The following is a 107,842-nucleotide window of genomic DNA, read 5'->3' as shown; positions in this document are numbered from 1 at the left end:
TTGATGTAATGATTATCGATGTATACGTTTACGCATTAATGCACGCAATTATATTTATACGGTTTATATTATTATTAACTCTCATGTAACTACTTTTCTAGTACAATTCTATATTAAATCTACCCAAGGTGAAGTCTAAGTTTATTATAATTCTGTCTTTTGTAAAAACCTTTTGTATATTTATGTAGTATAGTCCTTAACCTTGTATATGGTGTTTTACCTTAATATATTTATTATTTAATAATTTATAAAGCAAATAAATAACTTCTAAGCAACATAACTGTCCTGTGCAACAAACTATTTCCAAGTGGCCTACGTCTTTTCAGTCGTCCAAAGAGTGATCTAGGGTAGATGCGAGCTCAATTTCGGTTCTTTGCACAATAGATTATACTAGTGTCCTACACTCCGATTGCCCGCACTGTGGCAGAGATCAGACTAGCTGGTCGATAAGTGGAGAGACACTTTTAGTTGTTTAGTATAATGTTAGTTATAAATATATATTAGTAAAATATTAGTTTTTAGTATAATATTTCGACTCTGATTTATTTGTATTTCGTAGCTGGATATACCAACGCGAGATCTCAAATAATATCTTTGTCTTTATGCAAAGAACCTTATGATATGTGGCCTACTTCTTTTCAATCACCTGTAGGACGACCTAGGTTAGATGCGACTGTACTATAGATTTATGCACGATAAGTTATGTTAGTGTCCTACACTCCGATTGCCCGCACTGTGGCAGAGATCAGACTAGCTAGTCGATAAGTGGAGAGACACTATGAAGAAATCTTATGGTTAACTAAAATTCTAATTATGATATTATTGTACTATTACCCTGTCCAGCCAGGTTGTGGCCCTTCAATAAGTAGTAAATACAATTCAATCAAATTAATTACCTTAGAATATCTAATGTATACTACAAAATAATATTAATAATTTATGCGTTGTAAATTATATAAGTGTCCTACACTCCGATTGCCGGCACTGTGGCATAGATCAGACTAGCTGGTCGATAAGTGGAGAGACACTTTTAGTTGTTTAGCATAATGTTAGTTAAAAATATATATTAGTAAAATATTAGTTTTTAGTACAATATTTCGACTCTGATTTATTTGTATTTCGTAGCTGGATATACCAACGCGAAATCTCAAATAATATCTTTGTCTTTATGCAAAGAACCTTATGATATGTGGCCTACTTCTTTTCAATCACCTGTAGGACGACCTAGGTTAGATGCGACTGTACTATAGATTTATGCACGATAAGTTATGTTAGTGTCCTACACTCCGATTGCCCGCACCGTGGCAGAGATCAGACTAGCTAGTCGATAAGTGGAGAGACACTATGAAGAAATCTTATGGTTAACTAAAATTCTAATTATAATATTATTGTACTATTACCCTGTCCAGCCAGGTTATGGCCCTTCAATAAGTAGTAGATACAATTCAATCAAATTAAGTACCTTAGAATATCTAATGTAAATTACAAAATAATATTAATAAGTTATGCGTTATAAATTATATAAGTATCCTACACTCCGATTGCCCGCACTGTGGCAGAGATCAGACTAGCTGGTCGATAAGTGGAGAGACACTTTGAAAAAATCTTATAATTAATTAAAATTCTAATTATGATATTATTGTACTATTACCCTGTCCAGCCAGGTTGTGGCCCTTCAATAAGTAATAGATACAATTCAATCAAATTAATTACCTTAGAATATGCTTATATATATATGAATATAAATGTAAATAAAAAGAAATAAATAAACACCAATATTTTATATGTATTAGAATATTTATATCACCAAAAGTATTCGACCGAAAATAAGATGTATAATATTTTCAGTAATTACGAAAGAGGGTAAAAATGATGCAGATTTCATATAGAATTGTAGCTAAGAATGAAACATAAACTCACGCACATTCACTTTTTGTATCTTGGTTGAGTATTCCAGAGAGCCGTAGAGATGCATAGATAGAATGGCAAGGCGTCCCAGTATCCGCTAGAGGGATGTTCAGAAATCGTACATAATCACTGTAAGAGAACCAAGCACAAAGGAACCATCCGAATTTGGGGGAAAATGGCCTTTTTATAGCCTGCAAAACTGGTTTAGCGATCTCTGGTGAGATTCTTGAAATATTTTTTGCTGTATTTGATTGGTTAATGTGATAGAATCTTTTACGTGGGCATTTTATGAAATGCGTAAGAGGGAGGTTAAATCTTGTGTAAGGGTATTATTTTATTACTCATCTTATCCACGGGGAAACACTGATTTGGTGATATATTTTATTAAATATAAGTATTAATTATTACATGTATTAAAATGTGATACTACATTATTTAAATTTTTTTGCATTTTTAAGTCGAAAAAGTAACTTTTAAATTTGACTTAAATTGCTAATAATATCATTCGTCGAAAGCGACGAACAGTTGCCGAATCGGTAACACTTGTTTCTCTGACGCCTAGAGTATGAGGTTTAAATCCTCTGGTGTAAATGTATATTTTGCATTTTTTTTTGAGTTAAAATAAATGTTCAAATCATATGATTATTATCTCATTTAGATTCAATAACTTCAATAAATATCAAGGATCCCATCACTATAGTTTCCCCTCGTGATAAGAAATTTATATTCATGTTAATATTATTTTACTATGTGATTCTTTTTGTGGCTATAATTTATTTTTCCAACCCTCACTCGACCTACTTTTTTCAACGATACGTCAAATGATTACAATTCGTATTTAGTTTAAGTTATTACTATTAAAAATCGAAAAAATATTCCTTATACAAATAAAAAGTAGCTAAACCAGCTTTTTCCATACAAACAATTAAAATCATTAATTTCTAATATTCTTAAAGTATTTATTGTCGAATTAGATTTGATATGATAAAGGTATTCAACTACAAAAGTAAATAATTTTAATTTGAAATTTATTAAATTTTTAACTCTATTTGTGTGTGATTCTACCAGTTTATAATAATCCAATTTATTTTGTAACATGTTGCTATATAAATAATAAATAAAAAAAAAATAATTTTTAGTTTCACCTGAATTTAACGATGCATTTTGACAGTTATAATCAAATTTTATAATATGCTAAATTGAGTAAATCTTTTTAACCACTTTTTTTTTATTGGTTTTTTTAGATATACATGGTGATTTTTTTATCATAACCCCCTCAATTACTTATAGAATAATAATAATTTAAACATTTTTTTTTATTACTATCTTTAGTTACACATTAATCTTGAATTATTAACTATGTAATACTTTTTAAGTTCATCCCTTATGCCTGGTAAGGGTGTCAACTTTGTTTTTTTAAATGGTAACACATATTTTTAATTTAATAAAATGTTTGAGTTTTTAATTCAATAATAAATGGCATTTGAATTTTTAATGAAACTTAATTTGTTTATTAGATATATACATTTAAAGTTTCAAATTTTTGAGTTAATATATAGGTATAATACACAAGGGATTACAAATGAAGGTAACTAATTGATTTTGTATGACATCGATATTAGCAGGTACACAGCAATGTTATTATCAATGATAGTAAGGTACATTGTTGTGAGTTTATAAATACACTAACTGACAATACAAAAAGTACATCTATTGATAGTCACAATTGATAATAAACAATCCGTGACTGTGATAGCAATTCATAAAAAACCAATTAGCTACCTGTATTTGTAATCCCTTATATATTATACCTATATATTAACTCAAAAATTTGAAACTTTAAATGTATATATCTAATAAACAAATTAAGTTTCATTAAAAATTCAAATGCCATTTATTATTGAATTAAAAACTCAAACATTTTATTAAATTAAAAATATGTGTTACCATTTAAAAAAACAAAGTTGACACCCTAACCAGACATAAGGGATGAACTTAAAAAGTATTACATAGTTAATAATTCAAGATTAATGTGTAACTAAAGATAGTAATAAAAAAAAATTTTTAAATTATTATTATTCTGTAAGTAATTGAGTGGGTTATGATAAAAAAATCACCCTGTATAATCATTAAAATTAATTAAATTCTGAATATTTTAATTGTAGAATCTTTTTAAATACCAAAAGTTATTTAGAAATGATTTTTATTTAAGTGATCTATTACAATAAAAATGTAAAAAAAAAATTTGAACTTTTCTGATAAATGTACTGTAAATAGTAATTATAAAATTTCCTGATTGCATATTAATCTTAACAATTTCACTTTTTTTCTATTTAATAATGTCAATTTCAAACGTGCAAGTTGAGCTAAAAATTATGGTATTATTACCATTATTTATGAATTTATATTCATTTTTTTTTTTATTAAAACTTTCACTTTAAAGGACAAAAAAAGTAGGTTCAAAATGTTTACTTTTAACATATTAAAAATCAAACTCAATAATAATTTTAAAACAATTAATTTTAAAAATTTTATATTATAATTAAAAGAATTACTAATCTGGGTATAATTAAGGAAATAGAAGTTGATGTTGCTTTTGTAATCAATTTCTTAGAATTAAACACTATCTACAGATTTGCATCGAAGCGTTTCTTATGATAGTGATTTTAATCACTGTTAGATAAATCTATACTGTACCCAACTTTGCAACGTGCCCACTATGCCGCGATCCCACTGTGCTGGGCTTTTAATGAAAAAAAAATATTATTTATTAATAACCTTAAAAAAATTCAAATTATTAAATTAATGTTATTTTTTTGAAGAATAGAGCGTAGTTTTATAATATAAACACTTATAAACCTTAAATTTAAGAAATAAAAATAAAATGAAGTGTATACAGTTACATTAGAATGCTGTGTGTTTAATTTGTATATAATAATTTGATAACAATTGATTAGATATTTAATGTCTGAATTTTACTATGTGTAAACCGAGATAAAATTACAATATTCATCGTTTTATTTTTTTTTTTTAACAATTATGATTAACTAAATTTAGTCACAGATATTTATAAAAATGACAATATAATTCTGTAATAATTTATTCAGATATTTTTATATCTCCTAAAATTAAGTAAAGTAATAGTATCACATAAGAACAATACTTATTAAAGTCTTTATTTCTCAAACGAATTCGTCATATTTCAGTCAAACGGGTTACCATACATAACATTAAATAGTCAATAAAATATTGACAATTTTTCATGGACGACTTCATATAATTAACAAATTTTTGTCTTAAAATAAAAGTTTCTTATACAATTATTTCAACAAATACACTGAATATTTAATCAAGAATCTATAAGTTCAAAGAAAGACATTAACATCATTGCTAATATATTACCACGTATTTCTAAAAATCAAAATTTTTTTTTTTTTATGAAATGTCTGGAAACTTGTAATAGTACAATAAATTGACATTGTATCATTCATCTTTTTTTTCCGTAATATATGATACTACAATAACAACGATGCAATGCAATACAATGTCATAGACGCAACTAAAGCGATTACTAGGAGTACTTTAGCACCTCCTATTTCAAATTTAGCATACCTCAAAGAATTAAAACGCAATTCTTGATTTTCCCTATAAATATTGATGTAATTTATATTATAATTTTGTATTATTTCATTGTTGTAAAAATTATAATTTTAGAATAATTCAGAAAAGAAAGTTGTATTTTATCGGATAATTATAGACAACTAAATGTATTTATATACGTATGTAGATAATGATTTCATTGTATGATTTTATGATAACGATTATGAATAATGATTGCATCGTACTGTATAATAATCGTATTGTTTTCATTAACCATACCATTGTAGCGATACTAACCTGAGGATGTGGGAGGCGAAGCTTTCCACGAGTCTGCGAGTCATACCTATTTTTAGCATCCTCTAAAATTTTTATTTAGTTATTCTATATACAACGTATTTCTAGACATTTCATAACAAATACAATTTAGTGATGCATGGTATTTTATCTACAACGACGTTATGATGTTTACATAAAAAGCCAACTACACGTAAAAAATCTATGTTCCACATGGTTACAACAAAAACGTATTATTTAATACATTTAAAACAAACAATTTGAAATTCCTTTTTTCTAAGAGAAAATAATTCCCTAAAATATATAACAAAAAATGAGTTTTAAACAAACTAAAATAAATAAAATTTAAGTTTTTAACAAATTTTAACTATTAAGCTTAAATCTAATAAATACTAAAGTATATATCAAAACTTAGTCACTAACTTTGGACGTCAACTTAATGACATCCAAAATACTTGAATTCATAAATTACTTTAATTTGGGTTACAAAATTAGACGATTATTGAATTTTATTAACAGCAGTAGAAAACCTAATAGAAAACTTTAAAAATAAATATGCAACTTTATGATTAAATATTATTGTGAGTGCAAAGTTACATTTAGCCTCTCCAAAATTGGTTGAAACTAAACCTATGATAGCGATCTTTAAACATTTGTTAGATTATAATTCCTAGATTATAATTTCTACCTTATGATGTATTTTCCATTTAGATAAATAAGTATAAGTATAAATCAATTTATCTTCAGTAACACTCGTTTACAAAACAATGGAGGGTAACCAGAATTTTTTCTCGGGGGAGATACTGGAAACCTATGAGTAGGAATATGTGAATTATCACATGCTCTTAATAGCGCCAAAGTCACATACCATTAATAGTAATAATTGAACAATGGGCTGCTATAGCCACATCAGCCCCCCTTGACTACACTACTGATTAACAACTTTTTTACTGCGATATAAATAATAGAATTAATAAATGAAAATCTTAAAACAATCTAATTCTAAGTATGTTTGATCAGCTATAAAGATACAAATCGAAGTTTGTTTTATTTCAATAAACAAGTAGTAAGCAACCAAAAATGAATGATTTGCTTTTACATAAAACAAAAATCATGTATAATAAATTCATTTCATAAATGTATTGTTTATGAATTTGACTTTCATTTATTATACGTAACTAGGATTTAATTTCAAGGCATAAAGTCGTTTAAAATCAATCAACCTTTAAAAATCGTCTTTGTATAGAATAACCTTTCGAGTAACGATTATACTAATGTGTCTGCGTTAGCCAATAATTAATAACAATATAAAACGATATTCTTGAAAACCTTAATCCATATCATATCACAGAGTATGTTACACATAGGCGCAACTAGAGTAAACATTTTAAGAGGTACTAAATTAATTTCACTCTACCCTAAAAATATTTTATTTAACAATATATAATATATGTATATATTTCAATTTTTTGTTAAGCCCCAAATATAGCATACTTAGTTGCGCCTATGATGTATTCCAATCAAACGATTCGCTCAGCCATTTAAAAGAGTATGTATACGTTGAATAATTTCTATTTCATGAGACGCAATTATTCCTCTCGAATTGCAATATGTTTGGTTACTTGATTGTATTTTAGGTCCATAACTTAAAGATTTAAGACTAGCTGGACATACGCAATGACACACATCGCCACCTAAAGACAAAAGCATTGCGTGGGCCGCGCACGTATCCCACAAAAACGTAGTGTTCTTGGTCAATACATAACCACTAACTAGACCCAATGCAGTACACAACAATTTGTAACCGGCGCCAGATGCAGTTACCACTGTGTAACCGGACTGCTGTAATATCTTTGTGACAGCTTCTTCCTCGTTACTGCTCGTCAATACTACTTTTGGCTGTAACAATAAAACTAAAAGATTTATTTACTTATAATAAAATATGTTTTAGATTTTAATCTTTAGCACTTAATTTTAAATCTAGCGGTTCTTTTCAAATTAAAGGTGTAACCTTTACACATTTAAACATCATACACGAGTACATTAATATCAAGGCCTAAAAACTTGTTTAGAATAGGCTAAGATCTTAGATGAAGTGTAGAAATGATGACTAATCAGTGGTGTCATTTCAAATTATATTAGACTAGGGCAAACTTATGACCAGCCAATTATTCCATAAAGCAGTCGCTTCGCTTGCGATTTATCTCCAATAAATAAACCAATTAACTAATTTTATATAAAAAAAAAATTTTCCATGAATGGCTCTTAGATTTTTCTTTTACTATTTTAACATATATAAAATATATTTTTTAATGTTTTTAATAGTTTTAGGCTTCTGACATATAATTTTATCCGTTAAAACAAAAAACTTCATAGACAAGTTATTATTAATACGTATGTAAAATCGTAAGAACGTTTATGAAAAATCAAGCGATGACTTATAACTAAAAATTGAACTATCTATGATAACTATTCACACAGTGATTTCAAAATTGTGCAATTTATTAAATGTTATTGTGAAAACTATATTTTTGTTAAAAAGTAATATTTTCGCATAATTCACATTTTTATTTTATTTTATTTTTTTAATTAATAAAATTTTAACTTTTACTATATTTACATTTAAATGATACAGTAAGGCTCGATTTAGTACGAACATATTTTGACCGGCCCTGATCTGTACTGAAAAATTAGACTGGGGCAAATACCCAAGTTGCTCCTCGCAAATAAAGCCACTGTGACTAATAAAATCCTACATAATAGTTTATATTACTTTATAGTATAATAAATAATAATTAATATTAGAAGAAAAAATCATTTTCCGAAACAAAGTTGTAGATTTTATATCATATAACTAAAATATCAATTAGAAATCTATAAAATTTATCAAATTTAAACGAAACATTTATATCTTAATTAATTTATATATATATTTTAATTTTAATTAAAATCTAATAAACTAAAATTTTTAATTTAAAAATCACCAAAGAAAAACAGAATTTCAGTTTAAGTTCTCTTTCTTATTTAAAAAATTCCTAGCCTTATGCTGATTGGTGTTATAATTGACAACAAAAAGATTTACCGTATTTTCTTTAATGTTTGTAGGTAATGAATTTAGTTTATATTGTTCACTGCATATAGCCCAATAGCAATGTCCACTCCATCTGAAATAAGTCAGTAATAAATTGATGATAATCATAAAGAGACATTTTATTGTTTAGGAAAAACTGGAAAAAAATTTAATATGTTTAACTCTTAAACAGTCGCGTGGGGGTCTAGCATACCCCCACATAAATAAAACCGGATGTATTATATTGCATAAAAGGTGTACATAGATATAAATTTAGAAGATGGTTTTTATAGTAATATTGAATCGATTTTCATAAATAAATACCTTCAAAAAAAAAAATGTATGACTTAAAATATCCATCAAAGTTGAAATGGGTCATATTGACCCCCACGCGACTTGTAACGTTATAATTTTTTTTTGGACTTTTTTTCAAAATATCATTTTATTGTAAATGCAATGTTATAATCGATATAATATTGTGGAATTGGGATTATCTGTGGATCTGCCACCGGCTGTGCAATTAAGTTTTAAAAATAAATAATCTATTGAGAATTTCCACTACTCGATGATACGGAACAAATAAGAACAAAACATGTAATAAATCCATTGCGTCGCAATGCGGACACATTGATTATCGATAATCGATGTGCTACTAATTGTCTATACTCGTATCATAATAATTAAATGTATTGTAATATTAATAATAAAAAAATTCAATTCAGAAAAATGATAATATAAATGTAAATACACATAAAACTAATAAATATAAGCCTGTTTGAGCTTAAAGAAATACAAGAAAAATTAATTAAAATACATTTTGTAATAGTAAAAATTATTGTTAAAATGATTTCAATTATACACCGGTATAATGTTGAATTACATACTTTCCATTCGACAAAAGTTCGTGAAATGGCTGATTGATTACACCAGCTACGGGTCTTCCAGTTTTTTTATCAAACATACCGATATTGATTGTGACACACTGAAGTCCTTTTGAGCAAATTCCGTATTCGTTCTCTGTACACGCTGTTCCTACAATGTATTCGTTGGTCGAATCTGATAATAATAAATAAAATATGATCAGAATTTATTTAACCAAAAGTAATGAAAAAAGTTATACTATGACTATACCTGAACTGATATATTTATAAAATAGTATAAATAACTTGATCTTTTAGTAATTTGACTTATAAATAAAATTAATTAAAAGTAAAGTTAATTGAAAAGTTATTGTTTCAATAAACTTCAAATGAAATCTTTGACATGGGACTTATTTTAATTAAATTAATTAAAATAAACTTACCGATTGGGTCTATCCATACGCCGATTTCTTTAAGATTTAAACATTCTTTTTCAGGCGGTAATGTTTTGACATTAAGCTGCGCAAGTGTATATTTCTTGTGTGCTGCAACTGCCAAACTTCTGGCAGATTCCATGTCGTCATCTAAAGCCTCTAGTAGACATTGAAAAGTCTCATCCATTGAATCGCCTATTTTGATGGTTACATCATTGCCGCAATTATTTTGTATTTTGTCATTCTCTTCGCCAAAAACATTATTGGCCAGCTCTGTAAACTAAAATCGTAAATAATATTTAGAATGTGCTAAATGTTAAATACATTTATTTAGACAAAATTAATATAATTGATCATTAAAAGTGATTGAAATACTTGCAAATATCATAATTTAAAATATTCTCCTCACATAATTGTGTAATGTTTATAAACTTATATACTATACAGAGTTGAACAGATCTAACTGACAACTCTTACTGATAACTTTTGATTCAACAATCATTTCATTGTAACTTTCAGCTTCGAAGTTAAGCTATTAATTTTACCATGACGTTTTTTTTAGCGTGTCTTACATAACAATTTTCAGCTCTCAATAAGCCGATTTTGATGATCTGTACGTCAAAATAACCCGAATTTAATCTAATTGGAAATATTTATTTCTAAAACTGAAAAACCACCAATTCAGAAATTTCGATCAAATAAAAATCTCTGCATTTTTAAATTTTTATAACTTTTTTTTTTTAATCACTGATCTTAATGAAATTATAATAAAATATACTAGAGACAATAATTTAATTAATAATAAAACAGTAAAAATGTATTTTAGTATACCTTTTGTAAAAATCCAACGAAAACCTTTAGTACAGGAAGGATTTAACAGAGACCTATTTGAAACACCTGTACTTTTTAAAGACTTACATAAATAACTAAAAAAAAATCAGAATAATCAAAGTGAACTTGTCTTTTTTTATCATTTCTATGTAAAAATAACAATACTAAATTATTGAATATGAATTTCATACCAATTTAACTTCTATATTAAATATTTTTCATGTGTTATACTTATAAATCATAGAAATTGTAATAAGGATATAATTTAAAAAATATGAGTTAATGTTATTTTTAAAATAATCCAAAAATTCCATCTAAAAATTTGAAGTTAGGGAACGAGAGGTTTGCAAATCAATAACTTCGACAGTAAAATAATATAACAATTATTTATACAAAATCTATATGTTAACGTTAAAAACTGATCAATTTTATGCATATTTTATTGATCGAAGATATGATAACATTAAAAAATAATAATTAATAAACAGTATTTATTTTAAAAATAATCTAATGTATGCAGAGTTATAACTTGAAAACAACCATAAGTAAATGTTTTAGCAAATTTTATTGAAAATTATAACTTATAAATATTCATTACTTACCAACAGTATTTCAAAAATTACAAAGTTTGTTTTTAAACATACTGACGTTATTTATTTTTAGTTAACAATAAACTTGAAATGATTTTCTATAGAAAATTATTTTTATTAGTATACTAGTTGCTTTTTTACATAAATAATTGTTACAAAGACATATTTTTTTAATTTGAAATAGAAATTTATTGAATTTTTATAAAACAACTTTTTGATGATATACTTCAACAAAACATAATATAATAATTAAATGAAACAATGTTTTTTTAAATTAACTAATAATCATATAGCATTAAGTTTTACTATTTAAAATAATATTTTTTATACTTATGTAGGAATGTTTTCAAAAAAATTGAGTTTAGTACTGTACACATTTCTTAAGAGGATTACCTATAGATAGACAATTTTAAAAAGGTCGTATATTATGAGCTCTACGAACATTTTGCGAAAATCTACATAAAAATATAGAATTAAGAATTTGTTATACAAAAATGAGAAAAAAATGTGAAAACCTTGAATTATTTTATTAATAAGTCACAACGCCGTTGTCTTTTTAGTCGACGTCTAGTATATACTAATATATTATTTTTAATATAATATTTTGATAAAATTGAAATTTGGTATGAAAGCGTTTGTAAAATTAAATAGCTTCTTCTGTTACAGTTTTAATATGGAGGTCTTTACGTAAGTTATAGTTTGATGTAAGAGGTGGGGTATTGGTTATGTTTTTTAGAGAAATGTTCTGGAATTTTTGAATTTCGTGATTATTAAATTTCTTTGCCATACCCCATAATTGAAGACCATCAAATTGGTTTAATGAGTAATTTATAAATTTATATTTTGGTTTTTAGTTTTATATGTTGATTGCTTATTAAAAACGGCCGTAGTATTACGAATGCGTAAGTTTAATGAAAGTCTTTTTTTTATGAATATGGGTGCTCTATGTAATCGTTTGTCAAGGGTTAAACCTCAGTATTTAACTGTATTGCACGAAGGAATGGGAATATTATTTAGAACGACTTTAGGACTATAGGAGTGTCGTAATATAAAATTTGTGTGATCCGATTTGCACTGATTAGGTTTAATACGCCATTTATTGTACTATTCAGACATAAGGTTAAGATGATCTTGCAAGTTTCCAGAGGAAATAATTGATTTTCATGAGTTGAAATTATGACTTTATCGTCTGCATAATCAACTCTGTGTGCAATTTAGTGGGTTAATCTGATGAAAAAATATTAAACAGAATAGAGTATAAAAGCCACCTTGGTTAAATCCCACATTTATTTCTTCAATTTTTGAGATTGCAGAGCCAAACAATACTCAGTCAGTCAAATACTATTTTATTAAAAGATAAAATAAAGAAGAAAGAAATTTTTTAGTTTGTATAACATAAAGTTCAGATCAGTAATTACCACTAGAGGGGAAAATATTAGAGAGTTTATTTCCAATAATATTTGATTTATGCTTTGAAATATGTTTGTTAAGGAAGTTGGCTAATTTATTACACAAGACTCAATGAAAGAGTAAACGAGTTTAATGATAACACGCTCTAGCTCTACTTTTTTGTACAATAAGTAGTTTTATGTGGATAAGCAGAAGAGGATATTTCAAAAGGTTATTATTTGAAGATTGAATAACCTGAAATTTAAAATATTATTATGTGTTAAATGTAGATATTAGATTTATTTTTAATGAGAAAGATCTTAAACAAATCTATTATGTTGAGTTACATTATTTTGACATTAATTATAAATAATTACATAAAAGAATTTAAAATATTATTATTGGTCTTTTAAAAGTATTTTTACCACAAAAGTACATTCATTTTCAAGGTTATACTATGCCAAAAATCTTTTAGAAATATTTTCTGTACACTATTTACAGAAGAAGATTTTTATCGCCTTTCCAAAAGGAACTGATTAAATCACGGGAAATAAAAGGATAATATCATTTAATTATGTATGTGTGGCGTTTGATTCAATAATGATATTTTTTTTTTAATATGATTTATACTTATAATTGTTATATTATATAAATATGAAACTATATTTGATAAATAAGTAAAAAATTAACAAATGTTATCATTATTAAATTCAAATAACACACGATAAACAATATTATTGAGTTGGAGTATTTAATTATTATTCTTCAATTACTTTTAGCTTCGATGCGAAGCTGAGAAGGTATTGGTTTTACTATGATGTGTTTTTTTTTTTTTTTTGTGTCTGTTACCACTTTTTCTCAGCTCTCACCGAACGGATTTCTTTCAACGATACGTCAAAAGATCACAAATCGTATCTAGTCGAAGAAATTACCCTTAAAAAGTGAAAAAATTTCCCTCGTTCCCCGTAAATGGGGGAAACCTCCAAAAAAATTACAAATTTAAAAATCGCTAATTTTCGAAATTTTTTCAATTTTTTTTACTTAAAAGTGCCATAACTTTTTCAAAAATAAACATATCAATATAATTCTTTTTTATATAGATGCATAATATCATTACCTTTCATTTGGTATATTTTTTTCATAAATTTAACCCTTAACCTGCCCACAAGGGGGGATTTAAAATGACAACTTTTTCACAAAAAATTTACTTTTTCAACATAACTTTTGAAAATGTTCCGGAAGGTCTGACACTTTTATATATATCTTAAATTAAAGCTAATGTAATATACTTTAATTTGAAAATAAAAAATTTGACCTCTGGACTTGTCTTCACGGCGAAAATGGCTACCGAATGCTATTTTCGTGTGAAAATTCTCGATTTTATTATTTATATAATATTTAACTTTATAATGCTATAACTTATTGAAAAGTTTATGGATCCACACAATTTTTTTATGAGAAATAAATTTTTTAATAAACCCTTTTTCATTTGACATACTTTATCTTTATCGAGATATTAATAAGGAACCAGCAGATCAAGTAGCTTTTGGAATAAAACACCAATTTTTTTTAAATTAAGCACTATCTAAAGATTTGAATCGAAGCGTTTATTTTTGATAGTGATTTTAATCACTGTCAGATATCATTATACTTGATCCATTTATACCACGTCACAACTGTGCCGCGACCCCTCTGTGCTGGGTTTTTAAAAATACAAGTGTTATGAACATCTTTTTTTAGTTTTTAACCAACTTAAAAGTTGACACAAAAGTGAATGTAGAACAAAATAATTATTTTGTTATTTCTTAATTATTTTATAATTGATTATAATCAATCAAAATAAATCTTAACACATCTACTACACCCGTATTATTTAATTTTCTCACGAGTTTTTAAGCTTTTCTAGACTAACGAATTCGTACTACGTCTAGTAATTCATTCAAAAGCACTATATTTTTTACTCTACCTGTCGACCAATACGCTTGGCTACCACTCTCTGTACTAACACATCTGCCAGCGTTTTGAAATCGTGCGCGAATCGACCGCGATTTGCATCGTCTCCGCTCTTTTCTTGTACTAATAAAGACAATAATTTGGTATTCGACCGACATTGTCGAGCAATGTCAGCAGCCGTTTCGGATACCAACAACGCACATTGAATCAGCGATTGTGAAACGTCAGACATGTCGACGACACACGAGACAAATGCGTTGTGCGTGTGGCAAATGTTTGTAGTGCCGCCGCTAAAAATCAATCACACTAAATGCAACTACTTCAGATCTATGCGCGTGTGCGCTCCCACTTGGTGGTATTTCTCTAATAACTATGAATATATCATTGATTTTTTATTTATATATACACTTTAATATCTCATTAATCCATTACACTAAGTACATTTTTATATTTTATTAAGTATACCTAATAGTAGTAAAAGTCTTCTGAAGAAAATTTAATAAACTGTTCAATTCAATAATAATAATTTTGACAAACGATAATTATTATCTTTTCTCGAAATGAAATATTTTTAAATCTGGCACAGTCAACTCAGTAATGATTGATGTCTGTCAGTGATTGACATCACTATCATAAAATGATTCAATGCAATTGTTTATAAAGAAAAACTTAAAAAATTTGTAAAATTTTAACCGAAATCTTGACTGTTATGGAAAATTAATAATAAAATACCAGTCGCCGGAGCGCTTCTCTATTTTAGAATTAAAGTGAATTAAATAAGCTTTAATTTAATATGGGTAAAAGGACACAGATGTTCTGTAACATTTTCAAAAAATGAAATGAAAACAATTCGTGTGCGTCAGTGGCCTTGTTTATACCTTTTCTGTACTTAGGATTTCAATCAAAAAAGTTTTTTATCTCTAGTTTTGTTAAAATTTCACAAAAATTAAATTCTATTAGTATTAATATTTAAATAGATAACAGATAGATCTCTTTTGGTTTTAATTTATTATGAGTTAAAATAATTATTAAATAATTAATAACTCTGTTGTTATCCATGTTTAAGTTTAATTACAGGCGCTCAATAATAAAACAATAATAACTTCCATGAAAAAATTTAATCCTATAGTTTGCGCGAAAATATGTGATTTCTTTTGTTCTTTTCTCAATACATACATGTATTGAGCATGTTTATTTTTCATTAATATATATTAGTATTTAAAACACCTAAAATTTCAAAATTAACATTAGTCAAATGAGACGTTTTAAACTGTTTACTTATATTTTAAACGGGTTTTTTTTAAATATCTTTTTAAAAATCCTGAAATATAGACGAGTGTTCAATAATTCACAAACTTTAAAATGCTTTTGAAAATACACTATGTTTATCTTAATATTTTTCACAAATTAATAAAAAAAAAATTATTTTGTTTGATAAATTTCAAAAAAATTATTTATAATGACATTTTCATAGTTCGCAAATTATACAATATTAATTCAAAATATTTAGTAAATCAAAAATTATTGGATAATTATCGTCTATATAAACTGCGGCGTATTTAGTGGGGGGCACGTGCCCCCGTCCCCCATTGACTGAGTCATGTAAATATTTTATCAAGCAATGTGATAATGTATAATATCATTATAAAAAGTATTTTTTTGGTTATCAATAATAACATGGACTTATGAAATGTTAATCGATATAATTGTCTTGTGAAACAAAATTTGACGCTCGCGCAGTTGTCCCGTTAATGTTATCGCCTATTTTTGAAGTGTTTAATACGTAATATGTATTAACAAAAGTTATGAGCAAAAAAAAATGTCGTTTTATGGTACCTTATTTTTAAACGTTTTTTGTGCCCCCCCCCCATTATGAATTTTTAAATACACCACTGTTTATACAGTAGGTCAAAAAACTCTCCGTACACCGATGTCAAATTTTTTCGACAACATAAAATAGGGACTCAAAAGTTAAATAACTTGGTATTTATAACACACATTTATTCAGAGTGCATGTCATCATTGTTTCTGTAGCCATTAAGGACGGTTGACAAACGCTTAGCGCGTTTTATTCAGTTTATATACATTGAACAATGGAGATACCAATTGCAATTCGCAAATTAGTAATTAAACTAAGAAAAGATGGTAATTATCTTAGAAATATTGCATAAACAATAAATAAAGCAAGTTATGGCGTGGAGAAAACCTAACAAGCAAATGGATTGCAATAATTTGTGCCCAACGTTAAAACATGGGGGTGGTAATGTATTAGTTTGGGGCTGTATGAGCTCTGCAGGTGTTGGTAATTTGGTATTTATCGATGGTATAAAATATCAACATGTTTGTTTAAACATTTTGAAAAATAATTTACATGCAGGTGTTGAAAAACTAAATGTTGGCAATTCGTTTATTTTTCAACAAGATAACAACCCAAAACATACCGCGAAAAAAGTTAAAGAATGGTTATTATACCGAGTACCAAAGCAACTTAACACACCTCCGCAATCATTAGACATGAATCCTATAGAACATTTATGGGATAAAATGGGTAGACATCTAAAAAATTATCAATCTCGAAACAAAGAACAATTTAAAACAGCAATTCTTGAAGTATGGAACAGTATTAACTAGTGATAAGAAATATCGAACTATTCGATAGTGATTCAAAAAATATTCGAATAGTAAAAATATTCGATAATTACACAATATATTTGAATAGCTTTTAAAACTATTCGATAGTTTATGCTAAAAATAAACTATTTGGTTGTATAAACACAATTCGAATAGTTATACGATAGTTTAAAATAATTGAAAATGCCGAACACTAATTTTTACTATTATTAATTGTATAATAATTTATTTTAAGTATTCGTTAATTATCTTTTTATTATAATTCAGTGTACTTAATAAAAAATTTTAGATAGAACTAATCGAATATTTTTAAAACCATTCGGTAGCCTATTTGAAAAGTTTTTAAAACTATTCGATAGTTTATGCTAAAAATAAACTATTCGGTTGAATAATAACAATTCGAATAGTTATTCGATAGTTTAAAATATTCGAAAATGTCCATCACTGGTATTAACTCAACTGTTACATCAAAATTAGTAGAATTCATGGAAAACCGTATGAATGAAGTTTTTAGGGCTAAAGGAGGGTCAACTGATCATTAATGATGATAATTATTATAATTAATTAAGTTAAAAATATTAATGTTAATATGTACGGAGACATTTTTGCAATTAATTTTCTAAAATTCTTTATTTATATATAAAGTAAACATATTAATATATATGCTTTATTTTTTTTTAAAACAAATATTAACATGTTTTTGAATAAATATGTGTTATAAATATGAACTTTATATATAAATATAACTTTTGAGTCGCTATTTTATGTTGTTGAAAAAATTTGACATCGGTGTACAGAGACTTTTTTGACCCACTGTAAATAATATTACACTTAATGTAAGATCCATTGTAAACAAATAAAAGCCACAACACGAATCACTTTCAACACACAAAATCTACTATGTCAATAAAAAAATAACATATGTACCTATTATGTATGTAATTCTTGTACATATAATAAAAATCAAATATCTATATTAGGGTGGCCCTTAAAAATCGAATGTCTTTTTTTTTTTTACGCTACCCCTTAATTTTTTTTTAATGGTCAAAAAAATGAGCTGTGCAAAATTTGGGACCGATCCGTTAAGGTTAACCCGTGCCCCCGGGCCTATTAAGTTGAGTCGAAGAGTCAAATTTAATAGAAATAACTGATCTATGTCTTATAACTTTTTTTTCTCTTAACTTAGAATAATAAAAGTAAAACTCAAGTAAAGGAAATTTTACAAGAAATTCAAAAATAATAACTTCAATGTTGTTTTCTCAATAAATAGCCCACAAAAACACTACATACAGTAAAAAACATGTAAAAGTCTTAAAATACGTTATAACTGATTTTGTTGATTTTTAATTATTTATTTTCATTTTATTTTTTGGAAAACGCATATTCGTTTAAAAAAAGATTCTAGAAGTTTAATTTTTTATGCCAAGTACGATAATTATATTAGATTTATTATTTTATGGACAGTTAATTAATGATTAATTACAAACCTAACAGTTTAATTTAATTGTTATTAATAATTTTTAATTTTTTTTTTTTTTAAATAATAATAACTTTAAAAAAAATATTTTAACAATAATTAAATTATATTATTATAATATATTTTTTGATAATGTACTTTTTTTACAATTAGGAAATTTTTTCCGATAATTACTTACTATTTGTAAAACGTATTGTTTCTGTTCTTCATTTGTAGTTAATATATTAATGTAGTCTTAGATTAATTTAATGCCACGCTAGGCTGTATCATTAATGACTCGTAATTTACTTATAGTATTTAAAGCATTTATGTAACTGTTGTTCGCACTCCAAAATGATGGATCAATTTTCAAAAAATCAGTGTTCAGATGAAATAGTTGTAAATTTGATGATATCTTACTACCAGTAATTTCGTGGTAATAATTACCAATAATATAAATATTAGTTCGTAATATTTTAAAGACGCTAAAAGTATTGTACATTTGTGATTAAAACGTATCATTTAATATATAATAATAAACAGATAAAATATATTTAACGTGTTCACAAATTGTCTGCTGCATTTATACGACACAAATTATGTCAGTTGTCGAAAATAACTCAAATATTCTTATCTTTAATAATAATATAATTGGTACTATCTTAAAGTAATTCAGTAAACCAAAATTGATATATTGATACGACAAAATGTAATAATACAATCAATTTTGTTAAATTTGTAATTAATCATTAATTAACTGTCCATAAAATAATAAATCTAATATAATTATCGTACTTGGCATAAAAAATTAAACTTCTAGAATCTTTTTTTAAACGAATATGCGTTTTCCAAAAAATAAAATGAAAATAAATAATTAAAAATCAACAAAATCAGTTATAACGTATTTTAAGACTTTTACATGTTTTTTACTGTATGTAGTGTTTTTGTGGGCTATTTATTGAGAAAACAACATTGAAGTTATTATTTTTGAATTTCTTGTAAAATTTCCTTTACTTGAGTTTTACTTTTATTATTCTAAGTTAAGAGAAAAAAAAGTTATGATACATAGATCAGTTATTTCTATTAAATTTGACTCTTCGACTCAACTTAATAGGCCCGGGGGCACGGGTTAACCTAAACGGATCGGTCCCAAATTTTGCATAGCTCATTTTTTTGACCATTAAAAAAAAATTAAGGGGTAGCATAAAGAAAAAAAAGACATTCGATTTTTGAGGGCCACCCCAATCTATATAAAGATGTTTCGCTAAAAACCCGGAATTATAAAAGATAAGTCATTATCACAACATGAAGTGATTTTATTAACAATAAAAATTTGCGATGAAATGGATTTATAATCAATCCATCATGAAATTATATTAACTTTTTAAATGACGTCTACTTTAATAGTCTGCCTCATGTACTATTTGCTGTGTATGACTGTTGGTCCTTTGTCCTAGACTTCCCTAAACTCCATTCCACCTATCATTTTAATATTTTAATTACCGATGTATCTCCACTAAAATTAAATTAATAACAAAATATTATTTGAAAATTCATCCAATAAATTCAATCCAAAAAAACCCAGTACAGTGGGGTCGCGGCACAGTGGGGATGTGACATAGTTAGGTCAAGTATAGTGATATCTGACAGTGATTAAAATTTATATCATAAAAAACGCTTTGATGCAAAACTATAGATATTGTTTAATTTAAAAAAATTGGTGGATTATTCCAAAAGCTACATAATCTCTTATTTCATTATTTATATCCGGATTACAAGTTTTTCCATAATAAAGTATATTACATTAGCTTTAATTTAAGATATATATAAAAGTGTCAGACTTTCCAAAACACTTTCAAAAGTTAATTTTTTGTGAAAAAATTATCATTTTAAACCCCCTCTCGTGGGCAGGTAAAGGGTCAGATTTATAAAAAAAATATACCAAATAATAAGTAAAGATATCATGCATCTATAAAAAAAAAATTATATTGATTTGTTCATTTTTGAAAAAATTATGGCAGTTTTAAGTAAAAAAAAATGAAAAAATATCGAAAATTAGCGATTTTTAAATTTGTAATTTTTTTGGAGATTTACGGGTTTTTGACAGTCAACAAAATGAAATTATAAATATCATGATGTGACAATCTCATTTTGTACCATTTCATTACTTTTTTATTAAAAAACAACGAAACTAGTAATAATATTTAAAGTGTGTCAGTCATAAATGATGATGTTATATTTATTTTTTCTGGACACGTCATTAAAAATAAAGTTCACGGACAATAGACGTCATAATTATTCTATACAAACCTCCTGATAATTTTATTTTATTATACTAAAATTAAATATTTTGAACCTAAACATATTAAGTTCATTTACAGATTAAGACTAGGAGTTTTCTTCAATCAACGCTACTTTCATACAATAATTTCACTATTTTGTTTTCTATAAGTGGGAGCTGCCGAAAAATTGTAATATACATTAAATAACGTACATAATACATTAAAGAAAATAAAACTATTCAACACTACTTCAATTGTGTCATATTTAATTCCTAACCAAAAACCAAACAGGTAAGGTAATATTTATATTTACTTATTTTTTTTTGTAATAAATAAATCAAGTTTTTTTAACAATTTTCTAGAACTAAACCAACTTAATTATGATTATCAACTTAAATTATGTACGATTGCGCAACAATTTATAATTATCCAATGGATTCTATAACAAATATTGTGAAGGACATTACATGTTATTCCTTTTTTCATTTTTTATTTAAATTTCTTAGTATTGAAATGTATTGTAAAAATTAAATAAAAATATTTATAATTTATATTTGGTTTAATTAAAACTATATATCATTATTAAGAAAACTATACACATGAAGCTTAAATAAGTCTTTCTTTTAAATTTATACTGCCTCTTTTCGATTGCCAAATTTACCTTTTAAGCATAATAAGATTATAGCTTTTTTGGGCAAACTCTGTCAATAATATAAAAGCATTACAAACTCATTATAACAAATATTATAACAAAGCATTACAAATCGGAATAGCCACTCATTTTCTTTGGGTATTAATGAGTTTCTTATCATTCCTTATCAGTTTAAAAAGTCAATGATTCAATAAACTTAAAGGTATCAATATTTAATATTAGCTAAATATAAATCAAACTTAATACCTATTTTATGGAAAAGTCAATTTTTTTTAAATAAGTAAGTTTATATTTAAGGAATTATTTATACAATAAGTCTATTGAATATTAATAATATCTAATAAATTTCGGTTAGATTATTTTCATTTTTATTCATATGTTCATATTAACTGAAATTAAATATTGCATGTTTTTTTCTAATTTTTAAAGTTTCATTAAAAAATTCAAAAGAGTCATATTACTCTACGAGGTATCAGATTGTGACTCAAAACTTACATAATATCTATATTTTGCTTACTCAGTTAATGTATGTGCATAATGAAGTTCAATTGATGTATTATATTATTTTCTTTTTATATTTCGGTAGTCTATTTAGATCAGCCATCAAACCATCGTGCTTTGGTGTGCAGGTACCAGGGTTGTCATCCATTGCACTAAGCTATATAGATTTCTTTTTCAACTATCACAAACATAGCATATATGAGGGGATGTTAAATATTAAAAAAATAATATATGAATGAAAAGTAGGAAGGTTATATAATGATCAGAAAGATGCCTACCTAATTTTTATAAAACTTTAATTTAAAAAGTATGTTATATAAATCATAATAAAAATATTGAAATAATACATTGGACAGTATTTAAAAATTGTGCTGTTTGGGTTTTAGAAACTGTCACCATATAGAAACCTAAAATATTTTTCACTCTCAATTTTTTTTTTTTTTTTTGAAGTTATCAGCAGAAAAAATGATTTTCATTTCATAGAATTCACATTTTTTAACAATATTACTGCTAATATATTCTTCAATATTGCCCACCAACCTATGGCACATAAACCTAATCCCTCCTTTAAATGGGACACTGATAGTATATTCAATTCTTTAAGATTGTAAAACAAGGCAATTATTATTATTATTATTAAAAATAAATACATTGAAATGTAATACATAATATCATTATTTATACTGCAACAGTAAATATCTCAGATTTACAGGTTTTCAAGATAATCATTTGTTATTAGTGAATTATATAACCTTTTTGTCTTGTTTTTAGTGACATATACAAAGAGCTATAGTCCCTTCATATGTTAATAATTATTATTAACAATATATAACTAATTCTAGTAAAAGAAAGTATAAGGCAAAAAAGGACCAACTCAAACTAACCCAGCCCCTTATGCTAAATCCTTACTATGCTACTGCTTATTTTAGTAAAAATAAATCTAGTAAACATTTATTTATAGAAAAACAACTAGATTTATTTTTATTTTTAGAAAAAGGTGAATACCATGGCATCTACTTCTACTCAAGATACTTCTGAACCATGTTTTATAATTAGGACCAATACTGACAAGTTCTTTGAAATCCTCCGTAATGCTAGAGACTTAGAAAGGCAGAATAAAATAAATTTAGTAAGTTTTCATACATCTTTATTGTTTATTTATTACTTAACATAATCTATTAATTATTTAACAGGCATTATTAGAATATGAGAAATGTTTGACTACTATTGATGATGTTTTAATGGTTTCTTTACCTCGTTCAACTAACCCAAATTCTGAATGGATTGCAGCAGATAACACTCGACAATACTTGAAAGCAGAAAAGTAACTATATATAATTTAAAATATATAATTATAGTTGACATAATTAAACCTTGTTTACTACATTTATTTTTTACTTTATTAAATAGAAAAGAAATTTTAAATAAAATTGTTGAATTGCAAAAAGACAACGGTTCTACAATGTATGTTGATAGGCCAATACAGAGTCCACCCTCATATCAAGAAACTATTTGTTCTGATGAAAAACGTTCAAATGCATCAGATCATGATAATGACACTAATATGCCAGAAATTTTAATTTCTTACAATCAATTAAATTCTATGTTAAGTGATTTACAAAGAGACTTAGAAAAAAATTCTTCAACTACCTTGCTTTTTAGTTGTTCTGACTCTCAAATTTTTTTCATTCCAATTGATGGTCAAGTTTCTTCTCCCTTAGAAAAATCTACAGTTAAAATCATCATGCTTGAAGGTATATGTTATTATAATTAGATTATAGATAATTATAATATTTAATCTATAATTAGATAATTATAGTTTAAATATAATAATATTATATTCATATTATACATGTCAAATTGAAAAGTAGTATTAATAAATTGTTTTATAACAGGTATTAATGAAAATATCCCGGCTCGATATTTTCTTTGTGTTGATGATATATATTACCCATTAGTTCAAAATGTTTCTCCATGTCTTCGAACCAATTATGGAGCATTTGTATTTCCTGATATTCAAACCAGCAACACATCTATTGGTGTTCTAGTTCCCTCTGAGCATCTAGATCAGTTAACAGATATTTTGGAAGATATTCTACAAAAGTCATTAAGAACAGACTCTGCTCGTGAGCAAGGGCGTAAAATATCTGCCCATATTGTTAAAGGGGCAACTTTTTTTTCAAATAGTCTAGTTAAAGGAGCTGAAAAAACCTCAGAATTTATAAATAATTCTACACCTGGGTTATTAAATTACATTACACCTGCTCAACATGAAAAATGTGTAAATCAAAAAGTAGAAAAAGGAATTAAAACTGCTAAAAGTGTAACTGCTACAGCTGCAAGTGTAACATGTTTTTTTGGTATGTATGTTGTGAATTTTCTTTTCTTTACTTTAACGTTTTGAAACGAGTTTAATTTGTTTAGCTGAGAAAATAGGATCAGCTTCATATGAGCTAGGAAAGTATTTAGCACCTCATATACAAAAAGGAGGTACAAAAATTTTAAGTGGAGTAACTGGTATGAACTCAAATGATGCATCAAGACAAGTATCAAATGCATTAGACATTGCAGCTGGTACAATTGAAGGATTTGGGATTGTTTATGATGGATTAGAAAAATCAGGAATTTTACTGGGTAGCAGTATTAAAAATAATACAGTTTTAATAGTTCGTCATAAGTAAGTATCAAAACCATGTTTAAAATTAAAAATGTATTTAAATTAATATTTAAATAAATTTTTTTATCTTAAACAATATTGGCCATAAGTAATCAATTCTTGTTGTATTATTACCATAATTATTTTTATTATTGTTTTAAAACTATTTATTAATCCTTAATAGATATGGACATAATATCGGAGTTGTTACTGAAGACACATTTGATACTGTTGGACATGGAATATGGCTCACAAAAAATATTAAAGATTTAAAGCCAAAGAATATTGTCAAAAATACTGCAAAACAAACTGGTCGCGCTCTTGTTGTTCCAGAAAATGATTAATAGTCATTAATAATGAAATTTGACCATGTAATCAAATCATATTTAATAGGCTATTATAAATTCCATTTTCTAATATTTAAATAAATTGAATAATGTTAAATTTAATTTTTTTAATTATTTTTATCTGTATCTTAAATAGAAAAATTGAAAAATTTAATAATATTATCATTGTTTTTATTTTTATACGTAGTTATACATTTTATTATTGGTGTAAAGTTTTTATTTTGATAAAAGGTGTTTTATTGTAAATTTATTGATTATTTTTGTATTAGAGAAAATTCAATGAATTATATTACCAAAAATATTTATATATGAAATATCTATATCAATACATTACATAGATAGTTGTATCCACTGGCATGATCAAAATGTGAAAAATTTGCACAAAAATTGTAGTATAATATTTTATTTACATTGATATTATCGAAGACATTTTTAAAAACTTAAGTCAAAAAAATTATGCTGCTATGTCCCATACATTTTTCATTTATTACCACGTTTTATGATCTCTTTTTTATTCTCCTAATTAAAAAAAATTGTATTGTTACCTCTTCTTCTTTTACCTCCCATTATTCCAACGACTTGGGGTGCGCTACTCTTATCCAAAACTTCAACTTGACACGTTCTCCCACATCATATTCGATAACATCTATCCATCTCTTATTTGGTCTTCCTCTACCTCTTCTTTCTTCAACATTCATTTCTATAACTGTTCTTGCAGCTATCGATTCTTCTCTCATATAATGACCAAACCATCTAAGTCTATTTCCTCTCATCTTATCCCTGATTGACGCTACACCTATATTCCCTCTTATATGTTCGTTACTTATCCTTTCTTCTCTAGTCACTTCTTTCTTTGCTCTACTTTTTTATCAACCGCCCAACACTGAACCATACATCATAGCTGACCTCATTACAGTCTTGTAGAATTTACCTTTCAGCTTCATTGGAATTCTTTTATCGCATAACACACCAAAGACTTCTATCCACTTTAACCACCTGCACTTAATCCTGTGTCTTACATCCTCATCATAACCTCGCCTATTATCACTGAACTTCTTATTTCACCAACCTCGTGTTCTCTTTTGTTAAACTCGTACTCTATATACTCTTACTCATTCTTAAACTCTTTTCTTCAAGAGCTGATCTCCACACCTCTAGCCTTTGATTAATTTTCTCCTATTAACATTATATCATCAGCGAACAACATTCACCACGGCACCTCTCCTTGTATTTCTCTAGTAATTTCATCCATCACTATAGAGAATAAGTAAGGGCTTAAAGCAGAACCTTTGTGCACTCCTACTCTTACCCGAAAACCTTCAATGAATACATTCGTTTTATACAAAATAATATTAAACAAAAATATTTTTTAAATTTATGTATGAGGCATTATTGAGTCAAAAATTTCTTTGGACAAATAATACTTTAATATTAACCCCAAAAATTTTTTATATAAATGAACCTTCTTGTTCTTAAAAAATTTGTTATAGATATTCTGAGGGCGAGTTATTGATTATAATAATTTATTATATTGATAAAATTTTCTCAGGAATTTTTTACAAAGCAGTAGTACAACTTAAGTTGCAGAGATTCCTAATCAAATTTCAATTGGTTTACTTTTTTTCTTCAATTTTTACTGAAAATATGATACATGTCATCTTTTCTCTAGAGTCTATGATACCATTGATATTAATTCATGGACTATATCTACACTAGTAGTTGGATTACTGTCCATATAACCAAATGTTTTAAAAAATTGTATTTACTTCAGGAAATTCTGTCAAATATTAATGTTAAAAAAAGAATACGTTTTACAATTGATATTTATGATAATTCTTTCATTCAAACACTAATTAATGTTACAAGAATAAACTTGAATATTCATGGTATTTAATTTTAGTTAAAAAAAAAAAAAATTAAGTATATGCAAAGTAGAAAATTGAATTGAATGCAATAACTATTTAAATTGTAAAATTTTACGCAATAACAGTTTTGTAACACAATATGAAAAATTTCCAACAGTAGATAAACAATTATTTACTGATAATAGTTTTTTAAAAGTAAAAATCGTTATCCTAATCACTAGAGGACGACACATAGCCTGGCCCAAAGCCTACGTGAATAACGGCTAGCTGGTCCAGCATTGAAAATATTGAAATGCCAAAACTGTCTGTATAATCGTAGATAAACTTAAGTTCTTCTATAATCGTGCACAGACATTACGATTCCTTATCAATTAACCAGATTATAGAAAACCTTACCACAGAAAAGGTTTATCTTAGCTGTGACCCTAGAGTAGTAATCTCCCTCTATATCCTATTTTATATTACTCTATGCTGTGACCTTATCTTTTCTGTGGTATAACCGTTTTATGATAACTTATCACTTCTATTATTGTTAACAAATACGTTACGTTCTCTAACTTTACTCTTTGAACATATAGTATTACATTTAAGATCAACATCACAAAGAAATAACTTATAATATTAATTACAACTTTAAATAACATTAATTATTCAAAAAAAAAAAAAATTATGAATTAGAATAATTTAAAGCAATGTTATTAAATGGTTTAATTTCAATACAGGATTTATCAATACCTGGCCAAACTCAAATCCGTCCTCTTCGATCTTCCTTATTGAGTAAACAAGTGAATGGCGTGTATTTTCTAACCATTAAAAACTCAATGTATCCAAATTGTATCAATTACAAAGTTGCAGATTTAGAAGCAGTACATACTAAATTTGTAAAAGACGGTAAAGCAACTTTGCGATTTAAACAACCAAAACATCAAATTTTATTAAATGCTGATGACCGCAATATGTTATTTATGTTTTTACGTCAAATTCAAGACATTATTAGTGGGAAAGATGTTAAAATTGGAACACGACAAATTCCAAAGAAAATACCTTCTAAAAAAGATGTAAATCGGTTTGATCCTTCAGCCCATGAGTTTATTGCAGCTGATCGATTTGACAAACGCATATTGAATATGAGACAGCTTCATTCATTAATCTTAGAAAACTGTGTACTTCCTTCATTACCAGAACATATTGGTGATCTACCTATTTCTTTACTTAGTTTAACAGGCAGTAAACTTGCTACAGCATCACAATATGATCAAGACATTTATTGGAATTGGATGTCTAAAAACACTATCAGCAACACGTTAACAAGCCTAAAAATGGATTCGGTGAATTTGAAAATTCTACCTTTTGAAATAATGTTTTTAAAAAAACTGCAAGATTTATCATTGGCTAAAAATAAGTTGGTGAGTTTTTTTGTACTATATTTAAACTGTAAGATCTAATGCCATCTGAATCAGATGTCTCCATACATTTTTGCATGAACCTTTTTTTTTATTAATTTTTTATTTTAATAGATTATTTAAAAACAGTCTTTTAATATCACAAAAATATGAAGCAGTCTATTTGAAAAATTGTTCAAAAAACTAATCAAAGTCAAACATTTTAATTTCATAAATAACTAGATAATAATAGTACTACCAAGGTAAAAACATTTTTTACCAAATAGATTTCATTACTTAATTCTACTGCTATTGAGTTATGAAATCAAACCATAAAATCATAACCTTGAAAATTTCACTGTTAATGTTTTACCCCTGTACCCTTCATATAAAATCTCTTTAAACCTTCATTATAATAATTTTTTTTAAACAATTTTGATTTTTCAAATTTTGTTTTCTAAAATTTTAAAAGTTTTGAGATTTTTTTTATAAAAATTAAAATAACAAAATAAATGAAAATACCTAGTTATTTTTTCTATTACTCTACTTTATGTCAAATTTTTATTTAGTTAAAATAATCATTTAAATATTTTGTTATTCCCAAGAAATGTAAAAACTAATTTTTCATGATTTTATCAATTTATAGTTTGATAAATGAATGAATGTTTTATTTATAACATAAAGAGGTAATCAAATTCATTTTCTGTATTACACTAAAATATTATGATCTCTTTAGTAGTAGTAAAAGTAGTAAGGATCGTCAACAATATAAATTTATATATAGTTTAATATTGATATTGTACTAAATTTCAGCAATATTATATCGCAATAATGAAATAAAAATTTTTCAGATATCGAGATATATATCGATATCAAAAAAAAATTATATTTAAAAAAGAAAATCAAAATTTTAATGTTTTAACTATTTTTTTTTTTTTTTCAAAAATACCTTTAAGTTACCATTGTTGTAAAATCAGACTATAATATACCAACCAAATCAAATAATGATATTAATATAAAAAATATATAGATAATAGCTATATCCCATAACAATAATCAAATATTTTCAAATTAATTTTCATTATGAAGAAATAAATTTTTTTTTGTTACAAAGCTTTATCATTATACAGGTGTTCAGTAAGTAAGGAAACAAGCAAATTGTTACAAATAATGAGAACAATAGAAACCCGTTTCCTTACTTAATGAACACCCTTCTATATATTATTTATAATAAATGGATGACATTGTTCTTCATTGATTAATGGTATTATAGTTTCAGTGTTTTGGTTTTAAATAATAATAATAAAAAAAGATTTTAAGTGCTGTTCATATTTTTTTATTACTTTGTTAAAACTGAAAACAAATTTACTTCTTTTCAAAAATAAAATTTAAACGTATACAGAATAAAACATCATCGCCTTTATCACTATCATCTAATAGGGATATTTTTTTATTTTGGCTCAATTTCATTTTATTTTCTGATTGAGTTTCGACCAGTTGTTGCTGCATATCTTCTAATTTTTAAATTACTCTCTCAAATCTCCTCATACATTACTTTGTTCATGTTTTATTAAAAATAGGAATAACAACAATGTCATAATAACAATTAACCTAATCTAAGAATAGAATTTTGTATCAATAAATATTATTTTTCATCTTATCTATATTCTATATTTAATAATATAATATATATATATATATATATAATAAAAAAATATTAACAAGATTATCACGAACTGTTTTTGGCCTATAATATATATTTTATTACAAAGTGACTAAAATTCAAAGAGTTATTTTTATTAAATTTTTTTTTTTATTATTGTGATATTTTAAAAATAATTGATATTGTGGAAAAAATGAAAAAAATCGGCTATATTGATATCGTTGACGAACTTTAAAAAGTAATTCACCAATTAATAAAAAATTATTAAAATAAAAACTAATATGGTTTTTATTACACCATTAAGATTTAAACTTATTATCTCATAAAAAATCATTGTAAAACTAAGGTAATAATTAAAACAATTTAGTATTCGATCATTATATTTTTAAATTTTAATATCTATCTATAATTGTTACTTAAAACTATTTTAAAGTTAAAAGTCAATGATTATTAATCATTGTAATAAAGTATGAATTGTTATAATAATAAATGGTATTTCATTTTAGATAAATTTACCACAATGCATTGGAGAGTTAAAAAAATTACATACTTTATCCATCTCTGATAACCTGCTGAGGTTTATGCCAGATAATTTAATTAATAAGCAATTTAAATCTCTTGATGTTTCAAATAATCATTTTATAAATGAACAACGAGATGCTGAAATTATTAACAACTTTAATTCAAAAGTTTATGAATATAATAAAAATAAACAAGTAAATAAGGTAGAAAGAATAAAGACTGTCAATACAAATTGTATAAATTTAGTACTCTTAACTATAAGATCAATTATAAATAATTCTATCAGATTTTATAGACAAGAAATTCCTAGAACTCTGTGGAGATATTTTGATGCTGCAGGTCGTTGTAGAAAATGTGAGCAATTTGTATTACCTCAGGCATACTTTGAATTTATTCATTTTAAAAATCCACAAGCAATAGATTATCAATGGAGTAACTATATTACAGTTGTTCCATGGTTATCATTTGAGTGTTATAAATGTATTGAGTTAAGTTGTCTATAGTAATTTTTCATAATTTATATTAAATTTAAAAGCATGTATCTTGTTGCTTTAAACTGTTAATATTTATTGGTAATCATCTATTTTTATACTTAAATATAATTTTTAGATACAATTCAATAAAAATTATTATATTAAAATATATTGTATTATAATAATGTATTATATCAAAAATATTTTTTTTTTTTTTGACATAATTAAAATTAAAAAATGTTTCAAGTTGTATTTTATGGTATAGATAACAAAATTAATAAATTCAAAATTTATATAATTTAAATAATTATCACCAATAAAATTGAAAATTATTTTTAATTTTTATTTAGTTTTGTTGAAAACTATTCTACTAAAATGTTATTTTATTAAATATTAGTTTGATTCCATTAAAAAAAAAACATTGACGTATTATTCAACAATGTATTCTTTATACATAATATATTCAATTCTGAAATTAAAATAATCTTACATAAGACAATATTTACTTACTACAATTAATATTAAAACGAAATAACTAAAATTATTAAGTGTATCGAAACAAAATATACTATTGTTCCATCTTGTAAAAAATTTTATTTACAAAGAAAAAATATAATTATCACATAACAAATAGTCTTTCCTTCTTAAAACTGAACAAAAAATAATTAACTTTAACAATTAATAAATAACTAATATTCAAAACAATTTCAATATCCACTAAGGAAATAGGAACATCAAGTAATTTAATAGTACATAAAAATATGTTTTTGTAGAAAAAAAAATTATTGCCAAAATTCAATACTATTACTACCATCATTTAGTGTAGATTTGAGTATATAAGAACGAGGACATTCAGGTAAGTCATTAGATTTTAAAGGACTCCAATCTTGATTTAATTTTTGTGAAACAACCTAAAAACCAAAATTTTTTTATTAATAATTCAAATACTAGTTTTAATTAATTTACCTTTTTTATTTTAAAAAGTTTAATTTTATTCCATGGCCGATTAAGGCACATATCACTTTCCATGATATCAAATCGTTTTAAATTACTCCCTCTCAATCGTGCAATTACACATACATCTAAAGGATCCATAAAGTATCCTGAACAAAAATACTATAAGTCTTTATATATATATTACATAAAGAATTTTTAAATTCTACCAATAATAGTAAGTTCTGACAATTTAGTACAATGTGCAGAAAGAGGCAAAAGAGGATTCATATCTTCATCTATTTCAACATTAATATCATCAATATTTTCTACAGGTTCAAAAGGACCTTCCATTAAACAAGCTGGATTAGTAGTACCATGGCTATCTACCCATGTTAAAGAGCGTAAAGTATTTCTATAATGTTGCTGAATAAAACTGATTGCTTGAGTATTCAACTAAAAATTTAAAAATATTACATACAGAAAATATAATTGAAAAAAGGTATATTATTTTTTTTTAAATTTAGGAAAAAAATCATAGTCGACAATAATTATAACATTAAATTAATTATTTTAAAAATTCAAAAGTGAAAATAGTAAAATGTTTTGGGTGTAAGGTTGAGATTTCTTGACTAAAGTATTCACAATAACTTTATAATATCTCAATTTAAACACATACTTTGGTATCAATATTTGATGTATTTAAATTCTTCATTTTCACCATGAGGACAAATCTAGAGGTCAAATTTTTTTTTTTTCAAATTAAAGTATATTATATTAGCTTTAATTTAAGATATATATAAATGTGTCAGTATTTCCAGAACACTCTCAAAAGTTAAGTTGAAAAAGTTGAGCTTATAAAACGGTAAAGATTGAACAGATTTAAAAAATATTTGTATAATAACACAAAATTTCAGATGTTAAGTCACAAACACTTATGTTAGCAAACATTTTTTAAAAAAATCATTGAAATTTTAGAACACAAGCTGTGAGTGGGAATAATTTTGCAACTTTTGCCAATAATTTTTCTGAAGTGACAAAACAGAATGCTTTCTATGAAATAAAGAAATTTGAAAATCAGAGCACACTAAGTAATTTTCCCAGAAAAGCATTTTTTTTCCTAATTCTATCATAATTATGATTTTTGAACTATTTCATCATAATAAAAAAATACAGATTTTAAAATTAATCATACCATACTGCAGAAAAGTACTTTAAGTTGCACTAGAGGTATAGATGGTCTTAAAATCTTGGTATGTAAATATTGAACAACATCAGGACAGCTTATAATTGTTAGCTTTACCTCAACTTCTGGGCTAAAAAATAAATAATTAAATTTAGATACCATTAAAATTTTATAGATAGTATAGTTAAATGCTAAGTACAAAAAAATGCAGGGTATCATTAAAAAATATTTAAACTAATATATCAATTAAGAATACCATTTTTAAATTATTAATTAGAATAACTATTTTCTTTTTTTTTGCTTTTTACAGCCCATTAAAGGCCATTATGGTCTCTTCTAAAAAGAAGGATTGTTAATCTTAATTGTTAATACTCTAAGGCAGAAGGTTTGTACATCACTAGAAAAAGGAATGTGACTCAAATTACTGGACTTATGTCTTGTTCAGCAAATGGAAATGCCTGTCACTGAGTCTTGACTCTATGATAAGAATGGACATATGTAAACTCCCTTAAAAATTTAACTGATATTGAATCGTATGTAATAGTAGTAGTAAGACTCCCAAAATTTAAATTGCTTCCAAATTACCAATATGTTCAGGAGTCCACTAAAAATCAATTTGACAATATAACTAGTATTTTTTTTTTAATTAAAATACTTTTTTTTACAATAAAACTTTGTGCATTTCATAATACTTATAATAACATATTACAGATATAAAATACTCATTTCACAATTACACAAATTACCTATTGTAACTTTATTTGTAGTTATATATTTATATTATTTTATTTTACATTATTAAACTAAATCATTTTAATGACGTAATAATGAGAAACTACTTTAATTAAATCAAATTTAGAAATTATTTTTTCTGTATAAGTTTTTATAAATTTAAAAATAAATGTAGCTACCACTGATATTTAATATTTTGAAAGGTATAAAGACTTATGAATACTTTGTAGTTCTATATATAATTCTAATTGAATATTTTAAAAAGCATCTATAATTAAAAATATATTTAGATAACTATGGTTGAATTCTTTATTAAAATGCGAGTGAAATGACTCGCACACATTTTTAGTTTTAATAAATTTGATGGAGTTTCAGTTCGATCTTTAAGCAGTAAGTTTATCTAATTTGTAACATAAGTATTCAATAAAAAAAAAACAAATCTTAACAATTGTTTTAAAATTTAATTACTTAGTGAATGATCTTATTTATTTTATAATTTATTGTTATTATTTATTTAGTTTTTAGAATTTATTTATTTAGTAAATGTATTCATAGAGGTAATAATGTGGCAGTTAACTTTTTAGGGGACTTTATATAGGAGTAATTCAGCAGCAGTTTAATTTTTAGTGAAATTTACATACAAGTGATTTGGTGACAATTAATTTTAAGGAAGTTTAAAATTATAAGACTGTGTTAAGCAAATTATATACTTATCAATACAAATTTATTTGACATGCATATTGAATATAAAAATATTACCAACTATTTTTCAGTTCCAACCAATAGTTATCATGTAGTTCTGACACAGGATCTTCAAGAACATGCAAAACTAACAATTTTAATTTCTTCATTACACTCATAGCAGGGAATAATTGTGATGTGACAAAATTAAAGTCTAAACTAAATACCTATAGCAAAAAATATCTTTATAGTTCAATTTCAAACAGTTCTGCTCAACAAGAGAATACTTGTAAATTAGTGAGCATCAAGAAACTATCCAAAGGATCAAAAGGAATTGTTTCTGATAGGTCATATCTTTCACCACAAGAAGCTAATTCAAGACAACGAATAACATCTTTATTGTTTTTCGATAATTTTAATATGAGTTCTTTCCAAGTATTAAAAACAATGCCTTTATAACTAAAACCCTCTAAGGACTTAGTTACAGTTATTAATTTAATTATATTAGATTCTAATGATTTCGAAATACATTTTAATTCTCCATTACTGAAATTATTAAAAATAAAACAAAACTTATAACACTTTTTTTAAATTTTAAACATATAATTACCTCTCTAGTGATGTGCTAGAATATACCGGTTCAATAATCAAACTTTTTAGTAATCCATTATTTTTTAAACTTTGTACAACTAAGATAGCTAATTTAAAACATGATACACTGCAAATTTCTAAAGGTATTGTAACATGGCTTGCTAGAGGTATAATGTTAATGTTAAAATATAGTATACGATCTTGAACACTGAAAATATCATTTTTTGTCGTTATAGGAATCCTAATGTTAATCCAAAATGCAGGATGAAATAAAGCTTGTCTCCAATTTTTACAAGATGATGATGCTTTAATTCTTTCTTTTTGAGGAAGTTTTTTAAATATTAAGTGTAATACTGTACTAGGTAAATTATTCCATTTACTGAATGTTGCCACTATTTCTTTATCAAGTAAAACATAGGGTGACCTAGCTATAAACTGAAAAATAAAATAAAATTATTTTATTAATAAAATTAAATTGAAGAAAGAAAAACCCATAAGTACTCCCTTTTTCTTTGTTAACATACTTTTTGAGCATATTTGGATAAATTTTCTAAAATAAATTTTTCAACATCATATATAGCTTTTTTTAAATCTGTTGTTTTGGGGTTCTTTTTATATACATGTTCATGTTTAAAATATGGTCGGATTGAGCCAGTTTTTATCATGGCACTAAAATAATAAAATATCAAAGTTTCATTAAAATTTTACACTAATTCTTCATTGCTTGAATTCAGTGGCACAAAAAAGGAGTTATAAAATCTTCTATTGTCTCTAATAAGACAAAATTGATTTTTTTTTAAATTGTAAAACAGTCATATTTTAGCGCTTTTCTTGCATACATTTTTGATGAAACAATAACAATTTTAGGATAAGTACTTATTTAATTTACAAGGATTTTAATAAATAGAGTAAGTATGTAGAATGTGTAAGTATAGCTTGTAGTTGTGTATATTTTAAATAAATACTCTACCCATGTTACATACTTACTCTATTAGAGTATTAAAATGTTTGTAACTCAATAAGTATTTATACTAAAAGTTGTTATCGACATATCAAACATTTTTGTAAGAAAAAACTGGTTATATAGAAATTAAAAATATTTTTTCATATTAGTGACAAATAATATAATAGTATGGACGTGGGAGAGTTGGGATGAGTATTGTTGATATTTGACAGTGATTAAAATCACTATCAAAAGAAATGTTTTGATACAAATCTGTGTATAGTGTTTAATGTTAAGAAATTGCTGGATAATTATAAAAGCAACATTAACTCCTATTTCCATAATTATATCCTGATTGGTAGTTATTAGACTTAAAAGAATAATACAAGAATAAATACTAATTATAGTAATTAAATTTAGTATGAAATTGATATCCAATAATTTAATATTGTAATTTTTTCTCCGTAAAAATCACAATATAGTATATTTCATTACTTCTATGGTAAATATGAATAAAAATTGAAAGGGCTTGATGCAATACTTTATAAAAAAAAATGTTTGTTACTTATGAATACACTGGTCTACAAGGAACAATTATCAGAATTAAAAATATACTTTTCTAAATCAATTTTTCGCACAGTTTTCAAATTTGCAATTAGACTTGTTCTACCACTTCTATTTTTTGATATTATTACTAATTGGTAAAAAATAAGTATCTTATTATATAATAAAACAAGGAAAAAACGCTTTACTGGAAAAATTACTTAGTGTGCTCGGGTTTACAAAATTTTTTTTTCCAACGAAAGTACTCAGTCACAAGACTCTGGGAAAATGATTGGCAAAGGTCAGAAAATTTTTAGCGCTCGCCCTCAAGCGTTTTAAAATAATGCTCGCTGACACCTGCATTTTACGAATTAAGATTTGAAATTTTCATCATATCCGTCCAATTTCAATATTATTAATTAATATGGGTATTGCCTCATTCCTGCGCATATTGTTATTGTGACCCTTAACTTGTAAAATATGAATTTTTACGATTTAATTTTCTATTTAAATCATTTTTAATATAATTTATTGTTGTCATATATGAAATTATTGTGTTAGTTTATTAACTATCTTTTCGTTTTGATATTATGTTTTGTTATTTTTATATATTATCTTTAGTTTATTAAACATACAGATACTTTCTGATGATTTAAATATGTTTATAATACAAATTTGTTGATATGTTTAATCAAGTTTATTGTCAGCTTGCTGTTCAATTGTACTTTTTTGGCTTTGAACTTTTTTTTTTTTTATTCAGAGTTTATAATAGGTTTTTTAATTTGCGCATAGCACTACATTTTGTATATTTTATCAAGAAATTTTATATTTATTGATGGACTCATTACTATAGCAAACTCTTATAAGTTATTTTAAATTAAACAAACAAAAATAAAATTTAATTACTGAAATAGCATGTTTTTTAACTACGGCAGCCGTTACACGTAGAAGATAAGTCTTTTATTTTTATTTTTCATTTATAGTACATAACATAAGCTTTAATTTGATACATGTTTGAAGGACACAGTATTTGCGGAACATTTTCAAAAGTTAAGTTTAAAAAGTTCATACGTATGTTTTAGGTTTTGAACGTCCTGTATAAGGGGAAAATATCCAATTAAAAAAAAAATATGTATATGATATTACCATGACTTTTAGTTTAACTTGCAAACTTGAATATGACATCATTAAATAGGAAATTTTATAAGAATTAAAAAAATTGTATTGTTAAGATTAATATGCAGTCAGGAAATTTTATGATCACTTTTTATAGTAAATTTATCAGTAAAGCTCAATATTTTTTTGCATTTTTATCTTAATATATCACTTATAGTAATAATTAATCTATGAATAATTTCTATGTAATTTTTGGTGTTTAAAAAGATTCTACAATTAAAATATTCAGAACTTAATTAGTTTTAATGATTTACTTTAACTAAAAAAACAAATCAAAAGTTTTTAAAAGATCTACTCAATTGAGCGTATAACAAAATTTGATTATAGTTGTAATCCATTGTTAAATTCAAGTGAAACTAAAAATAATTTTTGTTAGAAATTTTTTATATGGCAACAAAATTCATTCCCACTTGGGGTTCGAACTTTGTACACCAAGCATGAAAGACACAAGTGTTATTGACTCGGCACCGTACACTGTTTTGTTCGGTAGATAAAAATGACAATTCAAGTTAATTTAAATTTTAAAGTTATTTTTCTCGACTTAAAAGAGGCAAAAAATTTTAAATAAGTTTATCTCTATATGCTATGTCAATTAGGTTTATATAATATTTACAAAATTCAGTGTACTCCTTTTGTATGGTATTTTTAAATAAAAAACCTAGCACAGTGGAGATATGGCATAGTTGGGTCCAGTATAGATGATATCTGACAGTGATTAAAATCACTATCATAAAAAACGATTCAATGCAAATCTGTAGATAATGTTTAATTTTAAAAAATTAATGGATTATTCCAAAATCTACATGATTTCCTATTTCATTATTTATATTTTGATTAGTAGTTATTAAACTTAAAAGAATAATATAAGAATAAATACTAATTATAGTAATTAAATTTAGTATGAAATTGATATCCAATAATTAAGTTTTATGATTTATAAGTGTAATATATGAATAAATAAATAAATAAATATATATATTAATAATATATAAATATAAATAATACTTATCTTAAAAAAATTATAATGATCCATACATTATTCAAAAAGTTATAGCATTATAAAGTTAAAAATATAAAAAAGAACTTTTTTACAAAAATTTTATTTTTTGTAATAAATTTGATGTCTGTTTTCACCGAGAAGACAAAATAAAGTCAAATTTAATTTTCTAATATTCAAGTATATTACATGAGCCTTAATTTAAGATATATATAAAAGTGTCAGAGTTTCCCGAACACTTTAAAAAATTAAGTTGAAAAAGTTCTACTTTCTATATGAATTTTTCAGATTTGACCCCCACCCCTGTATATAAGGTAATGGTTTTCTTTAAAAAAAAAATATGTCGAAATGAAAGAAGTAATTAAATATTATTTTTCATGAAAAAATTGTATTGATCCATGTTTTCAAAAAGTTATAGCATTATAAAGATAAAAATGTAAAAAATAAAATACAGAATTTTTACACAAAAATAGCATTTGGTAACTTTTTTCACTGTGAAGACAAAATTAAGTCCAAAGTTTTTTTTTCCATAATAAAGTACAATACATTAGCTTTAATTTAATATATACATAAAAATGTCAGACTTTCCAAAACACTTTCAAAAGTTAATTTTTTGTGAAAAAGTTGTCATTTTAAATCCCCCCTTGTGGGCAGTTATAGGGTCATATTTATAAAAAAAATATAGCAAATGATAGGTAAAAACATCAAGCATATTTAAAAAAAAATTGTATTGATTTGGTTATTTTTAAAAAAGTTATGTCAATTTTAAGTAAAAAAAATTGAAAAAAATTCGAAAATTAGCAATTTTTATATTTAAAATTTTTTTGGAGGTTTTCCTCATTTACAGAGAACGAGGGAAATTTTTTCAATTTTTGAGTATAATGCCTTCGATTAGATATGATTTGTGATTTTTTGACGTATCATTGAAAGAAATTGGTTCGATAAGAACTGAGAAAAAGTGGTAACCGACACAAAAAAAACACAATATAGTAAAACTAATACCTTCTCAACTTCACATCAAAACTAAAATAAAATATAAAATTCGAGAATTTTAACACAAAAATAGTATATTTTTGCATACGGATTCTATTATCACCATGAAGACCAACTAAAGTACGAAATTTTTTTTTTCATAATAAAGTATGTTATATAAGCTTCAATTTAAGATATATATATCAATGTCAGTATTTCCGGAACATTTTCAAAAGTTAAGTTGAAAAATTTAAGTTTTGTAAAAAAATTGTTATTTTGAATCCCTCTTATGGGCGGGTAAAGGGTCAGATTTAGAAAAAAATTATATCAAATGAAAAGGAAATATATCAGGTGTCTATAAGAAAAAATTATTTTGATTCGTTAATTTTTCAAAAAGTTATGGCAGTTTTAAGAAAAAAAATGTCTAAATGTATAGATTTTAAAAATCGGTGTTCTTTGGAAGATTTTCACCATTTACGGGGAACGAGTCAAAAATTTTTAATTTTTGAGAGTAATGTCTTCAAATAGATATGATTTGTGATATTTTGACGTATCATTAAAAGAAATCAGTCTAGTGAAAGCTAAGAAAAAGTTGTGACAGACCCAAAAAAAAATAAATAAACAAATCATGGTAAAATTAATATCTTCACAGCTGCGCAGCGAAGTTAAAAGTTGAAAAAATGTCCAAAATTACCAATTTTCAAAATTGTAATTTTTGGGGGGATTGTTCATCAAAATCGATCCAGTGAGAGCTGAGAATAAGTGGTAACAGACACAAAAAAAACACATCATAGTAAAATTAATACCTTTTCAGTTTTGCATCGAAGCTAAAATATGCTTATAATATAGTTCAAAACTATAAAAATTATTGAGAAAGAAAAAGTAACATAATATTGTTATATCAAGTTATTAAAAATGTCAAAACCTGGTGGAACATCATACGTTAATAAGTTCTAATAATAAAATATGTATTTATATTGATATTGAATTTAATTATAAATAAATCACTCACTAATCTTCAGTTCCAAAAAAAAAAACACACTTTTTTCCATGTATATCAATATTTTGAAATATGTCAGGAGGGGGAACTGATATCTAAAAATAAATATTAATTAATATATTAATTATCATAAACTTATTTTTAACTTTTTAATTAAATTATGTATGTCTGTGTATATATATATCTTTTAAATAAAACTATAGTACTTACAATTCCAGGCCAAGGAGGAAACCCCTTCATTTTTGCCCTAAAATAAAAAAAACATAGTAAAAATGTAAAATTCATATGAAGTAAATTAAAATACTAACAAAATTAGTGCTAAATCACAATTTAAATCAAAAATAAAATCAATGAAATAAAAATGAAAAATTAAATTGTTATATAATAGAATTTTTCTTTATTCAAATTAATGTTTTTTTATTACAATAGACAAAAACAAGACAACATTGCTACTAAAAAGATATATCACTTACAAAATGCAATACTATGTAAATAAATCATTTCATTTTATGAAATTTTACTTTTCCATCAAAATAATTTATAGATTAGTTTTAAACGATTTTGAATAAAATACAAAATTGTGTAAAGGTATCTTTACATGGTATTGCACTTAGCGTAACAGCATTTATTTGTATCAAAACAATCAAGCAAAAATTACTTTAAATGTACTTTGAGAAATTACTGAAAATGAAACTAAAAATTAATAGTTGCAAATATATTAATTATTACATCATTACAATATATATTTACTAAAAATAATTATATTTAAGTTGCCCAAACATAACTTATTTAATTTAAAAATATATATATACGTACCAAACAAGATCGCCAACATTGTACAACTCTGTCATATTATTGGATATTAAATGGTAGAATTAATATTGAATGGTATTATAATTTGATAATATATTTATTTTTATCTTATTGGATCTAAAATAAAAATATATATTGCCCATTTAATGTACTAATTTTAATGTATAATGTAGTTTCGAAAAAAAAAATTAAAAGAGCCTATCTTTCCCTAAAATTATATTTTTATTATATTACATATAATTTTTCCAAATTTATGAACCAAATCTTCCCAAACTACATGCATATATATAAATATATTTTATAAAGACTCAAATATTGAATTATACAATAATTTCAGATATTTTCATACAATAAAAATGGATGATAATATTCTGTATTAGCTGGATAAACTTATACTATATAAATAGAAATTTTTAATATACTAAATTAAGGGTGAAATTTGTATACCTCTAAAATTAAAATAGCTACAAGACCTTCAAATTTTAGAAAACTATGTTCATTCAAAAATTCACGACATATACTAGCATACACTATTGTATTATTTTGGTGAACAGATTATTTGAAATTAATTTATATTTGATAAATAATAGCTAAAATTTTATAAAAAAATTTGGATATATTATAAAATTAAAAACATGACAATACTCCATTTAAAATGGCATCCATCAAATATAATTCAAACTCGTTTGTTGAGAATTCTATACAGTTTGGCATCTCCCATAAAATTAATAAATGATTCAATTTTTTTTTTTGTTTTATTAGAAAATGTCATTTATTTAAGATATTAAGATATAAGTTGATTAAGCAGCTTCTAATATCTAATTTTTATGAGTACAAAATAGTAAAAATAGTAACATCATAATGAAAATGGGGATTTTGCACATATTATTTTAAACACAGCTATTGAATAGCTAAATAAATTACCAATGTAATTTGAATCCAATGTAAAATATTTAAAAAAAAAATTTCTCCAAAGATATTCAATTTTTTTTTAGATAACTACACTAAAAATAAGTTTTTATTACAAACTTAGATTTATATATGGTGACAACAAATATAAGGACCAGAACATTTTAATCTAAAATAAAATCTGCTAAATATTCTAAGAGAAAAAATGCATTTACAATTATCCCAATCATTTAAACTTACCCTAAAAATTCGCCCTAAATACAAATTCTACTTTATGAAATGTCATTATTACTTAAATCATATAAATAATAGTAATAGTAAACATTACAAAAATATACCTACTTAATTAGAAAGAACAGTATAACTGCTAACAAGTGTTCATTCAATAAATCTTAATACGATCGGTTCAAATTATATCTTTGTTTTATAACTAGAAATATAAATAGTTGTTATAGATACAAGTCCTACATTTTTAACTTTAATATTATTTTTATATTAAGATAATAACATTTGTTTATTCTATGATAATATTATTTTGTTATCTATTATCCCATAAATGTTCAAATTCCCTCTATTATATGTACGTTGAATTTCAAATTATTGATTCCGTTTATTACTTTAGTTATTTAAACATAAACATAAAGATTTCCATCAAATGAGTTAAATCTCAAATTTATTATATTAAATTGAAATCGTAGAAATTTCTGTCAAGTATAAAAACTGACTCAGTATACTTCTAGCTATGGATATAAACAAATATAAGGATAAATATTACATACCCCATAATCTGATTGATACTAAACTGTTGGGGAAAGTATATTAAGTATTAAATATGACACTATCCAAAACTATATCTATAAATTATATCCAAACTACAAGACGTGAAATAAAATTAAAAATTAATACGAATTTTTTTTATCTTAAAAAATTAGTCTGTAAAATAAAAACGTGTGTTAAGAATTTATTTACACATGGAGTCGTTTTGACAATATGGTATTGGAGGTACCACGCATCCTCCCACTTAAAAATTTTTCAATATTTTAAGTTGCTAGAAAAATTTATTTATGTTAATAAAAATTACACAATTTAAAAAATTAATCAGCAAGTATAAATAATTTTTTACCTCTTCCTTTTTCTATAATTTTCCCTTAAGGGCGGCAAAATTTCAAATCAGTTTTTCCAATAGTTACAAATCTATTCTAATAGATAAAAAGACCATAGATATTATAGTTTAGTCATAAATAAATTTATTACCAAAATTTTAATTATTTAAATAAGTTCACAACTAATCTTATAATGTAACTTAAAACAATTTACATAACACTTAATTTTGTTCTTTTAAACACATAATAACTAACTGATTTAAACAAAATTTCACATTATATCTTTCATCTTGAAAGACTATATTAATAACAATTAGTATACCAATAGATAATAAAGTAGGAACATAATAACTTTATGTTAATAAATTATTAAAATAAAATGTATAAGTCACAAAAAACAAATTAAATCTTTAATTTAACAAAATAGGTCGTATAACTTCCAAAAGAAGACCATCTTTAAGTTAGCTATGAACATGCACTACAATTAATCTGACTATTTTCCAGTAGACACTGTTTGGCAAATGTCATATGGTATTTAGGCAAATCATTATTTGTTAATGGTTTCCAAGTTCTTTGCAGCCATTTAGACACAATCTAAAATTATTTATAATTAATATAAAGATAAGAATTAATCTATAAATGATATTAAACAAAATAGTACAAAAATAATGAATCTAAGTATCAATACAAAAAAAAAAAATCAGTTAAAATATATTTTATTTTTATTTTAAAGAACTTAGATATTTTTTTTTAGATATCCCTTCTATATATATTTAACAAATTTTTTCTAATGATATTTTAAAAAAATTTCAAAGAGATACACTATAAAATATTTTTTATTTATCACTTATTATATCAATTACATGATATTAATAATACAAAAATATTGATATTAGAAAATTCCTAATATGAATATATTGTTTTCAGTCATATTGATATTTAAATTACTTCTTTCACTTTTTCAATAGATATTTTACTCCAAGGACGATCATTGCATATGTCACCTTCCATAAGTATAAAACGCTCTAAACAAGAACCTCTATACTTTGCTATAGAACAAACATCCGATGGATCTATAAAATAACCTAAAATTTATATTAACATATAAATTTATTATGAAAAAAAAATAAATCATATTTTGTATAATTTTTTTGTTACCCATCATAACAATTTCAGTAAGATTTTTACAATTTAAGGCAAGTGACACAAGAGCATTAACACTATCATTTTCAAGATCTTCATTATTTACTACCTCAGTTATACTGTTTAAATTTAAAGTACCATTAATTAGACAATAAGGGTTTGTTGAACCATGTCGATCAACCCATATTAAAGATTTTAAAGTATCCTTATAGTGTTGTAAAGCTAATAGAGCTTGAACATTGCCCTATATAATAAATATATAATTAATTACTTAACTATTAAAACATTAAATTTGATATTTTTATGCTTACAATTTCACAAAATAATACTTTTAAATGTGTTAAAGGCATGGATGGGCTTAAAAGTTTAAGATGCAATTGCTGAGTCACTAAACTACATTCTATTACTGCAATTCTTAACTCAAGTTTTGGACTGCAACAAAAATTATAGCAACAGAAAAATCTTAGTAAAATATAAATAGAAAAAGAAACTATAACATATAGCTATTAGTATAATAAAAAAATAATGTATATTCGATTTTACAAACCAATTTTCTTTTAATTTTTTCCAAAAGACATCTTCATGTTGCATGTCAATATCATCATGAATAAATAATTCTAGAATTTCTAGCAATGGCATATTATGTAATGCTGTTAATAATTCAAACGTATTTCTAGTGTAATCTAAACTTAATACCTGTAAATAAAAAATTATAAATGAGAATAATTGTTTAATGTATAACGATGGATTATACAAAACCTGCATAAAATTGAATGATTTAAAATAATCATAAATATTTATGCTCTTATGCTGTGGAATTTCTGCTGGTTCTAGTATCCCAGCAAGATTTAAGGATTTTAATTTTTGACTATTTTTAGATAAATAAAAAATTAATTTTTGCCAAGGGTGAAATGTTTTAAAACCGTAACTAAATCCTTCAAGGTTTTTTATTCTCCGCATTAGTCTTTTGATTTCATCCTCTAATTGTCTTGAGAGTGACCATTGATGATTTATATCTTCTTGAGGTCTGGAAAAAACAAAAATTATGTACTTGTATTTTAAGATAAATTACAAATACAAACTTACAGATCATAAAATAATTCACAATGTAATGGATTTATTTTAAGATTTTTTAGGACCAAACTAGATTGTAATTGTTTAATAAATTCTAGAGCCCATTCAAAACACTGTTGATCACACGTATCAAATGATATACATACATCTTGAACTATTGTAATAATACTAGTTTTTAAATATTCTAATCTCTTTTCATCTATACTGCCATTGAGTTCAGGCATTATTTTAACATGTAAATAGTGAATGAAATGTTTGTAAAATATGTGCCTCCAATGAACACATACAGTTGATGCTTTTAATACATTTTTAGGAGATAGATAAGAATAAATATTGAGTAATATTGATTCTGGTAACCACCGAACAGATTCTCTTTCATTCTAAAAAAGAATTTAATCAAATATAAATTTAAAATCATTTTAAACTTTAAAGATAACAATAAAAAACTATGATGTTTTATCTAAAATAAAACTTATTATCAACTTAACAAACAAATTAATTAATATACTATGAATAAATCTACAATAGAAACAAAAAATATTACTACAACCTATTTAAGTAAATAGCGCTATAGATCAAAAGTAGATATTAATAATACAATATAATTGGTTTTATTATATTCTAAACTGAATATTCCTTGTAATTTTTAAAACAATGAATTCATGTTAAAACTGTAATAAAATTGTTTATATATCTTTGTATATATTAATTATTATAATGACTTAAATAAAAATTATAAAATATTAAGTTTAAAAATAAGTGTCTTACTTTTTTTTTATTTGATAAATACATTTCAATTGATTTACAAGCATCTTTGAACTTTTTCGTTTTACAACGGTTAGAATATTCACTTTTATAATGTAAATAAGGTTTTAAATTTTTTCTATCAACCCATGCACTGAAAGAAAATATTGAAGTGAATGATTTTAATTAAAAGAAAACAGTAGCATAATTGGGACTAATATATATAATATCTGACAGTAATTAAAATCACTATCATACGAAACACTTCAATGCAAATCTGTAGATAGTGATTAATTTTAAGAAATTGGTGGATTATTGAAAAGCAAAATTCTAACTCAAAAATAATTGTGACAGGCAAAGATTTTTACTGAATTGTCAAATGTTTGTTGCATTCATTTTTTAATAAAATTGGCAATTTAAGCTGATTCAAATGTTAAACTTAATATTTTCGACTTAAAAGAAAAAAAAAATTGAAATAAGTTTAACTTTATATTTTATGTCAATTAGTATTATATAATATTCATGAAAATTAGTGTACCCCATTATAAAGTATATTAAAATAAATTAAAATACAAAACTCAAAATTTTAACACAAAAATGGCATATTTTTGAATATGATAACTATGTTCACTATACCTCGAAATTTTTTTTTTTTTCATAGTATAATACATCACATAAGCTTTAATTTAAGACTAAATAAAAGTGTAAATATTTCTGGAAAATTTTCAAAAATTTTGAATCCCCCAGTGGGCAGATAAAAGATCAGATTTTCATAAAATTTATATAAAATGAAAGTAAAATTTCTAAGATTTCAATATTTAAAAGAATTATTTTGATTTATTCATTTTTCAATAAGTTATGACAATTTTTAGAGAAAAAAAATCGTAAATTTTTGAGTGATTTTCACTATTTACGGAGAACTTATTCAATTTTTGAGGGTAATGTCTCCAACTAGATACAATTTTTTTATCTTCTGACGTATCTTCGAGAAAAAAAGTAGTAAAAAAATATAAAAATTATAACATTATGGTAGATTAATACCTTCTCAGCTTCACATCGAAGCTAAAATACTGTAAAGATCCAGCAAAACGGAGTAGAGGCATTTTTTTGTTTAATATTGATTATATCTGATAGGGATTGAAATCACTGTCTCAAAATGCTTTGATGCGTATTTGAAATAAATTTTTTATTAATTTAACATATCTACCAAAATATTATACATTTACATTTCAAAATTGGTCATTTTTACTGAAAATTGTAATATTTTTAAATTTAATGCCCAATAATTTCTAGAAATCGAAATTCAAAATAGTTTTTCAATATATTGTGTTAACTTTAACTTGATGTAGGTTTAAAGAAGATAGAATTTTTAGAACATTATTTAAAGTTAAAAAAAAAAACATTTATATGATTTTTAAATCCCACAGTACATTGATAAATATTGGATTTAAAAAAAAAGTGATGCATCGGCAAGGTTAATGTCTAAAGTATTATCATTAAAAATTACCCAATAATCCTCCAATTTTCAAAAAATTATTTCAATATAAAGTGAAAACTAAAAATATCAGCATGGATTATTTTATATCATCTATAATTTTTTAGGACATTTCTTTTTTTTACCGGGACTTAGAGGAATTTTTCAAAATTATGGCACTAATAGCTTCAACTAGTTACATTATATAATATTTAACATATGGTAGAAGAAAATTGGTACAATAGGAGGAAAAAAATTTTGTTTATATACAAAATAAAATGCAAAAGAAAATTAATAGCTACACATCAAAATTAAATTTTGATTACATTAAATAACACTTATTTAACAAAATAAAAAAATTATTTAAATTAAAATAAACAGCAATTTTGTAAAAATGTATAAAGGGTGATTCACTTATCATGTACTACTTAATAATTCAAAAAATAATAATAATAATAATAATTTTTTTATTGGTTTCTTTCTTTCAATGTTTTTCTCAATGTATCAACATAAAAAATGTTTCATACTTATCCCTTATAAAGGTATCAGTTGTAATTTTTCAAATGACAACACCCCTAATCAACTATCTTATTTAATAGATAATGATCTAGTAAAGAAAATAACAGTTTGATAACAATGTTTGAACTAATACTTTGGAAGTTGTTCTCATTTTTATACCTAGGTAGGACGAAGAGTATGGTAGGGAAATTACTAATAATAAAAACTGCAGCAGCCATTTTTTTTCTAGTAATTACTTTAAATTGTTAATAACTTCCAAATTACTGGTTTAAAAGTTGTTATCGAACTATCAATTCTTTAACTAGATCATTATCTATTAAATAAAAGTTAATTAAGGGTGTTTCCATTTGAGATATTAAAGTTGACACACAAGATATAAGGGATGAACAAACAATTTTTTTAATGTATTACATTGAGGAAAACATTCAACTAAAAGAAACCAATAAAAATTATTATTATTATTATTATTTTAATTATTAAATAGTTCATGAAAAGTGAACCATTTTGACAAAGTCACTGTTTATTTTAATTTAAATAATTTCATTATTTTGTAATTAGTTAAATAAGTTTTATTTAATGTAATCAAAATTTAATTTTGATGTGTAGTTGAAAAGCTATTAATTTTCTTTTGCATTTTTTTTTTTTTTTTTTATATATATAAGTGATTCATTATAAATTAACCACTTGTATTAATTTGTATAATTTATACATTATATTTAATGTACAAGATCCATCATGGGTAAAAACATTGTATCAATATTTAAATAAGTATATAATAATAAAAACATCTTTGAAAAAATAAATACTCACTATTCATTTGAATCACCTTTCCCAAAAAAATGTACACACTTATAATTGTTGTTAGGTTTACTTTTCATTTTATAAGTAGGATACCAAATCTAAAAAATAAAACAATTAATTAAATTAAAAGTTTTTAAACATTAAATTTTTAATTGTGTTTTTTTTATGCTTGTCAATTGATAGCTTCCTAAGTCGAATAAATTCAGATGTGTAGCTAAGGTAATAACTTCCACACTTTCCAAAATTTTGATAATAACCATTAATCTAGCCAAGTATTAAGTTATGCCCCAACACAAAGCTAAACAAAGTTAGCTAAAGAACAATAACATTTCATTTTATTTTAATAAAATAAATAAAAATAAGAGTCTTAAAAATGTTTGCATTGAGTATTTAGGATTTCTAATACCTACACTAAAACTGGCAATATTAAATTATTGCTACTTACTAATCCTGGCCACCAAGGATAAATCTTCATTTTTACCCTAAAAAAAAAACTGCTTCAATAATTGGTTAAAAGTATTCAAGTATTGTAAAAAAGGTAATGCAGAAGTACTACTTCTTAAATAAAAATCTTAAAAAATACAATGTTCAGAAAAAATAACTTCTTTTCATATTTAATAATAGATAGTTAGTACACTTATATAGTGTATAAAAATGTGGGTTAGATAGAAGAGATATAAGTCAATTTCAATAACTTTCCAGAATTGTCTTTATAATTCTTTATATCATATATATATATATATATATATATATACCAAGCAATTCTGACAAATCCACATACTTTTCTTATAAAAAATTTTCAAAATATTATGAGACACTATATACCTCTATAATTCTGCAGACATTGAAAATGCATTAATATAATTCATTACATAATTTTATTTTTATTTTTAATTCTAAAGAAAGATTAAAATTTAAAATTTGTATTCTCAAGTAATATTTAATTAAAAATAAAACTCATTTAAAAATTTACTTAAACCACATTTGCTACAATCCTCACATATTTTCAAATATATTGCTACAACTTGATATATTTTTTTTATCCTTAACATCCGAGTAATTATGATAGGAAAAATCATTGTGATATATTTCAATAAATTACCAGACAAGGCATCCAATCCAAGGATCTTCATCGTAATAACTGTTAGGGCTTCCTAGTAAGAATTTTCGAGGAGTTTCATAAAAATCATCAAACTCAGATACAGATTCAGTTAATAAACTTTCATTATCCGATGTTGACATAAAGTCATCGTCAGAAGACATTATAACTTGAACAATAAAATATTTAGTTTTAAAATTTTATTAATTTTCATCGCTTCACGATACAGTACACGATCAATTTTCAAGAAATCATAATAGACAAACAAAAAAAAAATGTTATAAATTGAGTTTGTACGATTTTTCTATCACACGTGAATGTGTTTATTGATAAGATAAATAATTAACAATAGAAAATAGATACGGTATCATATGTTCCCAGTCACTATATGGGTATAAATATATATAATTTATAATACAGTTGTATAATAATTCTATAGAATTAATTGTACTGATAATCATTAGTGGGAAAATTTTCGTTCCAAAAAGAATTTAAAAAAGATTTAAGAACGGGTTTTTTTTTTGTAAAAACAAAGCTAGGAACTGTATATTTTAATTTAAAAAATATAGAACGTAAACGAATTTATTTTTATAAAGAACGTGAACGAAATTTACAGCTCTTTCAACTGTTAGTATTTCTAAAAAATGTTTAATTTGTTTCTAGGTTATATAAATAATAATGTACTTTTACATTTACTATCAGATCTGGACTATTAGGCTACAAATTACAAGTTAATATATATAAAAAAAATTGTAAGGAGGGAGAAATTTAGTTAAATCTAACATTTTGTTCAAATTGCGCTTATAAACAGAATTATTAAAATATAACCTATACTTTCATTTAAACCTTAATTTAAAGGAAAATAGTTTTTTAATTCGTGTATTTATTATAATCAATAACAACGGTTTTTTTTAATTATATGTAGACATTTTGAATAAATTTAAAACAATGACAGGGCCTCGAGATGTCGCGTTTACAACCCCTGACAAAATCTTAGGATCGCAATTATATAGTTCGTATCTCATAAAAATATCTAATAACACAAATAATATTATGGGGTGAGGGGAAAAATTTATTTTACATAGAATGCATAGTAATTTTCTTCTCTCTCGTCTTTATCCCAACTACTTGGAATCAGTCACCTGTATCCTAAACCACCACTTAACATGATCTCCCACATAATCTATGCATACAACAGCAGTCCTCATATCACACCCAATTACATCGATGTATAATTGGTAATTTAAAAAAGAGGTGGTTGCTTCTTTTTCGGTCTTCCTCTTCTTCCTTTAATGTTCATTTTCATATATGGAAATTAAATCAGACGTTGTAAGAATGGTTTATAACTATGTTTCCTCTTACATATTCATTCCTTATCCTATCTTCTCTTGTCATTCTATTCATCCATCTAAGCATTCTCATTTCTGCTACACTCATTCTTTGCTCTACTTTCTTGTCAACTGGCCAACACTCTGACCCATACAACATAGTTGGTCTCACTACAGTCTTATAAAACTTACCTTTTAGCCTCATTGAGATTCTCTTATCGAAAAAATCACCAAATGCATGGTAATGTTTTAAATAAATGTCTACCTATTTATGTTTTTTACATAAAATTTTTTTCAACAATTATTTTTGTTAACAACATAGTTCGAAATTTATTGCTATCAATATTTCCTTAAAAGATGCGTGTATTAAACCATTTTGAGAAATTACGACACTGTTAAAGATTATATTAGTGTGTATGGTTTAAAAGTTAAACCCTTATACGAAACACGAGTAATGAGACTGTTTGAATAATGACGATGATGACTACCACTTTAGGGGTTTTAAAGGGACACTGGGGGTTGTATTAAAATGACATAAACGCTGTTGTTATATAAATCATTATACAATTTATTCTGACAAGTATGATGCCAAATGTCAGCATATGGATAATCCTTGTATAAAAGAATCAAGCAAATCGGGAATATCTAAAAACTTTTCGGGTTTAATATAGAAAAAGTAGCAAAGGTGTAAAAGATTTAAAGTTTTTAGCTTACATCGCAAAATTTTTTTTTTCATGTCATCAAATTATATTCATAATGGAGTTACGGATTATGTATTTAAGTTTGAATTTCAAACCCTTTTCATGATAATACCTTCAGCCACCTAGGAGATAACAATATACGTAAATTAAGAGGACGCCATACAGAGAATAAAACGGTTCTAAACAAGTTTAAAATTGATTAAGGGTATACGACGTATAACCCTCAAATTATCACCGAGTGTAACACGCATATCTTTAATGTAGTGTAATGTTAACATTACGCTACATCCCGCCTTTTTTATGAATACTAAATTCCAATATTTGTTTTATTAATATGGATATTTCATAAATTTTCCCCTATTACATAGATAGACTAGGAAAGATCATTTTCAACTTATAAAAATCATTTAAAATTTAAAATACTAGGAAGCACTTCATACTTCAGTACAGCTCGAATAGGTTCAATTTATTTTTCAAAAATGTAATCATTTTAACTTTAATAAGAACTCAATAAAATAACAATTTTTAGTGAATAGCACAAAAAAATATATACAGGAAATAAATCTGCTTATGTAGATTAACCTTTTTTTTATTTAAATAAAATGATTTTTTTTAATTTTATAATAAATTTTGTTTTGCCATAATTTTGGAAACTCAGTGATAATATTCTTCCCAAAGAATATTTTAGTTGGTAATATAAGCCGAAGTTGAAGTTCGATGCTGTAACCATGTAAACCATTTCTCGTTGTACAGATCTTTTTTTTATTCTTATCAAATACTGTTCCTACCAATATTTTTGAACTGATAAACATTTTGCCAAAAAATAATTAATTTCTAATTATTTATTAGTACGTGCGTTTAACGTAATTCTATACAAGAAAGAATTAATTGACTGTCGTGAACCCATAATTGTTTTATAAATATTAGTTATAAAGAATTTATTGTAACACTAGAAAGTATAATAGTATTTAGAAAGTAACCATTTATACTGTAAATTGCATGTTAATTATTAATGACATTGTTCCTAATAAAAAGGAATCTGACTACTGATTGAGTGGTTTGTGTTCAATCAGTGATTACATTATAATTATTATTTTGACTCTTCCTGAAAACACCTATCCGCATGATCGAACTTGGGACTTAGAACACCCAGGTTGTCACATGACCTAGGGATTTATTTTATAACAAAAAGCTAAATAATACTCTTTCTATGAAGAAAAACGATAATAAATTTTATTTATTTTAATATAGTCGTTTTACAAATAATCATACGACTAGCACTATTGGATTAAAATTAATTACATAATACACCTAATACCATTTTTTAACATAGATCAGACAAATAGATAACCGATTACATAGTTTTTCTATTTTACAACTACGTACAAAACTTACAACATAATGCATTATTTTTATAAAACTATAATTCTTAAAATGAATTGTTAACATTTATAGGATTAATAATAAAGATAAATGCCAGACTTACAATTTACATTTCACACACAAAGGGGATAATGAGAATGTCAAAAATGTGTATTTTTCTTCATAATTCAAAAAAGGGTTAAAAGCTTATTTTTCATTCATAAATTACAATTTTTGTACACATCTAGATTGAAAANACAATTCAAAAAAGGGTCAAAAGCTTATTTTTCATTCATAAATTACAATTTTTGTACACATCTAGATTGAAAAAAAAATTACACATAATTAAGCTATAACATTTTAACATGAACAATTGATTAACAACTTAGATTAGATGATTAATATCACATGTATTACTACAAGGAAAATCAATTTCACTCAATTGCTCTTATAGTTTATTAATCTTTACATCATATATATGTACACTTATTTAAGATTTACATATCATGATTAAACATAAAACCAATAAAGTAAAATAACAGTGAAAAAAAATTTGTGTAACTACAGACACATCTATCTAAATCATAGATACTAATAAAATGTATAAATATGTTATTAAACGTATTTAAAATATTTCAAGTTTATTAATAATTTAATAAAATATGTAAATCAAAGACATTAATCAAAAGGTTACTCTAGTTAAATTAAATTTGTATTAAAAAAAAAAAAAAAAATATAAAATACAATATATATAATTTTTATATAACGTGTCAAAATACACAATAATGTAATGTTGTAACATTACTAAACCAAAGTCATAGTAATTTCTTTTTAGTTACAAACATGCATTTAATTGTTTTAAAAATTATTACAATTAAAATTGAACATAAATATTCCCACTGCCTATTGCAACATCTCACCTACAAAATGTAAACACATAGCAAGCAAGTCTAACATTAAAGTAGAACATGGCAGTGACACGACCTTGGATAGTCTTATAAATAATCAGTGAGCGTCTATTACAATAATAATAAGTCTTTTAATATCACTATTGAATAAAGCAGTCTTATTATCAAAGTAGACAACAAACCACAAAAACATATGGACTCAAAAATTTAGTACAAATTAGAAAAATTCTTTCTGTTAACTATAGGGCCAGACTTCGACTGTCAATTTTCCGTGTTTGTAATAAAACAAGAGACAGAGCGTCACTGCAACTCATAAATAGAATTTTTAATTAAATAAAAAATGAAACACCAATGTTCTACATAAATGTATGAATACAGTACAAAACACGAGATTATAAAAGTATGTAAAATTGATAGCTACTAGAGTCTTAAGTTATAAGTACTCTTTTTTTTTTTTAATAATACAAATAATACATTTTATATCAGCTACTTTATTCGTTGGATCCATCATCAAGTAAAGCTGCAAATTTATTGCTGGTCTAAAAATGAGTAATTAAAAAAATTATTTATAATAGCACTTGATTTCATCATTCAATACTTACAGATTTCTTTTGCTCTTTTGATACAATAGGATCTCTATAAATAATAATAAAACAAATTATAAATTGTCAATTCAAAAATTGCTTAACATTTAAATGAATAACATAAATTGAGAATACGGTAATATTTTACTAACTTCTTTTTCATATCAGTTTCAGACATTTTTTTAACCACTTTGGTTTTTTGTTTTTTAAATTTATTTTTATCTAAACCATTTTTGCCACATTCTATGAAACCAGAATCATTTTTATCATTCTCTGAAGATTGATCTTTAACTAAGTCCGATTCGCTAGATTGACCATCAGGATCAGTTCGGATATCATTAGGTGTTTCAATAACTGCAGTTTCAATAATTTCTGATCCATCAGCTGCCCTATCAGGTAAAGATTGTTCTTTGACTGCCTGTTTACGAAGATTTGGTGGAATGTAAACATTAGGTTTTGATGAATTTTCATCTATACTTCTATAATTATAATAATAATAATTAAAAACTATTTATATGTCTAAATACAATTACTATTTTTAACTTTAGTGATATATGCAATAAGAAAAACTTACATAGATAATCCATTACATTCATTTTCATCCGACTTTTGTTGATTACTTTTATCCCTAAGATTTTCTTTGGGAAGAGAAGCTTCTTCATAGTGAGGATTTTTATCTGGTGAAGTTCTTCGCCTTGGAGGACGGTCATCATTTTGACGACGTGGACTTCTTCGTCTCCATGTTTCTACAGGCCGTGAATGTGACGGTGGTTTAACTTCAGTTTCTTCTTGATGTCTAAAAATAATGATTACTTAAATAGAAAACTTTAATTTTAAATGACGAATGTTTAAAATATAGCTTCTTAAGCTAAAAAATATAATTTATCAAACAAATTGGAGGTCAACCTAGTATTGATACTCAGGTTGGTACTATGATTGTTTTTTTAATTTTGGCTAAATGCTCATTCCAGAACGATTATATATTAATCACTTCTGGCCTATCAAATATTAGCCATTTGATTTCTTTTTAAAAAAAATTATACATAATAAACTATTATTTTTAAGATAAATATTAAAATCTATTATTTAGTTTAGTTGAATGGTTTAATCAAATTTGAGCTCCTAAGATATAAAAACATTTATCTATATAATCTTTAAATAATAATTTTTCAATATTTTGAACATTAAAATTTAATTAATAAAATAAAATATTTTTACAAATTAAAAAAGTAAATAAAAGGAAATAAAATTAATGAATAAATGTTTCTTATTTAATCTAATTAAATTTTATAGTAATAACCTTATATTTTAAATGAAACATTAATTTGTAATTAGAAAATTATTTTTCACTATGGTATAGTAAGAACTTTGAAATTTTAAGTTATACATGTAACATAGTAAAATTTCAGTGCAAAATGAATAATTTAAACATTATTGTGTTCTCTTTTATTGTATATTATTATGTAATAAAATATAATAAAAATAGAACCTGAGCCACTTAATCATATAATACAACTTCATGTAAAAATTGCTACACATTGGTCAGAGGAATATGTAGAATTTTAATTAATGAAACAAATTATTAACAACATACATAATATAAAACAGGTATATAGAAAATTGTTTTTGTACTAATTTAATATAAATATATATATTAAAATTTAAGAGTATAGCTTTTACAATTAATTATCAAATTTAGTTTTATAAATATTCATTAATTATAAAAAATAGTGATAGCAAAAAAAATCTATACCTATAAATTTACTAGAAAAAAAAAAATCACTTACTGTTCATCTGAAGGGTCATTTAAACTATTCACTGAAGAAGCAGCAGATAACTGAATTTTTGGTTCGTGTTTGGCTAAAAGTTTTTCTTCAATTTCACGTTCTTTAGCTGCTGTATCAACAGGTTTGGCACCTCCAAATATTGATGGAGGAGCTATATAATTGGAATCATCAGTCTTCGTAGTAGCATTTGAATCAACAGTCTTAGGTTTTAAAATGAGCTTTGGTCGTTCCCGAGGTGGAGAAGTACCTTAAATTTAATTTACATTTTAAATAAATTCAAGATATTACAAGCTAAAATATTAAATTACTGATTTCAGGCAAATCATCTTCACGCTTAAAGCCAAAACCTCGTCGTGATTCTCCAAATGGTTTACGTTCAGAATCATCTCGACGATCATTAAAAGGTCTTCTACCACCTTCAAAATCATCATGACGCCTATCACCAAAAGGTCGTCGATTTCCATCAAAGTCATCAGTTCTACGGTCACTAAAAGGTCTTCTACCACTAGGGGCATCATCATCATAGTTCCGTCTACTACCCCTAGCCCAAGGACCACTGTCTCTCTCACTATCATGATCTTTGTCAAAAGCACCACCATCTCTTCTTCTTGTAAAACCTGTTAATATTATTAATAAATAAACAATTGAAAATGTATGTTGAAAAGTTAACACAATTTAATAAAGTAACAAAGAAGTCAATAGAATCAATTAATTATTTCAAAAACTTTGAAATACAAAATTCTAGAGAAAACTAAAAAAAACTTTCCAAATTAGATAGTAACTTTATTTTATTTTTTAAGTGCAGTATTTAGTAACTAAATATAAATATAAATATAAATATATATATATATATATATATGATACATTTCATTTTTTATTATTTTACTCAACCTGTTGGGGTATAAAAAATTATAACTTTTGTATTTTATGATAAAATAAGATAAAAGAAAATAGACTTGGTTTGGAATGATTTGGTTATGTTATGAGGAGAAAAGAATCTGAAGCTGTAAGAATAGTTATGAAAATGAATGTTGATGACTGAAAAATTAGATGGAGGGATGTTATTAAATGTAATATGAAACTGATGTGTGCGTAGATAATGGGATATTGAGTCAAGTGGATGTTTTAGATAAGGGTGGCAACTACAAGTAATTTGGATTGAGGCAAGGAAAAAGAAGATCATTACATTTAATCCTTTATAACATTATTACTTTGTCATATTTAGAATATTATTAAATAAGACAGATGTTGGATGAATTATACATTTTATAAATAATAAAAAGAAAATGTAGAACAAGTATTGTGTATATCATTAAGTATTCAGTATTTATTGTTTTATGAACTAAACCTTATGGTAATTAACCAAAGAGTTGAATAAAATATCCTAAGACAGATAGTTGTCATATACCATTATTCACTTAACAGATTACTTTATCTAAAATTAAACAACTGTAGAACAACAATATTTGTCTGGTATCTACGTTAAACAGTGTATTTAAAATAAAAATTTTTTTTATGTAACATTATAATATAATATATACCTCCTCTATCATCAGATGTAGTTGAATTTCTAATACGCCAATCACTGGGAGAATCACTTTTGAAATCCATTCCCATTCGATTACTTCCTCGTTGAAAGGCATTTCTTGAGTCTTGTGCACCACTGGCAAGTTCTACACGGACTCGACGACCTCGTATCTTAGATAAAACAAAACCAATAATTTTTAACTTAAAGTGAAAACAAATTACCAATATGCAATTATTAACATTTTGTTTATTATTTAATTATAATAGATTTTTTTAAACATTTTCAAAATAATTATTTAAAAAAAATTCAAAGGTTCGGGTTGGTTATTACTTGTTAGTGATATATTCTCACTTATAATTTCAAGGAAATATTCTCATGAATTAACCAATTAAAAAATATAGCACACTGGATTGTAAAATTGATTAGATACAGCAATTTTTCACTAAAGAATGCAAAATACTATACTTCCGTTGACAACCAAAATAATAACTAAACGATTATTTTAGTGCTTTTTTGGAAGATTTCGACTATAAATAAAATTAACATTTTGCTTCAATTAAAAAAAAATTAGAATGCTCACCAGATTTTCCATTCCCAAAGCGATAATAAGATCTTTCCGTTCTTCAAATTCAACATATCCAAATCCTTTGTTGCGGCCATTATCATTACGCGGTAATTTGATATTTTCTACCTAAAATATGAATGTCACTAATAAATATTTAAAAGACAACTATATAAATAAAGTATTCCAAAAGAACATTTCATAGTAGTTTGAATAAATTAAATGAATCAGTTGTTATATATGTGTAAATACATTGCACTGGCTCAACTAAAACTAAAAGCTATAGGAGCTCCAAATGTTCATATTCGCCTTTAAATCATCATTTCAAAAAAACAATAATAATAAAACCAGTAGTATACTTAAACATTTTAATTTACTAAGTTATAAGAAAACTTTATGGTACTCAAATCTGAAAATTGATTAACCCTTATCAGTTTTAGAGCATTAAAAGTTTCTTACAAAATTATAAGAGACAGAAACTTAGTCATGAAATTGATTTAGGTAACTTAATAGCTTAGTATTACAATGAAATTTTCTTTCCAAGTGCATAGCTTGAATATTAAAAAGTATTACTTATAATAAAAATGTTTATTTCTTTGCGACCATTTTAAGCATTCAAAAGCTATAGAACAGTGTCTAAAGAATAATTAATTTAACACAGTTTCTGCAAAAATCTTATTGAGAGCAATAAGTTCATCAACTCTGTGTATTTATTAATTTAGCAAGTTAATAATTTCTTAAATTAAAAGAGTTATTATACATTGTTCAACTTTGCTGCAATGAACCCAATTGTTATTATGTTCCTAAATACTTCTTACTCACCCATATGGCAGTGGGTATTTTAAATCTTCCCTTTTTTTTTCACAATAAAAGTTGAAGCAAATTGGTCACAGCAATAGGTCCTAGACTCATAACACAAAGATGAAATAATATCTTCATTTAGTAACAAATGAAAATTGTTATCTTTATTTTGAATTATTTTAATTTAGTAGATGGAAAAAATATTGTAAATATAATAGTTCATCCTATTCTTTCTTTCTTTCAACAAACTATGAACATAAAGCCCTTTAGCATTAAAATTAATTAGTTTAACACTACATTTTGAATATCTTTTGGATTTAGAAAAAAATTCATAATATCAAGAAGAAAAATGTTTCGTACCTTTAGACCTTTAAAATAATTAGTAATATCATCTTCATCGATTTCAAATTGCAAGTTTGACATATGAACCATGAATGGTCCTTCTTGAGGTACAGTACTCTCATCTATGAGGGTTTCACAAGCAGCTCTAGGAGCTTTCGGAAGATTTAAAGGCTTAGCTTCAAAACCAAAACTACTAAATCCTAAAAATAAAAAACCATAATTTAGTATAAACACAAAGGTAATTAATAAGAACAAATAAGCTTTAATGGCTAGGCTATAATATGAGAATTAAACTTAATAAATTTTTTGAGATATAATAATGGATTTAGAGCTAATCTCAAATGTACAATAGAAATGAGATTAATAGGTTGATGTTTATGAAAACGTAGACATGACAAATATAATCAACTTCAATTATTTATCAATAAATAAAGAATTTTTTGCTGTATATCATAGGCTGTTACTTTAATTCCTATATGTAGGTTAGTTATATTATTTTTGTCATTAAGTAAAACACATTATGCTATTTATAAGCTTTCCAGATCAAAATATTTTATAGTTTTGTTATTTTCCTAAGTTTTTCAAATTATCTTCTCATAAAAACTGCCTAATTATTTATACATTGGTAGGTAGTTTAAGTTTTTTTTTGTGTTAATTGTTACAAATATATTACTAAGTAAAATTAAAACAATTATTTCCATAAAGTAGTTGACTTCTACATATTTTTTGTATATATAATATATATATTATTTCAAGCTAGAGCAGATATGATGAATATTTATTAATTCAATGATGAATTCATATTGCAACAATTTTACTATTGATATTACTTAATTGTAATTTAAAGGTGATTTAGAATTCAACTATATAGTATTAATGCCATAGAAAATAATTACACTAACTGAACTACATATATTTTTTAAGAATAAACTATTAATTTATTATAATCCTTCAGAGTTAAGAGATTACAGTCAGCAAGAGATTAGTCTGAATTGAGTTATCTTGGAAAACCAAGACCTTGCAAATTGAACTAAAAGTGCGAATCACAGGAGTTTCCAACAGTATCATAGATCAAGGTTTCAGCCAAAGGCATCTTAAACCATAAGTATCTATAAACTGGACCAATTTCTGGTTCTCCTGCCCAACTTAATAAAGAAGGCCCTCGGTTGGAGGGTTATCGATTTTATCTCAGACCTTCCCGAGGTAAATATAAGTAACAATGTACTCTGTGTGTATACCCCTGAAGCAAGATTCTTGTTGACTGATATTACACTCTAATAATGTGGTTTGGTAACCATAATAAAACGGTTTAAACTCACACTTTCATCATAAGGTAACATACATAAACTATTTATTACTAAAACATTGACTAAAATTAAAAACAAAATCTTACCATTTTGTTCTTTTTCAACTTCATCAGCCCAGCATGTTCCACTGGCTATTGAAATCACTTCTGTTTCTATTGGCTTCCATTTCTGCTTTTTTGATTTCTTATCTAAAAATGAATGATTATAAAAAATAAAAACTAATAAATAATACTAGTTTATAGTTCAACACACCATTCAGATTAAGTTATAATTAAACAAAACTTTCATCCCCAATGTTAGCTTACATCATTACATGTTATCAAATGAATGTTTTAAAAATCAATATTTTTAAGTCATTTTATCATTTTATAACTTAGCTCATTTTATCTAATGAAAATTGCAACACTATTATCATAAAATTAAATCAAAATAGTTGATAATTGATTCACATATATTTATAATTAATTTTAAAACGCGTAGATTTGTTTAATGAAACTGATTTTAACTAAGTTAAATTGATGTTTTATGAATCAAGATACAGTAGGATAATTTTATATGATATATCATAATAATAATTTTTTATCTTAATATAATAGTTTTATTTAGTCATATATAATTTAATTCAAAACCAAATTGAAATAAACATAAGATATCTAGTATATTTAAANTCATATATAATTTAATTCAAAACCAAATTGAAATAAACATAAGATATCTAGTATATTTAAATTATCCAAATTATTAGCATATTAATTATCTAATAAATGTATTTATAAGGGTTTAAATGGGAATAACTAAAAACTAATGTAACATTCCGGATTGATGGACTGGTTAAATGAAACAAATCCCTCACTAAAGAATGTATTAAACTAATTTTACTTTACTTCCATTTGACGGCCAAAAGAACAACAATATAATTTTGGTGCTTTTAGGAAGATAATAAAAACAATTAATCATTCTATGTGTAAAATAAATGTTATTATTATGACAAATATAGTAATTGGTTATAATAAATTAACTCTTTAATTTTAAAAATATAAATCCACTGAAATTTATTTATAAATAAAATTATGATTCACGAAAGTAATAATTTCTTTGAAAGTACAAGTCATAAAAGACGCAGAAGTACTCAATAAATAATTTAATAGATTTAGAGAAAGTGAAACAGCATTAAGAAGTTCATGTTTACACTCAAGATTACATAATATGTAATAAAGAGAAGTAGAATGATTAATTAATGTGGTATATTTATTATATCCAAAGTCAAACGAGTCATACAGTCTTATGTTTTAATGAGCTTCGCTCATGTATCTGTTATCATATAAAATATCGAAAATTGATAAAAAGAATTTGCAATGTTATTAAGTTAAATAAATTTAGTATTGCAATAAATAGTTAAATGATTTACCAGGTAAAATGTATTACAATTTAAAACAAATTACTTCTTAACGCTGTAAACCACGTTCCCGGAAAAACGTGGTCTACGATGCCACGAGGGTTTAACGCCCTCGTAACCATAGGTCATACTATAATAGTATAATAAAAAATATTTCCTTAGTCAATTTAAAAAAATACGGTTATTATTACTCACTTGACATAATGGATTGAACGCTGCAAACTAAACTTCCTAATAGTTTTCTGAAAGAAAATTTGTCACACAATCGGCACTAACAAATGTGTTAATGCCGTCGTGCAAATTGTAAATGAACGAAAGAGTGTGCGGTGGTGAGTAGTGTTGAGAGCGGGGTACAAAAGAGTAGGGATACCTATGCACTGCCGACAAGATTGTCGAGCGCTGATTCATTGGTCACTTATATAACGTAGCAACTTTCAAGGAGGTTAGAAAATTAGTGTTAAGAAATATTTTATTTCTTTACATACGTGTAATGATATTGGTAACGTTTTAATTTATTATAATGATTTTCTAGATGCAATACGTAATCACGACTCAGGTGACACAATTACAAGTTAATAGCTTTTTAATTTAACAATCACATAAATCTACATGAAACTAGACCTATATTTAAAGAACTCCGAGTTTTAATATTATTAGTAGACAAATCAAATCAAATTTAGTAAAATACAATATATTACTTGTTTTTCATACTTATCTTTAATGTAATGTTTACATTAATATTGTAAATAGTTTTTTTTCTAACTCTCATGGAAAAATATAGTATACCTATTTTTTTTTTATTTGTTATTACTTCTAATTGTTTTAGTATTTCATAATAATAAAATTGAATGATTGATTAAATTGTCTTACGAAATGTAATTAATCATCTTGTATGTTATGAAAATACTAACACAGTTGAAAACATTTCATACAATACTTATAATTCTATTTATTAAAAAAAAAATAACTAAGTTTAGACCTTCTAAAAAAAACTAGAATGTCTAGAAAATTTTATAACGTTTAAAATACAACTTCATATTTCTACTCCAACATTAAGAGTATCATAAATTTACGAACTATAAAATATTTTATTCTTAACGTAAAAAAAACCCAGCACAAGGGGGTCGCGGCACAGTGGTGACGTGATATAGTTGGATTAAGTATAATGATATCTGACAGTGATTAAAATCACTATAAAAAAAAAAGGCTTCGATGCAAATCTTTAGATATTGTTTAATTTTAAAAAATTGGTGGATTATTTCAAAAGCTACATGATCTACTAGTTCCTTATTAATATCCTGATTAAGATAAAGTATGTCGAATGAAAAAGGGATTATTAAAAAATATTATTTCTTATAAAAAAATTGTGTTGATCCATACACTTTTCAATAAGTTATAACATTATAAAGTTAAAAAAGTAAAAAATAAAATCGAGAATTTTCACACGAAAATAGCATTTGGTAATCATTTTCACCGTGAAGACAAAATAAAGTCCGAAATTTATTTTTCCATGATAAACTATATTACATTAGTTTTAATTTGTGATATATATAAAAGTGTCAGACTTTCCGGAACACTTTCAAAAGTTAAGTTGAAAAAGTAAATTTTTTGTGAAGAAGTTGTCATTTTAAATTCCCCCCTGTGGGCAAATAAAGGTTCAGATTTATAAAAAATATATACCAAATGAAAGGTAATGATATGCATCTATATAAAAAAAAATTATATTGAATTGTTTATTTTTAAAAAAGTTATGGCAATATAAGTAAAAAAAATTGAAAAAATGTCGAAAATTAGCGATTTTCAAATTTGTAATTTTTTTGAAGGTTTCCCCCATTTACGGGCAACGAGGGTAATTTTTTCAATTTTAGAGGGTAATGTCTTCGACTAGATACGATTTGTGATCTTTTGACGTATCGTTGAAAGAAATCCGTTCGATGAAAAGCTGAGAAAAAGAGGTAACAGACACAAAAAAAAAACACATAGTAAAACCAATACCTTCTCAGGTTCGCATCGAAGCTAAAAAATCACTTTATTATTATTTATCAATCTGTTATATATTTAGGAACTGTAACCAAATGAAAATAAAACAATGTGAATTTATAAATTGCAAATCCTCTTTAATTTTATGAAGTTTTTTGTAAATTAATTGTTTATTACTTAGTTAGATATCAATAAAAATACTAAATGCACGATAAAGTTCTAATAACATAATTGTGATTAAATTAATTTGATATAACTAATGAAAGTTTACAATTCCATATTTTGCATATATTCTCTAAATGTGTATTATTTTTAAAATATTGAACTGTTTTTCGAGATGTTAGCTACAACTTGTCTAAGATACTTTTAAAATGTTTATTGAATACCTATTTAAATACAGCAGGCTAAATGTATTCAGAATACGTATTCAAATACTAAAATAAAGAGTTTTTTTGATTTTCTCAAAATTTTCATTACTCATTTTTTCTTACAGAATTTATATAAGTATTAATAAAATGATATAAAATTACGATTATTACTATGAAAAGTTTATAAAAAAAATAATGAAACTATGTCTACGAATGAATGTTTTTTTATGCGTACTTTTAATGATAAAAGTGCATAATTCATTGATATTTTTTTTCAAAAATATATTGTTAAGGAAATTTTGGTTAAGATTTTCTTAATTGCCTATGGTATAAAATTCTTAAATAAGACTCTAAACGCATGTTACATTAAAAAGTATTTTATATTCTAAATACAAATACGTTCAAAAAGTATTCTTTTGATTACTAGTATTTCAATAGTTTTATAAGTTTACAACTTGTTGAATAACAAGTTGGCCATCCTTTGTTCTTTTCATATACTTATAATTTGTGACCAATTGTTAAAATTTAAAAAATAATTATTGGATGACCATTATAAAAGCTGCATAAGCTCAATTAATATTTTTGGGGTGAGTTTTATGAAATCATAACTGTGCATAGTTAAAAAACTAAGTACAAAATTTGATGATAATTTTTTATTGAGAAATCACTTAGAATCTAGTACTGGTACACAAAATTAAAAATGGATAGTCTGCCCCTTTATTTTCAAAACTAATACTACATATAGTAAATGAATATATATTATAACCACTGAATATTTCTCAATACTCAATGGTAGATCAAAAGTTGAGGGTTAATTAATGATAAAATATTTACACAAAATTAAACATTGAATATGTGCATTATAAAATTAAAACAAATAAATAATATCTTCAATCCTAAACTTAAGTTTCTGACCCCTTAGATACTATTAAAATTGTGTTTTAGATTTATAAACATTTAAGGTCTAAATTCATGTGGGCCCCTCAAATAATGCGTTACAGTAGTTTATAGGTAATCCAAATGACCATAGAAAAACTAAAAGTTCTAAAGCCAAAAATAACTAAATAAGCAATAAAAGGTAAAATAAATTTTTTTTACATTTATTCTATATTAATAACATATATATCATCAAAATTATTGAATTAAAAATGTAACAATAAAAATATTTTACATGGTATACTACCGTAACATTTTAAATAAGCTAATTTATAAAGAATTATTATAAGTATTAAGTTACACAAATTTGAATATTATAATAGAATGAAAAATTTTAATTTAATCAAACAAATATTTTGGTAAAGTATTTCTATTGGGAAAACTTTTTTGGGTACCTTTTTGTTGCACTGTAATAGAAGCTATTGTACATGCTCTCTTAATTTTTTCATACAAATCTAAATTTGGCTTATGGACAATAAAATATGCTAAAGCTCCTATAAAGGCATCTCCAGCACCCTGAAATTAAATTTCATTTTAATAATTGAAAGGTATTATTTAATAATTTAACATAGGTGGAAGTAAAGTATTCATTGGTGCTTATTGACTTTTTTAAAAAAAATATATATATACATAGTATTTATATTACGTGATGTAAATTTACATTTATATTTTATAGTTGGGTTGTCTGATCTAGACATAAATTAACTGTAACAATAGTAAAAGTTGAATATAAATATTTTTCAAATTAACCTCAGCCAAATGAATTATAGCTAAAGTATATAGGGTAAACTACAATTATTTATTACTCTATAGATTTAAAACATACATAATAACCTACATGTTATATAACACATTAAACAGCTATCTAAAAAATAAAATGATAAGTTGATAACAAATCCTAAACTACAGTAATAAATGAAAATTAGTAATTAACTAATTTACCACCAGACTAAGAAAGGAGGGTTTGTAATGTATACAGACAGCTCCAAGAAATTAGGAAAGGTTATAGCATTTGAGGATTAAAACCATAAATATCAGCATGTCAATGGAAACAATACCCTCTGTGTTTTAAGTAGAGATAATGGCAATACTAGGAGAAGCCCAGAACCTATTAGTATTCAAGAAAAGTTACATAATTATCCTAAGTAATAGTCAAGCTGCTCTGAAGACACTTAGTAATAACCAGGTGAATTCAAGGCTAGTCCTTGAATGCAGGGAAACTTTAGAATCACTAGCAAAATTTAATAAATTTACAATGGGATAGGTATCAGGACACAGTGTTGTGACTGGTAATTTAAAAGCAGACTTTCTAGCAAGGAAAGGTGCAGAAAACACCTATGTTGTACCAGAACAAGTGGTAAGACTCACAGAGCAACCCTTCAAAGTACTACCCAGATTCTCTACTGGTGTAGAGAACACAAGAAAATATGGTATTATCAAGTTACTGAGGGATTTTAATAACATGATTAGATATCAAATGTGTACTTTTACTGGACTACTAATAGGACATGGTCATCTGCTTAAATATTTCTATACAATGGAAGTGATAGAATCACCACTGTGCAGAAAGTGTCGAAAAGAAGAGGAAGATTCATTTCACATTAAGTGTGAATGTTATAACTTGGCCACATTAATATCTAAACATTTGGAAAAATCTTTTCCTAGAAAAGAAGATATCAAAAACCTAAAACACAAAAAAATATTTAAGTTTGCTAGAGAGACAGGACTCTTTGAATACATAAAGGTGCGGCCTAGAAGGACATCCTGCATTTAGTCTTAGGTATTCAACAATAGCAACATAACTTCAGTGTAAACATTTATGTGAAGAAACTAAATTTATATAATTCGGTAGGAGGTGTACACAATGGACCTATAGGTCTTGCCCATTTCTATAACAACTAAAACTAAAAACTAATTAATTTTCTAATTGGATGATTTTTAATGCTCGAAAGTTTATTTACAAAATTATAGTAAAATATTTAGTAATTTTAGAGTAAAATTTAAAAAAAAACAATATTTTAGTTCCACCATTATTATTGAATAATTTACGAGTTGAACTTGCAGTAGTATCAATAGGGTTAGTAACTTTTGGTGAATGGACCCATTGAGGTTCAGAGTTATTTTTTGAAGCAAAAACAGCACCTAATGATCCTAATGTTATGATAACAGTATTACATCCTTGTTTCAAAAGTAAAAATAAAGCTTGATTAGCTGTCTCAATACTATTAATTTTTATTATTTCATTTGTATATATTTCTGCTTCAGATTCATTAACACAAAATATATCAGCTAGTTGAAATATTTTGTTATGCAAATTTGAATACGCTGGAGCACCATTTACAATTTTACAGCCTAGAATAATTAAACATTTTAAATTAGTGTAGTAACATAAAATATAAATTCACACGCCATTAAATATAACAGCAGATATTTTAAATTATTTTAAATAACTTAATAAATTCAAGGAGATCATAAATAATACTAATTAAATCAAAGATTGTAAAAACATTAAAAACTAAATATTTTCTTAAGTTGACTATTTGGCTTTTTTCTATTTTAATATATTGCACAGCATACTAAACCTATCTTAACAATCTTAATTAAAAATCAATTTGACTTCTGTGCAAAAAACTTATAAATACTTAATAAATGAAATAATTTTCTTTAAAAACATTTACAAAAGATCTTCTTCTTCTTCCTTGCTCTAATCCCAACTACTTGGGGTTGGCCACCTTTATCCTTAACTTCCACTTGACACAATTTCCTACATCATCTACGCTCACATCAGCTGTCCTCATATCGCATTCAATAGCATCCCTCCACATCTTTTTTGGTCTTCCTCTACCTCTTCTATCTTGAACATTAATTTCTATAATTGTTCTTACAGCTTCCGATTCTTCTCTCCTCATAAAATAACCAAACCATCTAAGTCTATTTTCTCTCATCTTATCCACGATTGACACTACACCTATACTCCCTCTTATATGCTAGTTCCTTATTCTATCTTTTCTAGTCACTCCACTCATCCATCTAAGCATTCTCATCTTTGCTCTACTTCTTATCAACCGCTTAACACTCTGAACTATACATCATAGGTGGCCTCACTACAGTCTTGTAGAATTTACTTTTCAGCCTCATTGGTATTCTTTTATCGCATAAGACGCCAGACGCTTCTCTCTACTTCAACCACCCACACTTAATTCTGTGTCTTACATCCTCGTCAATACCACCACTCTTTTGCACAACTGACCCTAAATACTTAAAACTCTCCACCTCTCCAATCACGTCCACGCCTATTGTCACTGACCTCCTCATTTCATCTACCTCGTGTTCTCTTTTGTCAAACTCGTACTCAAAAACATTTACAAAAGATAAATAGTTTATGTATTCATGTTTTAATTGCTACACACCATCAATATGAGGTGTGATGTGGCACAGTGAAATAATCAGAGGCTATCAACAATGATGTCCAAATGCACTGTCATTTTTGGTTCCTACATGGGTGACCATACGGGAACTTTAACAGTGATAACTTAACACTTTGTCACTTACCTTCAATGGATGAATACACTTGTATTCATAAATACAAGTCCATCTGTCTATAACATATCATTTAAGCGTAGTTAAATCTTACTCACATCTATTATTAATTTTAGATAATTTGTTTAGCAAATATTCTGTTGTTTCTAATGGAGTTTCAAACTGAAATATTACAACACCAATTTCACTATGAAATAATGTTTCAGCTTTATCTATGTCAGCTGGTAGCAAAGTTCCATTAGCTCCAGCCACTATAATGATATAATTTTCACCTAAATATTAAAAATGAATGCTAGGCTATAATTATAAATGATTAAAGAAATAAATTAAATTTACAACATTTACCATCATCAGTAACATTAATTTGAGCTACTCCCGTGTCTACGTTTGCTTTTTTTATAATATAAGTAGTATCAACACCAATGTTTTTAAAATTGTCTATTATATCATTACCAAAAATATCAGTTCCTACCTGTAACATTAATTTTAATTCTTTTGTAATAAACATTATTAATCCTACACTAAGTGCAATACCTCATAAGAGTATTTTTACAAAATTTTATTTACCATCTAAATTATTCAATACCAGGATCTAAATGGTAAATAAAATTTTTTTATCATAAATATTCTAATATGATATTTCTCTTAGTATAGTAATATTACAATATAACCATGTACATATACTGTAAAATATCATACACAGCCAATAAATACAGTATCAGCTCCCAATTTTTGAGCAGCAACACATTGATTGGCTCCTTTACCACCAAAATCTACTGAGAATTGTTTACCATGTATAGTTTGTCCAGGAGTAGGCAGTTTTGAAGTGTAGCTATAAGTATAAAAAATTATAATTTATGATTAATTATGAAGTAATAGAATATACAAAAATTACTTCTATTGGTAAGTGATCAGATTTTTTTTGGATACATAATAAACTGGAAATAATTATGGAATAAAATTTTTTGCTGTTTGCGATTCATTTTTTTTTTTTAAATAAAAAATCAATATTTTGAAAAAGAATCTACAGTTTATATAATTTAGAAAACATTAGTGTTTTTTAATGAAAATAACAAATCAATATTCTATAAAAATCATACTTCAAAGAAAGTTAATAATTCTTGCCATCAAACTATGGTATTGAAAGAAATTTTAACATGTGTAATCAATTATATGGTATCTTTCAGATATATGTCTATTTGAGCATAGTTTAGTAGACAAAGTTCTTACATATGCAGATGATACTGATTTTTTTTTTAAGGAAAAAAATGTTATTAATCTTGAATTGGTGGCATAACACAATTTTATTTAAATGAAAAATTAGCCTGTTGTAAAATTAATTATTATGCAATATAAAGAAAATTGTTTTTGTGAAATTTGCATTATCTAAAATGTCATTCCTACAAAATAATTATTTTGGAAAATCTTTTACCTTTATGTTCTAGAAAAGGGAATTGTGGTTTTAGTTGTTTTACACTAAACCATGTTTATAATGTAAAATATCCAGGTTTTTATTTTTATGAGGATATAAAATGGAAAATACAAACAAGTTAAATATATTCTTAATTTTAATTTTTAAAGAGTTAAATCTTATTTTAAGTATGTGAACTTTACAAAGTATTAATTTTGCATTCGTATAGTCAGTGTTATTTTACAGTATAGTTTTATGGAGATAGGCTTACCCATCTACTATTGAACAATTAAATACTACACAAAATATTATTTAAAAATGCACTAAAAGGATATAGTGAAATGAATACCTCATACCTATTTGAAATTTTGAGAATACTTAATTTAATAACCTAACTACATTCTGATATATATATATATGAATAAATCCAAATAATAAGTACTTAAAAAATATTTTTAAAGGAAAATAGGAAGGTAGTCGTAGGTTTCCTAAAATAAATACTACTACTTATAAAAATTATTACTAATTCAGAACTATATCAATATTCAACAAATTAACTATAGAAAAGATTAATAATTAATATGATTTTTTTAAAACTAGAATAAAAAATTATATGATAGATAATCACAACAATTAATAATATGGTAATCAGCTGTAATTTTACACTTAAATCTATGATACTATTATTTTGTTGTTGTTAAACTTGAATAGAAACATCAACAATTGTATTTGATTAAAAAAAAACAAATAAATACTTAAATGAAAAATAATAAATGAATGAAATAAAAATAAATACTTACAAAAATAAATCAGTACCACAAGAACCAACAACTACAATTTTTGACATATTTTTTTATTTAGATAAAAATATATATTAAATATACAATATTTAATTAAATAACTTATAAAATAATTAAAAACAAAATTTCACACAATACATGATAATGAAATTACAACAGTCATCAAATAAATAACAAGTACTTTATCATAAAATAAATGAACTCTTTCTGAATAAAATACAATATACATTAAACTTTTGAGATAATATATGAAATTATTGGTAGGTAGTACCTATTAACATTTATGATATATTTTTTACTAGACAATAAATGTTAGAAAAATGGTGATAGTGAAAGTACCAATGATAATATTTTGTAATTCTTGTTTATAAATTATATTAATTTAATTTAACTTATTTATTAGTATTATTTTTTTATTAAACCGTTATTAAAAAAATTTAAATGTCCTCAAAATTTTTTTGTGCAAATGATACTCCTCTGATTATTACATTAATTATCAATTTAATTGTGTGTTATAAATAAATATTCAACTATGTTAATAAAAAAAAAAAAGTCATAACTTTCAATTTCTCACTCCATTTCACGTTTCATTCAAATTCTCTCCACGTAAAAATTGTTATTTTGAGAATACATTTTTTCATATATATGTAAAATTTATCTTGTTTGTAAAACCTTTTATCATTGTATGACTTTACCCCTACCTCTTCTTTGTATACGAGTCTGCATCATAGATGCAATTTGCAAACAGAGCATGCTAAGTAATTTTTGCAGAAAAGCGATTTTTTCCTTGTTATATTATATAATAAGACGAACTAAACATTTTTATATTTTGTACCTGTGGTTTACAATGAAATAATTATAAAAATATACACAAGATTCCTTAATGAGAAGATATCGCCGGTGGTATTATACCTGTTAAATTATTTCTACGTCATCTAAACGAATTTGAATTATATCTTAACATTTGCTTTATTACATCTTAGAAAGAATATAAGATCATATTCTTATTATTATTTCGCTACTTGAGATTACATTTTTTAGTAGTTTCAGTACTAAAGTCCTATCCGATACACAAATCTTTCTCATAACTCTCAAATTTTTCATATAGGATTGACTTTTATTCCTATTCAATACTAAATTAATTAATAGAATCAACTTATATTTGATATCATTTGCCTAACTGAAATATCATTTTTGGCCTCTTTTGAATGATTTCTTTTATCCACCTCTCTATATTAGACATATAACCTCTGCGCAATTTTAACGCTAAAAAAAATTGTAATGACTTATATGAGATTATTCCTTCCCTTCTTTAATAAATCTTCACTACGCTACACAACGTTTACAACAAAAGTAATTTTCATCTTATAATAAAAACTGATGTTATATTTTGTACATTAACTTATTATAACAATTATTTGAATTTTTTAATAAATTTCAATAGTTATTATTTGTAGCATTAATATCATATTATCATAAGCGTATGCATGGGGACAACAAAGAAAGCTTTTTTTGTATCCCCCTAGTCGGGTTACATTAAGCGAACTGGTTAAAATCAACAAAGCCAACCAAACTTTGATGCTACCTTTAGAAATTCTAAAAAAAATATCCGACTAAAAAGTAATAATAAAAAAATTAAATTTAGCACAACTTTTCATAGACCTTATAACAACCCATTACAATAAATAAAAGTTAGAGATTATAAACAAAAAAATGTATGATATAACGAAATACTAAGATTGGTATTGTTCAATATTTCAATATTCTATCAGTAGAATAATTAGTAGGGTTAGGATAGCTATGTGGGCTGCTGTAGGTCATTTCTGTTCAAATTTGCTACCAGTGATTTATAATTATGAATTTTTCAAGTCGGATAGCACTAACACTTTGTATAATAAATTGTCAAACATAGAAAGTTTTGTCATTAATAAAAAAAAAAAAAAATAATAAAATACATAGAAAAATTAAAATTTTACTCATAAATATAAAAAAAGAACATAATAAATACCAGTATAAATTATAATAAATTAATTAACATAGTTTGAAAATTGCTCCTAATTAAGTATACAATGAAATAAAATGCATTTGGATAAAAACAATCATAAATATTTTTTTATGATTGTTTTTAAGATGATACATAATAATTCAAATTGCATTAATAACAAATTTTACTATCATAACACAAAAATTCTTATTTTTCATCAAAGCTACGTCTAAATTAATTAACTTTTATACAAAAAAAAATCTAACGATGGGTATAATAGTAAAATGTCATCTTAAAATGATATAAATGGTTTTATATTTTTTGTTCGCGACTCATTTATAAATAAAAATTATGTTAGTTTACTTGCTTTTTTAATTTAAGTAACTTAGTTATAATTTAGTTATCGAAACAAAAAAAGTAATCTAATGTACAACTTTAATAAAAAATGTAATAAAATTTTTAAAAATTAAATTTTATTATAACAAGGATTTAATAACTTTTTATATGCTTTAAAACTGGGTTACAAAATATGTATCACTCAAAGTGTTGGTGTTTATATTGAAAGCAGATTACGGAGGTCTGGTCACCATCTCATAAACAAAATCATAGTGCTGAAAGTATGGAGGGGTGAAGTTTTCCACTATCCTAAATTCTAGAAATTTATCTGGATTTTCATAATAAATATCTAAACATACTAATTTAAAATAATGAAGTGATTTTATCAACAAACACACAGCTGTTATTTCAAACTAACAATTGTATGTATAATATACTTCAACAAATATGCGAATAAAACAAATAATAAATTTTATTTTATCAGGAAATATTCTTTTTTTTTTTAATTATTGAATATAGTACAAAGACATTAAGAGTAAGTATTATTAAGATGATATTTAGATTCAAGCACGGTAATTTTTTTTAATTAATCTAAATAGCCAACTGAGATCTATCACATGTGATACGAATTTTAAACATAACGTGTTTTATAACGTAATGTGATTACAAATTTCATTTCATCTTATCTTATTCTAAAACAATGATTTGGTCTAAAATATAATAAAAAAAAGATATTTAGGTATTTGTGATACTTGCGATTGTTGTTATCTAAAAGGATAATTGATAACCAAAAAATACCAATATAGTAATAGTACATTCTATACATTAAGCATTAATAATTAGAAAAATAGTTGACGATGAAATAATGCAATGATGTTTAAAAATAAAAGTGCACTAGTCTCTTTTACTTTTAAAGAACTGTTACTGTCTTTCTGTTTTGGACCGTTTAGCATAGAAAACTCTCCAACGTTGTACCAAATAGGTCTACCAGAAAGTTCTTGAACTGGTCTGGCATTGTGCGTTAGTTGCCCGTGTTTGGAACGTAACATACGAAATGCTTGAATCTGTAAAAATAGAATAAGTTTTTTTAACTAATTTATTGATAATAAATATCAGAAAAAATTATTTATACTCTAAAATAATAAGATGAAACATATAATAAAATAAGGTAATTTCTACAAAAAAAAATAACTACGCTTAGTTTCTTCTTTATTTTGTTCCATTCATTATGCAGGAATATTAATTATAAACAGACTTTTTTCATAAAAATATCACATTGACAATAATAAAAAACATTATTCACTTATCTAAATTTAATCATATATAATGGGATCAGAAAAAAAAACATAAATGATAAAAAAAAAATTATATTGATCCATATATCTTTCAAAAAGTTATAGCATTATAAAGTTAAAAATATAAAAAAGAATTTTTTTACAAAAATCGTATTTTTTTTATTAACTTTGATGTCTGTTTTCACCCTGAATAGATTTTCATGATAAAGTATATTATATTAGCTTTAATTTATGATATATATATAAGTGTCAGACTTTCCGGAACACTTTCAAAAGTTAAGTTGAAAAAGTAAATTTTTTGTGAAAAAGTTGTCATTTTAAATCCCCCCCTGTGGGCAAATAAAGGTTCAGATTTATAAAAAATATATACCAAATGAAAGATAATAATATGCATCTATATAAAAAAAATTATATTGATTTGTTTATTTTTAAAAAAGTTATGGCAATATTAAGTAAAAAAAAAATTGAAAAAATTTCGAAAATTAACGATTTTTAAATTTGTAATTTTTTTGGAGGTTTCGCCCTTTTACGTGGAACGAGGGAAATTTTTTCAATTTTAGAGGGTAATGTCTTCGACTAGATACGATTTGTGATCTTTTGACGTATCGTTGAAAGAAATCCGTTCGATGTGAGCTGAGAAAAAGTGGTAACAGACACAAAAAAAAAAAAAAAAAAACATCATAGTAAAACCAATACCTTCTCAGCTTCGCTTCGAATCTAAAAGGAGTGTACAAATCAATAGCATAATATATTGTAAAAAATATTATTAGCTTCGATGCGAAGGTGAGAAGGTATTAATTTTACTATGATGTGTTTGTTTTTTTGTGTATGTCACTATAGTCTCCCCTCATAAGAAGAAATCATGTTAATATTATTTTACTATGTGTTTTTTTTGTGGCTGTGATTTATTTTTCCAACCTTCACTCGACCTACTTTTTTCAACGACACGTCAAATTATTAAAATTCGTATTTAGTTGAAGATATTATCCTCACAAATTAAAAAAAAATTCCTTAATCAAATAAAAAGTACCTTAAACAGCTTTATCCATACAAACAATTAAAATCATTCATTTCTAATATCTTTAAAGTATTGTCGAAATAGATTTGATATAATAAAAGTATTCAAATACAAAAGTAAATAATTTTACTTTGTAATTTATTAAATTTTTAACTTTATTTGTGTGTGCTACTACTAGGCTATAACATTCTAATTTTTTTTTGTATATTAATCTTATATAAATCGTAAATAAAAAAAAAAATGATATTTAGTTTCACCTGAATTTAACAATGAATTTTTACAATTATAATCAAAATGTATAATATGATCCATTGTGTAAATCTTTTTACACAACTTTTTTTTCATTGATTTTTTGGTTAAAGTAAATCATTAAAATTAATTTATTTCTGCATATTTCAATTGTAGAATATTTTAAACACCAAAAGTTAATTAGAAATGATTACTATGATTTCTACGATTTCTATTTAAGTGATCAATTACGATAAAAATGCAAAAAAAAAATTATAAAATTTTCTGACTGCATATTAATTTTAACAATACCATTTTTTTTCTATTTAATGATGTCAATTTCAAACATGCAAGTTGAGTTAAAAGTTATAGTAATAAATTCATTTTTTTTTTTATAAACTTTCACTTTATAGGATAAGAATAAGTAGGTTAAAAATGATTATTATTAACATATTAATAATCAAAATCAATAATAATTTGAAAACAATTAATTATAAAAATTATATATTATATTTTTGAATCTAAGAATTTCTAATCTGGATATAATTAAGAAAATAGAATTTGATTTTGTAATTATCCACCAATTTCTTAGAATTAAACACTATCTACAGATTTGCATCGAAGCCTTTTTATGATATTGATTTTAATCACTGTCAGATTAAATCTATACTGGACACAACTATGCCACGTCCCCATTGTATCGCGATCCCTCTGTGCTGGGGTTTTTTTATTAAGTTTTGAAATATAAAATAAAAAAAATTAAGAGTACAATGAAACACAAATTACAGTGTAATTATGTTCATATTAAACATTAATATTCTGTTACATTAAATTGGCATAAAATTAATGATACGCAAAAAGAATTGATCTCTTGATTAACTTCATTTAAAACACATTAAATAAACTAAACTTCCTAAAACCTTATTCAATTTATATGTGTTAAGCTCTGGTAAACAGTGATATGCCTGGCCAGTAGGCCGAGTAGGCATGAGCTCCATAAAAGTTTTATTTTCAAATAATGACCAAAAATAAAAAAGTGTTTAAGACGCTTCTAAAGAAGATATTTTTCGGTTCTAAGTCTTTAGACTAATTTGAACCTATATCTAAAGGTACAGGTTCAAATTATAATAATTGAAACTGTGTTTTTCCTAAAATTTAATCATGGTTCGCCTCACTGGTGATCAAATGAAACCCTAAGAACTTTTGACTAAATATGAAAAGTTTTCTCTTCAATGATAAAATTTTAAATAAAAGTTAAGCGAAAATTGTGACATAAAGCAACACAAACAAAATCTACTTTAAACAGTTTGTTATTTATCATACTTGGTTATGGGATAGCCAAATTGGTTGTTTAAAATCGATCCATTGTACTACTTCAAGACACGGTGGTGTAGTAAGTGATCCTTTGTAGGTAAAATAAAGTTCAGTGGATTCTGGTAACATAGATCTTATAGTGTTACCAACAGGTAATTCGGTGGTTTGATCGGGATTACGAATTCGGCTCAACGCTTCCACAATTTCAGCGTATACAGGATTGTCCTTTTCTCTGATCTCAAAAAATGAAGCTAAGACCACCAAACCGTCACTTTTAGTGGTTGCTACGTCGTAACTTGGATAATCGGTGTTCCAAAAAACCATGTGAAGTTCCATAGGATAGCTGTAACAATAAACGAAAAATTAAAAATAAAAAGGATAGCAACGTGGGGTCATGGAACAGTATGGACATAGCATAGATAATATCTGACAATGGTTAAAATCACTATCATAAGAAACGCTTTAATGCAAATCTGTAGATAGTCTTTAATTTTAAGAAATTGTTTGATTATTCTAAAAGCAAAATTAACTTCTATTTCCATAATTATATCCTGATTAGTAATTGATTTATATATATATATATATATATAAATCCTAATTAGAATAATTAAATTTAGTATGAAATTGATATTCAATAATTTAATATTGTAATTTTTACGAAGAAATTATAATAAATTGTAAAGTAGTTGTTACTTTTATGGCAAACGTATATAAAAATTGAAGAGTTAGATACAAAACTTTACAGAAGATAATTTGTTGTTATTATAAATAAATTATCTGCAAGGAATTTTTATCAGAGTCTAAAATATACTTTAATTTTCTATAATAGTACTATACATTTTTTGAGCCGATTTCAATTCTGCAATGTGATTTTTCCTATCACTTATAATTTTCGAAATCACTACTTATTAGTAAAAACGAGTACTAATATATATATAAAAATAACCAAAAAAAATATAGGTTAAAATGAAATTCAATAACATATTAGCAAACGAAATCATAGATGAAACTAGACACGGAATATTTTAAAATATTTTATATTTTAGAATACTATAAGATATAACTGTACTGAATATAGTTCTGAAAATTTAAATTGTAGCATCTATTAAAACACTAAGAGTTACATAGAAATGATTAGTTACGGTATCAATACAAAAAATATAATAAGTGGTTTTAATGAAATTTTTAGACTTTTTTCATAAATTAATTTAGATAGTAATTATAATATTTCCTGACTATATATCAATCTAAACAAAACCATTTTAAAATATTCATAAAATTTTCTATTTAATGGTATTAACTTCAAACTTGCAACTAAAAAAAGGTTAAAAGTTCAAAATTTTTAAATTATAAGCTTTCATAAAAATCAACTTTAAAGGACTAAAAAATTAGGTGTAACATGACATTTTGAATAGAAATTTTACACGTTTATTTTTAATATATTGAAAAACAATTTTTAAACATAAATACTTGTTTTTATAAATTATTAATAATCTTAAAAAAAGAGGCGATGGATAAAATCTAATTGCAAATTTGAAATCAGCGTAAAAACGTGGTTTTAACAAAGTATATTTATGCTGATTAAAAAATGTTTCATTTTAGTGATATGATTTTACTGTGTAATTTAGTATAAAAAAAAATTTTATACTTTTATTTTTGATTAAGATATTTATTTAAAAAAGTGTTTTTTGAAGTTGCTATTTTTTACAGTAGATATTTGTCTAAATTTCTATAATCAACATATTTTTTCCAATATTTGATGACTAACAGTTCAACTAGATTAAAAACTGTTCTTTTGACGTATTGATCATCAATATTGGTCAAGTGAGGACTGAGAATGTTTATGGACAGACATGAAAAACAATCATAAAGTTGTTAAACAAATCTACTCAATATAGCGTATTATAAAAAATGATTATAATTGTAAAAATCCATTATTATATGTATATGCGAAACCCAAAATCATTTTTTTAGAAATAATATATACAGTAACATGTTAACAGCAATACTCAAATAGAGTTAAAAAATTAATAAATATAAAGTAAAATTGTTTAAAATTGTATTTAAAACCTTTTATCATGTTAAACCTCATTCGACAATAAATACATCAAAAACATTAGAAATGAATGATTTTAATTTTCTATATGAAGAAATAAGGTATTTTTATAAAAAGTTATAGAAATATAAAATCATAAATTTTAATACAAAAATAACATATTTTTGAATACGGNAGTATAAAATCACAAATTTTAATACAAAAATAACATATTTTTGAATACGGTATTTATTTTTCCCATGAAGACAATCTAAAGTTCGAAATTTTTTACCAAATTTTACTAAGCGTTTAATTAAAATTGAATAACATCATAGTAAAAATATTTTTCTGTTCTCTGGAGAATTAAGTTAAAAAGACTGTAAATTTAGAGTTTTCATGTATATTTTTCTAAAATTAGTGACTAATTATTGTGCAGATAATTTAGCGACTAATTTGTTAATGCCTTTAATAGTTTAATTTTTTTGTGTCATAATCACTATTGAATTGTTTGTTCATCTGTTCTTAATAGTAAAAATAGAATTGTGAAATATCTAAACAACATACCTGTGATTATTTATGAGGTCTTCGCTACCAAAAGAATCGTTGACACCCCAATGGAAATGTAATTGAATAAACTTGTAAATTGGCGTTAAAGGTCCACCGCCAATCATGATTGGGGATGTATAATTCAACTGCAAGACAACTAAAAAAAAAGTGTATTACATTTTAATACGTTTTATATTTTTCGTGAGTATATGTATCCAATATAAAAATATAAAATAGAAATCGCTTAAAATTTAATTGATTATAATAGGACTTCATGTTATATATAAATCGTTAATATTTATTAATATTAATATGTATAAATAAATAAAAAATACTTATATAACATAGTTATTGAGTACGCTAATAAATCATAACTTGTTAATTATATTGATATGTAGATACTATAAAAAAATGTAATAATTCAAACCGTAATTTTGATATATATTAAAAAAAAACCAAGTAACAAATATTTAGGTTTAAACAAAATTTCATTTGTAAGTCATAAAACATTAAATAAAGTTCACTACCAATAAATATGTGGGTAAAAAATTTGATTTACTGTAAAAATTGAGCAGAACTATTTTTATGACTTAAAAACTTTTTATCTAAGTTTGAAGACAAAAATGATAAACTTTTCGAACAATAAAAATTTTTTGGGAATTGTTGACACAATCTCCCACATCATCTATGCTCACATCAGCCGTCCTCATATCGTACTAATATCTATTATTATTATTTAAAAAAATGTTCACCCAAATAGTAATAAAGTAATTTAAAGCTATTAGAAAATAACATTTATAAGTTTTTTATTACATAATTTTATTATTGAGATAGATAAATAATATTATTTTATATTTGTTTCAATTAATTTTAATAAAATTCAAGCTAAATTAATCAAAACTGAAAACAAAATAAGCATAATTTTGTGATACATTTTTTGTACTATAACGAAAATGTGTGAAATGTGTAGTAAGTTGCATTGTTTTTTGTATAGACCTTTAATTGAATTGATTACGAATGAATGATAAATCGTGAATTTTATGAGAGGATTTTTCCAAGGGCATTTTATGTGTTAATGTATTATTTGATTTGTTATCATATTCTATTAGATGTTCTATGTGTTATTTTTAAATTATTACATAGAATTAATGCAAAATAAGCAATTTTACCATAAAAAATCATCCTATTAAGTAACAATTTTTAGTTTCAACTTAATACGCATAAAAGTTCATTAGGTTCTAGTCTATTCGTATATATATATATCTATGATTGCGTGTAAGTATAATACGATTAGAAAATAATAAGCATATGAGATTTAAAATAGACTAATCAATCAAAAAGTTATCTAGAATGTCTGAAATATTAAAAAAGCCATAATCGTATTAAAACATCTATTAAATAAGCAAACGTGAAGTCATCGATGATCTTCCATAAATTTACATCTGTGTGACATCAATGATGATTTCCATAAAGTATTTGTATAAAATACATTTTTTTAAAAATTAATTTCTTGCGTTTGAACTGTTAAGTGAAAAATTTTAACAGTTTTTTTATTGAAATAAAATTATTTATTTCGTCTTTCTATAATGGAAAACAATTCCATATCTGAAGAAATGGAAACTTCTGAACAAGTGGAATTATTATTTGAGAAGAATAAAACTGTAATCGTAAAATATATTTAAAATCCATTTACTAAAATAAGTTAAGCAATTATATAATCTTTATATATTTTTTCAGTACATTTACCATAAAATGCAGGAAATTGTTGTATACAAAAGAAACGCGATAATATTAAAAGCAAATATTCAAAAATTGGAATCAAAAAAAAAAAGTTTTTTAGAGTGTATTAAACAATGTGAAATTCTTTTAGTTGCTATTAAAGAGCTACAACATTACGAACCAATGATAACGGGTATTCAAATGTTATAGTTAAGATCTTGAATAAATATTAATTTTAAAATTTAAAGTCAATACTCGATGCTTAAATATTAAATTTTGTGTTTTATACAGGAGAAATTCAGAAACTACAAAATTCCATAACCGAAGTAAAAAAAGTAAGATACAAGGGTAATTTAAATAAAAATTTGCAATCAATATTGAACAACACCATAAAATTATAAAATCATAGAAATTTAAGTAACTTTTAGTTTGTCATTTTAAAAACATTCTTATACTATTGCTTTGTGAATTGTCTCTAAGTGAATATTAAATATTTTTTTGTTTCTAGGAGATTTACAGTTTGGAATCAGACAAAAAGATAGAAAATACTACTGTAATGAAGCAAAATTCAAAATTGGGTAAATTTCATTTATTAAGAAAGAAAAAATTGTAATTTTTTTTTTTTGTATAATTATTATTCTAGAATAAAAATAAAAATTTAAGTTTTTAATTTTTGGACTTATTTTCAGTTAACACAATAAAAACTTTATTAGCCGAGACTTACGACTCTTACTTTGAAATGCTTGTTAAGAAGGAAAATCAATTAGAAGAATTGAAAATAAAATGTGGAACAATTCAATCTACATTTGAGTCGGAGGTGATTAATTATTTGTAGATGGACTAGATCAAAGTTGAGTTTAAACATTTGATTTTTAGGAGGAAAAGTTGCGGAAAAATTATGAAAGACAAATCGATGAACTCAAAGTAAAAAATGCGCAGTTGAAGGAACTCGTGTCCATACATAGCCGAGGAGCTATGAAAGGTGTCAAGCGATTAACACTGTAGGACAATATTATTCTCACTGACGGAAACAAATTAAATGAATATCTTCTTTTCTTGCTTTTTTGACTGTCCCTGGACCTTGATCATTTGTTAGCTAACAACCGCGTGCCTATATGTTCAATAACTTTGCCTATACAAATTATATTCATCATATGTGTATGTGGCGAATAGTAAAACCACATCACTTTATCAAGGCCAGTAGAACTCGTCGCTAAAGACAATAGTTAACATAAAACTAATCGTCTGTCCCGTCCAGACGACTATCGCCGGACTTTGGTTAAAAGCAAAATTATTCCCAGGGCATCATTTCATTTGAACGCTAAAAAAATTGCGCGTATATTGATTAGCACTCAAATAATTCATTTTTAAATCAATATTATCACTTTTTAGTTAGTAAAATTTTATGAAGTTATGTTTTCAAAACAATTAGAATATAGTATTTGTAAGTATATCTGAACTATCTAAAGCATAAAGTTAAGCCAATTATTTAATATTTTAATTCCTCTTATAATTGTATAAAAAATAATCTGTATTTAATTGTAGTTTTAGGATATTTTATATAATTTTATAAAATTTTCTATTTATATTAATAAATGAGCTGAAATCATAAACTTTAAAACTATTTTAACACTATTTTAATAAACGGTTCGATGCAATCCTGTTAAATTTTTTGAGGAATATAATGCATTACAGTCTTTTATTATTGAATTAATTACATAAGATACTTATTAAATAGTCTACTCAACATTACAACCAAAGTGAAACATAATAACAGTAAGTTATATACATGTTTAGCTTGAGAGTTCATTTTTTCATAATAGATAAATCGTCGAAACATTTTCTTTTTTCAACAATAATATACTTCTTCTACTATTTCTGTATTAAGGTTTTTTATTAATTTTCATAAAAAGCATACCAAATATATTTTTGTCTCTAATACACTGTATCTAAATTTCATTAAAATTAATATTTTTAAATAAACTTAATAGCAGATTTAAAATGAAGAAACAATTTTTTGAAAATGTTATTTTTACCGGTAGCGTAATTTTGAGATATTCTTTTAAATTTCTAAAATTGAGGGAATCTTTTCAAATAGATTAAAATTGGGTTCTGAAATCAACAAAAATAGTCAAACTGAAAACTGAAGTGAAAAAAAAGTGAAAACTGATAATTTTCATGAACAGACATAAAAAAAATAATATAGTGAAACCAATACCTTCTCAGCTTATAATCGGAGGCTTCAATGCTAAAAATGAATTCCTATTTAATGAAAAGATTTCGATGGTTGGCTTTGGAAGAAAATAAACTTTAAAAAATATTTGTATACGACTTGATAAATTATTATATTATAATTTAAGCAAACCAATTGTGTTCCTTATTTGTTTTCTCTAAAATAATGATAGTTGCGTAGGGTCGTGTAATGTTTTAAAGTGAATATAAAAGATTTTTATGAGTCATACATGCAATGAATGTTTTCAACACTTAACTAACTTTAATTTACAATGCGAAGGAATTAGAATATGAAATCATCATTTTAAATCGCTTCTATCTTTTGCAGACTAAAAAAAAATTTGTGTGTCATAAATGTAAATCAATTATTTTTTTTATTTAAGTAAAATATATTGACACCGCGTTGCATTTGTAAATATATTCAATCAATATTTACAATCTATTTACACCAACGCCTGCCTAACCAATAATAATTGGTTTTTATATAGCTTTCACTATTAACGTACACGTGCAAATAATTTCAAACAACTCATACACAAATAACATTATTATAAAATATTTTAAGAAATATAGAACGTATAGTAGGTACCTGTGTGCCCATTATTCGTTACGGTCGTTGCTGTGGGCAGCGTGTCGATATTGTGAAAACGCAATAGTGGTAAAGTTACATTGGTCACTAAATTTTCATCGATGTCGATTGGCGATTGGTATTTTCCGGAACACGTCTCATACTTGGAGGCCCAGTGTGGAGGATCTGTTGGCAAAGAAATCAAAATAATTAATTGTTGATATTATATCTAAGTAATAAATTATTTGTTTTGTTACTTTTATACAATGCATAATTTTTTGGTTCATAAATGTTGAGAATTTCATTGGTGAATAATATTTTATTGGATACGACTATGTATACCATTCAAAAGCAACTTTACAATTTTTTTTTTACACAAAGTAAGAAACTGTATTTATAAAAATTTCGAAAATAAACATAAAATGAAAATGACTTATTGATATAAGTTATTTTTATTAATTGCTATCCACGCATTTGAAAATTAAGCGTTCTCAATTGTTTTCAAAAAATAGTAAAACTTATTTTATAATTATTTTAAACTGTATTTATTAGAGTAAATTATATCGAATTGGTCCATTTTACTTAAGAACGACTAAGAGAGAACAATTTTCTCTAGTTTTAGCAATCAGTCCAATCTTGTTGTAATTGAAATCGACCAGTAAAATAAAACTAAATGACCAACAAAATAACAACTAATCATTTTTTCTGTCATAGCTAACAAAATTTATTATTGAAAAATTAGACTAAGAATATGTTAAATTTTTAGTAGTACATAAATTATATTTTTATGTAAAAAATGATGAGCATCGGGTACGTGTGCCAAGTTGCACTGAGTAAGTGTAACGATTGGTGTAAACAAATTTTTTTTTGTAATATAGTGTTTATTTCTAAATTGTCAACTAACGGTCAAAAAAAAATGAACGAGACATAAGACATGTTATACTTAACATCGGTAGTAAAATGTGTGTTAATTGATATTCAATAAGGTTAATGACTTTCATCTGACGTTCAAATATGATACAACTAGATTTCGTACAATTGAACTAGAATACAATATATTATTAGGTACATCACATGAAGTTACTAATAATTTTATAGACACTCATTAAAACCATTTACATTTCTCCAACTCCGCTGGTAATTTGAACATCCAACGACCTCGACCTCTCTATAAAAAGATCTACCTTGACCTCAGCTACCGTTTCGTTTATACAGCGTTAGTAAATGTAAACATGTGCTAACGGGTTCGCACGGCGCCTACGTCGCATTAGTTATCAACAATGTTTATCGTGACATAATACAGTGATACCATATAAAATAGCACTTACCAAGTTCACCGGAGTCATAGCCAAACGATTTGTCTTCATCAGAATTGGCCGTTGTTGACCCACAAACCAATCCTGCAACATAATACGACAAATTTTAATATTCATTGGTCGAGCAAAAGGTTTAGAAGTGAATTTGTATTTTATAATAAATTGCGGATGATTAACTCCTATAGTATAGATAATTTAAAACGTCAACCTTCATATAATAATTATGAAGGCGGAAAACACGAGATCGCCATTAGAGTAACGTAACAATTATATTCAAGTAATTAAATATTTTATGCGTATTTTCCGAAAGTGACAAAGCTCACCCTACGGTGTGTCTATTTATTAAGTATTTGAAGATATTATATTTTAAGAGCACAAAGTTCTACTTTTTAAATTAGTGTCATAATCAATATAAGTAGTGACGATAACTTAAAAAATCGAAATTATAAAAATGTTTCAATATTCCATGAAACAATTTTGTGTAATTTAAAACAATCATTTGTAATTTATCTCAATACAGCTCTCTGCTAATTATTTTACTTTTCGTACTACTGTATACAGAACGTGTCAAAATATAACCCCATTGTTTTAGGCAAATGACGTAATCAAAGTTTGATTAAAGTTTATGACATTAAAACAAACAAACCAACTGTGAAATCTACTTTGTTTTATTAATAAATTATGTCTACTCGGTAGCTAACAGGTGAAATTTCCTTTTGCTACTCTAATATTTTTCAAATTTAGTAACTCAGTTGATAATAACAGTAAAAGTTTGATGTTTAGTAGAACTATTATGCAATCAAAAATTTTACTGAAGTAAAATTTTATCGAAATTTTACGAATTTCGTTACATGTTGTATTAAAGGCAGTTATTTCTCAGATGAACTTTTCTTTCTAAAAGTTGCCTCAACATCATTAATAGAACATCTACACTATCTAAATTTTTTACTTAAAACGCTGTATAGTTTATAAGGAATAAGTAACCTAAACACTGAGTGTGTAGAGTGTAACAGAAATATTGATTCAATTAATTGATTAATTCAGCAAGTGTTTTAAGTAAATTAAATTAGAAAATTTTTACTTGGAGATTTTTGTTTACGGCGATCATTACAGGCATTAATTTAAATATAGCTCATCATAGTATGATCTAAATAAACGACGGGGGTTGATTAATAAAAACAAGTTTTGTCATATGTTTTATGTTAGTGGGACAATTGGGTTTCCAAGGGCAATGTTATTTCGTAATGAATTATCTTGGGACAAGGCGATTGTGATTAATGGATAAATTATAAACACAAACTTATTACAATCCTTAGTGACTATAATAATAATAATAACTGTGTATGTTATCAACTATTCGCAGTGTTGGTGACTTGCAAAAAAAATATTTGTCTTCTGAATTCTTCAGAATCGTCTAGTTTTCATAATAAATGCAAAAATCTTATTGGTTGACATTGTTATACAATGTAGTATTATTTAGCGTGTGTCGCAGTGCACAAACTTAACATCGTACAATCAAATTTCACCAAACGTTCATAGAAAACCGATACACATCTTGTTTATTGTGAAATCTCTGAATAGGAGAACAATAATAACAATAAATTTATTATTAATTGGTCACATTGAAAGCCTAGAAAATTTGATAGTATTAATTTTAATATTAACTAATCGATTTCCACGGAATAGACATGAAGGATATAAGTGATCTTTCCATCTTTATCTTCTATCACAACTGTAGTGATGTCGCGGACTTTGAAAAATACGTCACAAGGATCGTGTGCATTTTTAAAAGTATCTATCGCCAATACTATTTAACAAAATCACAAAGGAATTCAATATATTATCCTGCGTTGTTAATGTAACTTGCCTCTTCTTTATAAAATAAAAAGAATGATCTAGTACTTTGAGATAAAATTTTTCTAAACAACAGTACACCAATAATCATCAGTAACAAAATTCATATGTAGTTATTAATTTATGTATCCCAAAATAGTAACTGTTATAAAACCAATGCGTTTCAATAGATTTTAGTGGAACGTGTTTCTTTTCAACTGCAAAGCGTTTAAAATGTTTTACACAATAATGTTGAACAATAGAATATTTACAATCTACCACCAGATGTAAATGGTCGACGGTATAAATAGTATGTAATCACTATGTTTATATTCAAAGAAAAATTCAAGACTATCGAGTGTAAAATATTTCATCACAATTGAATGAATGAACTTTCCGAAAGAAACTAAGTTTCTAATTTTGAGAAGGATATTTTGGTGTTATTAGTGCTTCATAAATTTCAAGGGCAATGCTTACAAGGAGCTAGTAGAGAATCACTAATAGTGTGAAAAATTTGGTTACATGGACCATAGCGTCTGTTAATCAGTCGTTAATTAACAAACGATGAAAATTCATTATCGCTATATCCTGTGGACATCACAGGAAGCGCACAGCGATATTAACCAATACGTGCCGTATTTACCGTATTATCTGTTTGACAGGCTGAAGGTTAAAACCGAATGATATTTGCGCGAGTAGTAATTATGTGTCGAATAATAAATGCTATAATTACACGGCACGCGGTGATTGTACTAGTACAGTGTGTATATATTGTATAGGGTAACGATGAAGAACGTAGAATGTGTGTGAAGGGTTAATGATTTCTCCTTTTTCGCAATTCAAAGCGACTGTCATACAAATTAGCATACGAAAAATATATAAGAATTTGTCATGTTGGGTCGCGGAAGTCAAATCAAACGGACGGGGCACTGTACGAAATGACTTTCGTCTCAAATAAACAATAACGAATTAGTGTAATGGTAATGATAGTAATATATGCGAAAACGGAACGCCCATACGGATGCGTCACAAGGATTCAGATAAAGATTGCTATTAATTGATTTCAATAAAAATACAAGAGTCTACACTCGTCAGCGGCTTGTACAATATACAGTCTGACTTCCGTAAAATACAACTTAGAATTCGATTAAGAGTGCCTTAAAATGGTAATGACTAGCCCCACTGAATTTGTTCGTAAATTCCACACGCTATCGAATGTCTGGTTTATAAATGAGTAATTAGTTAAGAGTTGAAATCCTTTTGGAAATCGCTGCGTACTTCAAAGGGGAAATATGTAAACTTCCAGCTTTTCGAAATGTGACAGTTAACACTCATCAAAACTCGAGCCAGTTGATATCGTCTCGGGTTCCATGTGTGGTATGTGTACTTTCACAAGGACAAGATCGACGAATCTTATTACTTCGAAAATGAGCGTGCAGACCGTAAATCACGAAAATTTATCATTGAATCGTAACTCCTACGACAATTCGTTTTTCTAATATCGGTAGAAGACTTATTTTAGCATGTATTTCGGTATTTTTATGCGCAAAAACTATTTACAAAAAATCATTAGAAAAATGCTACTGGCGAGTGAAACGTTACAAAATGACTCTAACGACCTAAGCTAATCTTGAAATTATCAAAAAAAAATTCTTCGACTACTTAATAACGTGAAAACTTTTGCACGTCATTAAACGTTTAATTGTTTTATCATTTGAACAAAGGTGAAAATGAGTTTTTTTTACTCGCATTTCGCTGTGCTTTGAAAATTCGCGTGCATCATTAGTTTCGGCCAAGGCACGTTGGGTATTTCCCATTATATCTATCACAGCGTAGTAAATTGAGAGCTACTTCACTAACTTGCGCTTATTTAAACGTCGATGGCAACCAAATTGCCGTGAAATGTGTTAATAAGCGGTTATTAAAAAGTTAATGTAAAGTAATTTAGAATTTTTTTTAATGCTATAAGTGAACAAAAAACATTTGTGATATTGAATTAATAAAACATAAAAACTATTTAGTTTGCTATTTTAAAGGTTATATACGTTTAACAATCGAGTAAATAAAAACATGTGTGATGATGGGCTCAAAACAAAGTTGTAAATTATACAATAATAATGGTCAAAAATGTAAGCCATTCGAATGTATGATAAACATCGCCAAATACTTCCGACTAGATTGAATCATAAAAATTATGTAAAAAAGAGTTAAGGCGTTCGTGGGAAACGAAAAATTTAGTGAGGTTATAGGTCTTTAACTTCGAAGGTAGACTACTTTGATCGAGGCCGGAAGTTTTATGATTATAATGTCGAATCATTTAACAAAAGCTACAGATTAAAATATTGCAATATTCTTACTAAACGTATACAAATAATCGTATTGTACGACTGCCGGGAGGACATGAATTTCATAGAATGACGTGCACTGCAACTAGAAACTTCGGTTTAAAATATTTTTAAAAATACTTTGGCCAAGAAATCATAGTTATCATCTTACTTCATCGTCATACTACTTACGTTTGTTCGATAGTTTTGGATATCGAATGGTCTAGTCAATACGACACTTGAGTGATGGGCTAAGATAAAAAAAAAACCAATCGCAGTAGTTATAAGTAATTATATTCGCGAAACAAATTAATTATTATTTTGATTCTGAAGAATTTTTGTGTTATTGTTAGGTAAATGAAATTCAAACTCTATCCATTCATTTTGGGAAATTATATGCAGAACTATAATAACATGCAGCTAAATTGTTAATTATAGCTTGTATACGAGTGCAGTTATCCTGATCGATTTTAATCGACCAATAATTATATACAGTCGTAAATTAGTTTCACAGCGTTACTTTGATATTTTATATCGATAAAATGTTAATTTATAACTTGGTATTAAACAGTCTTATGATTTTGTGATTCTTTGACACTTGGCAATAAACTGAATCATTTCGCTTTTATTTTATAGTTGTGTAATTGACGGCTGGGCAACGTTGGGCTATCGTATGGCTAGTCAACGAGAGCTTTGCAAACAGTACTGCCGCAAGGTTTTTCAAAGCCCTGGAAAACATATTAACAACCAGATGGGGTAGATCCCCTCCTCTTCCATATTTTACACGGATGTATAGACTTATTTCTATACACCACTGACAACAAAAGATTCAAAATTGATATCGTATATAAGTATATAGAAGTGTAGAAGTGCAAGGTCCTAAAAACAACACAAAGATACCAGGCCCCGGCAATCTGTCAAGTTGCCGAGTTCAAGCGACGGCACTGTTTTCAACACATAAAAAGTCAACTACAGTTATATTGTACTAATATATATTCAACATTCGCGAGGTATTCACGATTTATTGTGTGCAATTTCCAGTATTAACTTGAACAGTGTTGTCTTTACAAATCTCTACATTTACATAGGTTTGGAAAATATGAATTTATATTCTTTTAAAAATTATTAAAAAACTATTTGTAAACATTTCTTTTTATTTCAAAGTAAAATGCGAGTATTATTTATTATTATTGTTTATTTATTTTGATTAGGTGACTTTAAACTTCTTTGGAAAAACATATAAATTATAAATGTACGGAATAATTACATTAATATTTATCGTCGGCGAAGTTAAAAATCATGTTCCGGGTGGATTTGATATTTGTAATTTTTCCTATTCTCGACCTTTTGCATTGTTAAATGTTAATTTAATAGAAATGGATTTAAAGATATTTAAAGGAGAAGATTTGAATCTATAATGCCGGCACTATTTCTCATTAATAATAGTCATCAATGAAATTTCAATCAAGAGTAATAAATTTCCTAATTACCAGAATAAATTTTAAATAAATAATGTGGAAATAACAGCTAGTTCTTCTTAAATAAAAATCTTTGATATATTATAGTTAGAGAATCTAGTCTAACATAAAACATTCATTAAGATACTTTTTAGCAAAAATAAATGAAAATATTGAAGTTTTAAGGATGATTTTAGTTAATTATTTAAACAATAAAGTTTTGTAATAAAGTTGAAGATGTCGAAACTGAATTTTTGACAACCATATTTTCAAAAACGATATACAGTTGATTGTACATGTGACATGCATTATTTTCATACAGTTCGTTTTCTGACAAATAATTCATAATTGCCTCATACTAATATGCTAATATCACCAGTTTTTGAAATCACATATTAGTATAACCCAATGGGTACATCATTAAGGTCACAATGTTTCATTGTAATTCGTATTACATTGTGTAAACACAAACAAACTAATGTAATCTATGTTGAGCATGAAATGTTGTCAAAACTTGACATTTTAAGGTAAATTAAAACGATGTAGAAATAGATATGTGGTGTATAAATATTCGTTCTGTTTATTATTATCATGTTATTATTGTAACAGATTTCTGTTAAAATATTTTGACAATATTAGTGAGAATTAAATTCTTTATAAGCAATTAGGTAAAATTTATTTAATAGTTAAGTTTAAAAAGTTTCTTAATTGTTTAAATATTCATTAAAGGCAATATTTGTCTTATTTTTGTTGTCCAATGTAATACAAAATAGAGTTATTATTTTAATAGAAATTAAAAATCTATTTTCATCAGTAAATTTAAAAAAAATAATAATATGTAAAAACATATAAAGAAAACATGAAACACTCCTGAACGTTTTATTTCTCATGCAGTTTTTATTTTGGGTAAACGTTTCACTGGCAACATTTGATGGAAACTTGCCATTCTATATGCATTCTAAGTGAACTAGTTAAAAGATTCGTCAGATAGGCAAAAATGACATTTTTTTACCGTAAAAATGAGACGCCACTTGATTAATTAAGCGTAAAGTATATTTATATCTAAAGGTACTGAATTATTTAGTGGAATCAGCTATTAATGTTAAATGAATCAAGTCGAATGAAATCTTACGAAAACAAATATAATTAAATAGAAATGTTATAATCACGTAAACTGCAATTTCATATACATTCGTTTAATTATAAACTAAATAATATTTTTTATAATATAAAGTACAAAATCATAACAATCACATTTGTCTATTTTAAAATATTTATATATATTTTTTTATACAGTTTAATCGTAGTTCTTTTAATAATTAGATTCTAATGTTTCATAGAGTATATATACCGACTTCATACACAAACTAAACAGTAATTAATATACATACATTTTAATGTGAGAACATTGGCGATTCCATTTAAATAAAAAGTATGATTGTTGTGTTTATTTTTATTACGGCGTAGGCGATAAAACATAAAACACATTTGCTGAGTAACAAAGGAGCAATTTTTTTCGACAATTTGTTAGTTTATTTATATAAGAAGAGATGCGAAATAAATACTTCAGTCTTAGTATTTAATCATGTACAACGTTATTTTGATCAAGCAAAAATAAATTTGTAAATAATTGTTAAAAATATCACTGGGTGTCCAGTCAGAGATTACTTCTCTCATAAACGCACCAATTGATATTATGTATTTTAGGGTGGTGTTTGTATCTTAACATTGATTGACGAATTTTGTTTAGTCTGATTAAACTACATTATTACACTAAAAGCCGCTTACAAGATGCGGTCCGTCTAAATGATGATTATAAATCTCGCTGTTCTATTATCTTTCAGTGAATGAGAATTTTTCAATAAATATTGAAGGTTGACGATTGATGAGAAAAGTGCATTCGAATTTCGAAAATAAAATATAAATTATGCACAAATTTTGTTTGTTTTACGAACACTGTGAGGTTTCATTTAGTCTTAAATCGAGTGGAACATGTTATTATGTCATTATTGTAATAATGATGGATGCTTTCCTATTAAACACCTATGTGAGACGGACAATTCTAAACTAGACTCAAACAATGAACGGATCTATCGCGTGCAAGACAAATTGTTAAANACGGACAATTCTGAACTAGACTCAAACAATGAACGGATCTATCGCGTGCAAGACAAATTGTTAAAAATTATACGGTAATACCCGAAGAAGCTAAATTAAATACCTCACCTGCCGGAAACTGTATTAACGAAAAATGGATAATTGCTATGATCCGGGGAGGTTAAGGTGGTTCTATCGTTAAGGAAGTAATTTCTAATATGTAATACTTTTTTTTTTTTAAGAATTAAGGGATATCTTGTAAATTTTAATGATAAGACCGCGAAGTAAAAAGTGAAACCTATAATCTTCCTATGCCGGAATACATTACACACCATATTTTTCGTATAACCAATACTGAAAAAGTGAAAACGATAATTTTTCAAGAAAAGTTGAAACTATACTTTGTTGTATTTTTAGGAAAATTGAATAATTGTACGGATACCTGTGTAATTATAAATAATTAAACACTGAAATGTGTGTAATTAATGGGTCATAATAAAAGTGATAAGATAAATACAACGTCAAAATACTATACAAAATAAAATTAATGTGTCATGATTTGATACTCGTGTTTTAGAACTGTATGCATTGCTGCACTGTACTGAATGTACTGTCAATGATTATCCAGTTACCTGTAATTGATTGTCATACACTTGGTGACGGCAGACTTATAGTGTTATGGCGCTGGACGGGAAATTTTGCAATACATTACAATACATCAAAACGTACACGTAAATATCATACGACGGAACAATTTCCCGATGTAAAACTGCCAATTTTTTCCCTCTTAATTTTTCCTGCGTACGTACAAACAATAGCATACGCTGGTTGTTTTTTATATTTAATAAAATAACTTTTTTATGTCCAAAACGATAGGTATATATATATATATATATATATATTTTGACAAATAAAAACGTTAAAATTGGTAATAAGACAACACGGCGCAATGATTTTATCTACATAGTAACTAAAAATTACTGGGTTAAGGTTAAATGTAAATTTAAAAGGATGTAGCTAAAATCAACTTTATTATAGAAACTATAAGCGTCGAGAATGCTGAAAAGCGACACAGCAGTCAGTCTATAAATTACAACGACTGTTTACAAATTAAATTTTAAAATATTACAATGTTTGAACTACATTGATTATTTAATTACCTCAATCAGTAACTTTTTGACACATAAAAAAAAAAACAAAAGCTTATCAACTGTATCATTAATAGGTTTTAAAAATATTTAAAAGTGCCCCAAAGTATTTTTAAATGATCTCAAAGATAAACGATTTCTCGAGAAATTATCAACAATTTTACATGAGATAATTTAAAAACAGTGTTAAAATTGATTTTTAACTATTTTTTTTATAAAAATTACCATCATAAAAATTGAACTGGTAACACTAAAGATATTAAAAATATAACTTTCTATAATTTTTATTTCAATAGTTATTGTTTTACGATTATTGTACGCAAAAAAAGAGTTAATCTAATTCTAATGAATATTTAATTATTAATTGTAATAATTAATAATTATAAATATAATATACAAATAAATTAAATTTTTGTGTTTGAAGAGCATAGTCTTATAATAACTAAAAAAAAAATTGCAAAATGTATAGAAATCCGAGCCCTATCCATAAGACATTTTATTCACAAGTAAACATCGAATATTTTATTCGAATACCACAATATATAAAGTCAAAGACTTAAGTAAATCATGGTAATTTTTTGTGGTGAACCGCGAATTACACACGTCTAAGTACCGCACACTCGTATTTCATCATGTTATATTCGTTTTTTTTGCTGAAATTGTCGTTAAAACCGTACGAATAAAAGAAGCGCCAATAATAATAACGAGGGTCTAAACGTGTGTACGTTCTAGACATATACGATGCCGGCTGATTTATATTAATTGAATCTAACGGAACCTAATTTTTAAATTAAAATCCTATCTTGATTTAGTTCCTTAAAACATATCTAAAATAATTGAAAACCTAAACTTAATCACGTTGATAAATGTACGAAAGGTTAATTGTATTTTTTCAACTAATCACGAAGAAATTGTAAGTTTTCGCTTGGGTAGACCCAAAAAAATGTTTTCAAAAATGGGTTTCGTTAAAGTAATTCAACACCGGGTTCCATAAAAATAAAATTTGTATGTATAAATACTGTTAAATTTTCAAAAAAATATCAGCTTATCTTATAAATTATATACAGGCAACAAACTTATCATATAAAGAACTGAAGACTTAATTGATCGACAGTTTATGGATAGACATGATATTTCTTTGCAAAGTTACTTACCGACAATCCCAAAAATGTAGACGAGTTTCGCAAGCATGTTGAGGTGTGGAGTGAAATGCAGAAGAAGAAAAAGTAATAAAAGTAGTAATCCGGTAGTATTTTCAATGTATGAGATGTTTTATACGTTTATTTTGAAGAGTTAAGTACTATATATACATGCTCTCGACGCATCGGCTGGCGCAGACGCCGGTTGTCTAACGGTGAGGAATCCTCTGCTGCTCCGGGGGCGTCTGTTGCGAATAAACGCTCCCTGGCGGTCGTTGTCTGAGCCATTCGGCAGCATGTGTGCTCCGCATTATTATTATTATTATTATTGTCATTAAATTATCTCATTTTTTTAGCGCCAATCCGGTTTCGCTCTTGCCCGGTGCTGTTGCGCCTACTAGTATTTTTTTTTTATAACATATTCACAACTCCCTCTTAACCTTTTACTGCGTATTTTATTGCGATTTCGAGCGAATTACGGTGGTCATAATAACGTTAAACCGGTGCCATTGTCCTGTAAGTATTCAATGTACAGTCATCATGCCTGGAGAATACAATGCTTGTAGAGTTTATAGTAGTTTGTCAATAGTTGATTAGGTCATAGGAAATTCCAAAATGATGACCATGATAATGAAAACTTACATGGTCCAAGAAAACTTTTACTCGTTGAAAGTTTTTGTACGAGTTTAATCATAATGCTTTAATTGTTTTTAAACATTGAAAAAAAAAAAGAAAAATTGTGTGATTGATTACATACTTTATGAACGGTAATTTGAATATTGTAGTTAGTGATGTTACATCTAACATACTTATATGTATACACCAATTAGCTACAGAAGCGTGATTTCAGATCTTACTAGAATGGCACACGTTTATTTAATAACCAATTACTTCACAAAGCCGTTTGCTTTGCTCGCGGTTTATTTTCTAACAACTAAACTCTATTACAGATAATACAAAAATTGTCTAAAATTATTTAACGACAATAAATCATTAATTTTCAGTGGAGTTTTAGGACGATAAACATAGTTTTTTCTTTAAACTTTTTGTTTAAGTTTCGAAATTACATAAAAAAATTTAAGGATATAATGTTAGAAACGAAGATTTAAACATTATAAACAAAATAATTAGGAAACGTTTTCTTTTATTTTGAAGCTCGGACTGTTTTAGATATAATGTTTTGTATTTAATGATACAGTGATAATCTATGTTTCTAATTATGATACCAGAAAGAAACATTATTAAAATCGGATTATTTTTGGACTTTTAAATAATTTAGAATAAAACGTTAAGTGTCTTTACTTAGAATAAAAATCCATTTTCATTACATTTCTTAGACTATAAATTATTTTTAACGAGGAATGATCTTGCTCAAAGTATTACCCGGTCATGAAGATTATGATTATTAAAAATTAGACTGGAGCAAATTCTCAAGTTGTCACCCTTCAAATGACGACATTGGTTAGCAATAATTGTATAATTATAAAATTTCAATATAATTGAAAATAAATAATAAAGGCTTTTTTACAAACATTTACACAAGTTTCTATGTATCAGGTCAACATAAAAAACACCATATTTATCTTTTTATTTATCAATAATTTTGGCTATTTCAGTAATCTTATCGGAAAGCTGTGTTTTAGTTAACTCACAACAATTTTGACATTCTTCTTGACGGATTTTGCTCAATGGTATCACAACTAGTTTTATTTTGTATTGTTTTCTTTGAGAATATATGTCAAAAAATGTAAAACTTTAGCTAAATAAGTATACGTTAATTTAAAAAAATCAGTTAATTTTCTACAATCATTCGTCATAATATGATATTGACTTTGATTATCAGTTAAACACTTAACGTTATTGAGGATAATTTAAAAATGTTTACAATTGTTATAATTCATCACTAGTTTCTAATGTAAATTTAAAATTAAATATGTCACATTAAGTTTGCTATATTTTGAATGCTTAAACATAAGTGTTCAATGACTAATTGTGTACTTGTACAATCACTACTTTATTTATCGGAGACCTACTCATAGTTCGCAATGTATGGTTATAGAAATAATTTTTTTACTTTTTATTTTTGGAAATTTAATATTGATGATAATAAAAAATCATATTTTCCCTGTAGCAAACTGATAAATTGTTTTGGAAATAAGGTGAATACAAAAAATACTTTTTACTAGCGAGACAGAAAATTATTGTGTTCACCATGTATTTTTTTTTGTTCTGGAGGAGATCTATCTCTTTTTTTCCCCTTAATTATGCCTCTGATTTCTCGTTTATATATATAATATAGATTAAATGGCCTTGTTTAAAGAACATACACTTTAACATTAATAGTAAATATCTATTTAGGCTAATGTATAGAAACACATAGTTACGTTTTTCATAATGATTTAATTATCTTGCATGTAGTTGAATATTGTTTAATAACAAATCTATAACACTTCCAAAAAGTAATATGATATAATTCCAAGTACATTAGTTCAAGAAATGAAGTCGAAGAGAAAATCATAGCCTATTGGAAATTGTCATTAGTTCGTTGACAGCGATCTCTGAGTTAAATTTCCCGCGGACATTGCACGACTCAAACCAAGGGCATTTCGGTGACAATATGTAGTTGTTGTCTATTTGGAATGCTCTGATTGTTCGGAAAAGATACACTGGTTGGCTTAATTGAAAATTGTTTTCAAAGAATACCAAGTGATTGAGGATCATCGCTAATCAATTATAACTGGTCTTAAAAAAGCATTACTTAACTACCAATCAGCAAATAATCCAAATATTCAAAGTTAACTTTTTTTTCAGAAAATTATTTTCGTACAGTTTTCTTATTATTTTCAAAGGGAAGGGGAACTGGTCAGGAATATGTGAAGCCTAATTGTTTTAATGATGTGCAATTGTTAATTTTTACTTAAGCCATTATTAAAAAGTAATAGATGAACATTATGAATAAAATGAGTTACATACTATTCCTTTAATAGACACCGAATAATTGTATTGGTGTAAAAGGATATTAGTTGAACATAATTTTAATCGGACTTTTTTTTCCGAGAGAGTTTTGCTTATGAAATTTAATTTGTAATATTGTTGATTTTTGTTTTATGTTTTTCAAATGTTTTATAACATAAACTTTATTTATTTTTAAATTAAAAACCAACATTATAAGTAAACATAATTATGTTTTAATACCTACTTAATTTAAACTTGAATATTTCACTGTGTGTATTTTTATTTTTGATGCCTTTAGATCATTATTTAAACTTTGTATTTAAATGGCTTATACCTTAAATATTAATAAATAAATCATTTTTTATCTGAAGATAAAAAATGTGTTGAATAGGCCAATATAGATTTGTGATTGTAAAAACACTCTACTATTTTTCTAATTAAATTATATAACTTTTAACATGTATTATAGCTAGTGCTATTTCACAGCTTCGCTTTTCAATGTGAACAATTCTTTGCAATGGACTCGAAAAAATTCTAAAAATATTTTTATTATAATCATAAATTCTTCTTTTTTTCTTCGCCTTAATACCAACTACTTGGCCTCGGCCATCCTTATCCTTAACTCCCACCTGACACGATCTCTCACATCGTCTAAGCTCTCATCAACCATACTCATATCGCATTCAATAGCATCCCTCCATCTCTTTTTTGGTCTTCCTCTAACTCTTCTTTCTTCAACATTAATTTCTATAATTGTTCTTACAGCTTCCGATTCTTCTCTCCTCATAATAATCATCAATTGAAATGGAAAATTATTAAGCATTAATTAAAAAAATGTAATTTTAGTATAGATAAATATGATCCAAAATTTATGAAACTTCATCATATAGAACACTTATTTTTTCTATAGAATTAATAGCAAATAATGTAACAATACAATACAACACTTAGTATTGTATGTAGATTGTTAAAACTAAGTAACGGCGTTGGGTCATAATACATGTAACAATTCAATGTAATTTATGTCAGAAGATTAACTAATTGATTAGCCATGATATTTATGTGGTTTATCAATATAATCAACACATAATTAAAATAATTATTAATTTCGTTTAAATTATTCTAAATATATTCTTAAATATCTATTTAAGCTAATGTTCAAATAATGTTTAATGACTTATTTATATATATAACTTACTCATCCATTCATTTAATTATGATAAAACTTTCAACATTTTTTGTAATAACTTCCGAGAATGTTTTTAGACATATTTGAAGCACTTTTAAGAGATGAAGTACTGGGGGAATATTATTAAAAAAAGTAAGGTACAAGGGGAAAATAGTAATTGTCCATTTATGTAAATTTTTCAGGAGAGCAATAATAAACACTTAAATAATAGAAAAATTAAAACATTTTTCATTGAATAGCTTTCATTACTTAAAAATAAGAATTAAACCATAAAATCTAATTAAAAAAAAAGTGTTTTTACCATTTTCTCCTGTGACTTCCATTATTAATGTATCGGTTGAAAATACTTTAAAAATTACTATAATGTTTATTAATTTCATCATCATAATAAGTGTGTTTGTACAATTTTTAAGTAAGTTTTAAATGTATGTTAAATAGAAAATATATGTATTTAGATGATAAAAGAAATTAAAAAAAAAATACAATTAGATATTTATTAAAAATATACTTAAATTGTTATCAAATCAATAAAGGGAAATCAAGTTAAACATATATAAATATCTCCGTTAAGCTAAAAAGTTTAACTTAAATTATTAACTTGTTTACGGTTAGTCTAATAAATTAATTAAGCTTCACTTGATAATCAGAAGACAATCGTCTTAGAAGATTTAAGCATTTATGTGTGTCAACTTAATGTTTTTCCTAAACTACATCAATAAATTTCCTAACTCACCCTTCCTCAATAATTGATCAATTGATCATTATTTGTATTAGTAATTTAAAATTAAAAATATATTTTAATATATAATTTTAATTTTAAACAATATTTGTTACAAGTGTAAAATTCTAAAAATTATTTAGTGTAAATTCTTATTGTATATTAGTCAATTTTAATAAAATTTTATAGACTGAGTTAAGGTAATTCAAATATAAAAATTCAAGATAAAACATTATTCAACAGTATAAAAATATCCTCGAGAATGTTCAAATTGTATTTAATTATTATAACAAGTACTTATTAGTAGTAATTAGTTAAATAGCGCATTGTCCATTGATGATTTAGCTACCTAAAAATGTATTTAATCATAATTTTGAAAAAAAAGAAGTTCAAGAAAAAAATTAGTTGGTATTTGTATTATAAGAAACGCATATTAACTCCACGTGCGTTTAACATAATTAGCAAACAATATGAGAAAACCATCGTGTTAGAAATTTAGATGATATCTGGTAACACATTATTTTTAAAGTTGTAGTCATGACTTAAACACGCTGATTTAAATCGAACTAAAAATATTATATACAAAATACGCAATTTAATTACAAATTGTTATTTAGACACAACGAATTTCACGTCAAAATACGAATCTCGTATAATCCAAGGCTAATTAAAAAGAATTATTGTTTATTATGATAAATTATTTTGAGTAAAGTATCACACGTATTTTGAACAAAAACCATTTAAATTTAACTTTTAACAACCTTGTGTTAAGTTGATATAGATCTCAAAAAGACTTATGGAAATTTTTAATCGTTTCACCTTGTTATTCGGAAAAACAAATAATTTATTTTTTTTGTAATCATTAATTTTTATCTTAACTGTTTTTTGTTTAATTAATCAAGGTTTCAGTGATTTATTTTTTATGAGTTCTTAATTTATTACATTAAGGAGAATAAGAAAAATTATATGATTTTAACATATAATTTTAAAACAAATAAATTATAAAACTGTGGTACAATTTTAATTTCAATGAAACGGTGCAATATTTTCTAAGCTACCTTTAACCATGGTTTCACAATGTCGTATTTTTAAAAAAAATTTTAACTTTAATGCTAAGCTGAGAAGGTATTAATTTTACTACGACGTTTTTTTTGTGCCTATCGCCACTTTTTCTCAGCTTTTACTGGACTTATTTCTTTCAACGATGCGTCAAAAGATCACAAATCGTATATTGTTGAATACAATATACCACGTTTTTTAAACATATGTTAGAGCTTATGTTATTTACTATAATTAAAAAAATTAATTTATCTTAATATCTTGTTTTCTATACAACGGACCCCAACTTAAACAATAAATGTTATATTAGAATAAAAAATCACTATTTCTCGTGTTTTTATAATTTTTTATTTTAGTTTTTTTTCCAATTAATTTGTCTATATTTTAGGTCAAACAATATAGTACTAAAAAATGGAGGGCTTGTGTTATTAGTTGTAACGGTTTTGCTAACCAGGAACAATTTTTAGGGATGTCTAGAATGATGAATTTTGCTTACTAAATTATCTTATTCATTAAAAAAATCAAGAATATTTTAAAAATATCAACTAATAATAACAATAATAAACGTTTGGGGTAGTGACTGATATAAATTATAAATACCTTATCTTAAAGTACTCATCATTTAGAAATTACCTCATTTAGGGAGGGTGACCGTACTGACGGGTCTAAACTCTACCCCTTTAGTAGTTCGCTAATTTGAGGGATTGGGGCTGACCAGTGTATCCAACGAGAGGACTCAAGATGAGCTAAACACGACGAACTCGTCGTCAAAAAACATTTGTTAATTTGTGAACTACTTTTTGTGTCTACGTCGGGGCACTAACGTCGTACGACATAAATTATTTTATAAGACTTGCATTTTTTTTATTGAATATGTAATATTTGTATTAATATGTACATTAGACATTTTCCTTCACTACGCGTACTTTCACACAAAGCCAATTTTAATAAATTCAATTTGTCACAACTTTTTGTTGTTTTAATTGGTCATTTGTGTGTGCCATGAGGATTTTAATGAAAATTACTTAAACGGTACGTTTTGCCAGCACTTTTAGTGGTAGAGGGCCGAATCATCTTGCATCCCCTTTACTTAAGCTCTGAATTTAGTATGTGCCTAAAATTCATATTCATTAAAATGTAATAATTTAAGTAATTAAATGATGAAGCACTTAAATGATTTTACATGCGGCCTACTAAGCTTAGTCGGGAAAGCGTCGTGCCTCGTTGTATAAGCACTGGGATTAGATTCCGTTACGCCATTTTATCTAAAATTTTTTTGTTCTTTTTGGTATAAGCAATAATCTTTAAGAGATACGTTAGTATACATATCATAAAAACCAAGTTATTTATAGTCTATGTATAATAAATATTGTTTGAATATTTTTGTTATTATTTTAGATGTAAAATAACCGGTAATTGAATCTCTATAAAAAGTAAATTTTGGAAATATTTATTTGACAAAATTATCATTTAGATTGCAACAATATTACAACCCACTCTTAATTCGTTCTGTATTAAAAAAAAAAAATCGGCTAATAGACGTTATCTCATAACGTGTTTTCTAATTTTAGGGATATATATATAGTTTCGAGTTAATTTTCTTAGACTCCAAAATCCGATCATTTGTGTCAAGCTTTTTGATGGAAACCTAGTCTATCAATTGTTACTAGTTGAACAAGTTTGAAAAGGTAATAACAATATCTAATATTTTAAAATGAAATTTTATTAAATAAATTATCTATTTTTTTTTGTAAATCAAAAAAACGATTAATATAAAATAATGAAATCATATAAAATTCAACCTATAAATTCTATAAACATTTGATGAAAATTTTTTTTTTGTTTTTTGGTAATTTAAGTAAGTTAAATTATTTTTACCTATATTTAATTTTTTATAAATTTATTGAGGATTTTATTTTTGTTTTAAGACTATTTTTAAACATGTTAAGACCATATTTTTAGAATTTATATACTCTAAATTATGAATGGTAATTTAATTGTTCATTGTTTTTTTAGCATAAGCTACAACAAATTACGTGATTGTCACAAAAATGTCTTCAGGTATAAAAGTTACATTTTTTTTTGTATTTTGTCAATCACGTGAAAAATCTGTATTGTGCAAAAATTTGATTTTTTAGGAGATTAAAAGCTAATTTAAATAATGTCCATCATAAATTTATAACATAATATATTTAAAAATGAAAGTTACCTTTGATAGTAAAAATTTCAATCATTTTTCATTCGCTTACTTTATAAAAATAATTTTTTTTTTTTTTGGATATTTTGGTAATAAGAAAATATTTAGCATTTTTCGTAAATTAGTTGTTGTCTCAATAAAACATACGTTCATAATTTTCTTAAATGTGCATTTATTAAATAAAAAAAAATTAGTTTTATAATATTTTTAAAAATATGTTTAATGACTAAATATTTAGGCCGGAATCAATAACAAAATATTATATATAAATAAAGATAGAGTAACGAACATATGTTAAATCCAATAACTTATAATCTAATAAATATTTTAGTTTACTTTCTTTTTTAAATAATTGTTTAACTATGATTTTAGTAAAATAAATTATATTTTTTAATTTATGTAGAAAATTAAAATTGTTTACAATTGGGTAAAACGTTTAAATAATTCAAAATTTTATATGTAATTTTCTTATTTATTAATAAATAAGAAAATGATTTAATAAAAAATTATTTATTATATAGTTGAATTTCTAATGTATTTTAAAGTTTACAAAATTTTATTTTTTTAAGTATAATTTACATGGTATTAAACCAGGCACGTAGCCAGAAAATGTTTATTGGAGGGGCCAACAGATTTGGGCCCTTGTATCAATTTCCATAATTTGTTTCCCATGAAAAGCTGGTGGGGGGGGGCTCCCTCCACTCATCCTTAGACAGTATCCCATTCTATGAATCTTACAAGTTAAAAAATTGGTGGATTAATCCAAAAGTTACATGATCTGCTATTTCCTTATTAATATCCTGATTAAGATAAAGTATGTCGAATGAAAAAGGGATTATTAAAAAATATTATTTCTCATAAAAAAATTGTGCTGATCCATACATTTTTCAAAAAGTTATAGCATTATAAAGTTAAAAATGTAAAATACAAAATCGAGAATTTTTACACAAAAATAGCATTTGGTAGCCATTTTCACCGTGAAGACAAAATAAAGTCCGAAATTTTTTTAAATAAAATAGTACATTACATTAGCTTTAATTTAAGATATATAAAAAAGTGTCAGACTTTCCGGAACATTTTAAAAATTTAAGTGGAAAAAGTTAATTTTTTGTGAAAAAGTTGTCATTTTAAATCCCCCCCGTGGTCAGGTAAAGGGTCAGATTTTTAAAACAAAGAATTATATTGATCCATACATCTTTCAAAAAGTTATAGCATTATAAAGTTAAAAATATAAAAAATAATTTTTTTACAAAAATCGTATTTTTTTTATTAAGTTTAATGTCTGTTTTCACCATGAAGATAAAATAAAGTCCGANCATACGTCTCATTCGTCACTTATTAAAAATGGAAATTTAGCTAGTTCAAATTTTAAAGTTATTTTTCTCGACTTCAAAGAAACAAAAGTCGCGGCATAGTGGGGATGTTGCCTAGTTAGGTCCAGTATAGATTTAATCTGACAGTGATTAAAATCCCTATCATAAGAAACGCTTCGATGCAAATCTTTAGATAGTGTTTAATTCTAAAAAATTGATGGACAAAAGCAACATCAACTTCTATTTCCTTAATTATACCCAGATTAGTTTTTCTTTTAATTATATATTATATAATTTTTAAAATTAATTGTTTTAAAATTATTATTGATTTTGATTTTTAATAGGTTAAAAGTAATCATTTTCAACGTACTTTTTTTTGTCCTTAAAAGTGAAAGTTTTAATAAAACAATATTAATGAAAGTCAGTATTTTCCCCTAATAAGATATTTTAAAATAAAATAAAATACAAAACACAGAATTGTATTACAAAAATAGCATATTTTTGAATACGGTAGCCTTTTGTGCATAGAAGATAGGTCGTCGGGACAAATTTTTTTTTTTCATTTTATAGTATATAACATAACCTTTGATTTGATATATGTTTAAAGGACGCAGTATTTCCGGAACATTTTCAAAAATTCAGTTGAAAAAGATCTATGTTTTATACAATATTTCAAGTTTTGAACGCTCCCTATATAAGGGGAAATCGTCCAATTTTAATAAAAAGTATGTCAAATGAATGATGTACTTATAATGTATTTAGAAAAAAAATTTGTGCTGATATATACATTTTTCAAAAAGTTATAGCATTTTTAAGTTGAAAATTTAAAATCGAAAATTTTAACAAAAAATATTGTTTTTTTAACTATGGCAGCCGTTTAAATGTAGAAGATAAAGTGTCGGGACAAATTTTTTTTTTTCATTTTATAGTACATAAAATAAGCTTTAATTTGATATATGTTTGAAAGACGCAGTATTTCCGGAACATTTTCAAAAATTAAGTTGAAAAAGTTAATTTTTGTAAAAAAGTTGCTATTTTAAATCCCCCCCAATGAGCAGGTTAAATGTTAGATTTTCAAAAAAATTATATCAAATGAAAGGTAAATATCTAAGGTTTTAGTATAAAAAAAAATTATGTTGATTTGTTGATTTTTCAAAAAGTTATGGAAGTTTTAAGAAAAAAAAGTGAAAAAATTTCGAAAATTAGCGATTTTTAAATTTGTAATTTTTTTGGATATTTCCCCTATTTGCGGGATACGAGGGAATTTTCTTCAATTTTTAAGGGTAATGTCTTCAACTAGATACGATTTGTGATCTTTTGACGTATTTTTGAAAGAAATCGGTCCAGTGAGAGCTGAGAAAAAGTGGCAACAGACATAAAAAAAAAAAA

The 107,842-nt window shown here is 25.3% G+C and overlaps 9 protein-coding genes across 16 annotated transcripts; 3 read left to right on the top strand and 6 right to left on the bottom strand.

The window, feature by feature from the left end:
* Nucleotides 1-5,059: 5,059 nt before the first annotated feature.
* On the bottom strand, nt 5,060-15,202 carry LOC126905788 (inositol polyphosphate 1-phosphatase). Its single transcript, XM_050685840.1, has 5 exons — nt 14,943-15,202; nt 10,176-10,446; nt 9,757-9,928; nt 8,885-8,966; nt 5,060-7,701 (listed from the first exon to the last, which is right to left on the bottom strand). Exons 1-5 carry the CDS (start codon nt 15,159-15,161, stop codon nt 7,336-7,338), a joined length of 1,110 nt encoding a protein of 369 aa, XP_050541797.1. The 5' UTR covers nt 15,162-15,202; the 3' UTR covers nt 5,060-7,335.
* Nucleotides 15,203-21,350: 6,148 nt separating this feature from the next.
* On the top strand, nt 21,351-25,869 carry LOC126905782 (protein spartin). Of its 3 annotated transcripts, none has more exons than XM_050685830.1 (7): nt 21,351-21,594; nt 23,443-23,580; nt 23,645-23,775; nt 23,862-24,205; nt 24,347-24,811; nt 24,876-25,128; nt 25,292-25,869. In XM_050685830.1, exons 2-7 carry the CDS (start codon nt 23,458-23,460, stop codon nt 25,449-25,451), a joined length of 1,476 nt encoding a protein of 491 aa, XP_050541787.1. In that variant the 5' UTR covers nt 21,351-21,594; nt 23,443-23,457; the 3' UTR covers nt 25,452-25,869. The 3 variants fall into 3 exon arrangements, with proteins under 3 accessions (XP_050541787.1, XP_050541786.1, XP_050541785.1); XM_050685829.1 differs by having other exon boundaries at nt 21,352-21,589; XM_050685828.1 differs by lacking the exon at nt 21,351-21,594 and adding an exon at nt 22,099-22,230.
* Nucleotides 25,870-27,811: 1,942 nt separating this feature from the next.
* LOC126905787 (leucine-rich repeat and death domain-containing protein 1-like) lies at nt 27,812-31,507 on the top strand. The gene is made up of 2 exons (XM_050685839.1): nt 27,812-28,725; nt 30,871-31,507. The coding sequence occupies exons 1-2, from the start codon at nt 28,012-28,014 to the stop codon at nt 31,387-31,389; spliced, it is 1,233 nt and encodes a 410-aa protein (XP_050541796.1). The 5' UTR covers nt 27,812-28,011; the 3' UTR covers nt 31,390-31,507.
* Nucleotides 31,508-32,013: 506 nt separating this feature from the next.
* On the bottom strand, nt 32,014-43,325 carry LOC126905780 (uncharacterized). Of its 3 annotated transcripts, XM_050685826.1 has the most exons (13): nt 43,178-43,325; nt 41,930-42,043; nt 41,772-41,794; nt 41,324-41,360; nt 41,126-41,208; nt 36,007-36,151; nt 35,502-35,917; nt 35,179-35,437; nt 34,970-35,118; nt 33,488-33,608; nt 32,523-32,748; nt 32,326-32,462; nt 32,014-32,270 (listed from the first exon to the last, which is right to left on the bottom strand). In XM_050685826.1, exons 4-13 carry the CDS (start codon nt 41,351-41,353, stop codon nt 32,142-32,144), a joined length of 1,695 nt encoding a protein of 564 aa, XP_050541783.1. In that variant the 5' UTR covers nt 41,354-41,360; nt 41,772-41,794; nt 41,930-42,043; nt 43,178-43,325; the 3' UTR covers nt 32,014-32,141. The 3 variants fall into 3 exon arrangements, with proteins under 3 accessions (XP_050541783.1, XP_050541780.1, XP_050541781.1); XM_050685823.1 differs by lacking the exon at nt 41,772-41,794; XM_050685824.1 differs by lacking the exon at nt 41,772-41,794 and having other exon boundaries at nt 43,174-43,315.
* A 732-nt stretch (nt 43,326-44,057) lies between these two features.
* On the bottom strand, nt 44,058-51,114 carry LOC126905776 (uncharacterized). The gene is made up of 11 exons (XM_050685812.1): nt 50,796-51,114; nt 50,139-50,175; nt 49,703-49,791; nt 46,924-47,053; nt 46,168-46,535; nt 45,841-46,108; nt 45,629-45,777; nt 45,393-45,513; nt 45,097-45,325; nt 44,887-45,023; nt 44,058-44,532 (listed from the first exon to the last, which is right to left on the bottom strand). The coding sequence occupies exons 1-11, from the start codon at nt 50,954-50,956 to the stop codon at nt 44,404-44,406; spliced, it is 1,818 nt and encodes a 605-aa protein (XP_050541769.1). The 5' UTR covers nt 50,957-51,114; the 3' UTR covers nt 44,058-44,403.
* Nucleotides 51,115-54,933: 3,819 nt separating this feature from the next.
* LOC126905779 (eukaryotic translation initiation factor 4B) lies at nt 54,934-63,761 on the bottom strand. Its single transcript, XM_050685822.1, has 11 exons — nt 63,594-63,761; nt 62,089-62,190; nt 60,714-60,895; nt 59,571-59,681; nt 59,004-59,160; nt 57,771-58,079; nt 57,463-57,709; nt 56,250-56,471; nt 55,828-56,154; nt 55,694-55,727; nt 54,934-55,630 (listed from the first exon to the last, which is right to left on the bottom strand). The coding sequence occupies exons 1-11, from the start codon at nt 63,598-63,600 to the stop codon at nt 55,583-55,585; spliced, it is 1,746 nt and encodes a 581-aa protein (XP_050541779.1). The 5' UTR covers nt 63,601-63,761; the 3' UTR covers nt 54,934-55,582.
* Nucleotides 63,762-66,825: 3,064 nt separating this feature from the next.
* LOC126905792 (ribokinase-like) lies at nt 66,826-72,612 on the bottom strand. Of its 3 annotated transcripts, none has more exons than XM_050685849.1 (6): nt 72,434-72,612; nt 70,922-71,054; nt 70,568-70,694; nt 70,321-70,494; nt 68,745-69,034; nt 66,826-67,198 (listed from the first exon to the last, which is right to left on the bottom strand). In XM_050685849.1, the coding sequence occupies exons 1-6, from the start codon at nt 72,478-72,480 to the stop codon at nt 67,022-67,024; spliced, it is 948 nt and encodes a 315-aa protein (XP_050541806.1). In that variant the 5' UTR covers nt 72,481-72,612; the 3' UTR covers nt 66,826-67,021. The 3 variants fall into 3 exon arrangements, with proteins under 3 accessions (XP_050541806.1, XP_050541809.1, XP_050541807.1); XM_050685850.1 differs by having other exon boundaries at nt 67,030-67,198; nt 68,732-69,034; XM_050685852.1 differs by lacking the exons at nt 70,922-71,054; nt 72,434-72,612 and adding an exon at nt 70,790-70,915.
* A 352-nt stretch (nt 72,613-72,964) lies between these two features.
* On the bottom strand, nt 72,965-97,247 carry LOC126905791 (carbonic anhydrase-like). Its single transcript, XM_050685848.1, has 6 exons — nt 97,038-97,247; nt 87,037-87,108; nt 85,730-85,894; nt 81,208-81,346; nt 78,618-78,951; nt 72,965-75,817 (listed from the first exon to the last, which is right to left on the bottom strand). The coding sequence occupies exons 1-6, from the start codon at nt 97,072-97,074 to the stop codon at nt 75,593-75,595; spliced, it is 972 nt and encodes a 323-aa protein (XP_050541805.1). The 5' UTR covers nt 97,075-97,247; the 3' UTR covers nt 72,965-75,592.
* LOC126905796 (uncharacterized) lies at nt 81,306-84,379 on the top strand. Of its 2 annotated transcripts, none has more exons than XM_050685862.1 (6): nt 81,306-81,390; nt 82,927-83,101; nt 83,200-83,243; nt 83,417-83,486; nt 83,598-83,725; nt 83,785-84,341. In XM_050685862.1, exons 2-6 carry the CDS (start codon nt 82,942-82,944, stop codon nt 83,911-83,913), a joined length of 531 nt encoding a protein of 176 aa, XP_050541819.1. In that variant the 5' UTR covers nt 81,306-81,390; nt 82,927-82,941; the 3' UTR covers nt 83,914-84,341. The 2 variants fall into 2 exon arrangements, with proteins under 2 accessions (XP_050541819.1, XP_050541817.1); XM_050685860.1 differs by lacking the exon at nt 81,306-81,390 and adding an exon at nt 82,775-82,850 and having other exon boundaries at nt 83,785-84,379.
* Nucleotides 97,248-107,842: the final 10,595 nt, after the last annotated feature.

Source organism: Daktulosphaira vitifoliae, unplaced genomic scaffold (assembly GCF_025091365.1).
Source record: "Daktulosphaira vitifoliae isolate Bord-2020 unplaced genomic scaffold, ASM2509136v1 Scaffold_4, whole genome shotgun sequence".
NCBI lineage: Eukaryota > Metazoa > Arthropoda > Insecta > Hemiptera > Phylloxeridae > Daktulosphaira > Daktulosphaira vitifoliae.
Note: the sequence above shows the minus strand (reverse complement) of the source record. Positions and strands in the feature narration are given on the sequence as shown.

Bases quoted from the DNA above. Each gene is read 5' to 3' on its own strand.
- LOC126905792 (XM_050685849.1), bottom strand. From the start codon at position 72,480: ATGTCAAAAATTGTAGTTGTTGGTTCTTGTGGTACTGATTTATTTTT. The intron at 71,055-72,433 runs GTAAGTATTTAT...TTATACTTATAG, and splicing joins TGTGGTACTGATTTATTTTT to CTACACTTCAAAACTGCCTA. The intron at 70,695-70,921 runs GTATGATATTTT...TTAATGTTACAG, and splicing joins ATACTGTATTTATTGGCTGT to GTAGGAACTGATATTTTTGG.
- LOC126905782 (XM_050685830.1), top strand. From the start codon at position 23,458: ATGGCATCTACTTCTACTCAAGATACTTCTGAACCATGTTTTATAATT. The intron at 24,206-24,346 runs GTATATGTTATT...GTTTTATAACAG, and splicing joins TAAAATCATCATGCTTGAAG to GTATTAATGAAAATATCCCG. The intron at 25,129-25,291 runs GTAAGTATCAAA...AATCCTTAATAG, and splicing joins GTTTTAATAGTTCGTCATAA to ATATGGACATAATATCGGAG.
- LOC126905787 (XM_050685839.1), top strand. From the start codon at position 28,012: ATGTTATTAAATGGTTTAATTTCAATACAGGATTTATCAATACCTGGC. The intron at 28,726-30,870 runs GTGAGTTTTTTT...ATTTCATTTTAG, and splicing joins CATTGGCTAAAAATAAGTTG to ATAAATTTACCACAATGCAT.
- LOC126905779 (XM_050685822.1), bottom strand. The intron at 59,161-59,570 runs GTGAGCATTCTA...GTTTTATCTAAG, and splicing joins CTTTGGGAATGGAAAATCTG to ATACGAGGTCGTCGAGTCCG. The intron at 55,728-55,827 runs GTTAGTAAAATA...TATTATTTATAG, and splicing joins GAAACTGATATGAAAAAGAA to AGATCCTATTGTATCAAAAG.
- LOC126905788 (XM_050685840.1), bottom strand. From the start codon at position 15,161: ATGTCTGACGTTTCACAATCGCTGATTCAATGTGCGTTGTTGGTATCC. The intron at 10,447-14,942 runs GTAGAGTAAAAA...TTACGATTTTAG, and splicing joins CCAAGCGTATTGGTCGACAG to TTTACAGAGCTGGCCAATAA. The intron at 8,967-9,756 runs GTATGTAATTCA...GACTTATTTCAG, and splicing joins GAACTTTTGTCGAATGGAAA to ATGGAGTGGACATTGCTATT.
- LOC126905791 (XM_050685848.1), bottom strand. From the start codon at position 97,074: ATGCTTGCGAAACTCGTCTACATTTTTGGGATTGTCG. The intron at 85,895-87,036 runs GTAAGTGCTATT...CTTTGCCAACAG, and splicing joins CTATGACTCCGGTGAACTTG to ATCCTCCACACTGGGCCTCC. The intron at 81,347-85,729 runs GTACCTACTATA...CTTTTTTTTTAG, and splicing joins AACGAATAATGGGCACACAG to TTGTCTTGCAGTTGAATTAT.
- LOC126905776 (XM_050685812.1), bottom strand. From the start codon at position 50,956: ATGTCTTCTGACGATGACTTTATGTCAACATCGGATAATGAAAGTTTA. The intron at 47,054-49,702 runs GTGAGTATTTAT...ATTTTCTTTCAG, and splicing joins AAAGGTGATTCAAATGAATA to TGCATGGGTTGATAGAAAAA. The intron at 45,326-45,392 runs GTAAGCATAAAA...TTTATTATATAG, and splicing joins AAGTATTATTTTGTGAAATT to GGCAATGTTCAAGCTCTATT.
- LOC126905780 (XM_050685823.1), bottom strand. From the start codon at position 41,964: ATGACAGAGTTGTACAATGTTGGCGATCTTGTTTG. The intron at 35,438-35,501 runs GTAATTATATGT...TAATAATTTCAG, and splicing joins TCTAGCACATCACTAGAGAG to TAATGGAGAATTAAAATGTA. The intron at 35,119-35,178 runs GTATTCTCTTGT...TTTTTGCTATAG, and splicing joins TGATGCTCACTAATTTACAA to GTATTTAGTTTAGACTTTAA.
- LOC126905796 (XM_050685860.1), top strand. From the start codon at position 82,776: ATGGAAAACAATTCCATATCTGAAGAAATGGAAACTTCTGAACAAGTG. The intron at 82,851-82,926 runs GTAATCGTAAAA...ATATTTTTTCAG, and splicing joins TATTTGAGAAGAATAAAACT to TACATTTACCATAAAATGCA. The intron at 83,102-83,199 runs GTATTCAAATGT...TGTTTTATACAG, and splicing joins TTACGAACCAATGATAACGG to GAGAAATTCAGAAACTACAA.